The following is a 142,587-nucleotide window of genomic DNA, read 5'->3' on the forward strand; positions in this document are numbered from 1 at the left end:
ATTATGTGTCATCCTCCACTTATTAGCGATATCATTCGTCCTTTGGCTTTTTGAGATTGGCTTATCTCACTTAGCATGATATTCTCCAATTTCATCCATTTGCCTGCAAATGCCATAATTTTATCATTCTTTATGGCTGAGTAATATTCCATTGTATATATATACCACAGTTTCTTTATCCACTCATCAATTGAAGGGCATCTAGCTTGGTTCCACAGTCTGGCTATTGTGAATTGAACAGCTATGAACATTGATGTGGCTGTATCTCTGTAGTATGCTGATTTTAAGTCCTTTGGGTATAGGCCAAGGAGTGGGATAGCTGGGTCAAATGGTGGGTCCATTCCAAGTTTTCTAAGGAATCTCCACACTGCTTTCCAGAGTGGCTGCACTAATTTGCAGCCCCACCAGCAATGTATGAGTGTACCTTTCTCCCCACATCCTTGCCAACACCTGTTGTTGCTCGTATTCTTGATAATTGCCATTCTAATTGGGGTGAGATGGAATCTTAGGGTGGTTTTGATTTGCATTTCTCTTATTACTAGAGATGTTGAACATTTTTCCATATGTTTGTTGATTGCTTGTAGATCTTCTTCTGTGAAGTGTCTATTCATTTCCTTAGCCCATTAGTTGACTGGATTATTTGAATTCTTGGAGTAGAGTTTTTTGAGTTCTTTATAGATTCTGGAGATTAGTGCTCTATCTGAAGTATGATTGGCAAAGATATTCTCCCACTCTGTAGGCTCTTTCTTTGCATTGCTTATAGTTTCCTTTGCTGAGAGAAAGCTTTTTAGTTTGAATCTATCCCAGTGGTTGATTCTAGCTTTTATTTCTTGTGCTATGGGAGTCCTGTTAAGGAAGTCTGATCCTAGACCAACAAGGTGAAGATTTGGACCTACTTTTTCTTCTATAATCTGCAGGGTCTCTGGTCTGATTCCGAGGTCCTTAATCCATTTTGAGTTTAGTTTCGTGCATGCGAGAGATATGGGTTTAGTTTCATTCTGTTGCATATGGATTTCCAATTCTCCCAGCACCATTTGTTGAAGAGGCTATCTTTTCTCCATTGCATATTTTTGGCACCTTTGTCTAGTATGAGAAAATTGTATTTATTTGGGTTTGTGTCCGTGTCCTCTATTCTGTACCATTGATCTACCTTTCTATTTTGGTACCAATACCATGCCGTTTTTGTTACTATTGCTTTGTAGTAGAGTTGAAGATCTGGTATTGCAATACCCCCTGTTTCACTCTTCCTGCTAAGGATTGCTTTAGCTATTCTGGGTTTCTTATTCTTCCAGATGAATTTCATAATTGCTTGCTCTATTTCTGTAAGGTACGTCATTGGGATTTTAATTGGAATTGCATTGAATCTGTATAGCACTTTAGGTAGTATGGCCATTTTGACAATATTAATTCTTCCTATCCAAGAACATGGAAGATCTTTCCATCTTCTAAGGTGTTCTTTAATTTCTTTCTTTAGTGTTGTATAGTTCTCATTGTAGAGGTCTTTCACCTCTTTTGTGAGATTGATTCCCAAGTATTTTATTTTTTTCGAGGCTATTGTGAATGGGGTAGTTTTCCTAATATCTCTTTCTGAAGATTCATCACTTATGTATAAAAATGCGTTGGATTTATGGGCATTGATCTTGTAACCTGCTACTTTACTGAATTCACTTATGAGTTCTAAGAGCTTTCTGGTGGAATTTCCAGGTTCCTCTAAATATATAATCATGTCATCAGAAAACAGGGATAGTTTGAGTTCTTCTTTTCCAATTCGTATCCCTTTAATTTCTTTGGTTTGTATAATTGCTCTGGCCAGAGTCTCAAGAATGATGTTGAATAGAAGTGGTGAAAGAGGGCATCCCTGCCTTGTTCCAGTTTTTAGGGGGAATGTTTTCAGTTTTTCACCATTTAGAATGATATTAGCCATGGGCTTAGCATAAATGGCCTTTACAATGTTAAGGAATGATCCCACTATCCCTATTTTTTCTAGTGTTTTGAGCATGAAGGGGTGCTGTATTTTATCAAATGCTTTTTCTGCATCTATTGAAATAATCATGTGATTCTTGACTTTAAGTCTATTAATATGGTGAATTACGTTTATTGATTTCCTGATGTTGAACCAACCTTGCATCCCTGGGATGAAACCCACTTGATCATGGTGCACTATCTTTTTAATATGTTTTTGTATGCGATTTGCTAAAATTTTGTTGAGAATTTTTGCGTCGATGTTCATTAAGGATATTGGTCTGAAATTTTCTTTCCTTGATGAGTCTCTGTCTGGTTTAGGTATCAGTGTGATATTGGCTTCATAGAATGAGTTTGGGAGGGTTCCCTCCTCTTCTATTTTATGGAATACTTTGAGAAGTATTGGAACGAGCTCTTCTTTAAAGGTTTTGTAGAACTCGGCTGAGAACCCATCTGGTCCCGGATTTTTCTTTGTTGGTAGGCTTTTGATGACTTCTATTTCAGTACTTGAAATTGGTCTATTTAAATTGTTTATGTCCTCCTCGTTCAGTTTAGGCAATTCATATGTCTCTAGAAACCTGTTGATGTCTTCGAAATTTTCTATTTTGTTGGAGTATAGATTTTCAAAATAGCTTCTAATTATGTTTTGTATTTCAATCCTGTCTGTTGTGATATTTCCTTGTTCATTCCGAATTTTAGTGATTTGGGTTTTCTCTCGTCTTCTCTTTGTTAGTGTGGCTAAAGGTTTATCAATTTTGTTTATTTTTTCGAAGAACCAACTATTTATTTTGTCAATTTTTTGTATTGTTTCTTTTCTTTCAATTTCATTGATTTCAGCTCTGAGTTTAACTATTTCCTGTCTTCTACTACTTTTGGTGCTGTTCTGTTCTTCTTTTTCTAGGGCTTTGAGCTGTAGTGTTAGGTCGTTTATTTGTTGAGTTTTACTTCTTTTATTAAATGCGCTCCATGAAATAAATTTCTCTCTAAGTACTGCTTTCATAGTGTCCCAGAGATTTTGATATGCTGTTTCTTTGTTCTCATTTACCTCTAAGAATTTTTTAATTTCCTTCCTAATATCTTCTGTTATCCATTCATCATATAATAGCATATTGTTTAATCTCCAGATGTTGGAATAGTTTCTGAGTTTTACTCTTTCATTTATTTCTAACTTCAATCCATTATGATCTGATAGAATACATGGTAGTGTCTCTATCTTCTTGTATTTGCTAACATTAGCTTTGTGGCATAATATATGGTCTATTTTAGAGAAGGATCCATGTGCTGCTGAGAAGAAAGTGTATTCGCTCTTGGTTGGATGGTATATTCTATAAATGTCCGTTAAGTCTAAATTATTGATTGTGTTGTTGAGATCTATGGTTTCTTTGTTCAATTTTTGTCTGGAAGATCTGTCCAGTGGTGAGAGAGGCGTGTTAAAATCACCTAGTATTATTATGTTATGGTCTATTTGGTTTCTGAAATTGAGAAGGATTTGTTTGACATACATGGATGAGCCACTGTTTGGGGCATAGATGTTTATGATTGTTATATCTTGCTGATTTATGCTTCCCTTAAGCAGTATGAAATGACCTTCTTTATCCCGTCTGACTAACTTTGGCTTGAAGTCCACATTATCGGAAATGAGGATGGATACTCCAGCTCTTTTGCTGAGTCCATGTGCATGGTATGTTTTTCCCCATCCTTTCACCTTTAGTCTATGAGTATCTTTTTCTATGAGGTGAGTCTCTTGCAGGCAACATATTGTTGGATCTTTCTTTTTAATCCAATCTGCCAGTCTATGTCTTTTGATTGATGAATTCAGGCCATTAACATTCAGGGTTATTATAGAGATATGATTTGGTTTCCCGGTCATTTGGTTCATTTGTTAAATTTTATTTATTTATTTGTTTGACACAACTTGTTTCCTCCTTTATTTGACAATTCCTTTAGGATAATTCCTCCCTTTGCTGATTTGCTTCTTTGTTTTTCATCTCTTCCTCATGGAATATTTTGCTGAGAATGTTCTGTAATGCTGGCTTTCTTTTTGTAAATTCTTTTAGCTTTTGTTTATCATGGAAGGATTTTATTTCATCGTCAAATTTGAAGGTAAGTTTTGCTGGGTATAAGATTCTTGGTTGGCATCCATTTTCTTTCAGGGCTTGAAAAATGTTGTTCCAGGCCCTTCTAGCTTTTAGGGTCTGGATTGAAAAATCTGCTGATATCCGTATTGGTTTCCCCCTGAATGTAATTTGGTTCTTTTCTCTCACAGCCTTTAAAATTCTGTCTTTATTTTGTATGTTAGGTATTTTCATTATAATGTGCTTTGATGTGGGTCTGTTGTAATTTTGTGTATTTGGAGTCTTATAAGCCTCTTGAAGTTGATTTTCCATTTCATTCTTCAGATTTGGGAAATTTCCTGATATTATTTCATTGAATAAATTGTTCATTCCTTTGGCTTGTTTCTCTAGGCCTTCCTCAATCCCAATAATTCTTAAATTTGGCCTTTTCATGATATCCCATAGTTCTTGTAGATTCTGTTCATGATTTCTTACCATCTTCTCTGTTTGTTCAACTTTGTTTTCAAGGTTAAATATTTTGTCTTCAATGTCTGAGGTTCTGTCTTCCAGGTGTTCTATCCTACTGAATATGCTTTCTATGGAGTTCTTAATTTGGTTTATTGTTTCCTTCATGTCAAGGATTTCTGTTTGGTTTTTTTTCAATATCTCTAACTCTTTATTGAAATGATCTTTTGCTTCCTGTATTTGCTCTTTTAATTGTCGATTGGTGCGATCATTCAATGCTTGCATTTGCTCTTTCATCTCATCATTCAGTGCATGCATTTGCTCTTTTATCTCATTGTTTGCTTCTCTGATCATTTTAATTATGTACATTCTGAACTCCTTTTCTGTCATTTCTTCTGCCATGCTGTCATTGGGTTTTATTGATGTAACATCTAGATTTGTTTGCAGCATTTTCTTTCCTTGTTTTCTCATATTGTTCAGGTATCAGTGGACCGCTGAGATATTGCAGATTTCCTCTATTGACTTACAATGTCCCTGAAGATTTCTATATATATCCCCCCTTAGCCTTCAGTAGGCTGAAGTCTTGGAGGAAGTCGATAATGCGGTGCTCCAAAAGGAAGCTGCCTCTCTAGGAGTGGTGACCTTCAGGTGGGGTATAATCCCTGCTAGTGGGCAGAGATGCCTCCACTTGTTGACCAATGGTCATCCAAAGGGGACCTAGGCTGCGGGCTGAGGCAAGGCCTGTTTGGGCCTGAGTCTCTGGTTTTACCGTCCTTGTGGGGAAACCTCACCCGGCAGGGAAGACTCACCCGGTGGGGAGGTCTCGCTGGTCAGTTCCCTCCTAGAGGTTCCCCTCAATTTACAGCTACCGCCTGGGCTGGGCTGCCTTCCTCTGCAAAGTTCCCAGGGGCCCGGCCCTACCTCGTGGGCCTGGGAGCCTCACCCTTCGCAGATGAATCTCCTTAGGCTGCCCCTCCTCAGAGAATCTGCCCGCAGGCCTGGAACCTTCGCTCCGCTCCAAGCCTGTCTCTGTGCGGCTCTTCCACCAAGAAGCCTCCTAGATCCTGGGACCCTGCTCTGCACCTAATCGCCTGGTTATGCGGCCCCTCCTCTGAGCAGCCCCCTGGGGCCCCGTACAATCGCTCTGAGTCCCAGAGACCCGCCACACGCCTCTTCCTCCAGACAGCCGCCCAGTATTCCAGTGCGGTCACTAGGAGTCCAAGAAACTCACTGCGTGCCTCCACCTCCCACCAACCACCCGTAGCCCTGGGCAATCAATCACTCCGAGTCGAAGTGACCCTCCTCGTTCCTCCTCCTTCTCCAGATAACCCCCCGGGTGTTCAGGAGCGGTCGCTCTGAGTGGCTCTGAATCCACGTGACCCGCTGCATGGGTCCTCTGGGCAACCGCCCGGAGCTCTGGTGCGGCCACTCAAGACCAAGTGACCCACCACGCTTCTCCTCCAGGCAGCCCCCCTGTGTTCAGGAGCTGTCACTTTAAGTCCAAACAACTCACCACTCGCCTTCTCCTCTGAGCAGCCGCCTGGAGCGCTAATGCAGTCACTGCAAGTCCAAACGACCCACCGCGCTCCTCCTCCTCCTCCTCCTCCGGGCAGGCCCCGGGGTTCAGAAGTGGTCTGAGTCCAAACAGCTCGCCATGCAGCCCCTCGTCTGGCAACCGCCTGTAGCTCTGGTGCAGTCACTCTGAATCCAAGCGGCCGCGCTCCTCTTCCTCCTCCTCGTCCTCAGGGCAGGCCCCGGTGTTCAGAAGCATTGTTCTGAGTCCAAACAGCTCGCCGCGCAGCTTCTCCTCTGGCAACCGCCTGTAGCTCTGGTGCAGTCACTCCGAATCCAAGCGGCCACGTTCCTCCTCCTCCTCCTCAGGGCAGGCCCCCGTGTTCTGAGTCCACACAGCTCTCCTCGCCACTCCTCCCCTGGGCAGCCGCCGGAGCCCCAGTGGTTGCTCCAAGTCCCAGCGCTGTGCCGAGCGGCCTCCTTTACGATGCTCCCAGTTGTCCGAGTTCACTGCTTCAGCGGGGGGAGGGGCGTCTCGCCGGCAGCTCTACTTCACAAAGTTCCCTGCGTTCCGGGACCACCGTCCCATCCGGGACGCCTTCCCAACGGGTGAGAGTCACCCGGCTGCTTTGAGTTGGTCCCAAGTGTCTCAATATCTCCTCTTTTGAATCCTGAGTCCTGGAGCAACATGAAATGCAGCCACCCTCTAGGCCACCATCTTGAAACCCAACAATACTCTTTTGAAGAACATATTAAAAAGCTTTTTTTCTTTATTTCTCATCATCGACTTAACTGCTATACTAGCTCAAACTCAAATGGAATAGCCTTTAAATAGCATCCTGTACCAACTGACCCTTTAGAATTCAGAAAGAGCAATCCTATGAAAGATTGTAATTTAGATCATAAACTAATAAATGAAAGCATATAATAGTGATTCTGTTATAATCGATGACATACTGATTAGCTATAATTTTTTTTTATTGTGCCGGGGCTCAAATCGAGGGCCACCTGCACACCAGGCAGAGCATTAATTTTGATAAAGTCTAAGTCCTTAATTTTTTTCTTTTATTTTGGTGTCCTATCTAATAACTTTAAAGAATGATGACTTTTTTAGGCCTATTTCATATACCGTAAAACTCTACTTTTTACAAAAGCATACAATTCAATAGTTTAGCGGCACATACTTGTAATCTCAGTGATTTGGGAGGCTGAGGCAGGAGAATCACTAGTTCAAGGCCAGCCTCAGCAACATAGCAAGGCCCTGAGCAACTTGGTGAGACCCTGAACCGCCCCCCAAAAGAAAGAAAGAAAAAGAAAAAGAGTGGGGATGTAGCCCAGTGACAAAGTACCTCTGCGTTCAATCCCCAGTTCCACAAAACAAACACCCCCACCCCAAAGCAACAACAGAAAGAAAAAAGAGAAAGTGAACAACACACTTCAACAGTTTTTAGTATAGTCACACAACTGTGGTACCACCAATACCACTAATTTTAGAAACTTTCAGCATCCCACAAAGAAACCCCCTGCCCAGGAGCAGTCAAACCCCGCCCCCAACCGAGGGCCCACGTCAGTCCCTCCTCCCCTCACTGACTCTGTGGCATTGCACACGAATGGAATCAATGAGACATGTCTGTCCCCCACCCCACCGCCTTTTAGCTGGGGAGAACTGAATGTCCATGGGCACGTAACCACTGAACCACATCCCGGGTATTTAGAGACAGGGTCTCACTAAGTTGCTCAGGGCCTCGCTAAGTTGCTGAGGCTGGTTTTTTTTTTTTTTTTTTTTTTTTTTTTTTTCAGTTGCAAATGGATCTTTATTTTATTTATTTATTTACATGTGGTGTTGAGGATGGATCCCAGTGCCTCATACATGCCAGGTAAGCTGCTGTACCACTGAGTCACAATCCCAGCCCCGCTGAGGTTGTTCTTGAATTTAAGATCCTCCTACCTCAGCCTCCCAAGCCACTGGGATGGCAGCAACTGGCTAATACGCAGCCTTCTGTGCCCGGCTGCTTTTGCCCAGCATAAGTTCACCCACGCTGTGGCACGGATGAGCACTTCATTCCTGCTGTAGCTGGACGCACGTCTCTTTTATCCACTCATTGGTTGAGGGACGTGTGAACATTCGGTATGTGACTAATAACCAGAAATGCTGCTCTGGTCATTCAGGTAGGAGTGCGGTGTGACTGTTTTCAGTTCCCTCGTAGACACCCAGGGTCGTGGAAGGTACCATGGGTCTTATGGTAACTACGTATTTAACTTCTTGAGGATCTGTCAAACTGTTCTACCAAGTCACTGCCACTTTTTACAGTTCCATCAGTAACGTACCAGGGTCCACATCTTCATCAACCTTGGACAGAACTTATTGTCCTTCCTTTTTTTTTTTTGGTGCTGGGGATTGAACCTGGGCCTTGTGCATGTGGGGCACGCACTCTACCAACTGAGTTACATCCCCAGTCCCTCTCCTTCCTTTTGATTGTAGCCATCCTAGTGTGTGTGAAGTGGTGTCTTATACACACACACACACACAAACACACACACAAGTTATTTCTATCATATAAATAATATATGCTATTTCTATTATAATATACATCATAATATGTAATAAGCTGTTTCTATTATATAAATAGTCTCATTTACACACACACACACACACACACACACACACACACACACACACATATATATTATTTTTTTTCACTGTTGGGAACCAAACCCAAGTTGGGGTGCTCTCCCACTGAGCTACATCCCCAACCTTTTTTACTTTTTATTCTGAAACAGGATCTCACTAAGTTGCTGAGGTCAGCCTTAAACTTGTGATCCTCCTGCCCCAGCCTCTCAGTACCTGAACTTACAGGTAGGCATCATTGCTCCAGGCTCATTATAGTTCTTAATTAGCATTTTCCTAATGACTACTGATATGTGTCACCTTTTCATGTTTTTCCTCCTTTTTTTCTTTTTTTTTTGGTCATTTGTATATCTTTAGTGAACTGTCTATTCAGATCCTTTGTTCACTTTTTATTTTTTTAGTTGTTGATGGACATTTATTTTATTTATTTTTATGCAGTGCTGGGAATCGAGCCCAGTGCTTCACACACATTAGGCAAATGCTCTACCACTGAGCCACAACCCAGCCCCTCTGTTCATTTTTAAACTGGGCTTTTTGTGTTGAGTACTAGGAATTCTTTATATATTCTGAATAGTAGACATATCAAATATGTGATTTGCAAATACTTTCTTTCTGTAAGTTATCTTTCACTTTCTTAATAATTTTTGAAGCACAAAATTTAAAAATCTTTGTAAATTCCAGTTTATCAGTTTTTTTCTTTCATTCTTTGTGTTTTATACAGCACTTCCAAGATCACGAAGTTGTGCAGAGTCACACCTGTTTCCTTCTATGTGTTTTATAGTTTTACATTCAGGTCTCTGAGCAACTTTAATTTTTGTGTGTTTTTGTGCAAGGTGTGGATTGAGATTCGATTTTTTTTTAAATATGGATACTCATTTCCTCTATCACTAACATGTGTATGGATACCCACGTCTTTCAGAAAAGACTGCTTTCTGCCATTGAATTACTTTAGCAAGTGTGTTTAAAAAAAAAAAAAATTCTCCCCAGCATCATGCTGCTGGTACCTTCTCTTGACACGATGGGATGGAAGGGCATTCACCTCTGAGGTCTTCCTCCCCCAGGTCCAGATCGCCAGTCTAACGGTGACACAGACATCAGATGCGTTCCAGATAAGGCACATTCTGCCAAATACCTCACCAGTATTCCTCAAAACCCCCCAGGTCATCAAAGAAGAGAGGCGCCTAAGGGGACAAGATGACTGACTGTAACGTGTCCTGAAGGGACCCTGAGATGGAAAATAACAATAACAATGTGTTAGTGCGTTAAGTTTATTCTTTAATCTTCTTGCTACTATAGAGTGAACTCATGGATGCTCCACCACTGAGCTACATCCTCAGTCCTTTTTATTTTGAGACAGGGTCTCAACATTGGACTTGAACTTGTGATCTTTCTGCTTCAGTCTTGACTGGCTGGGATTACGGGCGTCCACCACCATGCTGGGCTGGTTCATTAATTCTGAAAGATGTATCATACTAATGTAAACATAAGGTAATCCCAGCAGCTTGGGAAGCTGAGGCAGGAGGACCACAAGTTCAAAGCCAGCCTCAGCAACTTAGCAAGGCCCAAAGCAACTTAGTGAGATCCCGTCCCAAAATAAAAAATAAAAAGGGCTCGGGTTGTGGCTCAGTGGTTAAGTGCCTCTGGGTTCGATCCCTAGTACCAAAAAAAAAAGGAAACTGGATGTGAGTATATGAGAACTCTTTGAACCATCTTTGCAATATTTCTGTAAATCTAAGTTAAAAAAATGAAGTTTGTGCTGAAGATATAGCCCATCTCAGAGGGTGCTTGCCTAGTGTGGGGAATTCCCAGCACTCTGGAATCGGGGGAAAAATAAAACAAGACAAAACACTTCTGAGTAAAAAAACGAAGTTTGTTTAAAACATCAATTAGTCATATTTGTGTTATTTATTCCTCAACTCTATCTGCTCCGTGGGTTCGTGAACTTTCTCCTATAACCCATCACTTGATTACTGTAGCTTAATAGTGCCTCTAGGAATCAACAGCGTGAAGTCTCCGAGCCTCTTACTGTTTCTTCCTGCATTCTTTTGTGTTTATCTGGGATGAGAAATGGTTTGTGTGTTTTTTCAGACTTCTTACTAATCCAGCCCTCATCTCCTCATTAGATTAAATCTTCACTCCAGACAAATATTTCAAGAATATTGTCAATTTTATCTTCCTAAAGAAATCACCCCTGAAATCTTTTGTTTACTCTATTTTGGACTGCTTTTCTGTAAGTGGACACTTATAGGTCATTTCCCTTAAATGTCTCAAATACTCAAGGTCCCAGAGTTTGCTTAGACATATATGAAGGCTGTCTTTTCTTGCTTAAAACTAGGGTAACCAGGAATCCCAGTTTGTGTGGGCTATTTTGTTTTGAAACTGAAAACCTCATGTTCTGGAAAACCTTAGATCTGGGGAAAGTGGGATGGTTGGTCTATTTCAAATATAAATCCTATGAGTGAGTTGAATTAAAGTGTGTAAATCGTGTATTGAAAATGAAATAAATCCATAAAAGCTAATGATGCTATAATTCATCAACTGCACCTGTTAGCCCCTTACTATGTAGATGGATGAACATGTGGTAAGCTCCTTTCTTCACTTTTCCCCCTCTTCTTTTCCCTCTAATTTTTTGGTCCTTTTTCCCCATCCCATAAAAATCAAGGATGATTTCAGTGTTTGTGAAACGCCCCGTTTGCCTCCTCTCTCTCCTTTGCAGTAGCTAAAAACCCCAAAACTTTGCTTTAATAAGGCACTTGAATAGTTTCTGAGACTTTTAGGTTGCTGTGATGACGTTGGCCTTGGACCCCCTGTAGGCTTGGCAGGAAGGGGCAGAGGGGAGGTAGTCTCAAGGCTGCGAGGGAGGAGGAGCCTGGCATTCATGTGTGGTTCAGGGAAGGCCCTACATGACATGTTAGAGACTGGCCCCCATCCCTACTGCCCCGTGTAATTCCTCGACCCTCTAGTGTGACTTGCTTCTCATTCTCAAGGGTGATGGGACGTCAGGTTGTGATTACATTATGCAAGACTGTGACTTATTTCTGGCCATTGGACTCTCTATTGCCTTCTTGGCTGTCTGCTTTGATGAGGTTGGGGAATCCCAAGTGGCAAGTGACTGTCAGTGGCCTCCAGGTGTTGGAGGCAGCATCTACTGATAGCCAGCAAAACACTGCAGGCCTTAGTTCTGTGATTACAAGAAATCAAGTTCTGAGTGAGCTTGGAAGCAGAACTTTCTCTGGTAGAGCCTCAGATGAGACCACAGCCCTCAGCACACACGGACTGCAGCCTTATGAGGTGCAAGCAGTGAACCCTTCAGATAAGCCTTGGGACTCCTGACCCCCGAACCTATGATGTAATAGATGTGTTATTTTAATCACAAGGTTTACAGTAACACTGTTAAATAGCCTTAGTTACTAATGTGGGCATGTATATTTTGCCACAGAGTAAAAGTGAGAAATAAAAATTTAACACCCTTTTTTTTTGCATACCAATTATACATGGGAAATTTTGCTATCTACTGGGGTGGGTACAGTATCAAAAGAGGTCTATTTTATGATGGTGTGTATGTCTAGATCTGTATCCAAAATGCAATCTCAGGACCCTTTATTTTTTTGTTGTTGTTGCTGTAGATGGACAGCATGCCTTTATTTTGTTTATTTTTATGTGGTGCTAAGGATTGAACCCAGTGCCTCACACATGCTAGGCAAGTGCTCTGCCACTGAGCTACAGCCCCGACCCCTCAGGACTCTTTATAAAGATAATTCTTGCTTGTTTGGTAGCCTATAAGAGGTCACAGGAGGATTTTTGGGTTCTGATTCTAGCATGTACCTCAAATGACAGCAGAAGGGATGGGAGAAGATGAGATAACAGGAGCCGCGTGTTGTCTGAAGCTCCTGGATTTGTGGTTTGGGCCCCCACAGGCAGACAGTAGTGGCAGGTGTAGAAGGATCTGCTTTCTGTTTTTGGAGGGGGATAAGAGGACTGGGGATTGAACCCAAAGGCACATTACTACTGAGCTACATTCCCTGTCTCCCAACCCCTTTTGAAATTTTTTGAGGCAGGGTCTCCCTAAGTTGCTGAGGCTGGCCTTGAATTTGCAATCCTCCTGCCTCAGCCCCTGAGCTGCTGGGAGGATTTGCTTTTCTTAAGAGACTTTGATGCCATGGGTCCAGACAGGGCCATTAGTGATGCTGGAGGGCTGCAGCAGGCAGAGGCCCTGGGTGCCACTCTGCAGGAGAGCCCTTCTCTGGCACTCGAAGGGTTAAGAGCCTGGGGCACTTTGGAGGGAAATGGTCAGTGTAGACCTTGGTGTCCACAGAGAAGACAATACCAGTCAAGGACACAGAGGCACCTTGCTTTGAGCAGAGCAGAGAATGCCCAGGAGCGAGAGCTGGGGGAACCTTTTGTGACAATGCTTCCGAGAGTGGACAGGTGACGGAGTAAGACTGCAGATGGTGCTACCTGGGTTCCCTAAGAAGTAGAGCAGGAAGAAGGGCGAGGAATGCTGCTGCTGTAGCCCAAGGCAGAGAAGGAAGGAGAGGGGAAACGCGTAAGGGAAGGCTGGCAGTGTCGTCCAGGCCGCTGCTTCAGCAGAATGCTCTACAGTTGGCAGACTGCTGGACAGGGCTGACCACGAGGCCCCCCAGGCCATCTCCCAATAGTCGGTGCAGACAAACCCGGCCTTGGAATAGTCCACCAGAGGGAGAAGAAAGGGAATTTTATTAAGTCTGGCTCCTTCCTGCCTTGTTCCTGTTGATCAAAGTTCACTTCCTATCTCTGGGTTTCCCTATGGGCCTCTTCAGAAGCCAGTGCCCACACCCCACAGGGAGGCAATGTATCCAAGTCCTGCAGCAGCCAGAGAATCCAGCCTCAGGGAGCGGGGTGCTGGCTTGGCTGCACGGTGCTTCCAGGGGAGAGGTCCTGGCCTTCCATGGTGCATGCCATCTGGGGGGACTGATGAGGCTGGTGGAGGCTGAGATGGGGCATGAGGTAGCAGGTATGGAAACTGGTGGCAAAGAGAGACTGAGAGATAACCGAGGTGCGTCCTGCTGCAGTTTTTCCAGAAAGTCCTGGTTGAGATAGAAAGGAACTTTGTAGGAAGGCGGCGCCCTGTGGGAAGGAACAGATTACGGATAAAGGCAGCGCATGTGGATGGTTGTAAACTTGTCCCGTGTATCCTCAGGCCAGTGAGGTCTGGGGATATTTTGGTAATATCCCGTTTAAAATGAAGAGTTGGTCTACTAAAAAATTTTTAAGAGAGGGTCCTTCTTGTTGGAGTACATGCTTTAAAAAAGGGGCATTTGAGATAAGGGCAGGGAGTGAATCAAGGTATCAAGGCAATGAAGTACAAGGTGTGTTTGGGGAATCTCAGTAGAAATTTCAGGTGAAGACACAAAATTCCAGCCAACTTTACATTTTGAGTAAAGAATTGGAAATTTATTCCTTAGATAGGAGTAGTAAAAGAAAATACTTCAATTAATAATATGAATATCTCTTATCATATATATGTGTGTATATATATATATACATATGTATACATATGTATATATATATATAGTAGCTGTTTGTGTCGCATGGGACACATATATATATGTTGCAAGTTCTTGTACTAGGAATTGAACCCAGGGGCATTTTACCACTGAGCTACATTCCCACACCTTTTTAATTTTAATTTTTTATTTTGTTCACTTATTTATTTTTGCAGTACTGGGGACTGAACCCAGGCCCTTGTGCTTGACAGGCAAGCACTCTACAAACTGAGCTACATCCCAGCTTTTAATTTTTTATTTTGAGAAAAGGTTTGGCCAAGTTGCTTTGGGCCTCGCTAAATTGCTGAGGGCTGGTCTCAAACTTGAAATTCTCCTGCCTCAGTCTCCCAACAGGCGGGCATTCCGTGCCTGGCTCCTGTCAATATATTCTGACCCTAGAGATTCAGGCAATGGGAGACTGAAGCTCAAGAAAGTGTTCTAGGTCTCACAGGTGTGAAAATCACAGACGGACTCACAGGAAGCAGGGAGGGAGGGATAAAGCTGATTCCTAAACTGGGTCTACCAGATGCCTGGGAATGTGTCTCTGACCTTTTTGCGAATCAGTCGATCCCACAGGGTTATAGTGCACTGGCAGAGAGATTATCAGCCATCTCCCTCGCCCTCCCACCCTGGCTGGAGACACATACCTTCACTGGGGTCAGGAGGTAGAGGCAGAACCAGCCATAAAACCACCTCACTCAGTGAGGCAGCTCAGGCTCCTACTGACACAGGCAGCCGATCTGGATGCCTGCGGGGTTGCATCGGTGCACCCACCCAGCAGAGGCCGCCACCAAGTTCCGCGCAGAGCGGTGGAAGGTGGGGGCTGAGGGCGAGCCCGCGCCGGCGGGCCTTCGCGCTACTGCGCAGGCGCCAGGGCCGCGGACGCCCCGCCTCCCGCGGCGCCCCGCCCCGGCGCGAGGCAGGACGGGAAGGCCAAGATGGACGCGTCCATTTGAACGTCTCGCACGCTTGCCTGGCGTTAGCAGTCTACTGCTGCCGTTGGCCGTTCTCCCTCCGGAATCGGGGAGGGAGAGGGGATGAGAAGCTGCGGCGGCCGAGGAGTCACCCCGACCGGTCTGCCGCCGCCCTCGGGCTTCCTCGGTCCCCGCGCCTCCGGGGAGGGGCCGGGGCTGGCCGCGCCTGACGCGTCCCGAGTCACACAGGTGCGGGCCGGGCCGCCGCTTGCGGGCGGGTCGCGCGCCTGGACGTTCGCACCCGCCCCGGGGGGACTTGCCCGGGGACCCGAGGGCTGGGGCCGCGGGCGGGCCCGGAGCGCGCGCGGGCGCCGAGGGGCCCCCAGCCCCAGGGCCGCACTTTCCGGGGCGCGCCTCGGCTCGCCGAGCCGGATGCGGCGTCCCGAGCGCGGCCCGGGCCTCTGGACGGGCGCTCGGAACCGGTGTGCAGAGGCTCAGGAGCTTGGCCTGCGCCTTTCCCCGCCCGCTGGAAAGCCGGGGGAAGCTCTGCCTGTTAGTGGAGCCCCAGCTCCAGGGCCCTGCTGTGTTTGGCTTTCCCTTTTGTGGCACGGTTGCTTTTGCTCTAGTCCTCAGTGCTGACCGTTTGTTTTACAGCATATCAACTTAATACGTTTACTGTAGCTGTTTGTGTCGCCTGGGACACATTTATAAAGTTTGGGTTACTGTAAAAATATCAAATATGTTTCCTTAATCAGTACAAAAAGATACTATGCTGTGAAAATAATACGAAAACCGATAATAAGTCTGCAGTTTTCTCTTAGGTTCTAAGAGAATACATTAGAAAATTGCTCAACTAGGGCTGGGGTTGTGGCTCAGTGGTAGAATGCTTGCCTACTATGTATGAGGCACTGAATTTGATTCTCAGGACTGCACATAAATATATAAACAAGTAAAATAAAGGTCCAACAACTGAAAAAAAATTTTTAAGAAAGAAAATTGCTCAACTAAAGTTGGGTAAAGTTGCAAGTTCTTTAATGTTTGTCTTGTTGATGATATAGGAAGGCCAGCCGAAGTTTGAATTTCTTGTGTTATAAGGTGCTTTTTAGGTTCTGTCCCACATTCCAGTATTCTCAATACTGATTTTCCAGAGGGTGGAGCAAAGAACTTGTGCCATATTTCATGACGTAATTATCTCAGGCATAACATTTAATTCAGTGAATTAACTTTGTAGCTCTAGGGGAGCTGTATAGATATTACAGAGACTTTGAGGTGTTTGTGCAGCAAAGCAAATTGATGCCAAACAGGCCTCAGGTGAGAAACTAAGTCAAATTCAGTTCAACCTGTTCATCTTGAGTGCTGTTTCAAATATGTTAAGGACTGTATAGTGCTGACATCAAAAATTTGTTTTGAGTTCTGCATTTGAGGTTTGCACAGCTTAAATGTTATGCCATGAAAACTGTTTTTGCTGTGGGTGTTGTCTCAGGGACAGAACTGGCACCTGTACGATAAAATGTATTATACAATGTCAAAATATTACCCACTATCACTATATGTAGAAGTGTTTGGGAAGTAAGAATGGCATGTTTTCACCACGACTTCTCCATGTCCTTGTAGAAATAAACTGGTTTTGATTCTCGAAGCTGACCAGATGTGTTTGAATCTGTACAGAAATAATGTTGATATTTGGAACCCATGTCGAACTTCTCTGAAGAAAGGGCAACGATGATTGCAGCCGGGGATTTGCAGGAATTTGTTCCTTTTGGTCGAGACCACTGCAAGCACCACCCTAATGCTTTGAACCTTCAGCTTCGCCAGCTGCAGCCAGCCTCTGAGCTATGGTCTTCTGATGGTGCTGCTGGCCTGGTGGGATCTCTTCAGGAGGTTTCGATCCACGAGAAACACAAGGTGCCATGAAGATTCTCAGTACATTTTTGTCATGTTGAGTAATATAATCTTGAAATTTAAGGCTACCCTAATGCAACTGAGAAAAAAGTAAGATGCTACTTCCAGGGTAAATACTAAGATTTGGTAGTTTCAGTCAATGCTGAAATAATAATGTGTTATATGATAGTGTCTTAACTGCTTATTTAGACATACTATATAGCTTGTGATTTTATACTAAGTGTCATTATTGCGATTATGGTTCTGTTTAAGTGTTTCTCTTAATACGTGAGGACTAGATTTCATGTTATTTGATGATTAAATGGTAGGCATTAGAAATGGTTCATGCTGTAAATCACTTATATTTTCTGAGGAGAAGGGAAAAGTTATATAAGGAAGTATTATAATCCCAGCTACTCAAGAGACTGAGGCAGGAGGATTTTGAGTTCTAGAGCAGCTTGGGCAACTTAGCAAGATCCTGGCTCATGAAAAAGCAGAAGGTAGAGTAGTACTTTTAAAACAATTTTTTATGCAGTACTGAGTTTTGAAACCAGGGATGCTTTACAACTGAGCTACATTCCCAGCCCTTCTTGTATTTTATTTTGAGTTTGCTGAGGCTGACCTTGAGCCTGTGGTGCTCTTGCTTCAGTGTCCTGAGTTGCTGGGATTACAGGCACCCTTTCTCTCTTGCACTTATTTATGACTGGGACGAGGGAGGGAGGATGAATGCATGCAGCTGTGGAACAGGAAGTCGGCCCTGGGGGTGAACTCCCCCAGGGACACTCTGCGCATTGCACTTTCCCCTCTCCACCCCTCTCCTCTGTACACCTAATGTGTCTATTTAGTCTTTTCAGGAATGATTTTATTTTTTGATCTATAGGTAAACCATCGTTTCTGCTTGTTTATTTTTGGTAGAGTAATACAGGGGTATAATGTAAAACATAATACAGAGAGTTCTTGGGTGACTGTTTATTTCTGAAGGTCCTGTAAGGTATATCACACCCCATGGACTCTTTTTTCATCGGTGCCCCAGACCTCCTAGAAGCTGGACTCTATTGAGTTTAACGTCCCAGGCAAATAGATCTTGCTCCAGGCTATTGAAAAAGCAGAGTGAATATGTCTTATATGTGTTAATTTTTAAGGAAAGCTGGCAATTAAGGAAAGGTGTCAGTGAAATTGGAGATGAAGTGGATTATGATGAGGAACTCTATGTGGCGGGAAATATGGTGATTTGGAGCAAAGGAAGTAAAAGCCAGGCGTTGGCTGTTTATAAAGCATTTACTGTAGACAGTCCTGTTCAGCAGGTGAGTTCATTTTGAATTTTAACACTTGATTGAATATTTAATACTTTTGTTTTTTCAAAAAAATGTTTGTTTCAAAATTTAACAGAAATGATAACAGTATGAAGTTCTCAGCAACTGTGTATACATTTTAACATGTAGTGAAGATAATGGTAGGAAAATAAAAATTTCATTTTATGTAGCATCACCTTTTTTTACACTATCCTTTGCCAATGATAATGGTTCAGTACTATTCTTCAGTACTTCAGTTGGTTATTGTCAACAAAAATCTGTTAAGGATATGATAATATTTTTAAATGCATTATTATAATTGATTGCAAGATAGAGAATAAATAAAAATTGTGGCATTTATAGTAATAGAAAAAAACAACTAGCTTGCTACCATTGCAGTTGGCTTTTACACTTTACTCTTTTCTAAAAAAAATTGGTGAATAAAAGGAAGGAATTAAGCACTTGCTATGTCTTTTCAGGAAGACATGTAGTTCATTTCCAGTTGATGAAGGAAAATTCTTTCTTAGAGAAGAATGCCAGCTGGTAAATGTAGAAGAAATGATAGAATTAGAACATCATCATTTTGTAACCTCTGGTGTAGTAATTGGTTCAGCCAAGATTGTAGGTGGTTGCTAACACTTTTGTGTGAAAGGATAATACATGGCACTAAAGTTGTCACCCTGTGGATTCCTTGCTAAATGGAAGGGAAGAAATGTTCCTTTATTTTGGAGTTATCTATTGGTCTCCACCTCAATCACATGCTGGAGTGGAGCATGACTCCAGTAGGAAGAGGGATATCGCGTGCCCCAGAGTAAGGTATGTGGTGTCATCCACCAGGTGTTCTTCCCAGAAGTATTTTAACCGAGTATTTAGACCTAACTTCCCATTTATAGACAGATGAGGACTAGAGGATCACATTGTAAAGTAGCATGAGACAAGTGGGTTGGTGGTACAGATGAGGTAAGTATGTCTGAAGGTTGGTTTTTTTTGAAGCTGGCTGAGGGGGATTCATTATCCTATTGTGTTTACTTTGTGTGTATTTGAAATTTTCCATAATAAAAAAACTTAAAGAGAAAAACACCATGAAGAAACTAACAATTAGACAAAACCAGAATATGGGAGTGTCTGCATTCTGTTCTCTTTAATAAAGTCAGGGAGAAAGAAAAAATGGTGAGAACTGTTCTAAATGAAGAGACTAAAGTGATACCACCAAATCAGTATTTTTGAGTCCTGCTAAATGAGCTTTGGTTGACTGCTGATTTTAGGTTTTTGAGGAGTTCAGGGAGTGGGAAAAATGAGAAGGGGGTGATATCAGAAAATTTTTTCCTCCTTTAGGAGGGATGATAGTTTTGTGGTTTTATAGGCGAACATCTTTATTTTTATGACAAGTAGTATTTAGGGATGAAGTCTTGTGTTGTGTTGCACAGTTTCAGTAATCACTGACCTCCCCTCAATCCTTCAAGAACACAAATACACATACATGAACAAGTAGGGAAAAATGTTAATGGTTGTTGGGTTAGGTGAAACAGTGATGGTATTATTTTAATTTTTCTTAATTGAAAAGTTTTAGAATAAAAAATTAGGGGGAAAAAAACAATCCATGTAGAGTAGCTGAATTAGAGCTTGGGCCATTGCCAGGAGGCTTTGGAAGCCTTGCTGATAGGAAGTTCCTCATTTATAAATACTGAAATCTTTGTGCCTTTACTCTGCTTAACCCTGCTTCTTCCATTAATTATTCCTGATGAACATTGGACTCTATTTATTTGGAAGTACAAACTGGATTATTCCATAATTTGAGGGCACATGTGAAAGTATCTGCCCAGGAATGTTAAGCCAGTGATCTTTTTGAAAGATAAGTTTTCCCACATGTAACCCACAAAGTATAAATATGAAAAGTGAATTTCATGATATCCAAATAGTTTTTTTTTTTTTTTAGCTTCTATGTTCCCATCTTGATTTCTCCAAGGAACAGTTGCCTGTTTGCTGGGTTCCATGGAGGTGTAGTTATCTCCTTTATCTTAAGTCCCCTTTATACTAACATACTTCTAAGTGTAATTATAAGATTTGGAATTTCAGTCCCTTTGTTCTGGAAAATGTATTGTTAGTCTTCTTGCTAATATGGAGAAAGCTAATTTTGTATTTGGTTAAGGAATATTACCAGGTATGCGTGACTCTGATTCTGTTTGTTCATTTGTCCTCCTGGTGTTTATTGTTACAGACCTTGTGCTGGGTGCTGGGGCTGCAAAGGCAAATACAGCTTCTGCCTTTAAAAGACTTGTAGCCTACAAGGCGGCTCATCAGCAAATAACTGAAGTGCTGTAGCTGTGGGCTCTATAACTGCATCCACAGTGTGGTGAGAGCCCAAAGCACTGAGATCTGGAGAAGGAATTCTCAAAGAAGATGACATTTGAGTTGGAAATTGGTGGAAAAAAGGGCATTCTAGGCAAAAAGAATCTCAGCACAAAGAATTGTGGAAAACATAACTTATGCTGAGTTCAAAAGTACACACGAGGGTGTGGAGAGAGGCAGGTGGATAGTGGATGGATTTAGACTCCTATTAAATCAAAAGAATTTGGGTTTTAGGCTGTATGCAGAAGGGAGCCTGCCAGAGATTTTTTAAATGGACCATTTAAATGGACAAGAATTTTTAGCCTAGTTTTGTAGTCTTAAGAAGAGATGAGTTTGGTGGCAATATATAGGGTTGACTGGAGAGTAGTGAGGCTTGTCAGGATCACTATTTTGTGGTAGTTCTGTTGAAAGAGATTGGTGCCTTGAAGAAAGAGAAGACAGGTGAGAAAGCTGAGGAAGTTAGAAAAAGGGTTAGTGAGCTCTTAGATATCAAGGGTCAAAGTTCATTTAGTTTTAGAGACTGAGAAGCTAGGATTAAAGGGAAGTAGAGGCTATAATAGGGGCAGTATAGATTTTGTACATTCGAGATTGAAGTGCAGTTCCAAAATATAAATTTTCATTTAATAAAATTGCTATTAAAAACTCCTGCAGTTAAACAAATAAAATCCAATTAAAAAATGGACAAAAGGACTTAAATAGACATTACTCTAAAGATGTACAAATGGCCAATAAGCACATCAAAATGTGTTTAGTCTCATTAGTTGTTGGGCAAATAAATTATAATCATGAGATACCACTTCACACACATTAGGTTGGCTGTTAGCAAAAATAATGAAAAACAAGTATTGAGACTGAACAGAAATTGGAATCCTATGCATTATTGCTGGGAATGTAAAAAAGCTGCTGTGAAAAGTGGTTTGCAGGTTCTTTTTTCAAAAAGTCATATGCAGGATCACTATGTAATTCAGCAGTTCCACCTCTAGGTGTCTGCATGGAAGAAAACAGGGGCTGCAGCAAATCCTTGAATACCAGTGTTCATAGCAGCATCCTTCACAGTAGCCAAAAGGCAGCTTAACCCGTGCAGCCCAGGGACAGATGAGCGGATGAACAGAAAGTGGCATGTGCAGTTAGGGGAATAGTGCTCAACTCTACCAAGGAAAGAAACACTGGTGCATGCTGCCACATGGATAAACTTTGAAAACGTCATACTAAATGAAATAAACCAGATGCAAAAGGAAAGTATTGGAAGGTTCCCTTGTATGAGGTGCCAGTCATAAGCAGGTCCATTGGGAGAGTGGAGCAGAAGGCTGGGTAAGGGTGAAATGGAGAGTAATTGTTTAACAGGCAGCTTCTGATTGGGATGAACAAAATCAGTGGAAATATATAGTGGCCAGGTTGTGTAAACTGTGACTATATAATGCCACTGAATTATATGCTTAAAAATGGCTAAAATGCTAAATTTTATGTTGTGTATATTTTAGCTCAGGTAAAAAACAAATATGCCATCAAATAATTTCAGTAAGTGATTGTTGAGCATGCCAGTTAGTTTAATGGTTTTTCCTAGTTTCTATTTTATACAGTGGTCCTTTAAGGAAGGAAGATGTGCTTGCTGGGCATGGTCTTGCACACCTGGAATCCCAGCTACCTGAGTGACTGAGGCAGAAGAATCAAAGTTTGAGGCCACCTGCACAACATAGTGAGATCCTGTCTCAAAATAAAACAAACTAAAAAGGCCTGACTCTGGTAGAGTCCCCTGGGTATAATCCCCAGTTCCAAAAAAAAAGAACGAACAAACAAAAAAAAAATAAGTCTTAGTTGTTCTAACTATTTTTTCTGATGTGAGTCCAGAGAGAGTCTAAAAATCAGTTGGTAAGTCTGGAGATTCTGAAATAGCTCAACGATTTTAGACTCTTCAGATACCTTCAGCTTTGTATAGGACATAGGCTGTAATACAGGCTGAGCCATTATTTGAATTTTTGCTGTAAGACCGTTCTCTAGTAGATTTTTTGATTCTTGTCTCCTTTCTCCATAACATCTAATTATAAACATCTTATCTTTCCTTATGATATTTATCATTAGCCTAATTTTGTTTTTTCTTATTTTTGTTTGTTCCTTTGGTGTATGTTTTGAGCTGAGGAGGAGGGAAAGGTATTTAGTAGATTTTGTCATTATTATTTAGGTGCCATTAGTTAATAGATTATTGTTTAGATAAAATTTTCTTAGGTAAGCATTTTGTTTTGATTTTAGGCATTGTGGTGTGACTTCATTATATCACAGGATAAGTCTGAAAAAACCTACAGTAAGTTTCTTTTTGAAATTTTATTTCTTATGATTCCTAATGTTTATCTCATTTTTTTTTTCATTCAAAATTAGTAGCCACTAATGGTAATGGTTTAACCTAAGCACTTTCATATTGTGAGTAAGAATGTTTCTTTAATTAGGTTGAACTCTTCAGCACAACCCCCCCCAAAATGTTGTATCCTTTCTTTTCAGGTAGACATGAAGTAGAGAAATGCATTTGTATATTGCAGAGCTCATGTATTAACATGCATAGCATAGAAGGGAAGGATTATATAGCTTCCTTACCATTTCAGGTAAACTTGAACGTTTTAGTTTTTTATGTGTTTTGTTGGAGAACAGTTTAACTGGTTTCAGAGATCTTTTATTTCTTATGCCTTGTAATCAAGAATGCTATATTTAGTCAAAGTATTTTAAGTTTTAGTAGCTTTAATGACTTACCATATTTCTGTCCTTATGCATAAGAAATAAGTTAATGAAATGAATTATGAGGTTTTTTTTTTTTTTTTGGAGAAGTTCTTGTCAGTTTAAATAATACTTAAGATATCATTTTGAGCCAGGCATATTGGCGCATGCCTGTAATCCCAACAACTTGGGAGGCTGAGGCAGGAGGATCTTAAATCTGAGGTTGGCTTCAGCAACTTAGTGAGACCCTGCCTTAAAACAGAAAATAAAATGGAGTTGGGGATGTGGCTCAATGGTCAAGTACCCCTGGTTCAATCCCCGATACCAGAAAGAAAGATACCATTTTGCTTCTGTTACATAAGGCATGTGAACAGACTGGTCTTTTTCTGTTGCTCATATTTTAATGCCTAGTGCTTTGGTTACAATTGTCATTTTGATACTAGCTCCTGGTAGGAATTTCACATTGAATTCTTCCTTAGATTTGTTTTTATCCAAGGGTTGCTTTGATCATATTTTGTAAAGTTCTTATTGGAAGAAAATCCAGTGTTCTGTCATGTTTCCTAAATGTTTTTTAAAGAAAGGGTAGGTTTTCTTACTTGTGCCTTTCCCTACCCTTTTGCCTGATAGGTTGCAAATGTTTGGCCCACTAAATATGGATTGTTGTTTGAACGAAGCAGCGCATCACATGAAGTCCCTCCAGGTCCACCCAGGTATTCATTTGATTCAGTTCACACTTGGTTTTGCGGTAAAATTGTTAACCCAAATGTTCTGTGAAGTCAGTAGCATGCACTTAGCAGCTCTGCTCACTTGCCAGTTAACTATCAACGGCTCCCCCGATCCCAGTAGTAAATTTGAACACACAGATAGCTTAATAATGAGCTTCAGTTCTTAGCTCAGCAGTTTTTTCCTTGTTTACTCTGGGCAAATGGTTAGAGCTTTCTACCCTTTAGTTTCCCTATCTATTATAGGAATGCTGTCATTTACCTCTTGGATTTATGCACACTGACACAGGGCCTATTAAATATGAAGTGCCTAGTAAATGGTAGATGGTTATTGGTGGTCTGTTTACCTTGTCTTTCTCTAAATTTTGTTCACTGAAGGGCAGAAACATACAGCACCTGCCATAGTGTGGGGCCAGAAGTCAACATTTGCTTAATTTTAAGAAAATTGCTTAGAGATTTTAATTTCTTTCTGTTCAGATAGAAAAAACCCTTTTTCCCCCTTTATTTTAAAGTCCTTAACAAATGTGAACTTCTGTTTATTTGACACAGTTTGTCTTCTTTTTTCACCCCCTAAGTACACTCATTTGTAAGCAGGTGTAGATGGCTGTTTCTTTCTTGGCTGCTACAGACACACGGCCACCAAGAGAGCTCAGTGAGCAAAGACAGCTTTAAGTCCATCACTCTTTGGGTTCTGTAGTGACTGCTGTCTGCAGAAGTTCCCTGGGTTGTATTGATTTCCTTCTCTGTGTGTATAGAATTACTGCTATTAGGAGGATCTCTAGGAATGAAATGGAAGACAATGAAAAACAGTAAAGTTTAGGTTACCTTTTGAGATGGTAGGTTTCTAGTTACTCATGTAATCTGGAGAAGATATTCCTTTGCAAGGAAATTGCAAAATTTATGCACGTACTATTCTAGTGTTAGTGATGGATTGTGTGTTTGTTTGTTGCTAGAGAACCTTTACCTACTATGTTCAGCATGCTGCACCCTCTTGATGAAATAACTCCACTTGTGTGTAAATCTGGAAGTAAGTGTATTTTTATATTCTTTTATATAAACTCTCTTGACTTGAGGTGAGAGAGGGAAATAAACATGTTACAAGAGTAACTTTTTCATTATGAAGGTATTTCATATTCATACAAATCTGAAAACCATGGTATTAATTGCTTAGTAGTTATTTTAGTAAATACAAGGCATGTAAATCAATGAACAAGTATTGTTGTATTTATAACCTACCTGAAGTTGACTCTGTCCTTAATAATTAGTAAGTTAAAAAATAATACTTGCATGAACTGAAAAATGTAGGACCTTATGTCAGTACTGTGTACATTTTAGTGTTTCACCTTCCCTGTTCATAAAATAATTTAATGGGGCTGAGAACTTTACTATTTCCTACAGGTATTTCTAGATGCTTTTCTTTAAATTTTAAATTTGACCAAACATAATATAGATAATCATAAATAATGAAGACTTAAAGACTGAAAAAATATATTTTTGGACATTGTTATTTTTAGGACTTTATACCAGTATATTTTATGAAATATCACTGAGGCTTTTATATTCTATTTTATAGGTTGGCAAACTAGAACCCATGGGCTAAATCTGGTCTGCAGATTGTTTTTATTCTGCTTACAAATATAGGAACAGTTTTTACTTATTAAAAAAATTTTTGGTCCTGGATATTGAACCCAGGAGCACTTTACCATTGAACTACATTTCCAGCCATTTTTTATTTTTTATTTTGAGACAGGGTCTCACTGAGTTACTTAGGGCTTTGCTAAGTTTCTGAAACCGATCTTGAACTTGTGATCCTCCTGCCTCAGCCTCCCTAGTTGCTGGGTTTACAGGTGTGCAACACCTCACTGGACTCAGTTTTTACCTTTTTGAAGATGGCAGTAAAAAAGATTTTGCAGTGTAGTCAGCATGTGGACCAAAAAGCCTAAATTTTTTACTCTTTGGCCTTTTATAGAAAAAGTTTGCTGACTTTTTTATATTATACTGGTAACAGTTGCAGAGAACCTAAATAAACATGTTAGAGTTTCTGAATGAAATGTAGCCACTGTTGATCATGTTTTTGGGAAAAATATTTAATGACCTTAGGAATTGCATGTTCAGAATGTGGGATATAATAAGCAGGTATGATTTAGAACCAAGTACAGTGTGATTCTGATTTTATAAAAGCCTTGTGAGGCTAGTGCAGTGTTGTGCTTTTTTACTCCCTCTTGGGAGGCTGAAACAGGATGATCATTTGAGCCCAGGAGCTTGGGGCTAGCTTGGCCAGTGTAGCAAGATCTCATCTCTTAAAACAACAGCAACAACAAGAAAAAAATCAAGAAGAAAAACTCCCTAACATATTAATAGAATAGTGGTATTATGAGTGACTTTAAAATCATTTCTTTATAATTTATTTTTATGAAATAATTATACTTCATTCTTTAATATTTTAAGAGGAAGGCATTTACATGGAATTGTCAAATAAGGATATGGAAACCAGCCCATGGTACTTGAGAAGTAAAAACTGAACTTCGTAGGAAAACACTTACTTCACATGTATGACCTGTAAGGCAGCAACAGTAGTGTACTGTTCAGCACCATTTGGTTAGTTGTTATGGAGGACAGATTCATACAGAGAAGGACCAGTAGGAAGTGAAACATGTAAATAGTTGATTGCAATTTAGAAATAAGTTGTTGAAGGCAACAACTCTCTTTATATCTGACCAGTGAATTTGTTGATGAATCAGAAATTCTCAACATTTAGTTGTATAAAGTTGAAATTTGTAGTACTTTCATCTGTAATGCATTTTTCTTTTTGGCGGTGCTGGGGATCGAACCCAGGCCCTGTGCCTGCAAGGCAGGCACTTCACCAACTGAGCTATCTCCCCAGCCCCATCTGTAATGTATTTTTAAGGAAGTTGTTGTCCAAAGTAAGCTTATTGAAATTTCAGGGCTATTTACGTAGTATTTAATGGATTTTGTTCTTTAATTGACTTGGTTTCTCCTAGCAATTTTAAGTACTCAGTTCACAATGATGAGTTTATCAAAAACATTGTCTACACTTGGTTGCTATTTTATTTTCATTTAATTTTATTTTAGTGGTACTAGGGATTGAACTCAGTAGTATTCTACCACTGAGTTAAGTCACCAGCCCTTTTTTAAAAAATTTTTATTTTGAGACAAAGTCTCTGAGTTTCTAGGCTGACCTCAAACTTGTGATCCTCCAGGCTCAGCTTCCCTAGTAGCTGGGGTTACAGGTGTGCACCGCTGTGCCTGCTTACTTTTGTTTCTATTTTATTTTTAAGGTCTTTTTGGTTCAACACGGGTACAATATGTTGTAGATCCTGCAATGAAAATTGTGTTCCTCAACATTGACCCCTCCATTGTCATGACCTATGATGCTGTTCAAAATGTGCATTCTGTGTGGACTCTGCGGAGAGTCAGACCAGAGGTAAAGTTGCTGCTCCTTAATATGAAAGACAGATGATACTGAGTGTCTTCACGTGTTTGTGGATGAAACATTTGTGGGATAGAGTGAGCTTTTTAGGAAAAAAAAAAAAGGTTACATCCTTAGTAACTTAGGTTTATCCTGCATTCTCATGCAGAAGTTTCCGTTTTATTCTGATTGTTGTCTCTTTTTTGCCCCTTTGTTTTGACTTCAGGAAGAGAATGTCGTTTTAAAGTTCTCTGAACAGGGAGGAACCCCACAGAACGTGGCCACTAGCAGCTCCCTGACAGCACATCTCAGAAGCCTCTCCAAAGGCGATTCCCCAGTGGCTTCACCTTTCCAGAATTACTCTTCCATTCACAGCCAGAGCCGCTCAGCCTCCTCACCCAGTCTGCATTCCCGGTCACCTTCCATTTCCAACATGGCGGCCCTAAGGTGGGGCGCCTGCTTGCTGAACAGAATGTCCCAGGCAACAGATACCTTCTTTCCTAGTTTTGGAGGATTTTAAATTTCTCTTGACAAGTCTTGCATGTTCTTTAGGGGAAAATAGCCACAATCCCTGTTGTGCTGCCTTTACTGAGTCCCCTAAGTCTACTGTGTCATTTTTCTTTGAAGAGTCTTGGTTAGAAGCTGCTATGCTGTCATAAGATTGCTTTGTTTCTATCACTATGTGGCAACAGTTTAATGAATGTTAATTCTAAAAATATCTTGGTAGTTTTCTTTGGCTTTAATTTGTATTCTTTTTTCTTTTGATTTTCATATCCATCTAGCTATACATCTGGTGATATAGATATATGTGTGGGTATGCATATGTTTTTACTCACATAGTACATATGTATTTTTGCTGATATATATATCAGCAGTGATGATTCTAGGACAAGTTTTGTTTAGGTATGCATGTATGTATGTCTGGCTATAGAGAACATAGTTTAGACCTTTTTGAAAAATATTAACAATTGATTTTTCTGAGGAAATAATTAATAATTAAATTAATTTTTAGTTTTACAAGTATATTATTTTAACAAAAGTTCTAAATCTTTAGAGTACAGAATAGCATGTTGATATGAACCCTTTAAATAGCTGTTAAAAAACGAGTTTCTTTTCTCATTGGGGTTATGCTGTGAGTGCGCATCTGTGGAGGTTTGGGTGGTGTTACTGGATGTGCACTGTGGAGCCTGGATCCAGTTGTGATGCCTGCTGTTCTCTGTTTGTTTGCAGCCGTGCTCACTCTCCTGCCTTAGGAGTGCACTCCTTTTCAGGGGTGCAAAGGTTCAACCTTTCAAGCCATAATCAATCTCCAAAGAGACACAGTATTTCTCATTCTCCAAATAGTAATTCTAATGGCTCCTTTCTTGCACCAGAAACAGAACCAATTGTTCCTGAACTCTGCATTGATCATTTGTGGACAGAACCGATTACTAATATAAGGTTTGGAGTATGTAATTTTATATTCAGACAAAGCTTGAAGTCACAAAAAAATTCTTGGCATCAGGGCTGGAGCTGTAGTTCAGTGGTGGAGGCTGGTCTAGTGTGCACAGGTCCTGCCTTCAATTCCCAGCACCTCAAAAAGGGGATGGGTATTTTTCTTAAGGCTTCCTTTTTACATAATCAGTTATTAATAGATAGATATTTATGTTACGGCTACTTAAGTTTCAATAGGGAATATTAATAATATTAAAGTGATCATAAAATATTTTGCCATTTGATATTTCTTTAACTTAATAATAATGATTTGAGGTGTTTGGCATTGTAGGGAGAAACAACTTATTTCAACAGATTAGGATATTGGGAATTTTGTGGTATTTTTCCTAAGTTTTATCCTCACATTCAGTGCGAGTGCTAGTTTTTGGGAAACACAGCTCAGACCTCTGTTCTGTATAACTTTTCTCCTTTTGTGTATTCTTTAATTATTATTTTTTTAATTTGGCCATATGCCAATGTGTATGCTAATTAATAGGCCAATAAGTTACTATTCCTAAATAAAATAAGCAAAACAAACAGAAAAGGTTACTGTCTCTGTACTCAGAGAACTGAAGGGTGGTGGCACAGGAGGGGCTGATACCCAGGCTGGTAGGGCTCTGGAAAGATGGACAGGCATTGTCTGGCAGGTGAGCTCAGAAGAGAAGTTCAGAAGTGAGCGTGGGTCTTGTTCAGGGAATCCTCCCACCATGTTTTGTCTAGGGGAAGGGAAGGGGCTGAGAAAGAGGAGCCTCAGAGAGGGCTTGCTCGTGGCCAGCTCTCTCTGGTGAGAGCAGCAGGAAGCCCTTTGTATGTTGTGAGCCCAGGGCAGAGAGCAGAGCAGTAACCAGGGAGCTGTGACTTGGAGTGGTGACCAAGGCAAGAGGGACGCATTGTGCTATAAGGAGTGCAGGAGCCGGGATCCTGCGGGCCTGGCGTTGCAGTCGCAGGTCTTCTTTAATTCTGGCAGTGTATCCAGTAATCGTGTAGTGGGTATTGTATGCCTTTTCCTAGGCAGGGGTCTTAAAGTCATTAGATTCTCAGAATGGTCTGTGACCTCCAAACAGTTAAAACCCAGAAGAGGGCTAGGGACTGAAGTTCTGGAAACGTAGGGTTTGGGGGGTGAAAAAGGACTAAGCTGCTGCAGAGCAACAAAGTGAGAAAGGTCAGATGAGAGTAGCAGCAGGGAACATCGTGGAACAACACATGCAAAGCCCACTTCAGGAGGAAAGAGATGCCAGGATTGCCGGTGCAGTGTGGCCCTGAGCAGGGAGCTCTGAGTGAGCCTGGAGGGCATTGAGTTCATGGGCAGCCTTGCTTAGAGGATCTTAGGCTTGGAGGATGGAGGGGGCACAGGTAGAAAAAGTGAATGGGGGCTGAGACAGTGAGCCCAGGCATGTGGACCACTGCAGGGAGTCTGTCTTTGGGGATGAGGATGCAGCAAGCTAGTGGGCGTCTTAAAGGTCAAGGAGATTTTTGGTTTCTCTGAACTATGGTAAAGAAAATTAGTCTTTGTGAATTTACTTCTAAATACCTTGTTTATCTAAAAAGTAAGGACATTTTCTTACCTAACCATAATACCATTTCTACATTCAACCAAATTAACAAGGCCTTTTATATCTGATTTTTAGTCCATCAATCTTTTTTGTTCTTTTTGTGTCTTAGGGGTCAAATTCAGGGTTTGTTATTACCAATGAGCTATATCCCCAGACCTTAGTCCACTTTTTTGCAGGGTAGGGGTACCAGGGATTGAACCCAGGGGTGCTTGACCACTGAGCTACATCTCTAGCTGCTTTATTTTTTATTTAGAGACAGGGTCTCACTAAGTTGCTTAGGGCCTTGCTAAGTTTTTGAGGCTGGCTTTGAACTTGTGATCCTCCTGCTTCAGCCTCCTGAGCTGTTGGGATTACAGATGTGTGCCACCATGCCTGGCCATCCTTTTTTTGTTGTTGGTAGTATTGGGGGAGTAAACTTAGGGGTGCTCTCCTCCTGAGTAATATCCTTAGCCTTTTTCATTTCATTTTATTTTATTATTTTATTTTTATTTTTATTTTTTGGGTACTGGCATTGATCTCAGGGGCACTTAACTACTGAGCCACATCCCCAGTCGTGTTTTGTATTTTGTTTAGAGACAGGGTCTCACTGAGTTGCTTAGTGTTTCGCTTTTGCTGAGGCTGGCTTTGAACTCAGGATCCCCCTGCCTCAGCCTCCTGAGCTACTGGGATTACAGGCATGTGCCACTGTGCCTGGCCCTTTTTTATTTTATTTTAAAATTTTTGCACAAGGTCTTGATAAGTTGCCCAGGCTAGCTTCTGACTTGTTGTCCTCCTGCCTTGGCCTCCTGAGCTGTTGGGATCTCAGGTGTGCGCCACCATCCCTCGCGGTTGGTGCATTTTCTTTATTGCAGGACTTCCAATGTGCAAGCCTAGGCCACCAAGACTGTACTCAAAGCAGGGAAAGCCTAGGAAATACCGAGGGAGGGAAGAGTTGGGGGAGTGAGGAACCTGAAAGGGGCCTAAGTGGAGACCTTAGATTTCTCCTTGGGAGAGATTTTTTTAAAAGATTTTTAAGTTACCAAGGTAGATTTTCCGACCACTGCTGACAATTTATTAACGTGTCTGTTGCAGAGAGAAAAATTCACAGGCCTCAAAGGTGTTCATTACCTCTGACCTGTGTGGACAGAAGTTCTTGTGTTTTCTAGTGGAGTCACAGCTCCAGTTACGGTAAGTGCATGTGTTTCCCATTTTCCTGTGTGAATACTTGGCAGGCTCTTTCTTCCCTCATTCCTGTCCTCTTCCCTTATTTTGTGGTTCTGGGATTGAACTCGGGGCCTCAATTTTGCAAGGCAAGCGCTCTGTCTTGGAGCCGCATCCCCAGCCCCTCCCTTACTTTTTCTTAAGTATTATTTATATATCATAAAATTAACATGTTTTAAAGATACATGTTTTAAAGATACAATGAAATGGATTTTAGTATATTTTAGTATATTTACAGTTAACGCATCCATTACAATTCATTTTTTTAAACATTTCTATCACCATAGAAAGATTCTTTTAAAATAAAATAAAAAATAAAAATTGAAAAAAAGAAAAAAGATTCCCTTGTGCCCTTTGTGGTCAGTGTTATTTCCATTCCAAATCTCGTGTGCTCATTCTGTGGGCTTTTTGCCTTTATAACACACATCAGTCTTCTCTGGATATTTTATGTATGTAAAGTTACAGAAGCACACGTGTTGTTTTGTGTTGAGTTTTTTCACTTTGCACTGGATCCTCTGTGTTGTAAATCATATGACTACTTCATTCCTGTTGCCATTAATAGTCTACTGTGCAGATGTACCACAGGAAGGTTATCTGTTCTCTATGGATGCGTATCTCTGTGTTTCCGCTTTCTGGCCACTGTGAATTATGGCACTCTGAACCTTCTGTCTTTGCAAGGATTTATTATTTCATTGTTCTCAGGTAGATACCTAGGAGGAGAATTTTTGGATTGAATAGTAAATTCTTTTTTAACTTTTTAAGAAATTACTGATTTCAAAATAGACTCTGAAGCATTACATTCCCATGAACAACATATGAAGGTTCATTTCTGGAGATCAGCGTCTATGAGTGTGGCCATTCTAGTGGATGTGATGTGGTTCAGTTTGCATTTCCCGAATGCCTTCTGATGGTGTGTATCTTCTCATGTGGTAGTTAGCCACTCATTTACCTCCTTAGATGAAATATCTATTCAGATCTTTTGCCCACTTATTTACATTTTCATCTTGAAATATTTATCAGTGCCAGAAAATTCCAAAATAATGGAGAGGTCCTTTGTATCCTGCTCTTTTCCCCGAGGTAACGTGTTACATAACTGCAGTACACTATCAGAACTAGGGAGCTGATATCAGTACGATCCACACCCTTCTTTCAGACTCCCTCAGTTTTATAGGTACTCACTCTTGTATGTGTGCGATCATGGTTCCATGCAGTTTTCTCACAGGTGAGGGTTTATGTTAATGCTTCCGTGATCACAATAAAAAAGGCCTTCGTCACTGCTGCCCTTGGTAGTTACACCACAGCCCTCACCCACATCCCTTCTCCTCTTCACTGCTAGTAGCTGCCGACTTGTTCTCCATGTATAATTATGCCATTTGAGGATGTCAGGCAAGTGGAATTATTATAGTGTGTGACTTTTAAAGACTTTCCATTCATATGATACTCAAGACTCATACAGGTTGTTGCATGTATCACTTTCTTTCTTTCCTTTTTTTTTTTTTTTTTTTTAATATTTAGCTGCGTTAAGTTTCAAGAAAGTAATGATAGAACCCAGCTCATCTTCGGCTCTGTCACCAGCATACATGCAAAGGATGCAGCACCAGTGGAGGTAACTGGAGGCACATTTCTAGAGAAGTTGAAAACTATTTTGCTTTATCAGATTTTTCACCCGAAAATCTGTTAATTTGCTCAGAGTGGAAAATTATCTTTTTTAGAAGATAGACACCATGCTGGTCCTGGAAGGCAGTGGAAATTTGGTACTGTACACAGGAGTGGTTCGGGTAAGTAATAGGCATACTTGATGCTTTAGAAGGACTGTCTTCACTATTTAAAATTTGTTAGACTCCTGCCTGCACAATTTGGCAGAGATTTTTGTTAAGTTGAAAGTGTAGGCTGGTCCTAATTTGGAGTGGTGAGGCTCACTGCCATCAGAATCATTGGCACTGTGAACCTGGCACCACAGATGGGGATCCTTAAATGAGGATAGGTAGATTATTAATGAAAAATAAGTTAGTTAACTATAGTTTTGAAGTTGGTGTCTGGTAATTTTGATTACCAATGTTTTGTAAAATTTCATTATATTGAGTTTGGTGTACGTTGTCTACTGTTTTTTTTTTTTTTTTAAATTTTGATATATATAGAATATATGTATAGATTTTATATATATGATACATATGAAGAATTAACTTACAGATATGCAGAATAAGATACATTCTACAAATTTAAGTGATGGGCTTTAAACATATCCGGAGTCTGAAGGATAGCGAAGTGCGCCTTCACCTGCTGCCTCATCACCTTCATCTTGTTCTTTTCTGATTTTGAGCCCCTCCCACTCACCCCCCATAGGCACTATCCTGATTTTTGTGGTAAATCATTCCCTTGTTTTTATTATTAGTTTATAGTTACGTTTGTATCACTGAAGAGTAATTTGTTTAGTTTTCCTTGTTTTTGCATTTTTGTGAAAGGAAGTCATACTGTTCTGACTTGTTTGTCTTGCTCAATGTAGTTTATAAGGTTTATCTACGTTGTTCACTCACTCCCTGTTCTTTAGTATTCCACTGTATTATTATCCCAAAATCTTTACTATTTTGTTAGTCATTGAAGTTGTTCCTATTGCCTCTGCAATTTCCTTTGATAAACAGTGCTTTCTTTTTGTACTGGGGATTGAACCCAAAGGTACTTGACCACTAAACCACATCCCCAGCCCTTTTTTATTTTTATTTTTTGAGGCAGAGTCTTGCTAGGTTGCTTAGGGCCTCACTAACTTGCTGAGGCTGGCCATTATGCCCAGCTGATAAACACTGCTTTTAAAAATTCGTATTTTTAAAACCAGCCTCAGCAACTTAGTGAGGCTCTAAGCAACTTAGCAAGACCGTGTCTGAAAAATAAAAAATAAGAGCTGGGGATGTTGCTCAGTTAAGTGTTCCTGGGTTCAATCCCTGGTGCCACAAAAGCCCCCAAAAATCTTTGTCTCTCCTCTCTTCCCCCGCCCCCTTTGGAGTATGTGCATATTTAATTTGGCCTTGTGGTGTTAAATTGTTTTCCATAGTATGAGTGTACCAGTTTTCATCCTCTCCCCCTACCTCTTGGATCCAGCAGTGTGTGTCCTCAGTGCTTCTTTGGTCTTACTAATCTGTAGTACTACTGTCAGTGTTTTTTGGCCCAAATTAGCGCATTGTTAATACCAAGTGAGTACAGAAGTCTAGGCTCCTCACTATGCCTTTTCTGATGCAACTGGGTACAATTTTTTTGTGGTTGATTATGATATAAAAGTTTTCTATCTTGTTAAACTGTTCCCATCTAGTTTTTTTGATGAGTGAGAACAGGATTTCTTGTCCTCCCCCTTTTTTTAATCTGCTCCCATTGGTGTTTCTGGGTTGTCAGCTTTTTTGGCACCCAGACCTTGGTATGAGAGACAGAAAGAAACACAGGGAATTCATCATCCTGTCGTTTGTTGGGTCTTGAGGTCTTGAGCTCTTCTGCCTTCTCTCTACCTGTCAGAATCTTTTCTTTGCGGTACTGGGGATTGAACCCAGGGCCTTGTGCTTACGAGGCAAGCATGCTACAAACTGAGCTACATCCCCAGCCCACTGTCAGAATCTTATGTTTGTTTTATATACAACATTTAGGATTTTCAGCTGTGTTTAGCTGGAAGAGCAGTGAGATACCTCTCTGTTCCATCTTCTTGGGGTGGCTTAGATTTTGATAGGTATTGTATTGAATCTAGATACATTTGGGGGATGATTGACATCTTCATAATGTTGTCTTTTGAACTCAGAGCCATGCACATGCTAGGCAAGTGCTCTGCCACTGAGCTACAAACCCAGTCTCCATATTATCTTGTTATTTTTAAAAATACTTGTTCGGTTCCGCCTTTTTTCTCCTTTCCTCTTCTCCAGTGATGCAGTTGTTAGGCATTTTGTTATGTCCCACACAGGTACCTGAGGTCTTAGTTTTTGGTCTGGTCTTTGTATGCTCCCTTGTTTGTGGAGAGAGGAGAGTAGCCCAGGCTCCTGCCCCACCACAGCTGCTGTGTGGGAGGAGAGGAGGAGAGGTGTTCCTCTTGGCAGGAAGGTCAGACCCTGCCATAGTCCTTGCTGTCCCTGCAGAGCTGGGATGCAGGCCTGGCCTGGCCCATGGCTTCTATGCTGGGGCCCATATGCTCCTAGTCCTGGCAGAGGGGGTGAGAGGACTCTGTCACAGTGTCTAGGCCATGCTTCCTGGTGAAGGGTTGGGGCAGGGGCATGGTATTTTTCTGCGGTATTTGCTTAGAGTCGGGCAGGTGTGGTGTTTCTGTCTTGCATGGCCAAGCTTTTGTCAGCATTTTGACTAGAAAGAACAAGGTTTCTTGAGGTCTTGTGTGTGATCGTGGGCATGTCTGGGTCATAGGCCCCTTGAGATCTAAGGCCTATTACATAAGGGTCAAACAATAACAGCGAAGACCAAGAATCTCCTGAGTCCATCTCTTCCCCGTCTTCAGTCTCTAGTCGGTTGCTTTGTGAGTTTGAGCAGTGCTTCCTTGTTACTTGGAAGTCAGTGGGAGGATGTGAGGCGAGTGCTAGGGTTCTGGGAAGCTCAGAGACGGCTGGCCACTGTGCTCGTGCTCACTGCCGCCCAGCATTGCATTCCGGCACCTAGTCAGCTCCAGCTTTTCAGCGATCCATTAACTTCCACCTTGTTGAGATCCACTTACTTCTCAGCTTCTCCCTCTGGTCGGATCATACAGTTTTTGGCCTGTATGGACCTGAATTTCTTTGGCGTTTTCCCGGAAAGCCCTCCAGGAAGCAGAGATGCTGGGTGGTTAGCACGGATTGCTACTCACTCTTAAGTCCAGTGAAGAACTGAGCATATATGATGTTTTCTGGGGAAGAACTATTGTAGACTTTATGATGGACAGCAGTGGTGAGCTGGAGAGCCGTTAGAGTCAGGTCAGATTTCAGGTTTTAAGCCACACACAGTTTCTTAGCCTCTTGAGAGTAATTGTGTCCTTTCTCTGCTTTGAGACTTGCTAACAAGATTACTGCACGCAACCTCTGAAAGCTTAGGGGCCCTACTGTCTTTACCGCCTATAAGGTAGGAATAGGGGTACTATTACTACATGGGACTTTGTTTTGATGATCTTAACATTTTCCCTCTTCTGATTTTTTTTTTTTTTTGGTACTGGTGATTGAACCCAGGGGCGCTTAACCACTGAGTCACATCCCCAGCCTTTTTTATATTTTATTTAGAGACAGGGTCTTGCTAAATAGTTGAGGCTGGCTTTGAACTTGCAATCTTCCTGCCTTAGCCTCCTGAGCTGCTTGGATTGCAGGCCTGGCTCCATTTCTTGAAAACAAACAAAAAATGGTTCTTAATGAAAAGGAATCAGACAAGAAATTAATGCAAGTTGTTTGCAGTTGTTTGGTGGAATTTGAAAAAATTGTTAAAATATTGTTTGTTTTTCCACTTGTGTTTGGTGAGCATAAACTTTGACATATTAAAAGGAATTTGTGCTTAACTTGTTTTATCGTTTTGTTTAAGGATGTGATGCATTCACTAAAGCCAGTACTTTCCCCCACTTTTTTGTTGCTTGAAGGTGGGAAAGGTTTTTATTCCCGGACTGCCAGCTCCTTCCCTGACAATGTCCAACACCATGCCACGGCCCAGCACGCCCCTGGACAGCGTCAGTACTCCTAAGCCTCTTGGTAAACTGCTGGGATCATTGGATGAGGTAAGAAGTGGATTAGATATTAGCAAAATTAATTTTAGATAATACTTACAGAATGTGTTTTTGAACACAAATGATAGAATTGCCATACATTAATCTCCCTTTTGATGTGTGTGCTACTGTTTGAAGGTTCTTGAGAGATGAAAATGATATATACTTTTCCAACTAGGGAGCTCAAAATGTACTCGGAAGGAGTAGATGTACTGTCTGCTTAAGAAATTATTATTTAGGTAGACTGCTATTATTAATATATGATTAGGGGAGACTGTTTTGATCTTCCAGTGAGATAAATGTACCCTAGTAGACTCACTGAGGGAAAGATGCATCCCGTGGATCGTCATGGCAAAACCAGAGGTTTGTCTCTGAGAGGCACGTTGAACTGGGAGGCTCATAGGATTCTAAAACAGAAAAGGCATTTGGGGAGGGAGGAGTCACACAGACACAGGTGTGGAGGCAGCAGAGTGGAGAATAACTGATGAAGTGTGTTGGCCTCTTCTCCTAACACATGGTAAGGACTCCATGGAGCTGTGGAGTGAATGCTTAAAATCTGAGTAGTCTTCAGGTGAGGCAGGGCAGGAGGGACAGTGGTAATGGCAAACCTCTGCTCATTTTCTGTGTGCAAGGTATTGTTATATGTGCTTTATAAGTGTTAATGCACCGAAGCACTTAGAATAGCTTTGTTGACTTGAGAAGATACTGGGTGATCCTTGTTTACGACTGGGCACATGGATACACAGAGGCCACTTGTCCAGTGCTATGAAGCTAGTGAATGGTAAAGCTCATTAGCTTATACTGTTACTTTCAGATAGAAAGGATAAAAAGCTGGTTTTATTCTGAACGCAGTTGCCAAGGCATTTCAGGTTTTTGAAGGAGTTGTGAGTGTTGAGATCTGTTTTAGACAGGTTTCTCTTGGAAGCGAAGGTGGGAGACCTCTTAGACTCTAAATGTAGTCTGTGTCCATGTGAGAGATACAGAAAGGGTCTAGCTAGAGTGGTCTGAGAGGAGAGGGAGACAGTGATGAAAGACATCTGGGGACATGTAAGTGACAGCTGGTCACTTGACTGGCTTTATGCTGCTAGACTGGGGAGTGGTCTTGTGGAATAAAGCTCAAAATTCTCCACACCACCTGGCAGGTACCTGTCCTGGTCAAGGAGGAAAAGTGGTGTGTATTTGAGGAGCACCTAAATGCAGCTATTTAGGGGCAGTTTGAAGGAAAAGTTAGTGCTGGCAATTGTGTTGGGTAACGTGTGGGACCTGGTTTGGTTTTTAAATATACACATCACTGACTTTTTTTTCTTTAAGCACATTTGCAGGACTTTCAGAAGGAAAACTGGAGAAGTAGCACAGGGTTTTATGTGATTTGGAAGTTTCTTTTATAATGAAAAGTGGTTTCCAGCTTTTGAAAGGAGTTCCATAAACCCAGGAGTGGCTAGTGTCCTTTAAGGTCACGGGAGACCATGGTCTCTCCCACTGGCTGTGGGCCTTCCAACTTCTCTGGCAGTTTGTACTACTAGGCTTGGAGCCAGTAGCGCAGTCCGCTGGACCTGGGTTTTTCCTGGTGACTATTGGAATGCAAACTAGATTATAATAAACAGATCTTAAACCTGGTTGGCTCTCGGTGTTGACAAGATGTTCACCTAGGGAAGTTTCAGATTCAAATTACAGAAATATAGAAAGGGCCAGTAGTCATGGCTAGGGATTGAAGATTAGAAGCATCTGTAGTTAGTATCAGACAAAGAGCGTTTAATTTTTTGGTCTACATATCTGTAGCTAAAAAAAATTGCTCTTATATTTTCAGATAAATGCTTGCTATAGGAGACATACCACTAAATATGGGTCTCATTTGTCTGCTTTTTCATTGCTATCCTTCTCCCTGCGTTCTTAGTTCCTCAAATCATGTCTGCCCTGCCTCCCTCAAATTACAGACCTGTGTGTAGCCCTGTGAAGAGTGCCCAGGGCCTCTTGCATCCTCAGCCTGTCTGTATGCTTCCCCACCACCCAAATTGCAGATGCTCAGAGCAGGAAAAGCAGGATGAGTGTTGGCCCCTCCCTGTGGCTCTGTCTCACTTAGATCTTGGTGGCTGGAGTCCAGATTGCCTCCCCAGCTTTGCAGAGCCATCCTCTGTCAGGTGCTTTGTTGTTTATCTACCTTTTGTAGTTGTTTTCTGAGAGGAGGGTGGTTTGCTGCATGGTACCGTATGGTAGCTGGAGTAGGATGTCTTTAAATCATTACATCGGATCATTTGTTAGATCATGTGCAGAAGAGAAATAAAGTTTCTTTTATCCTTAATTTTTCCAAAGTACTTTATTTTTTATTTATGACATTTTACAGGCTGTTCTGTTGTCCCCAGTTCCAGAACTGAGGGATTCTTCCAAACTTCATGATTCTCTCTATAATGAGGATTGTACCTTCCAGCAGCTCGGAACTTACATTCATTCTGTCAGAGATCCTGTCCATAACAGAGTAACTCTAGTAAGTATATCTTTAAAAGATTAGGTAACTTTCCAAGAAATATGGCTGTCATTTCAAATTTGTCAGAATGCAGAATTTTGTCTGAAAAATGAGAACAAACATTTCTTATGATTTTTAAATGTTTTGCAATGTGTCATTTTTTTGCCCTATTTTACTTTTAACTTTAGGTATTTCTGCTTAAGTTTTCTGAAGTTTCTTTTGTTAAAAATGTATCAAAGACTAAAGCACGTTCAGTAAGTTGAATTGCATATTGACATGATTTTTGTCTTTTTATTAAAAGTAAGTCACCATCTTAATTATGGTGATGCTTAGTATGTCTATGAAAATTAGACACTTTTTATTAAATGATTTTTTTGGAAATGTTTTATAAACACATGTAGTTCAAGTGTTCATTTCTGTTTGAAAAATACTGTTTATCTTTTATTTTATTGACAGGTAGTCTTATAAAGCTGGGGTTTTATGTATCTTCTCTTGTTTGTTTCTGTTCTTTTCACTAGGAACTGAATAATGGCTCCATGGTTAGAATCACTATTCCTGAAATTGCCACCTCTGAATTAGGTATGATTGAGATTCAGACCTCACTCTTCATGTGTTCTCAGTTTGATAAGATTTGAAGGAACCACTGATTTACATTAACAATGGGGATTTTAACACTTAGGTTTTGTTTTTGAAGCCTCTGGTCAGGTTTTTCATTTTGTAGAGAAGCCGTAGACACCTGGAGGCGCTTAGGCTGGAGTGCAAGTGAAGGACTTGCTCATTCTGTTTCTCTGAGGTGTTTTTTTTTTTTTATTTTGGAGACGGGGGTCTCTCTGTATTGCCCAGGCTGATCTTGAACTCCTGGGTTCAGGTGATCTTCCTGCCTCAGCCTCCTGAGTATCTGGGACTCCAGGCTGCCCCCCTACACCCTGCTTCTCTGGGATTCTCATGCTGAGGAATTTCATGCAGTGAGATTTACAGTATTATAGGGATGTGCTTTTTGGAAGAAAATCTGAGAAAACAGGTAGCCTACACAACTAAAATATTTCTTGACATATTTAATAATGTTTTTAATCTTAAAGTAAATTTCTCAAGTTTAGATTAATTGTAAAATTAACATAATTGCCTTGATTAGCTAAAACTGAGTATTAAAGTAAAATTACAATCAGAAATGTTTTCAGAAATATTGGAGTCTGCTTCAGTTATTACTGAAATGCAATTTGGAAGATAGTAAGAGTATTTCTGAACATAGAATACTAAACAAAATGTTAGAATTGAAGGAGTTAGTCAAAAAATATAAGAAAAGAGTGCCTTTGTGACATAAGAAAGTTCATGCATGTATTAGTTTCAGAATTTAGCTGCCAGAGCAAGACATTGACCGATTGTAGACTAGAATGACTTTTGAATTTTAGGAATTTGTTTTTTGCAGGTGTGGTAAACGGTATTCCTATTTTGTGTAGAGATTCCTTGCTTTTCTAAAGGGTACTTAGCCAGTAATTGCAAGACCAAGTACCTAAAATGCTATGTTTAAACAATATATATAAAAAAACATAAGGAAGGAAACAAAGTATAACCTTGCCCCTTTACTGCCAAATAAAAGCCACATAGTTCACGTACATAAATTTATGTACTTAAAGAGTTCCTAAGAGCCCCTGGAAGTATCTGGTTTACACTTACTGTGGATTCAATGGTGACATCCTTGGTTATTTGATTTTCTAACATTTTTTTGTTGTCAGAAATAAAAATATGAAGCTTTAGTTAATAGGAAACTCTTTCAGAACTTTTTGTAAAGTTAGCTAAGCATTGCTGATTGTGGATTTTTACATTAAATAAGTATGTATCTACTAAAATATTTAAGCAGTATTTCATATTAATATGTTTTTCATAGGGTGCCCTTTATTATCCAAGGTAGGGCATTTTTGAGGGAAAGGAGAGCAATTGTTAATTTTTGGAGCAGTGGATATAAATCAGTATGGGCCCAGGTGAGCTGGGCTGTTGCTCACCTTCCTTCCAATCCAGGGTTGAGGATCTAAAGGCTGCCCTCAGACCTCTAGTAAGCCCTGTTTTATTGACTAGCTGGCTTAAGTTTCAGATGATTGACTCATTAATGTGTGCATCCCATGGGCTCTTGAGTGATAGTTCTCTTTCCATAGTAATTGCCCTTCATGTAATAGTAACCTAAAAACTTTAAGTGCATATATAAGAAGCATATTAAAATTAATCTTTGTTTTAATAGTACAGACATGTGTGCAAGCAATTAAGTTTATCCTGCCCAAAGAAATTGCAGTTCAGATGCTTGTCAAGTGGTACAATGTCCACAGTGCACCAGGAGGACCCAGTTATCACTCCGAGTGGAATTTATTTGTGATTTGTCTCATGAACATGATGGGTTATAACACAGACCGCTTAGCATGGACCCGAAATGTAAGTAAATACAATTGTTTTCTTCATGAACTATTCTATTATCTGTGTAATGTTTGCATTTGGCAATGTAACATTCAGAATATACAGCAGATTTAAAAATAGGTGTACCTTACAAAATATTGGACTAATGCCAAGGCTTATTATGTTTATATGTTGTAAATCAAATGTCATTTAATACTTTAACATTTTACTAGTGATTGTAATTATTGAACCTTTATAATGTGTTAAAGCACATTTGACTTTCTCATTTCATTTTTGTAAAATGACTGCTAGTTATGATTAGTAGTAGTCTTGGTTTTGTTAGTAAAGCAACTGAATCACAAAGAGATCACAGACTTGTGATTTGTTCAAAGCTGGGCCTAGGCTGTGCTTCTGACTCTTGGCTTAATGTTCTTTTCTGAAGGCAAGACTGTCTTACACACCACACTTCTTAGCACATGAGGAAGGTTGATTTCTGGGGTATTGGCAGTGCCTTGGCCTGAGTATTTACCCCATTTCAGGCATAAGGCTGGATGCCTCTTCTCTCTCTGGAACTGGCTCTCAGGCCCTTTGTAGGCTGTTTGCAAACCCTGCTGTGTGGTGCCTTTAGTAAGGGCTATTTCATTCCACTTGAGATCACTCCCAGGGGAGTCCTGCCTGGGTTGCACTAAAGTCACTCTAGAGCACAACTTACCTTGGTCCAGGCCACTTTATCTGTGTCTAACTATACATTTTAGCCTTGGCCTAGCAAACGCATTAAAAGAACCACATGCTTATTGAGGAAAATTTGGAATATGGAGGAATTAAGAAGAAAATAATTATATTTTGCTACTCAGAAATAACCACTCTAAACATTTTGATGTTGCCTGTTAGATTAAAATGCTATCAATGGAAATTTCCCACATCTTTTAAAAATCGTTCACAAAAATTCCTTCCTTTTATTATAATGTGGTTTTATCATAACTAAGAGCTAATAATTGAGCTTTGTCAAATCCTTTTTTCTTATCATTTTTGCAAGCATTGTTTTCCACAAATCTTTAACTGCACACCTAGTGATTTCTTAGAACCATAAAAGAGGGACTACTTAAAAGAGGTCTCCTTGGTGTTCTTGCTGATATCATTTAGAAGCACCCATTTGCCTTGTTGATTATGTATGGTTGGTGAACCTTTGCCAGCTTCCTGAGAAATTTTATTTCTGTGTGAGTAACTGTGAAGTTTGTTTCTCAGATTCTTACCCATTTATAGTTCTTAGGTTTTGATCTGTAATTCATGTCCTTTGCCCAGCATCCAAAGTAGTACTGTCTGATCAAGTCAGGTCATGCTAGTCACCCTGCCAAAATCATCCAGTGACTTCCCATCTCATTCAGAATAAAAACCATAGGCTATGAGTGGCCCTCTGACCCTGCTGTCTCTTACCTCTCTGCTCTTTTCTTGTCTCTGCCTTGTTTACATTGTCCCAGCCACACTAACATCCCCTCTTGAGCACCCCAAGCATGTTCTGTCTCAGGCTGTTTGCATTTGCTGTTACTGCTACAAAGATTGCCTCCCTCAGGCAAGATGCTCAGGTCTTTATTCAGATGACGCCTCAGGGTAACCACTTGCTCCATGTTCAATTGCGCCCTCCTCCTTTTGCCTGGGAGCACCTAAATATACTATATGTTTAACTTATTTATTTTGTTTATGTCCCTTCTCTCTCCACTGCTCTCTACTCACGGGCCCATGGTAGTGGCATGGCTGGAGACCCAGTGAACATTTGTTGAATTGATGTCCTAGATACTGTTAAGAGTTTGTGTTTGGGGCTGGGGTTGTGGCTCAGTGGTGGAGCGCTTGTCTAGCACACGTGAGGCCCAGGGTTCAATCCTCAGTACCACATAAAAATAAAAATAAAGGCATTGAGTCCACCTACAACTAAAAAATAAAATATATTAAAAAAAAAAAGAGTTTGTGTCTGTTGTAGCATATGAAAGAATTGCCCTTTGCAATTTACTTGAAAAATATCTTACTGTGAAAATAGGAACGACTTTCTTTTATTCTAAGCAATTGTGGAAAAGCTACCTACCTACCGCAATAGTCCTTACCTTCTTACATTAGAAAAGATTAGGACAATAATTTCTACATTATGAATGAGTGTACTTTAGCTTTTTGTAGTGTTAAATGTGCTACCAGGGGCTGGGGATGTAGCTCAGTTGGTAGAGTGCTTGCCTCCCAAGCACAAGGCCCTGGGTTCAATCCCCAGTACCGAAAAAAAAAAAAAAAATGTGCTACCAACCTGTGAAAATTGTTGACAAAGAAATTTTTTTTTTTATAGAGTGGAGCCCCAGTGTCTGGCAGAGAACTAGTCCTCCCCACATTTCCATGTTGTGGGGAGGACTGAGCATTATCCCTTTTTCTTGTGTAAAGAAGGACATGGCTCTGTGACTTATTGCATGATGGTCTAAAAAAAAGCAAGAATAAAATTGAAAATTGCTTTTGTTTTTTTTAAATAGATGGTATCTCAGTATGTGCTCAGGCTAACCAGAACACCTGGGCCCAAGTGGTCCTCCTTTCCCAGCCTCCTGAGTAGCTGGGACCACAGGTGCACATTTACAGTTCTTGTAGCCAAGTTGCTCTGACATGTATGCATAGGACTCATAGTTCATCCCTCGTTGGCCTCATCCTGGGCTCAAAGCTCAGGGTACAAAGGGCTCCCTGGCAGGTGCTCTTCGTTTTGCGTTTTCCCGTGGCAGAGGCTGCAGAGTTCTGCTGGAGCCTGATCTTGTGATTTTGGCCTATCCTCACGTGGGTGTGCCTGAGGTGCTTGTGCTGTGGGCGAGGAGCCGACAGGCGTAGTGACTGTGAGCCCAGGCTCTGCGCTTAGTGCTGCCGTGTGACTTGCTCTCAGCTTCACCATGACCTAGGAGAAAGATGATCGTACCATGATTTTCCAGGTGGAAAAATGAGTTTTGATGACTTTCCTCAGTTTTAATAATTAGCAAAACTGATTCTGAACCTTTTACATTGATTAGTTGACTAATACAATTATGATTTTTTTCTTCTCTTTCGGACCATTTTCCAGTTTGACTTTGAAGGGTCACTTTCTCCAGTCATTGCACCCAAAAAAGCAAGGCCCTCTGAGACGGGATCTGATGATGTAAGCATTATTCTAATAGAAATTAATTAATGGGTGATTATACTGGTTGCCCCTTCTATGGTATTCCTGTCAGTTTGTCTGTATTTCCAACATATTTTGCTTAATTTATTTTAGTACTGAATAATAGTTCCTCGGAAGGGAAGGGTTTTTTATGTTTCTTGTGGTCGTGGACTGTGTCCTCATTCACCTTCTAAACGTGTGTTGCTGCAGTGTTTCACTGTGGACTTAGAGATAATTTATTGCCCATGTTTTATTGGCCACCTACAGTGGCCATTTGCCTTTTATGCAACATTCTCTCATTTAGACCCTGAAATATTCCAGGCTCCATGGCACCTGGCAGTGGTGTGGCTGTTTTGCAGTTGTTTCTCCTTTCTCAGTGTTGTGATTTTTTAAAAGGATTTTTCATATGTCTAGACTGACCTTAAGTGAAAATGAAATGTGAATTATTTTATGTGGACATGGTTTTATTTTTAAGTGATGGCATTACAAGGAGGCATTGTATTAACAATATTGTTTATTCTTCTTAGGACTGGGAATATTTAGTGAATTCAGACTACCACCAGAATGTCGAGTCTCATCTTTTGAACAGATCTTTATGTTTGAGTTCTTTGGAAGGTTCAAGGGTGAAGGATGAAGAGTTTTCACAGAACCTCAGTCTGGATTCTTCTACCCTTCTCTTTCCTCATATACCTGCAATTTTTTTTGTTCTTCACCTTGTCTATGAGGAGCTTAAATTGAATACCCTAATGGGCGAGGGAATTTGTTCCCTAGTTGAACTTCTCGTTCAATTGGCAAGGTAAATATCATTTGTGTGATAGAAACTACCTTGAACTGGGCATGGTGGCGCACGCCTGTAATCCCAGCAGCTCACGAGGCTGAGGCAGGAGGATCACAAGTTAAAAGCCAGCCTTAGCAAAAAGCAAGGCACTAAGCAACTCAGTGAGCCCTGTCTCTAAATGAAAAATACAAAGTAGGCCTGGGGATGTGGCTCAGTGGTCAAGTGCCTCTGAGTTTAATCCCTAGTACCACAACCCCTTACCCCACCCCCCAAAAAAGAAAGAAACTGCCTTGAGGTCCTTAGGTGACTTATTTTCCACATTACCATGTAGAGACCTTGTAAGCTTCTGAAATCTACCTTCTTGGGCAACTAGTGCATTTTCTGTGAACCATAGAATTGTGTGAAGATACTGGTTGTGTAAGGGCTCATGGACCATAGTGGGATTTTTAGTCTTTGTCCCAAGATCAGCAGAAAATCAAAGAAAATGGGGATGATCTGTTTAGCTTTTCAATTTTTTTTTTTAATTAAACTTTTTTTTTTTTTTTTTTTTGGTGGTGTTGAACCCAGAGCCTTGTGTGTGCTAGGCAAGCACTCTACCACTGAGCTACATCCCCAGCCCCAGTTTTTCATTTTGATAAGATGATTGTGCTGCAGTGAAAGTTATATAACAATATCTGTTGAATCATTTTTTTCTTTTTTGGGGTGGGGTGGGGCTGTAACTTCTGCATATTCACTTGTGTTTTAGGGACTTGCAGTTGGGGCCCTATGTGGATCATTACTACAGAGACTACCCCACACTTGTCAGAGCTACTGGACAGGTGTGCACAATTGACCAAGGTAAGCATTGGTGCCATTAAAGATACTCTGAACTATGTAGTACATTTGCTTGTGTCTTTCTCCGTGAATGGCAGAGGATGTATTTCTTACCACCAGCCCAGGGCCAAGACTTTTCACCAGGTAGATTTTAGTTTGTAGTATTCAATGCCTGACTGGTCCTAAGTCATAACTTCTTCAACATGTAGGGAAAACTTCACCCTCCCCCCAGTTCTGACTGGCAGAAACTTAGAGAGCATCTGGTGCTTTGGGATGCTACAGCCTGGACCTGTGCTGTCCTGCTAGTAGCCACTGGCCATGTTATTTAAATTAGAAAAAAAAAATGTAGTTTCAGTGCACTAACCATAGTTCAAATAGTCACGTAACCATAGTTCAGTTGTCATCACGTTGGACAGCAAGATGTAGGACATTTTCATTACCACCTTGAGCTAATGGAACTTAGGAGGGGCCCAGTTCTTAGAACAGAGGTGGATCCTGTATGTCACTTCTGTTTTCTCACCTTTAGGGTTAGGCCAGAAATTTTGGTTAGACTCTTTTATATAGTTGGTGAGTCAGTTACTTACTGTGGCAGAAAACATGAAGCATTTTAGAGAATGTGGAAAAATGTTATCGTTTCGAGATGACATGTACTGTTGATTGTCTTTCTTTTAGAATAAAGTAGTATTGTCTTAATGCATTCTTGTATTAAATATTTATTTAATTTTAAAGGTCAAACAGGATTTATGCATCATCCATCATTTTTTACTTCTGAGCCACCCAGTATCTATCAGTGGGTGAGCTCTTGTCTGAAAGGCGAGGGAATGCCACCCTACCCGTACCTCCCTGGAATCAGTGAACGGAGCAGACTTGTTGTCTTGGTATGTATTTCTTTTTCTTTTTAAGTTGATTTTTAAAATTACATAGTAAAATTACTTTTTCTTTCTGTGTACAGGTCTTTGAATTTTAGCATGTAATTACCACTATCATTAGGATATAGAACATTTGCATCAGTCCCCCCAGATTTCCCTCACAATAGTTTTTCTTTGGAGATGGAATCTCGCTGTGTTGGCTGAGCTGGCCTCGGACAGGTGATTCTTCTGCATTGGCCTCCTGAGTAGCTGGAATCACTGGCACACACCCCCTCGCGATTTTCAGATAATTCAAGTCACTGCCATTGTCATCAATTATTGCAGGTCACCATTGTTGCATTCTCTTGCTCATTTGTAGCCCATCGTGTGGTCGCACCAGTTTTCTCGAGGAGAGTTGGGTTGGTTCCAGTTGTTAGCAATTATAAATACAGCTGCCATGAGCAGTCGCATAGAGGCTTTTGGCTGAGGCAAGTTTTCATTTCTTCAGGGTAGGTACCGCAGTGGGACTGTTGGGTCAAATAGTAAGTGTATTCTCGTGCCTTAAGAAATTGTCAGCTCTTTTCCAGAATGGCTATTCCTTCACGTTCCCACTGGCAACATTTAGGAGACTGTTTCTGAGTCTTGTATTTGGTATTGTCCTGTTTTTAGTCCCTCTCATTGTGATATATGGGTTGTATCTCATTTGGTTTTGTTTTGCCTTCCTCTGGTGGATGTCGTGAGGAATTTGTGAGATTTTTATCAGATACGCTGTTTGCAGATATTTTCTCCTGGTTCATTGTCTTGTCTCATCATTCTCTTAATGTTTTAATCTCATGAAAGTTTTTAGTTTGTTTTTTTTTTTTTTGGCCAGTGGTAGAGAGATTACTTTTAGTATTGTATCTAAGAATTTTTAAATTTAAGTTCAGGTTATGAAGATTTTCTTTTACGTTTTCTTATGGAGGTTTTTTAGTTTCATATTTTACATTTAGATCTCTGACCTTGTGTTAATTTTTTATAAGGTGTGAAGGTCCAATCAAGATTTTGCTCTTTTTGGATATCCAGTTCTTTCACACCATTTGTTGAAAAGACATTCTTTCTCCGTTGCTTTTGTACTTTTGTCAAAAATTAATTGGCCTTGTTCTGTACTTCTTTTTGTGGTTCCTTGATCTCTGTGACTGTCTGCACTACCTTGATTCTTGTAGCTTTGTGGTAAGCCTTGCAATTGGTTAGTGTTACTACTCCTTCTAACACTCTTTTAAAAAATTATCTTTACCATTTCATTTTTTTTTAAACTTTTGCATGTTATTCTTATAATCATCCTATCTATAGTTACAAGAAAATTCTGTGGACTTTTTTTCAAAGAAACACATCTTTGTTTATTTTTAGAACTTAGTTTATTTTGAATAGTTAATAAATGTTAACCTCAAAGCTTAATTGAGAACCAGAAGGCATTGGTACGGGTGAGTCCTTGGCATGGGTCCTTTGGTTCCTGAACCCGAAGCAGCTCGCAGAGGGAGGGCCAGGTGGACCTCTGCAGAGCGGGGTCACTCCACTTCCAGGAGAATCACGTGCCTTGCCTTGGTTCCTTCTCCCAAAAGTCAGCAGACTGCACACGTCCTGGTGCCTACCCATTTCTTTCATGTTCTTCCCTGCTTCATGTTGAAAAGGGCTTCCCAAGTCCCCATATAGACTCTGGTTTTAGGTTTTTTTTTTTTTTTTTTTTAATATGCATATCATTGCAACCATTTTTAAGTGTGCAGCTCAGTGGCATTAAATACATTCACACTGTTATATAATTATCAACAGTACCCATATCCAGAACTTTTTCTATCATCCCTAATGTAACTGTCATATAATAACTTCTTCTCCCTCCTCCGCTCAGTCCCTGGTGACCTCCTTTCTGTTGCTGAATTTTTCTATTTTAGGTACCTTGTGTTATTGTAATCATAGAATATTTGTCCTTCCGTTTCCAGCTTATTTCACTTAGCCTACTATTTTCCAGCTTCTTCTGTCTTCTAGCGTGTTTCAAAATACATTCCTCTTCAGGCTGAATAGTATTCTGCTGTGTAGAGGCACCGGAGTTCATCTTTTTTCTATCGATAAACACTTGGGTAGTTTCTGCCTTTTGGCTGTTTTGACTGAGGCTGCTCTGAATCATGGGTATGCAAGTACCTGGTCGAGTCTCTACTTTTAGTTCTTTTGGATGTACATTTGGGAGTAGAATTGCTGGGTCATGAGAGTTGGATGTTAACTTCTTCACAGTGGCTGCACTTCTTATATTCTCACCAACAATGCAGGAAGGGGTCCTGATTTCTCCACATGCTTGCCAATGCATAATTTCCATCCATTTTTAAAAATACAGCCAACCTAGTAGGTATGAAATGGTGTCTCATTGTAGTTCTGGTTAGCATTTCCCTAATGCCCGGCGATGTTGAGCATATTTTCATATGCTTATTGACCATTTATATATCTTCTTTGAGGAAATGTCTATTCAAGTCCTTTGACCATTTCTGAATTGTGTTTATTGTCGTGGGAGTTCTTAGACTCTGGAGATAGTCCCTTCGCCAAGTCATGGTCAACAGGTGTGCTCTCTGTTCTGGGGGCCACCCTCTCCCCAGTGGTTCTCAGTGCTCAGCTGGCCTCTCGGCTTCCTCTCACGTCGTGTCTGAACTCTAGGCATTGCTGCCTAACTTGCCCCTCAGATCCATGAGCTTTTTAAAGAAGAAAATTAAAAAATATGTTGTGTTTTCTTTATAGACTTTTGACTTTGTCATGAGATTTATTGGCTTCAGTTTTTTAAATTTGAGGTTTAGTTAATGAGGTATTTGCAGCGGCCTGTTCCAGACCCTTCCAGCTTGTAGCTCTTCACTGCCCGAGTGGGAGTGGAAAGGCCATGGGCTGCTTACCATCCGCTGAGGTGAGGAAGGAAGGGATCTAGTGCTATGAGGGGCCTTTGTCTTCAGTGAACTTTATGTTTTATCATTTAATACACTCGATTTATCTCTACTTACTCTGATATTTTTGAATAATGTAATCTCAACTAAAAAAAGACTAACAAATGTATTTTTATTATAGGCTAAATATTTTATGGTTTTTAGAGTTCTTTTTCTTTTTTCCGTATCTGTGTTCCTTTTCTCCTTAAAGCAAGTACTGTTACAGCTCTTTGGGATTTAGAATGACAGCATGGAGTTTCTTAGTGAATAAATGTATTTTAGCCCAATAGTTAATCCAAAATGGATTTGAGGTAATTGAAATTTCAAAAATCTGTGTGTGGTAATGCATTGACTTGGCAGTGCAGTATAAACCTTTTTTTTGTGGTTAAGAGAGGCCTTACATTTTAAATAATTAGCTTCCTCTAGAAGCTTAATTATTTGAATTGCTATGCAAATTTATTTGGGTATTGTTTGTAAGTAAATATAATGTTCAGTGTTGAAACAGCTTAAATGAGATACTTCTGGATGCTTGTTAAGTATGACTTGCATACTAGAGTTATGTGTTCAGATGACTTGGAACAGATGTTGGGGAGAACATGGAGCAACTGAACTCTTCTTGTACATTGCTGGCGGGACAGCAAAAATGGTACAGCCTTTTTCTTTTTCGCCTTTCTATTTTTGAGTAAACCACACTCAGGTTCTTTTCCTGGATTGTAGATCTTTTTTAAAAAAATATATTTTTAGATGTTGATGGACCTTTATCTTATTCACTTTTACTTACATGCGGTGCTGAGGAGCGAACCCAGTGCCTCACACATGAGGCAAGTGCTCTACCGCTGAGTCACAGCCTCAGCCCATTGGCAGTCTGTCTTACAGTTTAACACGTATGTACCACAAGGAAAAGCAGTCCTACTTTTGGGTATTACCTCTGTACAAGAAATGAAAACACCCACTTGCATAAAGACCTCAATGTGAATGATTAAAGCAGTTTTTCTCATATTTGCCATAAACTGGAAACAATCCAGTCAGTGTCCCTTGGTCAGTAAGCAAGTAGAGTTTGGCGTGTCTGTATAATGGAATACCACTCAGCAGGAGACAGGAGCACGCCTCTGACCCTTGCGGTAACGTGTTTGTATGCCACCTTATGCCACCGTGCAGAAGTGGGGCCCAGAGGACCGTGTGGACTCTGATCCCATCTGCATTATGTGGTAGGATGCTCTGAGCTGCGGGGAGGGGAACAGCTGGCAGTTTCCAGGGCTGCGTGTAGTTGACAAGGAGGGGTAGAAGGAACCTTTTGGTGTACTGCAGATATTCCATGCATGAGTGAGGTAGGGTGATGTGGTTGTATAACTTTTGTCCAAAATTGTAATGTTTCACACCTGAAATGGATGAATTTCCAACCTTATGATTTTCCTAATTTCAATGGTTTGAAAAATAACAGGTTCTTTTTTTCCTTTATACAGAGTGTTGCACTCTACATTCTTGGTGATGAGAGCTCTGTTTCGGAGGATGCCTCGCAATATTTATCCAAAATAACTTTAGGTAAGTTGGTATAATATCAGGCCTATCAAAATAAATTTTTATCAGTGGCAGTATTGGAATTGAAATAAAATGTTCATGAGCATTAGCTTTAGAGGCTCTCTTGCCTCTAGTATTGTTCTAGTTTGTAATCCACAACCGATTTTTCAGATACCAGGATTACTTAAAATCTGGCAAACTGTGTTAGCCTCAAGGAAGCCATTAAAGTTTCTGCTTCGTGCATTTATTTTTATTTTTATGAGTGGTTTGTTTTGTGAATTCTTATTTCCATGATGACTATTAAAATAAAATTTCACTTTGTTGACTTTTAGCTCCCCAGAAGTCACAAGCGGAACAAGAAGAAAACAGGTCTTTTATTCTGTTTGAACTTTAGTGTTTAAAATTTAAAATAATATTGTTTTATAGTTCGACTTAACAACTTTGGATTTTCTTCTCTTGCAGATTTAGTTTCCGACATGCTACATCAGTTTCTAGCCTAGCTGAAAAGTTGGTCGTCTGGATGACCAGCGTAGGTAAGAACTTCTCTGTTACCTCCTGACTGGTTCTGCACCCCCTAATCAACTAGGACTGGGAGGCAGGAGACAGGGGCTCCGTCTTTAGGAAGGTCTTGGATTGTGATCACACTTCTCCAGGCCTGCTTCCCTTTCTTGGCAGTTTCACCACCTCTGTGTCAGAGGACAATTGGGAACGTGGTAATTCTGAATCACTTGTCCCTTGTTCTTCTTTCCTTTCATGACAGGATTCACTCTAAGAGATTTGGAAACTCTTCCCTTTGGAGTTGCTCTTCCCATCAGAGATGCAATTTATCATTGTCGCGAGCAGCCAGCTTCAGACTGGCCAGAAGCTGTCTGTCTCTTGATTGGACGCCAGGATCTTTCCAAGCAGGCCTGTGAAGGAAACTTACCCAGGGGGAAATCTGTGAGTAGCAATGTAGGACATTCAAAGTTCGGATTTAGCTTCAAGAAAATCAAAGTAGAAATGTTTTTCATTTTCCTTTACATCTTTTTGCAAGTGTATTTATCAATTTTTCTTTTATATGCCAGGTGGGGTTTATTATGGAATATATCTTATTGATTGTATGTTGAACAAGAGAGCAGGAGATTTTGTGACTGTTCTGTCTTGCCTGGACCTTTTTACTTGAGTCAGGACAGGCACTGAGTCAGAAGGTGATTACCATGACCGTTTCCCTGTTTGTACCCAGATTAGTATTAGCTGCTTCATGATTATTGCATAGGAAAAGTGAGAACACGTGTATCCTGAGCTTAGTTAATATATAACTTTTGTTTCTCTTGCTTTCTGATGTGTTGCATTTCTTGAATTCAACCTTTTAAATAGGTATAAATACATCTTTTTAATTACATAAAACTGAGGCCCCAGGAAAAAGATATTTTTTCTTTACTAGAGTTGAGAAAATATCTTAAGTTATCCCTCATGAGTTGTCGTCGTTCATTCTTTATCTACTTAAGAATAGGTCCTAACAAGCCTAGAAATGAAATATTTCTTTAAATCCAATCATCTTTTATAATTGACTTCTTTTAAAAATGAAACATGTAGGTAGCTGTGGTTGACAACCATTTATTGATTATATCAAAATAGCTAGTGGAGAGGATTTTGAATGTTCCTAACACAAAGAAATGATCAGTGGGTTGGTAGAAACGCGAACTACTCTGATCATTCCACAATGTGGGTATGTATTGGGATGTCACATTAACCCCCCAATATATAAAATTATATATCAACTAAAAATTTACAAGTTGGGTGGGGTGTGGCCCATGGCAGAGCACTAGTAGTATGAGGCCCTGGGTTTGATCCCTAGTACCACAATAAATAATTAGTAAGTGATTGAAACTTCTAGAACTCTAGTTAATTTTTAAAAATAAGTAGTAGCACCTCATCAAGGATTCAGGAGTGAATCCCCTCCCGGTGACTCTTCTACTTTGTTCATGTCCCTGAGAAAACAGTGGGCTCATCTCTTAGTAGCCTTGGAATTGTCACATAGTAATCAGTACATTGTAGCCTTGGAATTGTCACATGGTAATCAGTGCATGTGACTATTCATAGGTCACAGTAGGTCTTAGCACCTGGGTGGAAACTTACTCCCTGCCCCAGAGTCGCCTCACTCAGACCTGTGCCAGAGTGTTGCCTTGGGCTCCCGTCTTCAGCAGGGTGCCCTTCTCTTTAAATCTATCAGAATAACAGCCCTTAGAGTTTGCCCTGTTTTAAACAGAAAACCAACCTTGTTTTGTTAACATTTTTTTCCCTGACCAAAAAAACGTCTTCAGCATTTAGCTCTCTTTCCCCATGAGAGGGAGTATTTCAATACCTGTAACCGTTACTAAGCGTCATCGCATGTAATCGCACCTGGATTCAATTTGTTCAGTTGTTTGGAGGTACATTTTGTAACTGAGCCCATGTAACTTTAGTTCGTTGGCTATCTGGGTTTGTGTTTCCTGGATGACTCACACTCCTGCGTGTATTGTCCTGTGTCGCCCATGAGACTTGTCACTAGGCAGTTCTGTTGTAACACACCGTGGTACTCGAGGCCAGTGCCGCCCGGCAGTGTTTTCTTAAGGGACCACTGTCTGTGGTCTGTTGTGAAGGAGATGTGCTTACGCAGGGCTTGACTATGGCTTCCTTGAAAATTAGATCCCCCGGAACAACCACAGTGAACTGTTATGAACTAAGAGTGACTGTCTGCTCACATCGGTTATTTGTTTATTGTTTTCTTGCTAACCTGCTGCTTCCACAATGAGACAAAACTAACATTTCAGCTGGGATTTAATCTTTTGCTAAAGGCATTTAAAACTTCTTGGGAGCAAGTGAAGGAATCCCATGTAAAATGCATCTGTGTTGTAGTCAGACTGAGTTCTTTGAACTGGAGAGCCCCATCCTGGAGCCCCTGGCGAGATCCTGGGCAGTGGGCATGGGCAGCAGTCAGTCCCTTTCTTCTTCTTTTAAGTTATAGGTGAACACAATACCTACCCACCTTTCTACCTTTCTACCTCCCTTCCCTCTCCCCCACCTCCCTTCCCTCCCTTTCCTTCTTTACTTCCTTCCCTCCTTCCTTCTGCTGAGGATCAATCCCAGTGCCTCACACGAGCTAGGCAAGCACTCCACCACTGAGTCACAACCACAGCTCTTTTTAAGAAATTATTTTTTAACCTTTAAGAGATTTTTATTTGAAACATAACTTAGGAAAAAAAGTGAAAATTGACCATTTCCATTCTGTTTAGCATACTGATCAGCAGATAGTACCTCATGTAATAGGAGAGTGAGTGGGTGGGCGGGGGTGGCTCAGAGTCCACTGGGAATAGCTTCCTTTTTAAAATGATTAGGGTGTAGATTAATTTTTCTCTCAGTGCATTCAGCCCCCTGTTGTCCTAAATGTAAATTTTAAAATTTCCCCTCAGTTCAATAAAGAATGTTTCCAAGTAGGCACTACAGTACTTTAAAAAAAGACCTGTGGGCAAGCTGGTGGCTGCTGTAGTCCCACTTACTTGGGAGGCTGAGGCGGGAGGATCGTCACTCGAGCCTAGGAGCTCAGGGCCAGCCTGGGCAACAGGATGTGTGGGTTAGGGTCTCAGCATGTCCTGGTGTGGTAGTAGTGTGTTAGCCTGTACGTCCTCACGTTCAGGAAGTACTGTCACTGCTTGTTAAATTATTATTACAATGAAGTCTGTTACCCAGGTGCTCTCATCAGATGTTCCTTCAGGAACAGAAACTGAGGAGGAGGACGATGGCATGAATGACATGAACCACGAGGTTATGTCCTTGATATGGAGTGAAGACTTGCGGGTGCAGGATGTGCGCAGGCTTCTGCAGAGTGCGCACCCCGTTCGCGTCAATGTGGTGCAGTACCCAGAGCTCAGCGACCACGAGTTCATTGAAGAGAAGGAGAACAGGTGAAGGAGCGCGCTCACTGCCCCCTGCCAAGAGTTGGGTTCAGTCTGAGACTCCGTTTGTTTTCCCTTCAGTTTTTTAGCAGTTGAAGCTCTAAAAAGATTTTAGAAGTCACAGTGAAGTTACAAGCTAACCACATGGTTTACCTTTCCACCCAGCCATACAGGTTTCACAGTGAGGGCGTGGACCCTCCTTGTGAAATACAGCGGCGCACTGTTGAGAAAACACGAATCTAAGGCCACTGCTCGAAGTTACCATCATGGTTACAAACGTTGCAAAACACTGCACACATTCTTGTGTGTCTTGATCAAGAATAGATATCGATGTTTTTCTTTTAAGTATTTTTGTTTTTAACGTGACAGGTAATAACTCTACAACTGTTTACCTAAATAACTCTGACATGTTATAGCCTTATCAATTGTCAGACTCTAGTGACTAGTGTTGCACGCCCACGACCTTCCAGAGCCATTGCCTTTGGACACTTCAACTTATATTTTTAAATTCTTTCTTATTCTTTTATCTGCCTTGTCTCTCTTATCAGTCATCCCCTCTGCTGCTGTTTTCTAGTTCTCCGTACTTTTTTAAAGGGGCTGCTTCAGGGGAAGGGACCCCCTGCACTTAGTCACAGGCTACCGAGGATCTGAGCCATCATTTCCTCTCCATGTGTAGTTAGGGACTAGTACCTATAATGAGCAGCCTGAGAGCTAGAGAAGTTGAGTGTAGAGCCTAGGAGTTAGGAGCATGGGCTCCAGAGCCAGGCGAGGCCACTATCTGCTGGGTGACTGTGGATAGACTACTTGGGCTGAAGCTGTTGCCACTGCTTCAGTGTAAGTCTAGCGTGTTTGCATTATTCTACCTCTTAGGAGTTTCCCTCTGCATCCAGTGCGGCCTTACACAGTGCTTGGGGTCCTGCCTAGTACACAGTGTAGCGCAGTACGGCAGGCCAGTGGTACTGACAGTGTGTTGATTCTAAGATGTTCGTTTTTAAAATCTCTGAAATGAGAGAATGTGTCTCTTAGTTAATAGCTGTCAGTTCACTTGGCAGCATTTTTCTTCCTTAGCGTTTTGTGAGATCATCAAACATTTTATCAGTGGCATCTTATATTCAGGAGATACAGTATTCTTGTTATTGCTGTTATAATTTTGTGACTTTATCAAGGTTGAGTTGGATTATGTATAAGGTTTCCACTAAAAAATTCTATGGGATGCAGCCTCCTGGCCTTGAATTTCCCTGATTTCAAATTAATGTGCCTGTGTTCCCAGGGAATCTTAGAACAGTAAAATTTTCCTCCCCACTGAGCTAGAAAAGCAGTGTATGTGTATAATTAGGGGGAGAGAGTGCTTATGGATAGCTTCATCTGCAGAGAAAGTGTTAGCCCGTTTGTTAGCCTCTGAAGGGGTATTTCTGTGTTTTCAAATACAACTTTGAAAAGCATTTGTTAGTTATAAATGCCTACTTCCAAAATTTGCTAACTTTTTGTCATATTTTAATGGCTTATATGTAAAGGAATTCGACATACAACAAGCTAGAGGGCTGTGCTAACTTTGTGGCAGAGCCCACAGCAGCTGTCTCAGCCTGGAGCCCGCCCACTGTGCTACGGTACAGGGCTGTCCGTCCTCCCTCACCAGTGTGCAGTGAAACACAGGTCTGTTCCCCAGGAGACCTGGAGTCTGTTCACTTCCTTTCTGTCTCTGTGTACAAACCAGAGTGGTTGGAATACTGGCCAAAGAAAGGGGAGGAGGAGCCTTCACGCCCTGAGGCAGCTAGAAGCAACACTGTAACAAAACCCAGAAAGTGCCTTATTTTTCTTGGAGAAGGTTAACATCCCTCAGAGTAGAATTTTACATCTTTTTTCCAGACACTCAGGGAGCTTTGGCTTAGTTTATAGGCTTAGTTTATTCAAAGCAAATCTGAAACAAAAGAAAGCACCTGTTCCCTGGGAGCAGCAGTAATGGGAAGAGCGTGTGGGATTTTAGTTTGCCTTGGTGAGAACGCGTGGCCTTCTGGGGAAGCGCTTTCCTACTGGTCGATGTACTTGGCTTTAAGGTTTTTCATCTGTTGGTTTTTACTTTAATTATAGATTACTCCAGTTGTGTCAGCGAACGATGGCCCTTCCCGTCGGGCGAGGAATGTTTACCTTGTTTTCATACCATCCTGTTCCAACAGAACCATTGCCTATTCCCAAGTTGAACTTGACTGGTATGTTATATTCAGAGGGTAAAGACGAGTTTCACTCTGTACTCCATGCTGTGTGTGTGTGGGTGTATGTGTATGTATGCTGCACACTATTTAAAATTCATTGTGCATAAATTTTTAGAAGTCTTTTAAAACCGTATTTTCAACGAGCTAATGAACTTGATAATTGCAATAATTAGAACATGTATTTTAAATATCAGTGACTTGAGCTAATACAGAACATTCAAAACATAAAAAGAATTCAGTATTTGTAGACAATATAGATCAAAAAGGAATCAAAGAAACAAAACTCAGACTGAACATGGAGAATCACAAATGTTTAATTTGTATTGCTTTTAAATATATTGACCATAAATTAAATTTAGAGAATACTTCTTTGTAGTTGATTGGGTAACTCAAGTCTATCAACAGATGCTTTTTATGTAGCCTTCACAACTTGACATTTTTTTAACAATAACATATGATTAGACATCTGTCTACACATAGGGAGGGATTGGCACATACAAAGGAGAGAAAACAAGCAGATTCATAGTTTATCTCTTCTTAAAATCCAATTTTTCCTTAATGTCCAAAGAAAAATATGGGATGGAAAGTTTGAAATCAACATTAGTAACATCAGTCGCCTTTTGGGATTTGTTACTCATGAGGTTAAACTATGATGTGAATCCTTATTTTAATTTCCAATTATGCTCCCTGCTGTTTGAAAGATTTCAAAGCAGTGAGTATCCTAATAAGATCTGTATGAAGTTAAGTCAGTACCAGTTACTATCTTTTTGTGCATTTTAGCGAGACACATTGAGCAGTTAAGATTTTTCTACCTGGCACTATTTGACTCATGTGCCCATAGTTCATGTGCCCATAGAGCCTGCTATCATTCCAGGTGTTATGGGGCTAATTTAGGGTTTCAAAGCAGTGAAAGCAATCTTATTCTCAAAGATCTAATTTAACTATTTTCTTTTGTGAATTTTTATTCTTTCAATGTAAACTCCCCTTTGAACAGGGCGAGCTCCCCCTAGGAACACAACAGTGGACCTCAACAGTGGGAACATCGATGTGCCCCCTAACATGACAAGCTGGGCCAGCTTCCACAACGGCGTCGCTGCTGGCCTGAAGATAGCCCCAGCCTCCCAGATTGACTCTGCGTGGATCGTTTACAACAAGCCCAAGCATGCTGAGTTAGCCAATGAGTATGCCGGCTTCCTCATGGCGCTGGGTCTGAACGGGCACCTTACCAAGCTGGCCACTCTCAACATCCACGACTACTTGACCAAGGTGAGACTCATGCTCCAGGGCCTGGTGCTGCACCTCACCTTCCTGCTGCAGTAGTCTCTCCTTGCTCTGCTTGCCCTTCCTTCTTGTCCCCCTAAGTCCATCCACCTCTATCAGGCAGATTAATCTTTCTAAAGTGTAAACCAGTGTGTGTCATTCACTTGTCAGAACCACCTAACCATCTTCCATTGCCCTTAACGTGCTGCCAGGAACCTTTGTAATACTTCCTGCTTCTCCAACCACACTTGGATCTTCCTTTGTTGCTCGTCCTGCTCAACATGAGTGCCCCGCTTCCTGCCCCTTTTCCAGTAATTTGTGCTTATCCTTCAAGGCCCGTTCACATCATCTGTCCAGATGGCTTCCTGATAGTCCTCCAGCTCCTCTGGTCTTAAATGGGCTCCCTTGTACATACTCCTTAAGATACTTGGTACTTCTTACTTTTTGTTATAGTACTCTTTTTTTTTCATTGTTGTTCTTCTGTTCTTGTGGTACTTTGGGTCAAACCCAGGGCCTTGTGCATGTTAGCAAGTGCTCTACCTCTGAGTTGCACTCCAACCCTTTTATTACTCTTCTTTTTTTTTTTTGGTACCAGAGATTGAACCAGGGGCACTGAGCCACTGAGCCACATCCATAGCCCATTTTATATTTATTTATTTTTTTATTTTGAGACAGGGTCTTGTTAAGTTGCTTAGGACCTTGCTAAATTGCTGAGATTGGCTTTGAACTTGCATACCTCCTGCCTCAGCCTCCTGAGTTGCTAGGATTACAGGTGTGTGCCACCATCACCAGCTTTAATTACTTTTTTTTTAGTCGTAGTTGGACACAGTACCTCTATTTCAGTTACCTGTTTTTACGTGCTAAGGATTGAACGCAGTGCCCCGCACATGCTAGACAAGTGCTCTACCACTGAGCCACATCTGTAGCCCTGTAATTACTTCTCTTTTTATAATTTAAAAAAATTTGTCCTAATTAGTTATATACAACAGCAGAATGCATTTTGATTTATTGTACACGCATGGAGCACAATTTTTCACTTCTCTGGTTGTACATGGTATAGAGTCATACCATGTGTGCAATCGTACATGTACCTAGGGTAGTGATGTCAATCTCATTCCATCATCTTTCCCACTCTCTGTAATTACTTTTTAATAATGGACTAGTTGGTGTATTTTAGTTTAACACTTTTTCCCTCTATTGCACACTAGCTCTAAGAGAGGAAAGTCCATGTCTGTCACTGCCTATATCATAAAAGTTCTTACAGGAAGTGGCAGACAGTATTTCATTTAAAAACACACATTTGTTTGGGTAGTGAGTCTTAAGTTTCATTCTTTTTCCATCTTAGGGCCATGAAATGACAAGCATTGGACTGCTACTTGGTGTTTCTGCTGCAAAACTGGGCACCATGGATATGTCAATCACTCGGCTGCTCAGCATTCACATTCCTGCTCTCTTACCGCCAACGTCCACAGAGCTTGATGTTCCTCACAATGTCCAAGTGGCTGCAGTGGTTGGCATTGGCCTTGTATATCAAGGGACAGCTCACAGGCATACTGCTGAGGTCCTCTTGGCTGAAATAGGTATGGGATTAATAATGCTGAAATGTCATATGTATACATGTCCCACTCCACATGAACCCAAGTGAAGTCATAATAAAATTACAAAAATCAAGGTAAAACAGTAGTAGCTTTATGAGCTCAGAATCACTAACAGACTGAGAGTAATGTTTCCCAAGGCTAATGTTACTGTGCAGATTCTTAGATGGGTACTTACTTGGCAGCCTGTTAACTAAACTCCAATATGAGCTATCTCTGTTCCTAATCACATGTGAGTGTGATTTTATCCACTGTCTTTTCCGGGAAGTGTCTGGCAGTGGCCAGTACTTAAAATTCAGATTGATTGTTTTGGTCCTTAGTGTCACCATGTTTCTTCTGCTGGGCAGTAGCACTTGAAGTGGAGTGGAAGATGGAACCTGCGCATATCCTCCCACATGCTTTAAATCGTCTTAGATTACTGATGAAACCCAGTGCTGTGTGAATGCTGTATAAGTAGTTGTTACACATAGTGCCTAAGGAATAATGCCTGAAGAGGCTGCACATGGTCAGTAAGAGAGAGAACCAAATAATGGAAGCACGCTTCATTCCTGTGTCCGTGATGCCTGCTGAGATTCTAGACCAAAGTCAGCCATATGACTAGGTCTGCTAGAGGCTGTTTCTGAGGATGTTTCAGAGGATTAGCATTGTAGGGCAGGGAAGATGGGACTGATAATTGGGTCTAGTGTAATGATGAAAGAAATTGTTCACAAAACTGAAATGTCCCTGTTACTAAAATATATAATAGCATAAGTTGTTAATCTGAAAAATGTTTACTCAGGAGGGTATCCAACAGTGGTTGGTCAAAGCTTATTCATCTCCATGGTAATTCAACATACTTTGATATCTCATAGTGATAGCTGATGATGTCATTGCATGGTCTCACCACCACGGTGTGCCTCTCTCATATTGTGTGTAGATTTGATTTATATGTGTATGTTCTTTTATGCATTGCCACCAGAATGTACATATGCCTATTCTGTCTTTTGAAAATAGATCATTGTCATAAATTTTTTTAAAAATTAATTTATATTGTGTCACATCTCCTTGAGTCTTGTAAAGTGCCTAATCATTTCTGTCTTCAGGACTTTTTAGGTTGTTTCTAATTCTTTGCTATTATGTGTAAATATTATGCTAAACTTTATATAATTTTTTTCTTTTTTAATTGCATTTTCCCTCCAGGGGATTAAATTCTAGACATGTGAACTCTTTTTGGAGGGAGGGTTTTTTTTATACATAATACATTTTGTTTTCCAGAAGGATAGACTTAGAATTATGGAGTGCTTTTTAAAAGTGTGAATTTTGTATCCAGCCAAACTTTTAGGATCAACACAGAAATTTTACCATAGTAGGGATCAGTAAATTCAAAATAAGTATCTGAGAACATATCCAGAGACAGTGTAGACATCATTTGTGATGGCCTCACAACTTTCTGGGAGAGTCATAATGAACCCGTTTCTCTTAGGCAACTTGAAAGTCAACTCTATAAAATTTGTAAGAGTTGGAGTCTTAAGAAGCTGACTTGAACCAGGTTGCTCTCTTCCTGCAGGGCGGCCCCCTGGTCCTGAGATGGAGTACTGCACTGATCGAGAGTCATACTCTTTAGCTGCTGGCCTGGCCCTGGGCATGGTTTGCTTGGGGGTAAGCTGCATCTGTACCTTTCCATGCTCCACTTCGGACATCTGCATGTCGAGAGGAATGACTGGACTCTAAACTCAGAATGCCACTCTGCCCTCTGATTCTCAGCCTGCCCTTTTGGTTATTTTTCTGAGTACAACATTTGCAAATGGAGAGAAATTGTAACAAAGAGTGGAACTTGAAGATGTCTTCCCCCTGGCTTAGATGATAGGTGTTTATGAGAGAACTAAGGGAAAGAGGTTTCTTGAAAAACGTTCAAGACATAAGGTGGAGAAGCGACAGCCCACTCTGATAGAAAACAGAAAGTATATGACAGGGAGCCCTCGGAGTCTGCCGAAGGTGCTAGCTAGAAGTAAATCCTGGCCTCTTGCCCTTGTGATGTTCACCTTGTATCCCAGAATGCTGCCATAGTCGCATTTGCTTGTGACACTTGCAATATCAGGTGGGCCCATCTTTAATTTCATCCCAGAGATGTGCACAAAATGACCACAGATATTTCATCTAGTGATTGTTTCACATGGATTATAGTCCCCTGAGGAGCCACCAGTACAGTGTATGGTCACACGAAATGGCATAAAGAAAGTTTCTTCTTATGTGTGTTTGACCATCTGTTAAGCATTTGAGCTGAAGAAGCAGATAGTACCATAGAAAAGCGTCATTCCGGGAATCGGGCCTGCATCCTGGTCCTGACAAGTCAGTGAGGTCATTTGACTCCTGTTGTCTGTAGATAGTTACTGCCTGTGAACCGTTGGGCAGAACTGCCTTGTTTTATCTTACATCTCATCCTGCATGTAATAGCTAGTTGACCTTGGGCTTCATCCCGCTGTACCTCATTCTCCTCATCTATAAAATGGGACTCTTTAGTAGTAGCTATTGGCTAGTATTGTTGAATTAAGTGTTAATTCATGTTAAACATGCCTAGAAATGTGCCTGACACTGAGCAAGTTACTGATTACCAACTTGAGTATACACATTTTATAATTTTTATGAGAATTAATAGTTTTATTATCTTCTGAGTAATGTTTATTTAATTGGAAAGAAAAATCAAAATACCCTGCTTTGAAGTCATTTCGGCCCTTCATCTGTTGTGGGTGTGTGTTGCAGGTTTTCTCCTGTGAGCTCTCCTTCATGCCTCCTGTTTTGTTTTCTAGCATGGCAGTAATCTGATAGGCATGTCTGATCTCAATGTGCCCGAGCAGCTGTACCAGTACATGGTTGGAGGTCATAGGCGCTTTCAAGCAGGAGTGCACAGGGAGAAACATAAATCTCCAAGCTACCAGATTAAAGTAAGTTCAAAGGCAGTAACAGATCAGGCTGCCAGAACCTAAGAAGTTCATTTGATAATAGTAGTTTTCATACCAACAGTTGTAGATATGCTAATTTTAAGTGTTGACTAGCATTCAGAAGCATAATAGTTCAAACTCTTAACCTTTATGACTCTTCTGTCAACAGGAAGGAGATACCATAAATGTTGATGTGACTTGTCCAGGTGCTACTCTTGCTTTGGCTATGATCTACTTAAAAACCAATAACAGGTATTTGTACCCTTGCTCACCCTTGCCATGATAGCATGACTTCCTTTCTGACCTCAGTAATCAATTATCTTAGGTGTTAATTTTCCTTCTGCTAATGGAACCTGATTTTCATTCTCTTAAATTCTATAAGTTATATAGATTTTATCAAGAAATACATTTTGTTACCTTAATGGTATTTGATAGTACACAGTTGTCTCTCAGTATCTGCAGGGGGATGGTTCCAGGACCCCCACAGATGCTAAAATCCATACTTGCTCAAGTTTCTTATATAAAATGGCATATTATTTTCATATAACCTTACACATGTCCTCCTGTATAATTTTAATCATCTCTAAATTACTTAGAGTATATAACGTGTGCATGATATACCATATTGTTTAGGAAATAATCGCAGGAACAAAAGACTTAATGTTCAGTGCAGATGCAGGCCTTTTCCCTCAAGTATTTTCAGTTGGATGCAGAACCCAAGGATATAGAGGGCTGATTGTAACTGTCAATTTCTGTTCTTTTCTGTTTGAAGTTAATGTCACTGACATTCAAATAGTGTCCAAGGTTCTTTTCATCACGTTTGCATATCATTTGTGAGGATTGATTAAGCCAGAAATACTTAGTATTGTTTGTTCTTGGTTACCATTTTTAAAAATGATTCTGCTCAGCTCTGAAGCTTTGCTGATGATCAGACCGCTTGCCTTTCCGTCCCCTCTAGTTGCTGACACTTGAAAGTAGACCTTTGACATTTATTCTAACATTTTGCATAGGAGAGTAGTTTAGTTGAGTAGGAGACATATTATATGATGGTGTAAGTCTTTTCATTTAAAAAATACTCAAGATGCACAAAACTTTTCAGTGTTTTAAATCCCTCCCTTTGGAAAGAGGGTGAGTGTGGAGAACTAACAGAGTGATCAAAAATACTCGTTCATCTGCTGCTTAGATGAGTGTGTGTGTCATTGCCTCTTGAGGTGGAAACACTTCAGTGAACAAAACAAAACTAAACATGTCTGCCCTTGTGGAGTGTTGTAAGATGCAGCACATACATGATCAATATATCGTTAGAGAGTGGAAATGTTACAGGAATAAAAGATCAGGGCGGAATGGAAAGAAGCATTTTCAAGTGTTAGGATGCTTGGTTCCCTTGCTGTCTACCTGAGTGTCACCCCACTGGTGCCTCCACCAACAGATCCATCGCAGACTGGCTCCGAGCTCCTGATACCATGTATTTGCTGGACTTTGTGAAACCAGAATTTCTCTTACTTAGGGTATGTGCATTTTCATTTCTGTTGACATGAGGGGAGTTTACGTGGGGTTTTCAGGCTTAGTATGCAGGCTTAAATGCCTTGACAAGAGTGTCTTTTACTTTTAATTCATCACGTATATCTGGCAAAGTTTTTTGAAATATCCTAAATATAGCTTCACTAATCAGAGGAAAGGCAACCACGTTGATAATGCTTGATGTGACAGTTCTTTTATTAATAATAATAATTATTATTACTATCCAAAACTTCCTTTAAAAAGCAAGTAGCTAGAACTTTATTAACTTCCATATTTTACATTTTTTGATTATTATTAAGGATGTAATAATATTGTTAAGGTTATAATGACAGTAACAGTTGCCTAAAATTTTTCCTTTTTTAAAATTTTTTTTATAGTCATAGGTGGATACAATACCTTTATTTAATTTTTTTATGTAGTGCTGAGACTCAAATCCAGGGCCTCACATGAGCTAGTTGGGCGCTCTAGCACTGAGCCACAACCCCAGCTCCTCCTGTGTCTTTTTTTTAATGTTTAAACTTACCCTGTGAAATCTTTTGAATTATGGTGTGAAGGCAGAGCTATGTATGATTCCTCCCTTTTGTGATTTTTCTTTTATACAGCAATTAAAAATCTTTTCCAACTCCTCTAAACATTGATGATGACCAGTGCAATTTAGTTTTTCTTTAAGATCTAAATATTTTAATACTATATGCTTATTTTTCAAAGTTGTCATAACTAGAAACTGATACTTAAATAGTTCTATTTACTATTATTACTGTTACAAAATCTGTGAACTTTGCCTGCTCTAATTAATTTTATCTGTAATGCATTTTTAAGACTCTTGCTCGATGCCTGATTTTGTGGGATGATATTTTACCAAATTCCAAGTGGGTTGACAGCAATGTTCCCCAAGTAAGTACTTCAGTAAATATTAAATCTTTAATAGCACAAAATTAGTATTTCTTGTGGTATTTTCCAAAATCCTATAGAATAATTTTTCTTATGAAGGCAATATTGATCACTGGGGTATCCAGTTAAGACAGAAGAACTTTCATTGTAAAAGTGTGTACGGACTACAGACCTCAACCTTCTCTTTTGACCCTAGACCCCTAAAAATTATAGTTCTTAAAAAATTAAATATCCCAAAGTACTCTAGAAAAGAATTTTGAAATTTTAATTCTAATCACACATTTATCTGAGATACTATTTTAATTAGTAACAATTTTAGATCATTTATAGTTTTTGAATTTTATAGCATGTTTATTGAATAAACCTTGTTTATTAGTTGAAAATAAAGAGGCCCTTTTGTAAAAACTCAGAATCAGATATTGTAACTGTTTCCTTTAGTCAGCTGTCCATTTCTAGTGGTCTCTCAGTTCATTTGTATTTTGAAACAAATCTAATTATCCTTGATAATACTAGATTGTCTGTTTCTCTTAATATTTTCATAAGAAAAATCTCAGAATAAAGGTTGAAAAACTTCATATGAACATCCATATTGCCAATAGATTCAACAATTAATGTTTTACTATGTAAACTTAAGGTCTCTAATCCATCACTTAATAATTTATTCCTTTATCTAATCTGTTATTTTTGGATGAATTTCAAGGTTGCAGATAGTAACAAACTTCTCCCAAATAATTCAGTATGCATATCCTACCGCACACACACACACACACTCTCACTCCTAATTAAAAGAGTCAGTCTTTTTTTTTTTTTTTCTTACAAGACAACGTTTGTATACTGTAAGGAGCCCAAATCTTAAGTGTACTGTTTGGTAAGATTTGACAAATGCATATACCTGTGGAAACAAACCTGTCTCTTGTGCCCCATCCCTGAGCCTGTAGGTTTACCCCACTCTCAACAATCCGCATTCTGCTCTTTTCTCCAAAATATATTATTTTTACTGATTCAGAAGTTTACATTAGTGCAGTCAAGTATAGCTGCTTCACTCAGCATGATTTTGAGGTATTGGTTAGTGTATTAGTAGTTCCCCTTTTATTATTAAGCAGTGTTCCATGGATGACTGTTTCTTTCTCCATTTTCATTGGTGGGACACTTGAGCAGGTTCCAGGTTTTGACTCTTGTGCCTCAGACTTCCATGAACATTTGTAGCAACTAGTGCACAGCAACTGAAGTTCACTACGTCACTGTTGCCGGGAAGGCCAGGCTGGTCTAGTCACCCAGCTGGTAGGGGCTGGGGTAAGACTGCAGCATGACTGGTAGGACTTTAGAGCTTTGGATTTGTGCACTAGACCTTCTACAGGACTCGAGTAGGTGGTGTGGTCTTGTTTAATGCACACCTCTAGGTTCATAACTCTTTAAGTGATCACATATTTCCTTGTAACCACTCCTATTTTGGTTTTTTTGTTTTTAATTTTGGGGGCCATATGACAAAGGACCAGATTTAAGACTCCCCCCGCCCCCAGTTATTTTCAACTCTGTTCCTTAATGATGCTTCAGTGTGATGTTGTGACCAAGGGTGGTACAGATTAATAATAGTAATAACTATAGCTAACACTTACAATGGACTTACTCTGTGCCTATTAATTTTAAGAGTTTTCAGTGGATCTAGTCGTCTGATTCTCATAGACAGGTGGGACAATCTGTTATGCTTATTTATAGATGAGGCACAGAGCCATCAAGAAACTTGCCTTTGCCCTCCGAGCTTGTAGGTGGCTCTGCTGGAATTCAGAGCCAGGCCTTCCGGCTCCATTGTACGTGTAGTTTTGAAGACTCAGAGGAGCCTTAGAAATGCCTGCTGTCAAGTAGCACTTTCCCATCCCCACGTGATGCTGAGGGCAGATGCTTCCGCATATATGAATGTCGTGATGAGGTCATGCATGTGTGTACAAGTAATCCGCTTCAGAGTCATGTAGTTCTTCAGTCACTCAGTTTCTGAGTACATAGCATTCAAAATCTAAATTAAAGCACATAAAGGAAGGGAGGGAAAGGGAAGTTTCGAGTCACCAGCTCCTACGGTACAGCCAGCATGACTGCTCGTCTCACTGGGATTGTCAAGGAAAAGAGGCACATCATGTTTTCAGTTTGTGATACTCAGTACATGAGAAGACTTTCCTTAGTGACTTGTGAATATTATTGCTTTCTTAGAGAAAGTGTCCTCAAATGTTATTCTCCTGAACAGTCTTCTAAATAGAATTAAAAGGATAAATCTAAAGTTTCACTTTTGTTCTGTGTACTTTCATGCATTTAGAGAATATGTAGCCTTTTTTATTTGTATTTTTTCAGAGTAAAAGATCAAATCTGTTCTTGGCTGTTACAGGCAGATATTCTGTCTACTGTTATTGATTAGTTATTCACTCCCTCTACTAAAAGGAAAGGGGTGTCTGAACACGTTGACAGTGTGGGTTAGCTCTGGTAATGAACCTGGGGACTCTCTTCACCTCTGGCAGGTGCCTTAGTACCAGAACACCCATGAAGAAGTGTGTCAAAGGGAGTTCCTCGGGGGCCCTTTTCCTGTCCCCACTGCCCCTCAACCCTGCCCTGTTCTACGCATCGCCTTTGTATTTTGATTGTGTGAAATGTTGTTTTTACTGTGTGGATTCAGAATATACTTGTCTTCTTGCTTATATTTGTTTGGTCTTATTCGGTTCTTATTTTTATTGCATAGATTTGAAATTGGATGGTGTTTAATGTAATTAAAATATGGACCTTTGAATGAAATGGTTCGGTGAAGCTTGTTCTATGTAAATACAGTCATGAAGAGCAGTACAGTCGTCTTCAAATTATTAAATATTTGTAACTAATACAGTGATGTTCACGAACACTTGCTTTCTGTCTTGACAGATTATAAGAGAAAATAGTATCTCTTTGAGTGAAATTGAATTGCCTTGTTCAGAGGATTTAAATTTGGAAACTTTGTCGTAAGTAATGTATAATACGAATTAACTATCTTAGCATCTGTCAAATAAATAAGCAGAAATGCCCTAAATAGTAGTACTGTTGTCTCCGATAGTCTTTGCTTATCGAATGTTTGTAAGGTTGATTTATTTATTTATTTTTTTAACTCACTGAATGTAGAGCTCTTTTGGGGGGGTGGTGTGGGTACTGAGTATTTGAACCCAGGGGTACTTAACCACTGAGTCACATCCCCAGCCTTTTTAAATTTTGAGACAGGGTCTTCCTAACTTGCTAAGGCTGGCTTTGAACTCATGGTCTTTCTGCCTCAGCTTCCCAAACTGCTGGGATAACAGGTGAGCCCCACTGTGCCCCACTCTGAATGTAGAGCTCTTATCCCTCAGGAAATAAGACTGGAGATTTAACTTGTACCTGCCCTTCTTTGGTCCTTTCCATTTAAATTGGCAGTGATTTTTAAAAATTCTTTTTTTGCAGCTTGTGAAACAGTAGGCAAGAGGGAGAGGCTGCATCTGTAGGGCTTACGTGGCGCCTCTGCTGGAACACTGCGCAGACCTGTGGGTGGTCGAGGCACACTTGAGCGTTCCCAGAGGATGCAAGCTAGTGTAGACTACAGCATGTTGGTGACTTTTATCCCAAGATCGTAGATGTGGAGAGTGACAGCTTAACTTCTGGTTGTTTTCAGGCAGGCGCACGTCTACATAATTGCAGGAGCCTGTTTGTCTTTGGGTTTCCGATTTGCTGGCTCAGAAAACTTATCAGCATTCAACTGTTTGGTAAGTAGAAGCTTGGTTTCGTCTGTTTCTCTCCCTCTCCCTCCTTTCCTCCCTCCCCCCACCCCCCCATCAAAGCCTTAAATTGTTTCTTCTAACTTTGAATTTTTATTTTGTTTTTACAGCATAAATTTGCAAAAGATTTTATGACTTATTTGTCTGCACCTAATGCTTCCGTAGTAAGTCTTTTTATGATTTTTCTTGGGAATAAAATAAAATTCGGAGAAAATTCCCTGATAATCCAAATACGTGTCATCAGATACCTCTGCTGTTTGAATTAGAAATGGAGAGTTTGAGGCCTTGGGACATTGTTTTATTTTTGTTCTGGGATATTAATCAGGTGAAAATATGATCACCCTTGAAGGGTGCACAGGAGTCTGTGATGAGAGAATAGAAAAGAAAGGCCCTGGCACTTGTGGACAGTCATTCTTCATGTTCTGTCTCGGCACCGAATGGGAGTGACTTTTTTAAAAAGGTCAGCACTTGGTAGATTCAGTTGCTCTTAGATCATTACTGCTTTAATGACAAGAAGACAGTTAGATTTTATTTCTTGGTAAAACAGACTTGGGCAGTATTACTTATGCTACAGAAAAACTGGAAGTATCAGAAGTCCCCAAATGAGTTAAATCAGGTTGATTATGGCATGTTCATACATTCTTCCACATTAGAGCTATCAAAATCATGTGGTGGGCTGGGGAGATAGCTCAGCTGGTAGAGTGCTTGACTCGCAAGCACTAGGCCGTGAGTTCGATCCCCAGTACCGCAAAAAAAAAAAAGAAGAAAAAAATCATGTGGTACAAAGTTTTTTGTGTGTGAGGGCTATAATAGCTTATTAAAAAGATTAAAAATATTGTTTATAATAATATCTCAAGTTCATTGAAAAAATACATATGCAGGAAAAATATGGAGAAAAATGAATTCAAAATGTCAGTGCTAGTTCTCATTGGTTGGTGGGATTCCCAGTGATTATTATTTCCTTGGCACTTCAGTTTTTTTAATGTTCTGCATTGAACATGCATTTCTTAATCAGGGGAAAAACTTGTTCTTTAAAGTATTTCTTTAAAGTTACAAACACTGATAGTCTTCCAGTGACGGTGCGCTCAGTGCTGGTGATAGTAATGTAATGGCAGCTATAGCAATGTCACCCTCTCGTGTCACCAGACAGGCCCCTATAACCTGGAGACCTGCCTGAGCGTGGTGCTGCTGTCCCTCTCCATGGTGATGGCTGGCTCGGGGAACCTCAAGGTGCTGCAGCTTTGTCGCTTCTTGCACATGAAGACAGGTGGCGAGATGAACTACGGCTTTCACTTAGCCCACCACATGGCTCTTGGACTTCTTTTTTTGGGCGGAGGAAGGTAAATGAATGTATGTTTTTTTTCCTTAATTGAAAGATTTCATGAGTACAATCTATAAAGCTGACTTGAATTTTCCTCTTCAGTTTTCTTCTTCAAAAGTATGGTTTTCTGTTCTTGGCTCTTTGCATTTTCATATATAAACATTGGAATTTGTCATGTTCTGTGCTAGATGATCTGATCACATAGTGATTGGAGTTCACTGATTATATACATCACTCTGAGGGCAACTGGACTGTGAATGTTTGCATGCCTTCACCTAGTGACTCTAGCTCCTGTGACTGGCCAGCTGGTAGTCCCTACAAGGCACTGAGTTCATTTCCCCTTAGAGACTGACCATTGACTCACCTGTCCAGAAGTATAAGCATTAAAGATTACCAGGAAGGTGTGGAAGTTTTCTTAAAAAGTTTTATGTAATTGACTTTTTTTAATTGTTTAGAATTAAGAACAGTTAAAGAAATGTTACAGTGAAAACTCTTCTGTTTATGATTTTTGAAAAAAATTGTTTGCTTTCACAGTAAGCCTCTGCTTTATCTTGTGCTCTTAGTTTCTGCCCTCATCCACGTGATCTGACGGCTGTCTCGGTTTTCATATCGAGTAGGTCTACCTACTCTGCCACTGCCTTTCTAGTGATTTTGGTGTTTAAATGAGTACTTATGTTCCTTAACAGTATTTAACATTATAGCATAGCCTGCACCATTGTGTTTAATCTCTAAGTTTTTAACATTAATAGCTCAACATTCATCTTTGAATTTTAGTTTATCAAAATGATGCAGAGAAAATAGCCTGTTCTCTGCGTGTGTGAAAACAGATATATTTCTTTTCTTAAATTTGAAGTCTCTTCTTCATTCATTAACTGTGAGTATGTATGTTGAATGCTAAGTTCTTATTTGATACTTCAATAATCTAAAAAGGCAGAGTTTTATGTGATGTTTTACACCATCATTATTTCAAATATTTGTAAGAAAAACCTGTGACTTTAATTTGCCTACTTACTATATTAAATTTGAGCAATAAATAGTACAATAAACCAAGGAACGTTTCAAAAGATCCTCTACTAAGAGAATGTGCCTTAGTTGTAGATGGACACAATGCCTTTATTTTATTGTTTCATTTCTACGTGGTGCTGAGGATGGAACCCAGTGCCTCATACGTGCTAAGGCATGCACTCTACCACTGAGTTACAGCCCCAGGCAACTTTCATTAACTTTTTGATGCTAACTTCTGCCTTTTTCATTTAGTGTGTCTTTCTGAAGGAATATTTATACTTTACAGAAACAAAAAAACATGTTTAAGTACCCAGTAAAAAGCCCTGTTTTTTTTTTAAAACCAGGAACTGGAAGAAGAAGGTGGAATACTTTATACATGACTTTGAATATATATAATTTCTAGGATTGCTTCCTGGTCCTCGCTGCTAAGCTACTGTAGGTTAAAACCTTGCTTATTAATTCAGGAGTTGGATCTGAACATTTGTGGAATGTTGCTTTTGCTTCAGGTACTATGTGACCTTGAAATGGTTTGAGGACTGACTAAAAAGTGAAACATTTATATATGGACACACCTATATTTTTCAAGGCTCCTTCCCCATGCGCTTTGTCACAGTGCCCTGGTTTCCTGATTTTCAACAGTGCCTTTGAAGTATGTGCATGAAAATGAGTAACTGCCCCTGTGGGATTTGCTCTGCAGGTACTCTTTGAGCACCTCAAACTCCTCCATTGCTGCGCTTCTCTGTGCCCTTTACCCACACTTCCCAGCGCACAGCACCGACAACCGGTGAGTCTAGTGATTCCTTTTTCCATGTGATGTTCCTTTAGCTCTGTAAGGGATAATTTGGTTGTATTTGGTTTCATGAAGCTATTTCCAGGTTAGCATTGTTCTGTTCTTACACTTTGCCAATTATCTCTATGGCAAAATCTTTAAAGAAGTTTTCTTTAGAGTGTTATACCAGAAGTCTTTCAAGTGTAGGACGCTGAATGGCTGACCAGTCTGCACCCTTCTCAAACCCATAAAACTGCTCAGAACCTGTAAATAAACCAAGCAAAGTGATCGTTAAGGACAAATTCATTGAGTAAAGGATAATAGTCAAGGGAAGCGCAAGAAAATACCTTTTCTGCTGTAACAATTTAATTCTAAGAAGCAATCAAATGATTCAAAAGCTTTGCATTTTATAGCTCCAAGAATAATCAACACTTTATTTTTCCCATAAGTTTCCAGTTAGCAGGTATCTTGTGTATGGGGAAGGAAGAAAATGGCTTCTTAGAAGTGACATCTCAGATAACTACTCTGCTTGACTGGGAGCACCCCTGTCTTGCCTGGAGAAAGGACAGGAGCACTCATCCTGTGTGGAGAGGGGTCGGAAGCACTCGCCGTAGTCACCTAAGCCATCATTTTAAGCTAGAGTGTGACATATGACCAACCATAGAAGAAAGGTGACTGTTTTAGGAAAATGACCTGACCTGAGATCCCAGCTCATGATAGGCTAACCCAAGACTATTGTGGTGTTCATACAGCTCTTGATTGAATCCTCTGCCTGTCATTTAGGAAAGATTTTTTTTGAATTGCTGAAGTCAGTTACTAGGTAGTGTAGTGTTAGTTGGATTAGCTATTTTAAAAAAAGAAAATTGTGAAAAGCATCAAGAATCTTTATGTAATTTATTAACATTTATCTTTTACCTTTATTGATTTTATTTTTAGTGGATATATAGGAGTGGGTAGATTTGGGTAGGAAGAGAGAGGCTATTTATAATTTTTAAAATCTTGAAGTCTCATTTTATCCCTCTTTTGTGGGATCTGTAAATATAAAAACTGAGCATGTACATTAAAAAAATACAAATTTTAAAGTTCAAACATTTTTTTTTTAAAATACTCAAAAGTACACACACACACACACACACACACACACACACACACACACACAGCCATTATCAAACCCACTGGTGTTTGCTATACTGCATTTTTCAAGGGTGTGTGTGTAGAAGGGCTTTGCACTCTGAGGAAACACACAGCCTCCCCACCTGCTTCCCTACCAGCCCTTAAAAGGAGAATGAGAAAAGACCTGGAAGTGAACCCCAGAGAAGGTGATGGAGGTACCTGTCAAGCAGAGAGTGATATTTGGGAGGGATGGATTTATCAGTATTCATCAGTGAATACTTTCCTGTAAAATGTCACTGGTTATTCAGGGAAAGAAATCTTGGGTCAGAGAACATGTAATGTTTTTAAAAGAGTCTTTCTCTGTGACTTTTTCACTGAACTTGTCATCATCTGTCAAGACTGCTCTTTCCTCGAAGGTCTGCTGCAGCTCTGTCCTCGGTGGCTCGCAGGCTCCACCATCTTGGGCATCCCCTATTCTCTGTGCAGGTATCACCTCCAGGCTCTGCGGCACCTCTACGTGTTGGCTGCAGAACCCAGGCTCCTGGTGCCTGTGGACGTCGACATGAACACGCCCTGCTACGCCCTCATAGAGGTCACCTACAAGGTAACGCTTGTCACTCATCCATCCTAGCTGGTCAGAATGGTTCGGAAGTGTTGTCTAGTACAAAGTGACAGTAGTGAGTTGAACTCTCATGAAAGTTGAAGGTTCCCGTGCTGGCTGCAGTGGTGCACGCCTGTTATCTCAGCTACTTGGAGACTTGGTGGGAGGATCACAAATTCAAGGCCAGCTGTGGCAACTTAGTGAGATCCTGTCTCAAAATGAAAAGGGCTGGGGGTGTAGCTCAGTCGTAGAGTACTCATGCACAAAGCCCTTGATTCAGTCCTATGCTAATATTCCCTGCCCCCAGCCCAATTTAAGCTTCCTGATGTACATTCTTCTAACACCTGAACATTCATTTATAGTCCCTGAGGGTACTTTTTCAGGAATCATCAGCTGTCTTTTGTCCTTGGAACTCAGTTTAAAAATGTTCCTGGTAACTTTACATGGCTAATAGTTGTGTCTGAAAAAACTAGTTGTGTTAGAATTATTCTTAGATTTGTTGACTGAGCACTTGAAAACCCAAAATTGTATATTTGATGAGTGATCTTTTATTTCGATGCACAAATAAATTGCAAGTCACATATCCTTCCTTCAGCAAATTATTAAGTTCCTTCTGTTGTCAAAACTGCTAACCTGTGGGGTGCAAAGCCAGGTGACATTCTCATATTTCTTAAGGAACGTCTATGCCTTGATGAGCCAGGCAGGGGTGCAGAGAGAATGGGGTGTGGTCATGGGAGGATCCATGGTGTGCCAGAGGTGAAGCACCCTCGTCCAGCTCAGGTTTGGGGCCTCTGTCACCATGGACTCTGTTGGGGCTAGAATTTGCCAGCAGAATGAGACTTTTCTTCAGCATAGGGGACAACATGTGCATAAACCCAGAGGTTGTGGCAGTGTGTCCCATCATGCTGCTGACTGTGAAGGACAGGGCTTGATGTCATGGGAGGTAACACAGGCCCTGTAGAGCAGCCTAGACTCACCCTGTAAGATTTGGTGTCAGAGAGGATTTTAGGCCACTTAGCAGTCTCTGTATAGTCTGCAGGGAGGGGTGGGGTGGGGTGGGCGTTTCCTCTGCCCTCTCCACTGACCCTGTGCACCGTGCTGTATTTCTGCCTCTGTAAAGGGCACTCAGTGGTATGAGCAAACCAAAGAAGAATTGATGGCTCCGACCCTTCTTCCAGAGCTCCACCTTTTGAAGCAGGTAAGTTGGGTGTGACTTAGGGAGGTGGGATCAAGGGTAGATTCAGAAGGGTTGTAGCATTGATGGTGACTAGACCCAAGCTCCTGCCCGCCTCATGTTTTGTACAGAGCAGGACCACAGTGGCAGGAGGAGGGGTCCTGAGGAACAGAGGTCTTGTCTCGGAGGCTTTCCTGAGAGACTGGGTGCCCTCAAAAGGGGGCCGCCTGCCTTGTTGTCAGGAAATGGATCTTGTTGGCCTCCCGGCTGTCTCCTCACACTGAGTTAGGATGTCCTCCGAGAAGCATGATTTCAGTTGGTAACGCAAGTTGGTAAACTGACTGTGTTTACATTTATCTCGGCAGATTAAAGTTAAAGGCCCAAGGTACTGGGAGCTGCTCATAGATTTAAGCAAGGGAACACAACACTTGAAGTAAGTATATTGAATTGTGAATTTCTCAGAATATACTTTATAGAAACTGAACAGAAACATATGGGGAGGTGTAAATTATATTTTGTTGTCTGAGTGTTGTCACTCTTTGATCTCATCCAAGACTGTGAAGGGTATGTTTTGAATAAAGTGGTCTAAATCTTTGATAATAGAATTTGTATCAGGAAATGAAGACTTTGATTCAGAATAAACCATAAATATTTATATTTATTCATTGAGAAACCTGAACTGACTTTGAGGCAGCAAAGGGATTGTTTCTTGGTACATTGATGAAAAATTTAGTTCAGGAAAATAAGGCTGATGTGTGTATCCACAGAGGAGACTTCGTTGTGACAGCTGATGCTGGTCCCACACCTCTTCCTGTTGTGCCTCTGGGACATTCTCTTGTTAGAATATTCTCATAAATTTAAGATTATAGTAGATTGTTTTGAGGGTAGAAATAGGCATGTACAAGTAATTGCTTTGGAGTATATTTTATGTACTACTTAGGTAGAATGTAAAATAAATCTTTAAACATCCAGAAAGTTAACAGTCATGTAACATTTTACATTTTTTTTTTTTTTTTTTTAGTTTTATCCCAATTTTATTTTCCCACTCTATAAAGTAACTGGCTTTTGTGTGGTTATGATTTTAGATTTGTAGCATTATTTTCTCTCTGCTTCAAAGCATAGATACATGATGTGTCCCAGACATAGCCCAAAAGGACACGGGAAATACCAGGAAGTGTTAGATTAAATACCATCGTTGAAGCTCTTCCCAGAGCAGATGGCGAAGGTGCCTTCTCATTTGACAGTTTCCATGACTCTAGGCAGGAAGGGAGGTGGGACTTTATTTCAGGCCTTCTTAAATAGAGCTGTTTTAAGTTAGAAATAGTAAATCATCGTTGGATTTGGTGGGGGTTGGTAGACGTCCTCTCCTGTAAATGTGACATTGGAAAACATTGTTTTTCTAGCCAAGAACTGCCAACAGTGCCTTGTAGTAAATTCAACCTTTTTTCTTTTAGGTCCATTCTTTCCAAGGATGGGGTTTTATATGTTAAGCTCCGGGCAGGTCAGCTGTCCTACAAAGAAGATCCCATGGGGTGGCAAAGTTTGTTGGCCCAGACTGTTGCCAATAGGAACTCTGAAGCCCGGGCTTTCAAGGTAGAACTGATTGGTAAAAACTCAAAGAAAAGGAAATAGTTCCAAATTCTGCTCATTTCTTGTTGCTACAGATTGTGACGTCTGATTGATGTTGGGTCCCTTTGCTATCTTACCTGATGACCATAATAAAATAGGGTCAGTCAGTACTCTAAGGAAGACTTGGATTGTATGGCAAGGACAGTCACAATATATCTTAGTACTATAATTTAGTTTGATAATATTACTTATGAATAACCTTCAATTCAGTGAATATTTAATTCATTGTAGAAAATAGATATTTGCAAGCTAGCAATTATTATTTTCCATTTTTAAATCACCACTTTATTTCTTAGATTTTGGTGAGGATATATTCTCACCAAGACTTACAGTCTTATATAAATCTTATAGTCTTGATAACAGATACAGCCTTCTTTTATTAGTTTATCTTACTATTTTTCCAGTATTTAACTGCCAATATGATGGAGTTTAAAACAAAGAAATGGTTTAAATAAAAGAATGAATGCAGCAGTTTCATTCCTGTGCCAGGTTCAGTGCGTATCTGTTCTACATTTCTGAACTTGAGGTTCCCTACACTGGAAATATTTTAATAATCCTTAAAATTTCTGAATTTAACCCCAGTTTTTAGGAATTCCAGGAGCAAATATGTTCCCGCTAATACTGCATAGTCTAGTGTAGTTAGGACCCTAGTTATGTATAAGCAAGAATGTGCCAGGTGAACCAGCTACGTGGCAGCCAGAGGATTGAATTAGCATTCTTTCTTCTTCCAAGTAAGGAGACAGCAGTTTATTTTAATTCTATTCATATTTCATGTTAGGTTAATTACTTATGATTGAGCTTTTATAATAATTACCAGGATTTAAATCTGTAGATAAGTTCCCAGGGTTGGCACCAGCGAATTTTGTCTGGTGATATTTAATAGGTTATCTGAAATATGTGTGAGGAGTTTTACAAAGTTTAACTTAAGTTAGTGCCATTGCTTCTTCTAAAAATTAGAGCTTATCTCAGAGACTAGTCCAGTTTGTAAAGAATTATAAATTTGAAGTTTACACTTGAACTTGAACGGGAAAAGAATATAAAAGTTAAAGGTGGGTTAGGGGGTGTAGCTCAGTGGTGGAGCCCTTGTTCAGGATGCACAAGGCCTGGGATTGATCCCCAGCATTGGAAAAAAAACAGCCACAAAGAGACATCCCAATTTCCTGCCCGATGGGAGGTCAGAACTAAAATATGGACCTCAGTGGAAAATAGCAATACCTTCATACTCCACGTTCAGTCTCGGACCTTGAATCATACTCTGGGTTTTTTTTTTTGTTTTGTTTTGTTTTGTTTTTGCAGTGCTGGGGATTTGAACCCAGGCCTCGTGCTTGTAAGGCAAGCACTCTACCAACTGAGCTATATCCCCAGCCCTGGGTATTTTTTTTTCAGAGAACTTTTTGTGGTGAGATAAACCTAACATAGAAGTTACTGTCTTACCTAATATTAAATACACAGCCCAGTGACAGTAAGTACGTTGACATTGTTGTACAGCCATCGCCACCATCCGTCTCTAGAACTATTCCTCCTTTCAGACCTTAAAGTCTCTGTCCATTAAAACACTAGCTCCCCACCTCCCACCTCCCCGCCCTGCAGCTGCCTTTCTGCTTTTGTCTCTGATATCCTTACTCCAGGTTAGCAAATGAGTGGAATTGGGGTTCTGTCCTTTGTACCTAGCTTATTTCAGGGCTGCTTCTTGTTTTCTGGTAACAACTGCAGGATCAAGTAGGCTTGTGAGTTGGACACTGAAGAAGATGGGGAGCCCTTTTTAGGCGAGCTGTACGAAGTAAAAGACCTATTTATGATTGGCCTTTTGATAAACGAATGTGCAGAGAGCTCTCTGTGCCTTCTTAGCAGAACAGCGGGAGGAAGCTCTAGCAGGTTTGCACCACCTTGCTTCTGTGTGAACGCTGTGAGAAAGGAGAGCAGAGTTCCTGTAACCACACATCATGACTTGAGCAGGAGGGAAAGTGATCTTTTATTATCTCACTTATGTTCATGTTTGTTTCTTTAGCCGGAATCAATTTCAGCATTCACTTCTGATCCAGCGCTTTTGTCGTTTGCTGAATATTTCTGCAAACCAACTGTGAACATGGGCCAGGTAAGTATTTTGTGGTTTGCTGAGCTTAGGACTAGACTTTGTTGCTGTTTCTAGCTGGGACCACTGAAATCATCTATGATAGCCAAATATGTCTTTGAGATCAATGACATACCTCAGACAGGTGGTTTTTGACAAGAGTATAGAGCTCCATACACTATTTAAATTCAAGAGAAACAATTACAAATTTCCTATCTTAAGGAAAAACAAGTTAAAATTTCTCAAGACATTCGTTTAGATGGGGGGTAATTTCTGATGTCCTTTTCTGAACTCATTTGTTTCCGGTGTTTACCAGTTTTCTTGTTTTTATGTAATTTCATTAATTTTGTTTTCTGTGTATCTTATAGCCCTTCTTTCTGTTGGGAATACAGTGTTCTCTTCAGAATTCTAAGGGTGCCTTGTGGCCCCTGATTTGGCCCGCCATACCAGCAGGGAAAGAGTGGATGTAGGAATAAAATGATTGGAGTTGAAACCTGTTTTCTTAAGCGCCTGTGGCCTTGGGGACGTTCTGGGCCTTGCCAAGTGTGGTCTCCTCGTGTCTGTGTTGTGATTCTGATAGCATGCACCTCGCAGTGTTGCTCTCAGGGTTGAGGGGTGTGCCTTTCCCTCTCTTACTGATTGATTTTTCACTCCATATGGGGCTCTGCTGAGTGTAATTATCTCACTTAGTTCTGACCTTGAGAGTAGATACTTTATCATTCCGGGTTTGGTGATGAGGAAACGGCCTCTCAGAGATGTCAGGTGCCCTGGATCACATGGCTAGTAAGGGCTGGGGTGTGTGCTAAAGACCACAGGACTCTGAAAAAGCTGTGCCTGCCCTTCTGCAGCTGCCCTTCAAACTTGCTGCCCTCAGACCTGTTCTGGGCAGTGTCTTCTCTTATGTCGTTGTTGTTGCTCCCCCTCTGGACCCTGCGCTTCCCAGCCCCGCCCAAAGCATACTTCTTTGATGTTCCTCCTCCTCGTTTAATCCTGGGAGATCCATTGCTCTCTTCCAAGGCATGTGCTGTCCTTCACTTTCCCTTGGGACCTGATTGGTGGTTTTTCATTTAGTTTGAGTGTTGCATGCGCTGTGAATTTTAAGGAGCCGCCTCTTGTCTGTCACTCACTGAAGCACGTGAGAGTGGGACATAGTGGTCGTCGTACAAGTGTCTCTTGAGTAGATGTTGGAATATTGTTTGTTTTACAAAACACTTCTGATTTTCCACAGAAACAGGAAATTCTGGATCTCTTTTCTTCAGTGCTTTATGAATGTGTTACCCAGGAGACCCCAGAGATGTTGCCTGCGTACATAGCAATGGATCAGGTACTTACAGTGAGCTGCATTTAAAGAACACTCTTGTATTTCATACCAGGGAAGAGAAGGTCAAAGCCCCTTCCCTTTCATCACACAGGTTACCGTTCCTTTTTTCTCCTCCAGGCTATAAGAAGACTGGGGAAAAGAGAGATGGCTGACACATCAGAACTCTGGCAGGTCAAGCTGGTGTTGGACTTCTTCAGCTCCAGGAGCCACCAGGAGCGGCTGCAGAACCACCCCAAGCGGGGGCTCTTCATGCACTCTGAATTCCTCCCCGTGGTGAAATGCACTATTGATAGCACCCTGGACCAGTGGCTGCAAGGTAATGACCACACCGGGCCCGAGCGTTTGGAATCCACTGGGCCCAGGCTTTCCTCTTCTAACAGCTTTTCGTTGGTTAGCAGGATGAACCTGAGTATTCCAGAATTCCTATAGATGATCTGTTTCCACTTTAAAAAAAACATCTCCAACCCTCCTTGAACCTCGCAGAGAATATAGGTAGCATTTTTAATACCACTGAGACCTTGTCCTATCCTCCCTGGTGTCAGATGACCTTGTCTTCTGTTTTCCCGTGGTGTGGGTGTGGCCCGTCCTCGCCTGAGGCCAGCAGCCTCTGCCTTCCCTTTTCATGTCTCTCCTCACGTACATTTGCAGATGCCTTGTGCTTCTTGAGTGGAGGTGTTCACCTGCTTGTGAGCCAGTGAGCAAGTACCAGGGACACTGACAGTGGCTTTCCGCCACAGAAGTGCTGAGCTGTGATCGCACGAAAGGCATATTGTTACCCATAACTGGCAGTGACTGACTGGGGCGGGCGCTGGGCCCTTTGTGGAGATGTGTCTTCCAGGTCACATGGTCTGGCCTTGATTCTCGGTGGTCAGCGCCTCTGTCCTCTCATTCTTTTTAGTTCATTCAGATGCTTCCAGTAAATACTCGACAGTCACCTGCTTGGTGTTGATACTGGCTCTAGTAATATCAGCAGTAGCAATTCTTGCTTGATTAATAATCAGTAGAACTCAAGAGTTTGAATATAATTCAGTTAAAACCTATCCCTCTGGGAAGTAAATTTCTGGAAAAAAAATTAAATGGTACACCAGACTGTGAGGGATGTACATGGGAGCAGCCAGCAATTTCAAGCTCCTGGCGTTTATCTTTATCAGTCATATCCACTCTCCTTTCCTCTTGGGATTTAAAAGATTATGTCATTTAAAAACTTTTTTTAATGGTCATTTTTATTCTCATTTTTGGGGAAATGCACAACTTATTTCATAGACTTTGGTTGTTTTCATTTTATTCAGCTTTGCATTTGATTACCCATAGCAGATCTATGCTACTGATGAGAACCAGGCCCTTAAATCTTTCCAGATTCTCTGATTTACAAAAATTACATGACACAGTGGAACTTTGGCAGTGACTGGAGTATTTCCTAAAATGGACCCTGGGTTATCTTATTTGTCGGGGCATTTGGTGGGCTCCAGCATTGTTCTGACCCTCCACTAAGTTCGACTTGCCACGCTGATTCACCAAAACTGAGTTTATTTTTTAATGAAATCCATAGCAAAACTTTTATTTATTTTTTTTTCCTCAGTACAGGAGATGACACATACTAGGCAAATGTCTGCCACTGAGCTAACCCCCTACCCCTTTTAAATTTATTGTATTTTGAGACAGGGTCTTACTCAGTTCTGAGACTGGTCTTGAATTTGCAATCCTTTTGCCTCAGCCTCCCCAGTAATTGGAGTTAAAGGTGTGCGCCACCATGCCCAGCCAGGTCCTTGATGAAAAAGTAGTAATCATAAGGCATTCGTTGGGCCTCTCTGTTGTGTCCTCAGTTGGCTCAGTTCCCTGTTGTTCCTTCACAGCTGGCGGAGACGTGTGTGTGCAGGCCTACCTCAGCGGGCAGCCGGTGGAAGGGCCCGAGCTCAGCATGCTGGCCTGCTTCCTCGTCTACCACTCTGTGCCCGCCCCCCGGCACCTGCTGCCCGTGGGGCTGGAAGGTGAGTGTGTATCAGGCCTCTACCCGTGTTGCCAGCCCCTGTGTGCTTGGACTTGGTGGGTCACTCTTCCAGTTCAGCCTCGTCTCCATTTGTGCTTCACGTGTCACTGTTGAGATTTTTTTTTTCTGAACGCAGTAACTATCAGGTTTACAGTTTGCATACACTTCTATTCAGGAGAGGGCGGATTCTTTTTCACAGAACTGCCAACACCAGTCTACACTGATGATCTGAAGGTTCACGTTATTTCTATTGGTTGATATATTTTTTTTTTTCCAGTTGATATTTTTAAGTTTTTAAATTTTTCTGGGTCCTTAGGGTTTTTGTAGTTACATAATCTTAGTTTCTGCTATTATAAAGCTTTAAAATGCACAAGAACCTAATTTTGTATGTGTTTACATTTTTCATGCTGGAGAGTGTAAAAAATCAGTAGCATTAAAACTGTACTATAGAGGCTGGGGAGATAGCTCAGTGCAAGCACCATAAAAAAAAAAAAAAAAAAAAAAAAAAAAAAAAAAAAAAAACAACTGTACTGTAGTTTTTAGAATATGGAAACAGACACAAGTTTATCCAGTGAGGTGAATAATAAAATATGATACATTCTAAGCACCCTTATTTATTTATATTACTTTCAAATTGCTGTCACTTAATTGAAGGTTAAAAATAGTTTTAGGAGCATAAAAGTTTTTTCATTTAGTCACTTAAAATGTTATTAGTTTACTGCTGTTTTAAAAACCTCAGATGAAAATGCATTTGATGGAGGCTTCTAGTTTTGGTCACAATGAAATTGTTTGCATTGGACTGACTCTCCCACAAAAACAAATGTAAGACCTAGACAAAGCACATAGTATATCTGCTTTTTTTGTTGTTGTTGGCATGCAGGGTTTGGAAGGTAACCAGGATTGAACTCAGGGTCCCTCAACCATTGAACCCCATCCCTAGCCCTATTTTGTATTTTATTTAGAGACAGGGTCTCACTTAGTTGCTCAGTACCTTGCTGTTGCTGAGGCTTTGGATCTTGATCCTCCTGTCTCAGCCTCCCGAGCTGCTGGGATTACAGGCGTGTGCCATTTTGCTTGACAGAATATCGGTTTAAAGACACTGGTAGTGACCTTGCCCCCTTGAGGAGGCAGGCACAAGGAGAGAACTCCACGGTCACCCCGGCCTGTGCCAGCTCCCAGCACAGGAAGTAGAGTCGCAGGCAGGAGCAGTGCTGGAGGCAGGAGGGAAGAGAAGGGAAGGCACTCGAGTCCCGAGGCACTTGTGCTGTGAGGCTCTCACCCGCCCTCACCTCTGTATTCCCGGGGCGAGACTTCTGCAGCACTGACGAAGCCAGAAGGCTGGAACTGTGAGCAGATGTACCAGCTGCGTGGTGTCCTGAGTCAAGGGTGAGGCCAGGCCTGCCGCAGGGACGTGGCTGTGCCAGGCAGCCCGCTGTTGGGGTGGAATGGCCTCAGCCAGGCCTCATGGGGAGGTAGAGCTGAACCTGTCCAGACTAGAGTCCACCTAGAGCAGGACCACAGAGGCTGCTGGCTTCTGCCAGGTGGGAGAAAAGCTGGCCTCCTTAGGAAGAAAGCACCTGTTGATTAATTTTTAATAAATAGTATTTAGTGTTGAGTAAGGGATTATAAGACATAACAAGAAAAAATGGATGATAGAAACAGACCTTTATATGATATTGGAGTTACCAGACTGGGACTTAAAATAACTAAGACTCATGTTTTCAATGGGGTGCGGTGGTGCCTGTCTATAATCTTAGCAATTTGTGAGGCTGAGGCAGAAGGATGGAAAGTTGGAGACCAGCCTCAGCAACTTAGGGAGACCCTGTCTCAAGATTAAAGGGACTGGGGATATGGCTTAGTGGTAGAGCTCTTGCCTAGCATGCATGAAACACTGGGTTCAATCCCCAGTACCACCACACACACAAAAACCAAATGAGACTAATATTTCGAAGAAAATGGATATTGGGAAAGATAGAGAATTTTCCCAGAAGCCCAGATTCAGTAAAAAAGTTAATTGGAAATTCTAGACCTGAATAATAGAATACTGAAATGACAAATTCAGTATATGGGTTAATTAGCATATGAGAGATACGTGAATGACAGGAGAGGGGAAGGTAAAAGGATCAAAGCGCAGAGAAAGAGTGGAAAGCCCCCAGGTTGAGGAAGGGAGCTTAGGGGAGTAGGGAAGCGGGAGTCTGCAGGGTGGGGACTAGAGAGGCGGAGCGGCGCACTGAGCATGCCTGAGACGGCAGAGGCCCCTCCAGGTCAGAACTACCAAACTTCCTGTGAAGGAAGGTGGCGTGAGGAGCCGGCCAGGTGGACTGGAGGGCACGTTGGCAGTTGTGTGCACAGGGCCAGGAGCAGAGCCTGTTCCCACAGGTCCCTAAGCCCCGGGGCCTTGGGTGGATTCTCAGCAGGGGCTCGCCTCAGTGGGGGAGAACTCTGGTCCTGCCCAGCACATCTTAAAAGCACACCTCCAGACGTCAGGTCGCCTTGCCTGTAGTGAGACTCTGTGAGGACAGATGCAGTGCAGAGACACAGAAATGCCCAGCACTTGGGACGGGGGAGCTTTCGGCGCCCAGCCTGGAATAGAAAAGCATAAGACATACTGAGAAATAGAGGTGGACAGCCCGGCGCGCCGGGACTGCTGGCATGGAGGCTTGGAGGACAATGGTGCCAGGGCCGTTCAGGGGACGCCCAGCCCTTCCTCTGGGCTCTGGCTGTGGATCTTGGCCGCACAGGAGAACCACCTGGCGGCTTTCCAGACCCTCTGCCGGCCACACTCCAGGAGTGTGTGCAGGTTCTCTGGGACCAAGGTGGAGGGCCCTTCTTCCCAGCAGAGGAGGCACCGAGCAGGTTCTGAGGCTCATGTCATGCCTGTGTTTTAGGAAGAGGAACCAGTTCTTGGCTTAGGAATTAAACAGTTATGACCAGTAAAATAAAGCCACTTAAATAGTAATTGAAGGTAGATAGGCACACTTTACTAATTACACTTAAGTACTGTATGTGATCATTGTTAATAGGTAGACAGAGGCCACTGTCTGAAGTATGGGATGGATATGTCTGAATTTTTGTATCACGTTGTAGATAAGAGTGTCTTGGGGAAATTTATGATTTAAGCATCACCCTGGGTGACTGTTTTCAAGGGGAGGAACCCTGCGTTAAGCATGAGGATGTCTCAGACCTTCCTGGGTAGGGCTGTGTGACTGTGTCACTGACAGATGTGACCCTCGCCCTTTGCATTTTCCAGGGAGCACGAGCTTTGCTGAACTCCTCTTCAGATCCAGGCAGCTGAAGATGCCCGTGCGTGCTGTGCTGAGATTGGCACCTCTGCTCCTTGGAAACCCACAGCCAATGGTTATGTGACTGCGTCTGGGGTAAATCCACCTGAAGCGGGACTTCTGCATATGTGTGACCAAGTGTCCAAGCTAAAGGACGTTTCTAAGTTTTATAATACAACTGGGGGAAGTGAGCTGCGCACATCTCACGGTATTTTAAAATCTGTTTTAAGTACTCTAGAGAATCTTGCCATCAGCGTTAATATTATATGATATAAAAAAAGCAAGTTAAAATTTACTTTTGTAAATAAAGTTTTTGGTTTGTTTTCAAAACTCCTGATGCTTGCTTTAGTTTTAAAGTCTTTGAACTCTTGTGGTTCAGGTGAAGTGTTGGTGCTCAAAGGTGCAAAGTTTTAAAAGAAGCTGTGTCATAAAGTCTGACTTTCCGCTTCCCCAGAAGAGCTTTCAGCATTGCCTGAGATGCCACAGGTGTCCCGTCTGAAGTACGTCTGTTCTTCCTGGGATAGTGCCAGATGTTCTGTGGGTGTGACCACTCCTCACAGGAGCTGCCTGCCCTTGCAGGACTTGCCAGTGGGAAGTGTCGTGGACTGAAATGTGTCCCAGGAGACGAGTTGAGGCCCGCACCCTGCGTGGTGGTGTTTGGAGAGAGGGCTTTAGGAGGTATCTGAGGTTTAGTGAGGTCACGAGGGTGGGCCCCTGCTCTGGTAGAACTGGTGGCCTCAGGAAGAGGGAGAGAGACTTTGCTCTCTGCATCATCAGAGAACACAGCAAGAAGGTGGCCACCTCAGGCCAGGAGGAGCCCTTGCCAGGACCCCATCCGCCGGCTCCCTCCAGGGCTATGAGAAGTGAACTTCTGGTGCCTGAGCCACCTCTAGTTTGTGGCAGCCCGAGCAGATCAGTATATGACGTCTTCTCTAACTAGCTGAGATATGAAATTGCCAGGACATAGGAGTCTTCAGAAGCGATATTTAAAATGCAGCGGTGCGCTCTGCGCAGGTCTTAGCGTCTGCGTGTGCCACGTGGAGGTCTCCTGCTTCAAGCTCCGACCCGGAAGGAAGGAGCTCGCTGCTGTGGACATTGCCACATGTCCCGGAATGGCCAGGGGCCACAGGCAGGCCGAAGGTGCGAGATCTTCACCCACCGAGTTCATATTTCTTCCACATCCTGAATTATGATGTTTAAGTCTAAAAATAAGTATTAAAGCAAGAGAAATATCTCCATTGAGATTTTCACAAAAGCTCATGTGCCACTTGCCTCTGCAGGGGAGCTGGACTTGGAATCGCTGCACCCAGATGCAGAGCATCCCTCCCCACCCAGCGGCCTGCTCGAGAACCAAGCAAGGAAAGCATGGGCTGCAAGGGCAAGACGTGCCGCCCTTGGTGCTTGAACGGTTTTTCTACTAATAAGAAAAAAAAAAAGTGTTGGATTAGGAAAATTCCATCTGAGTTAGAACCCAGGGAGCGCTTGTCCTGCATCCATGAGGCCCTGGGTTCCATCCATGGCAATGGAAAAAAAAAATTAAGTCAGTTCCCAGGCAACCGTTCCCACCTTTACTCTCAGTTGTTGGTGTGATGTGCTTTTCTGTGACTGCAGGAAGACTTGAGAGGCATTTAGTTTTTAGATACACATGGACTCGCAGAAGAAGTAGAACAGGGGACAGAGAGACAGCTGCCGGTGTGGACACAGCATTGTTGGACCTGTTGGAGAGCTAAGAGGAGAGCATGGTCGGTCACGCTGGAGCAGGCCTGTGAGGATCATCAGAGACAATTTCAGCTCTCTCTGGGGGCTCAAAGTCTTGAGGGTACAGCTCTCTGTCCAGAAAGTTGAGCTCCTCGGAGGCACTACAGGGAGTGCTGGAGAAGCCCACCCGGCAGGAAGGATTTGGGTGCAGAAGTGACCGCATCACCTCAATGAAGGTCTGAGGTCGGCCAGTCACCTTGTTCTACTTCTGTTCACGGAGGAGAGGAGCCCACGCGAGTCGGTGCTGGAGCAACCGTCATCTCTGCCGTGTGCCTGCCCCAGTGACTCCCTGTCCATCCTACCTAACGTACACAGTTAAAAATAGGAATCGCCACTTCCGTAGGCAGCCATAACTAGAGGAACAGAAGTGCGTGTTTGGACAGATTCTTCTTTCCTAGTGGACGCCGACGCCTGTGCTCCTTCCTTCTGTGAGGTCTGTTGAAGGAGCAAAGGCGACTGAGGCAGAGACACCAGGCCCTGCTGCACCATCCCGTTGCAGCCCTCGGCAGGCTGGGCTGAGCCCCTGCCTCTCCCCACCCCGAGCTCACTGCCGCAGGTGGCAAGGCCCCGGTGTCCCAGTGGGACGGCCACGCCTGGCAGAGCTCATGGACATGGGAAAGCAGACAGATGAACTCGCTCTGCATCTTTGGAGACAGGCTGTGTGTCATCTCTGAATTGGATTCACTGCATTGGTCTGTGTGTTGCTTTCTTGGTCACATTATAACAAGCATCTTAAATTTTTTTCTTTTAACTGAAAATATTTCTTCCTGTTTTGTGTGGTATAACATGAAATTGGCATTTTAAAATAAAAATTTTATACTAAACTCAAAATCTGTAAACAACTGTCTTAATTCCCAGTTTACTCCCATATACCAGTATGAAGTCTGGCCTTGTCTTTGTAGTTAACAGATCTGCCTCAAGTCCGCGTGTGTGGTGAAGCCGCAGACCAGGTGCTCTGAGAACTCATGCATGCTATGAGTGGGTGCTCCTGTCCCTAGATGAGTTTAACAGACAGGCGGAAAGCTAGGTAGGGCCACTATTTCTCTTTCATTTGTCTTGCATTCATTCTTGCGTGTGTCTTTCACGTAAGAGTTCTTCAGGGCTGGAATGCAGCTCAGTGGTAGAGCACTTGCCTAGCGACATGCAGGGCCCTGGCTTGATCCCCAGAAACACACATTTTAAATACGGCTTATTGTAGCATTTCAGAGGTTAAGAATCATGGGCTAGAAATGTTGACAGTAAATGTGTAAATTCTAAAGCTGAAGGGTCGTTTCCAATTCCATTGCCAGTAGTCTGCAGAGCTGCAGTCTCCCTGCCCCTCCAGCTCTGGATGCGTCAAGTGCAAGCTCTCAACTCCATGTCCTCCACAGATTCCTCCAACTCCCCTCAGTGGGTCACCTCACTGCACATCCCCCCTTGTTTGTGGGTCATCTCACTGTGCCTGGGGCCTAGCTGGGGACTGGATGTTCACCTGGCGTCTGGACACCTCTTTTCTGCCTCGAAGGATTTTCCCTGGCCCATTGGTGACCCGAGGGTGGGGCTCTGTGCTCCCAGCACTGGTCAGAGCAGACAGGTGGTGCCTCCTGGCTATAGGAAGCTGGACTCAGCTGGCACGGGTCCACACCCCTGCATTCCTGGTGCTCTGCTGGGGCTTCTGTGCCCTCAGCTCCCTTCCTCTGATTCCCCACATCCACACCCTTTCTGCTTGGGTTCCTGAGCAAACCCTGGCTGTCTCAGGGACACAGTGACCCAGCGCATCTAGAAAGATGGTGTGAAGGCCTGCGAGTCTCACGTGTTATGATAGGCACTGGACATGGACCCCTCACCCAACCAGGATGGGCTTTGCAAACCAGGACGCTGAGTGTAGTGTCTCACTGTGAAATCCTGGAACTTTAAGATCATATAGAAATTGCCCAAAAGGCAATTTTATACAATATTTTTGGGGTACTTGTGTTTTGATCATGACCCATCACTGAAGTCAGGTGTGGGATTTTCCATTTATAGGGCCATATCTGTGCCCAAAACGTTTTCGATTTTGGAGCATTTCAGATTCCAGATTTTTGGATTGGGGATGCTCAACCTGCACTTGACCGCGGGATCCCTGGGAACCTTGTAGTTGGCAGAAATTCCGTGTCAAAGTCAATCATTTCCATGGGAAACAGAAGGCAGAGCTAGGCAGGTTCTGTCTGGCCCCGACAGTTATTTTTTCCCGTAAGAAGCTCTTTGATGAAGTTTCCTATCTAAAATAGCTACAGAGAGCTTTAAGACCTGAACTTTGAGCAAATCAAATCTCAGGGGACCAGGCTGGGCCTCTATGATCTCGTAATGCCTGGCCATGCCCCTGCCTCCCTGGGGTCTGGATGCCCAGGGCCTCCCATCCCATCCGTGTCCATCCTGTCTCTGAAGGAGTCTGAGCCTGCACTTTCCTTCCCTCTGTGTCTGGAACACAGTTCCTCCTCTTTGAGAATGTTTACTTGATGGACCTTTTATTCCCCAAACCTTGTTTTTAGCATCTCTGAGTCACTGGGTATCATCTCACAAGCAGAGAGCTTTGGGTTTTGCTTGGTGAGTCAATCTGAAAATCTTTTTCTTCTTGTAGTGAGTTCAAATTTATTAAAACAAATAATATGTGTGGTCTTAGCAGTCTTATTTTTAGGTTGTATTCACTCTGTTTCTTGTTAAATTTCTGCATATCTGTTCTGTTCTCTGTTAAACCTGTTGCATGCACTACTTTTGGCATCGGGATGGTCCTGTTTGTGTTCTCCAGCCCTTTTCTCGCACCTTGGCTTCCACTTTAAACTCTCCTCCTCATGAGCCACTTCCCCTTCCCTCCCTCCCGCTCATTTTTCAAGCTGGGTATGTCTGTATTGTCAGAATGTACGATAGTCAGTCCTCTGGCTGAGACTTCGGGTGGGGTAGGACTTCATTATGCAGGAGAGGCTCTGAGAAGAGTCCCTGAGACACTGTCTGTCTGAGGGGGCTCTCCTCCTCCTCTGTCCACTCCTTCCCTCCTCAGCACCTTCCAGTAGTTGATCTGGACTTCCTTTCAATTCCTCCTCCTTGGGGTCCAAGGCCCTCCCTGGACTTTCCCTTCTTCCTCTCCCTGTCCTCAGTCTCCATCGAGGCTCCTGCCCTGAGGTCCCCTGGTGGACCCTTCCCCAGGGTGTGCCGGGTTGGGGCTTGCTGGCTGACATCCAGGTGAAGATGGGCAGTGGTTCCTCCGGCTGGTTTGGGTGCCCAGCTGCAGGCTGCCGTGGTCATGCGCACCCTGTGCCCTCCTGGAGCTCGCTGCTCTGCAGCTGCCTGGAGCCTGGAGGCTGCGGCATGGGGGGTGGGGGGTTGGGGGGGAGGCAGGGGTGGGCGGGAGCTACAAGAAAAGAGAAGGTGCCATCAGAGCCCAGTGGAAGGCAAATAAGTTCCTGTGCACCACGCCTGGGGTGCATGGAGGACGGGAGCCCCCCTCACTGCTCTGAGTGACAGGACCCAAGAGGGCTTCTGCTATTTGCCTTCAGGATTTTGAGATTCCTGGTAAGTACATACTGTGGTTCTGTGGTTCTTGCGGGTGAATTAAACGTATATGCACCAGTTAAAAATACCATCCATAAACACAAGGAAGACAAGTGGAGTAGAGGAAAGGGGTCGGAGGAGGGGAGAGCGCCAGTTGTACTTCACGCTGTGCGATGATGGCAAAAACGAGCGTCCACACTAATTGCAGCACTTCCAGAAACAAGCAGCGTGCACCAAGCCTGGCCGAGCGCCCCCAGGCTCAGAGTAGACCCGCTCCCCTCTCGGCTGGCACAGCGCTCAGGATTGCCAGCACAGCCTTCTGCCTGGGCAGTTTCTTGCACATTGAACCGGCGGCCTCCCCAGCCTCAGCAAAGCCAAACGGTCAAGAGAATCTAAACCAGAGAACCAGAGAAGGCTTGTTCCCAGGAATACCCCCCCCACACACCCCCCAGATGAGCTCTGGCAGCTCCTGCTGCGAGAAGAGATGCTGAGCGCATCCTCAGGGACCTGGCTCGGCGCTTGCTTCATGTGGGAGCAAAACAAAGCACAGAAGGAATGTGGGCATTCACCTTCCTGCTCCAGAGCCACGGTGGTAAGGGTCCCTTCTCCAGAAAGAAGACCTCAGTGTTTTTCATGTATTTATGCTTAAAAATTTCAACTCAGATCAAAATTCTGCAGTGTTACCCAGAAAAAAGCATTTCCAAGAGGGTTCCTTAAAAAAAAAAAAAAAAACCAAAGATATTTAAGACTTTTTTGGAAGTACTGAGGATTGAACCTCGGGGCGCTCTACCACTGAGCTACATCCCCAGTTCTTTTTATATATTATTTTGAGATAGGATCTTGCAAATTTGCTGAAGCTATTCTCAAACTCGCCGTCCTCCTGCCTCAGCCTCCGTGGTAGCTGGGACTACAGGCACGCCCCACTGACTGCGAACTGAGACCTTGTGCTGAGACTGTAGGACCCTGTAATCCCAGAATGCTGATGCCCACATTTTCTTTACTGCAGGAGTTCTCAGAGCCCTCTGAGCTCTCAGTGCTCAGGTGGGGAGAAATTCACAGGTCGCAGCAGAGCTTCGCTCCGCACGCCCAGCCTAGGAGGCGGCCTCAGGGACACAGGTTGGGACTGGCCCACCCTGCAGAGCCCCCAGCGGGACACACTCACCTGGACATCTGCAGCCCCTGCTCCACTGCCCTGCCTGTGGTTCCCAGGCCCTGGGAACCTAGGGGGCGCACTGGCGCACCCTGCTCCAGACCCAGTGGTGAGGCTTCTGGGCCTGGATCTGAAAGGGAAGCGCAGAGGGTGAGCCCTGGAGGATGGCTGTCCCGCTCGCCTCCAGGGATCCTCCTGTCCCAGCCTTCCTGGCTGTCCGTGCCCACATACCTCCTCACACAGCTCTGGGGTGACCCAGGCTCGGTGCCCCATGGCGTGGAAGAATTCCACCTTGAGCTTCAGGAACTCCTTGTAGAGGTCTGGCCAGTGCTCCTTGCCCAGCAGGAACTGGAAGATGCTGCGCTTGGGGGTGGGGTTGTCCTCCTCCATGTCAGAGGCGATGTAGCTGCCATGGGAAAATGGGACGCTCCCAGGACCATGCTCTGGCTGCCCCTTGTGTCCCAGGGGCTTCCTCCCTCAGCCTCTGGGCAGGGTGGTGCTTTCTGGTCACTTTTACCACCTCAGGGCCTTTTCCTTCCTCCCATGACCACATGGCCCCTGAAGGTCTCGAGCGCTCTGTGATCAAGAACAACCCCCCTCAGTCCCCTCTTGGTGATGGTGTGACCGAGCCTTGCTGATGGGGTGACAAGACGTGTGATTCCGGGTCGCGGGCAGACGAGCACTGCCCTGAGGAGGTGCTTACAGAGCCAGGAAGAAGTGGACCCTGTTGTAGAGGTGTCCGGGCAGCCCGACGCGGCCGAAGTACTCCACCACCATAGACAGCAGGTACTGTGTGGGCACAGGAGGCGGCTGAGTGGCCCTGCTGCCATTTGAAGGCCAAGACCCCGGAGGGTGCAGCTGAGGGTTTTGTGTGACTTGAGCTGAGGGGAAGGGCAGATGGGCAGTGTGCCCCTTTGCCTCTGGCCTGGAGACCAGGCCCCTGCAGGGCTTCTCCTGGCATGGCACAGACTTTTCCTCCTGGCCAGCCCCCTGGGCGTGGACCCGTGGACCCTCTGCCCCTCACTTGGGGCTGTAGGTACCTTGTCAGACACTTTGAGGAAGATGTCAGCCTCCAAGAAGCTCTGGATAACAGGATCCTCTGCAGAGGGAGGAAGATGGGGAGGGCTGGCAGTGGCCTCTGGAGACAGAGTGTGGGGGGGACTCCTTCGTGGGGACCTTCAGAGCGAGGGAAGCAGCTGCTGTCCCAAGCCAGCCTCAGAAACCACATGTCCCCTCCCCGACTCACGTCGAGAGGCAACAGGGGACGTGAATGTGGGGCTACTGCCGAATCCTCAGCGGGGCCGTGATGGCTGAAGAGATTTGACAACTCCACCTCCACCTGAAAGCTTGGACCTGGCCTCTGTCTCTGACACCACGGCCTGTCACTTTGTCACACGTGATGGTACTGCTGCTCTGCCCCAAGCAGCGTACGATGGAGGCGGCAGCCCCTGCCTGCTGGACTGACCTCCCTGCGGCAGTGAGCTGCCCCCACCCTGGGGTCCTGTGGCTGGAGCTGTCCCAGGAGGGCCGGGCCCTTCCCCTTGCCCAGGACAGGGATGCTGGCACAGCGGCGCCTTCTCCCCCAGCTGCCCTGGAAGAGCACTGCACAGCTGCGAGGTCCAGCAGCCAGCGAGGCCAAGGAGCTGAACCCGAGAAGTTCAGCCCACTTAAAATTCAACTGAAACTGCTGGGCGTGGCTCCTGGATGCTGCACGAGACAGTGTGACTTTGGTGTTGTCCCCAAACTGCCACTGGGTCTGCTTGTGGGCCCAATGTCACCTTCTCAAATGGCCCTTCTTTGAGTCTCCTGCTTCATAAAGGTCCCCTGCCCCTCTATGCCCACGTCTAGGCCCCTCAACAGCTCCTTCCTTGCCGCTGTCCCCTGAGCTCACTGTTTCTGCACGTGTTGTTTGTTTCCGTGTCCTCCCACTCTCATCAGTCTCCAACGGCCTGACTGGTGGGAGATGAAGAGTTGGTCTCCGCGGGCTGGCAGGGGACGGCTCTCCCACCTGGAGCCTCTTCTGCCTCCAGAACGTGGCTCAGAAAGGAAGCTCCCTCACAGCTCCATGTTGGTGCCCCCTGCCCTCCCCGAGGGAGGCTCCAGCCCCTGTGCCCCACAATTCTCAAGTTCCAAGGCCTCGAGCACGTCACCAGCTGAGAACCTACCCAGAAGTCGGTAGAAGGCTTCCTGGTCCTCGGGGCGGTAACTGGGTCTTCTCCTCTTGTTCATCCGCAGTTTTGTCCCCTGAATGTGGTCGATGGTCCATATGTTCTTCTGTTCCCTCCTCTTGCAGAACTTCAGCTGGGAGATGGCTTCTGAGGAGGCTGCCGTAGAGGCGGCCAAGCTGCCCTCCTGGGCGGCTGCAGAACACAGGCCCCGGTGAGCTGGGCTGCAGCCCCGGAGCTCCTGCACTGCCCCAAGACAAGATCCCGCCTGGTGGGGTGGTGCCAAGTGCCGGCTCAGCAGTGACTGGCACCTCCTGCAGGGCCAGGGACGCTTTGGGAGACCGAGGACATACCCGCCTTGGCGTTCACCAGCCTCCTCTTCTGGCCCCTCTTCCTCCTGGTTCTCTGCTCAGGAACAGCCTCTGAAGAGGCAGCACTGGAGGCCAGAGGGCTGCTGGTCTGTGGGGCTGCAGGGAGAGGGGACCCTGTGACCACAGGAGGGACGCTCTTGGGCTCCTGCCTATCACTTGCCTTAAGGCACTTGCAGGTGACAACTGCCAGTGTAAGACAAGAACAGCCACTGTCCCCTTTGCCTTTCTCTATCAGAGCAGCAGCTGGTTGTTCACCTTCTGTCCCCAGGCCAAGGCTGCGCTCTGGGGCCTCTTCCTGGGGGCTGTTCAGCCTGGGCGACACCTCTGTGGAGACAAATCAGAGGTCCAGTCATTATTCTCCCATGGCTACAACGGCCAAGAGGAAGTGCCTGCCTGGCTCAGCCTGACGCCCCTGCCATGCTCTGAGAGCCTGGCTCAGGAGATCAGAGAAGGGGGCACAGGACTGGGCCATGGTGTTTCAGTCCTCCATCCAGAGGCCAGGGGCGAAGGGGCCTCAGGCCACACACCTGCCTCCCCGTCCATGAGCGCCGTGTCTTCTGGCCCCTCCTGTCACTCTTTTGGTTTGGAGCTCTGAGGCGGCTGGCATGGGCCTCAAAGGACCCTGTCTTCCCCGCGTGTGGAAGCACGGGAGGGACCTGATAGGATTCAGTCAGGCGCTTCCTTCCGCTTGACCTGCCTTTTGTGAGACGATAATCGTTTAAAGTGCAATAATGGGAACTAACAGTTTTGATTACTTGTTAAACGTTGGATGCTGACCTGTGCGCTAAGAAACACCTCGTTCAGCCCTAAAACGCGTGAGGCAACCGTTACAGTCCACCGGGTTTGCTGTTGGCGGAACTGTGACTCAGATTTGTCTGGGTTTTCCCTTGACCGTGGCCAGAGCTCCAGGATCTGCCCTGAGAACTCGCGTCTCCGCTGAAGGGAAGAGGGCAGGGAGCACCACGCGGGTTCCCATGGGCTCCAGCGGGTGACACATACTTGTTTTGTCATCAGCTCTACGTACATATCCTGGGAAACAACTGCCAGTTCACAAGGCAGTCACGTCTGAGCCCAAGTGATGCCAGATGGCCCTGTCCCCGCCACGCTCCCGAGGCCCTGGAGGCCGCCGTCAGTGGCCGGTCTCCTCTGGGCCCCTTCCTCCAGCTTCACCTGGCTCTCCTGCCCACATGCCCTCCTGTTCTCTCTCCCTCCCAAATCTGAGACCTACTGTGTCCTGCTTCATGCCTAGCCATTCATCTGGGGTTCACAGCCGTGTCCCCCTCATTCCCTGAGACGCCTCAGAGGAACACAGCTCAGGACGGGGATGCGACCCAGACCCAGAGGAGCGACACCCTCCCTGCAAGATCAGGGTCATTCTGTCTCCAGACCAAGGCCCGGAGCTGAGACCATGCTCACCAGACAGTGTGGACAGAGCACTGGCCGGAGCCAAGCCCTCGGGAGCCAGCGGCTTCAAGGTTCCGGAGCCCTTGTCCTGACCACTGATGACCTCACGCATTCCACCAGGAGCCGCTCGCCACAGAAGGCCACGGGCTCCAGGGAGCACGCGAACGCTGGAGCCACCACCTCACATCCCAGCTGTACTCAAGACCCTGTTCTGTGTTCAAGCCCATTTATGGTTCCAGGTGAAGGATGCATCCACACATCAGGGGACCGAGAAGCCCCAAATTGAGAGTTGATCGATTCCTTATCTGTGATAAAACATCACTTTTTATTTGTGTTCAGCTACTATCATATTAAAATGAAAAAAAGTTTAAACTTTTATATTTTGAGATGGTCACATGCAACTAAAATAATTCACAGAGGTCCTGTCCCCACTCCAGATTTTCCCTAATGGTAGCAACTTGCACAACTGTAGTAGAATTGAGACACAACAGAAAATTGAGATTGGTACAGTCCACCAGCCTCATTCACATTTCACCAGATTTAAATGCAGTTGCTTATGATTGTGTATTAGTTCTGTGCAGTTTTATCTCCTGTGCACACGTGTGTGACCACCATCAAGATCACACAGTTCTATTAACAAGGATCCCTCATGCTTCACCTGTATTGTATGCCTTCCTCCCCAATCTCTGGCAACCACCAATCTCCTCTTCAACTCTATAATTTTGTTATTTCAAGAATATTATGTAACTGGAAGCAGGCAGCGTTTTCCACAAATCCTTCCAAGTTAATTCCTTTTTACTGCTTAGTAGCACTCCAGGTTGGTAACTGTATGTGTTAGTCAACTTTGTGTTACTGTAACAAAATACCTAAGACTATCAATTCAAAAAGAAGAAAGGCAGTTGTGGGTGTGGCTCAGTGGTAGAGCACTTGCCTAGCATGCACGAAGCTCTGGATTCAATCCCCAGCACTTCAATAAATAAGTTTAATTTTGGTTCAGAGTTTTAGAGGTCTTAGTCAATGGTTTCTTGGCCCTGTTGTTGGGGCAAGGCCGCACATCTTGGCAGGGAGCATATGGTACAGCAAGCTACTTGGCCAGGAAGCAAAAAAGAGAGAAGACCATAATTCCCTTCAAGTACACACTCCCAGTGACCTAAGACCTGCAACAGCGCTCTACATCTTAAGGGTTCCACCCACCTCCTAATAGCACCAGGCCTAGGGACCAAAGTGTTGACACCTGGGCCTTGGAAGGACCTTCCAGATCAAACCACAGCCTAGCATATTTGGTTTTGTAGGAACCTGGCATGCTGCGTTCCAGAGCATCTTCTGTCTCACATGCCACCAGTCACTGACGGGCAGTGTTGATGTTATTACTGTGTTGTGCTTTAGTCACACATCCCTGTAGATTTAATTAGCATTTCCCTAAGTTAATGCTATTGTGTATCTTTACATGTGTTTTTTTGTCATCTCTGTGTCCTTTTGGTGAAGTCTCAGTTCATGTCTTTTAAAATTGAAATATTTTCTTTTTTACTCTTTTGACTTTTGAGAGCCCTTTATCTATTCTAGTTACAAGTCCTCTGTCAGATATGTGGTTTACAAATATTTTCTCTTAGCCTGTATCCTTTTTCTTCTTCCAAACAAAGTCTTTCACAAAGCCAAATGTTTACATTTTGTTTAAACACTTTAAATTAATTACAGCTTAGTTATAATTTTCTATTTTTTTGGAATGTGCCTTTGGGTTCAAATCTAAGAACTTTTCACCTAGCCCTAAGTTTCTAAAGATTTCTCCTATGTATATTTTCTAAAAATTTTACAGTTTTAAATTTATATTTAAGTCTGAAATCAGCTTTGACTTGAATGTGTGAAGTTTGTGTGAGATGTGAGGTGTGAAGTTTAGGTTGAGTTTCATTTTATTTGACTATGGATGGAATATTGCTCCAGCATCATTTATTAAAAGGACTTTTTTGCTTGGTTGGATTGCTTTTGTGCCTTTGTTGAATGTTGTGTTTCTATTTCTGGGTTTTGTATTATGTTCTGCTAATCGTGTGGCTATCCCTCTGCTAATGCCACACTGTCGTGGTGTATTATGTTGAGTATAGTGTAGATCTATTCCTCTCGCTTTCTTCTTTTTCAAAATTGTCTAGGTTATTCTAAGTCCTAGACCTTTGTAAATTTAAAAAATAAACTTATTTATGTCTGTAACAATCTTTGCTTGGATTTTGACAGGAATTGCATTAAAGGCGTTCAGTCAGTTTGGAAAGAATTGAACTCTTTACCGTGTTGACATGCAACACAGTAAATGTTGAGTGTCAGTATTGTGTTAATTCATGAATATGGTATGTGTCTCCATCTATTTAAGCATCTGAACAACACTGTATTCAATCCATGTGTATGGTATGCCTCCCCATCTATTTAGACCCATTCTGTAGTTTAGAGCATAGAAGTTCTGTGTGTTTTGTTTAATTTTACCTAAGACTTTCATTTTCTTTGAAGTGATTGTAAATGGCCTTATTGTTAAATTTCAGGTTTCACATGTTTGCTGTTGATAGAAAAATGCTACTGATTTTTGTGCTGTAAACTTGCCAAATTTACTTTGTAGTTCTAGGAATTTTTGTACAAATTACTTGGAATTTTCTATGTAGATCATAATATCATCTGCATATAGGGACAGCCTAATTTCTTTTTTTCTAATCACTATGCCTTTTGTTTATTTTTTCTTGCCTTATTGTGCTGGCTAGACTTTCCATTGCTATGTTCAATAATAGTGTTAAAAGTGAAAAATTTTGCCTGTTCCTAGTCTAAAAGAGAAACCATTCAGTCTTTCACTAGTAAGTATGCTAACTGTAGGAATTTTGTAGAAGCTTTTTATAATGTTGAGGAAGTTCTTTAGGCCTGGTTTTCTGAGTGTTTTTATCATGAATATTAGGCTTTTTCAAATACTTTTTTCTGTATCAATTGATGGGAGCACATGAGTTTTCTTTTTTAGCTTATTGATATTGTGGGTTCCATGTTTTGAATTTTAAATGTGGAACCAGACTTGCATCCCTGGAATAAATTCTACTTGAATCATGGTGCATAATTCTTTTTAAATATTGCTGGATTTGATTTGTTAATATTTTACTGAGAATTTTATGCATCTAAGTTCATAAGAGATATTAGTCTATAACTTTAACTTTTGCAGTTTTTGTGTAGTTTTAGTGTCAAAGCATACTGATATACTCATAAAACAAATTGGGAGTGTAATGTCTATTTTTTGGAAGAGGCTTTCTAAAATTGGTGATAAATCTTCTTTAAACATTTGATAGAATTTCCTGTGGTGAAACCATCTGAACCTACCGATTTCTTTATTGGGGGAGTTTTTAAATTACAAGTTCAATTGTTTTAATGGTTATAGAACTATTCACTTCATTAAATTTATTATTTTCAAGGAATTCTGTGTTGTAGAATTCATGAGCATAAAGGTTTTAATGATACTCCTTATTATCCTTTTCCCGGCTGCAGGATCTGTGGTGATATACCCCCTTTCACTCTTATATTAGTGATTTGTATCTTTTTTTTTGTCAAGTTTACTAGAGATACCAATTTTGTTGATTTTTTTCAAAGAACCAGCTTTTTGTTTTACTGATTTTTCTCAATTTCTTTCTTTTTTCCCAGTTTTACTGATTTCTGCGGATGCCTTTACTATTTACTGCCTTTAGTTCGTGTTGGCTGTAATGAATTAGCTCATCTCTTTCTAGTTCCTTGAGGTGAATACTTGGATCGTTGCTCTTAGACCCCCTTAATGTGAACAGGTGGTGCTGTAAGTCTTGCCCTCAGCCCTGCTTCAGCTGCGTCCCACATATTTTGATGTTGCGTTTTCATTTTCATTGTTTTAAATACCTGACAATTTTGAGACTTTCTCTTGTTCTCCCCGCCCCGCCCCTTCTCAAGATGAGGGTCTTGCCGTGTTGCTCAGGTTGTCCTCAGCTCTCTATCCTCCTGCCCCTGCCTCCCGAGTAACTGGAATCACAGTCGTGCACCACTGCCTCCAACCGAGACCGGTGTTTTGATCCACTAATTGTTTGGAAGTGTGTTAATTTCCAAATGTTAGGAGGTTTTCCTCTTGTCTTTCTGTTGTTGTTTTCCAATTTGATTCCATTATGGTCTAAAAAATACTCTGTAGGATTTAAATTTTTTAAACTTTGTTGAGTTAACAAAGGAAACAATCAGTAATGTGAAGAGAGAGCCCACAGAATGGGAAAAATCTTTACCACACGCACCTCAGAGCACTAATCTCCAGGATATATAAAGAACAACAACAACAACAAAAAAAGTAACACCAAAAAGCAAACAACCCAATCAATAAATGGGCTAAGAAAATGAACAGACACTTCACAGAAGAAGAAATACAATTGATCAACAAACATGAAAAAATGTTCATCTTCTCTTGCAATTAGAGAAATGCAAATCAAAACTGCTCTAAGATTTCATCTCACTCCAGTCAGAATGGCAATTTCAAGAATACAAGCAATAGGGGCTGGGGAGATAGCTCAGTTGGTAGAGTCGTTGCCTCGTAAGCACAAGGCCCTGGGTTCAATCCCCAGCACTGCAAAAAAAAAAAAAAAAAAAAAAAAAAAAAAAAAAAAAGAATAAAAGCAATAATAAGTGTTGGCGTGGATGTGGGGAAAAAGGTATGCTCATACATTGTTGGTGGAACTGCAGATTGGTGCAACCACTTTGGAAAGCAGTATGGAGATTGCTCAGAAAAATTGGAATGGACCCACCATTTGATCCAGCTGTCCCACTCCTCTTTGGCCTATACACAAAGAACTTAAAATCAGCATACTGCAGTAATGTGACTATTCAATGTTTATAGCAGCTCAGTTCACAATAACTAGATTGTGGAACCAACCTACATGCCCTTCAATTGGTGAATGGATAAAGAAACTGTGGTATATATACACTGTGGAATATTACACAGCCATAAAGAAGAATAAAATTATGGCATTTGTAGGTAAATGGATGGAACTAGAGAATATCATGCTAAATGAAATAAACCAATTCCCAAAAACCAAAGGATGAATATTTTCTCTGATAAGTGGATGCTGATACAAAACTGGGGGCGGAGTAAAGGAAGATGGAGGAACACTGGATTGTGTAGAGGGAAGTGAGGGGAGGGGAGGGGGCAGGGGAAAGAAAGATGGTGGAATGAGACAAACATTATTACCCTATGTACATGTATGATTACATGAATGGTGTGTCTACATCGTGCACAACTAGAGAAATGAAAAGTTTTACTCCATTTGTGTACAGTGGATCCAAATGTAACAAAAAAAAGTTTGTTGAATTCAAAATAGAATCTGCAGCTGGGTATGATGGTGTACACCTGTAATTCTAGCGGCTCGGGAGGCTGAGGCAGGAGTATCATAAGTTCAAAGCCAGCCTCAGCAACTTAGCAAAACCCTAAGCAACTTAGTGGGACCCTATCTCAAAATAAAACAAAAAGGGCTGGGGATATGGCTCAGTGGCTAAGTGACCCTGGGTTCAATCCCAGTATCTGCAGAAAATTTAATTTAATTTCAGGACCTGAAGCACAAAAATATTGATTAATTTTAACTTTTATTATTAATCACAGTGTATCAACAAGCGTACCCTTACAAAGGGCCTGAAAAACAAAGTGCTTTCTGCTGGGGTCCTTGATCCTGTTGCTGCTGCTTAGCAGTCTTAGGCATCTCTGCAGCTCAGTACCGTGGGCGCGGATTCTGTGGAGATTTCGTGGACTATGAAAAGTCTATACTCTTTGAGTTGCATTACTTACCCAACGTTACTGGTGTCCAACATGCTGTTACTTGTACCGTCTTTGGTTTTTACTGTAGTCTCTGTTCTTTGGTTTGACTCTATCACTTATCTTTTAGACATGAATGTTGTATGGCCTCTAAGGTTTTCCTGTTATGAGAAGTGGTGCTATTTGTAGCTCTTTATCTCTTATTCCTCCTCCGATGTTAGTTCCCTTTGGTTATTTTGAGTGCTTTTCTCCTTGTTTCGGGCATGTTCCCAATTGCTCACTGTGATCTGTGTTGGATGTTCTCTGACACCGTCAGCAGGAGGGCCTTGCCTTGTTCTGGCCAAGCAGATGTGGGACTCCAGTGCCCCCTTTGCTCGGTCCCCACCTGGACTGTGAAGGATGCCGTCTTGCTGCTGGTGGGGGTGGACCCGCGGTCTCCATGCAGAGCCTGGGCAGCAAGGATCTCGCCTGCCTTGTCCAACACCTTGGAGGCTAGGCTGGGAGCCCCAGCAGGCTGCACCCGAGGGGCGGAGCCTCCCTTCCCCGCCCACCTGTAAGCCCGGCCTCCTCTCCATTCCTGGTGCTTGGCTGGGTGGGTGGTTACTAGGCGGAGTCACAGATGCAAGTTTCTGCCGGCCACTCGGTCTTTTCCTGAGCTGGCCCGCCGGAGCAGGCTCTCCTTGGGGGCTTTTCTGTCTGTGCCTGTTGGCATTTCTGGGTTGCTGGCTTCTCCAGCAGTCGGTCTGAAACACGAGAAACCAAAAAGAAAACCCAGAGCCCGGTGACGGGGTCATCTCTCACGTCCAGGTCCTCATCGCGCCTTCCGTTCGTGTGTCAGCCTCCTGTGCCTCTTGTGCAGAGTGCAGGTGTTTGCATGTGCGGAAGGAGGGACGGAAGCTCATTTACTCCATCTTGCCATCCACCAGAAGAATCGTGAAAAAATCGGAGTTTCTTAGCCAGTATTTAAACTTCATTCAGCAGAGGAAGTGGTCGCGCTGAAAATAAAAAGCAATTTGAAAATTATTAATTAAATTAAAAATAAGCACCAACAACTTAGGAAGAAAATGCAAACCGAGAGTGTGACAGCTTGGCGTCCCGGGTGATGAGACTCTGAGTCCCCCCAACACGCAAGTGCAGTGAGGCGCACGGGGCAGTGCGGGGTTGAGGCCGGGGTCACACCTGCTGGCGACAGTGTGCTGTAGACCTGGGTCACCCCTCCAGGGAACTGGTGAGGGCGTAAGGGACCTCCGTGTCCTTCCACAGAACTGACCAATCTACAGTGCTTTCAAAATGAGAAAGTTAAAAGAGGGAAGAATCGAGCTGTGGAGCCTGCCATCCTCGAGTCAGCCGTCCTGCCTTCCCTGGTGCAAGCCTGGCAGAAACGGCAGCCTGACCTGTCTGCTGCTCACGGAGCGCCTGGTCTTCTCAGTTGCAGGAGGCTGGTGGTCTTTCTCCTGTGCTGTTGTTCTGACCGAGTGATGTGCAGTTTGGTCCCCTTGTGGAGTTGACGGGGATCTGACTTCCCAGCCCCAGTGGCTCTCCCAGTGGGAAGAGCTGTTTCTCTGCTGTCCTGAGCCCTGCTCTATGACAGTGCTGAGGGGCAGATTCTCCCCAGGCCCCTGGGTGCCACTCTCCTGCTGGTGGAGAGCAGGTGTCTTTCATGAAGGTCCACATTACAAGCAGACTTTGGCCTTGAGGTCTCTTGTGTGCCAAGGTGAGAGGCACCTGTGAACTGGAACGCTTCTGTGGCTGTGTGAAGGTGGTCAGCAGTAAGCCCTAGAGCCCTGGCACACTTATGTTTATGTTGTGCCAGATACTCTCAAATCTCCTTAGGTGAACTACGAGATCCACGTGCTGGGTCAGGAAGATAAGGCAACCCGCTATTAGTGAAACCTATCACCTGACTTTAGTAGCAAATGGTCTTACTTATAGAAACAGATATAAAGAAGTAAAAGGGCTTAGGGACCCATGAATTGTAAAATATCTGCCTAGAAAGCTTAGAAATTCATATATATTTAAGTGCAACGTAGACATGATTACTAGGTACGTGCACACAATTTCTCCATTTTCTCTGAAGTTAGAGGATGAATGGATAAGGAGGTCTTGGACTCGATATGAACGTTTTCAAATTCAGTTTCTAAAACACACACCAGCCAGGCAATCACATCTGGCTGCGAATGGTCAGCAGTTGGTTCAGTACAAGTTGTACGTGACTTTCCTACATTCTGAACCTGTCAGTTAGGCTTGGCTGGATGTAAGGAAAGCACAGATATCAGTGACAGAAGCAACGGGTGGTCTGCTTCCAGTTAGTGTGTAGCGTGCAGACATGAGCCCTCTCCTCCCGTGAAGGTACCAGGAGCGAAGCTTATAAAGTAAAACCGGGCGTTTCCTGGGAATCTGAGACGGGTGGACGTGAGGAAGCTCTGATGACCTGAGTCGTGGAGGACACACCCTGTCCAGGTGAGCAGAGAGCCTGGGACTCTCGGGGCAAGTACCTGGATGGGCCTTGGTGGCAGAGAGACTGACTACCCATAGACGGGACGCTGCGTGCGCTGTGAAGGAGCAGCCTGGGCTGGGGGTGACATTAGGGTCTGGAAATTCCCCAATGCAGAAGTGTGCCCCTCAGCCTAACTGCTTTCTCTGTTTGTGAAGCTTTGCTGGGAAAGGACACGGAGCAGGGCTTGGGAGCAGCTGACCTGCGGCAGCCTGTGCTTCCTGTGGTGCTGGGTTCTGGGGAACCCAACTGTCGACTCCCACACCCCAGCAAAGGACAAGACCAGAGTCACTCTGTGACAGCGGCCCCAGAGGCTGGGGACGGGCCACCACGTGTCCACATCCCACATACAGTGGCTGGGTGGAAGTTCACCGTGGAGAGCGCCAGGCTAGATAAAAAGCAAGATGCTGTCTACACAAGACACACTGCAAACACAAAGACCCAGGGGAGTTAAAAGTAAGCGGATGGAAGGGGGAGGACACGGCCATTCTGGAGCCGCGGGGAGGGCCGCGCTGAGCCTGGCCTTCGTGGCACAGGGTGGCGAGGCTGGCTGGGGGCCACGTGTGAGTGGCATGGCAGCCGGGGTGGGAGGGGACTCTGGGTCAGAGTGTTATGTTCTGGATCTTGAATGTCCCTAAAGATCCGTGTGTTGCAGGCTTGGCCCCCAGGCCCTCGTTGCTCTTGGAAGGTGGTGAACGTGGGCCTGGAGAAGGAGGGGGTCACTGGGGGTGTCTCACAGGGATGGTGGGGCCCAGCATCTCCTCCTCTCTGTTTCCCAGCTGCCATGAGCTGAGAAGACCTCCTTGGCCACGTGCTCCTGCCATGATGTGCTGGCCCAGAGCAACAGGGCCCAAGCCACCATGGACCGACACCTCCGAACTGTGAGCCACAGTGAACCTTTTCTCCTTGTAATCAGACAACATGCTGGCTTGCACAGGGACCCAGGCCTTCCCTTGGTCCTTGACTCCTCCCTTGGAAATAGCAGCTTCCCCTTTCCCAGAGGAGGCCGAGAAATGCCCTCAGCAAGCTAGCTGCCTGGGGACCCTAGGCCGGCAGACCTTTCCCATTCTGGGACCCTCTGCAGGCCTGTGGGATGTCCTGCCTCTGGGAGGGAACTCGGCAGTGGGAGAGCCAGGCCGCCTTGCCTTCTCCACTCACGGATCTGAGAGAGAGAAAGAAAACTAGTTGCTCATCATGGTGGACGGGCTTCGAGGACTGGGGAGCGCATAGGAGAGAGTGTTGCTGGGCACGCGGCGTTCCTCCAGGATGTCGTCACGTTGCTCGCTGGCACTGGGGGTTCAGTGCGGCGCGGCAAACCCATTTCCTCACCCGTGACGTGGCGCGGCCTCCCTTCCCACAGGTTGTTGGCAGGCCTGGCTGATGCACATCCTGCCTGCAGGGCCTTCGCCAGGTGAGACCGTCTGGGGTCGGGGCGTTTTTGGCTCGGAGTGCCCCCTGCTGGGAAGGTCTGAGTGGCAGCACGTGGCCATCTCCACACTGCAGAGACTTCCCTCACAGTGGACAGAGCAGGCCTCGTCGCAGGACTTGCACGCTCCGGGAGTTTTACCTTACGATTCTTGTGACGGTGTCACCGGCTGAAATGGCTAGCCCGTGGGACTATCATCCATGTGCAATGTGAAATAAGCCAGGTGCCGAGCTATTTCACGTGATTTGGAGGAACTACCTCCAAAGGGCGTGGGAGAATGCCGTGAGAGCGTGAAGTTACCGAAGCGTGAGGAACTAGAAATGTCTGCATTCGACCTGGAGCGGTTTATCAAGAAGCGCAAACACACGTGGACGCAGGTTGGCGTCGGCCGTGTCTCTTTCGGGGAGGGAGGGGGCCTTCCAGCTCCCGTCAGTGCTCTGTGGTCACTCTGTGGTCACGCCTCTCTCGGTGGGCTTGCTGGCCGCTGATCGTGAAGGTTGACGTGAATGGTCAACCTGACTGGATCACGAGGTGCCTGAGACCGAGGCCGCTGGCTGTGACAGTGAGGGTGTGTCTGGGAATGACTGACACACGGGACTTCACGCCGAAGCGGAGACCCACCCTAAATGCGGTCAGGCGGTCAGGCGGTCGGTCGGACGGTTGGGGGCCCGGGTGGAACAGAGCGGAAGAACAAGGAGGCGCAGACGTAGCAGTCCCGTCCCTCTAGAGCTGCTGCTGCGGCTGATGGTTGATGGGTTGATGGCCTGGGCACAGGCTCCTGCTCCTCCCTCTGCCAGGTGACCCTCCAGGGACTTCCCAGGCCTTCCATCTGGGACTGGACACCGTCCATCCCTCTTGTTCTGAGGCTCCAGATTCCTCCAGCTCTCCAGTCTGCAGATGGCCACTGTGGGTCACCCAGTTTCTGGTTGTGTAAGTCCCCCTTTTAAATCACACCTCCACGGCATCCTCTTGTCCCTGTCCTCTGGAGACCCTCATACAACACGCTCAAGGGGAGAACGGCCACGTGTGCCTGCAGTCCTGAGGTACACGTGCCAGGCCGAGGAGGCCAGTGTCTGTGCGGACACAGCACCCAGGGCCTCTGCAAGTGACAGGTCCGTGCGTGAGAGCACGAAGTGGCTGCTAGATGCTCCGGCCAGGGCGTCACAGTGAAGCAGGAACTTGTTTTCTCCCTGGCTACTGCTGAGCCCTGACCGGCTGGAGGCCGTCCACTCCCAGGCCAACGTACCCGCTCAGGGAGCTGAGGTCGGTTTCTGTGTTCTCTTTTTTCTGTTTTTCATTGTGACTAGTTAAGTGCCATGGCTTGTGTGCCCGAGTTGGACTCAGTGCCCGCTGCTGAGTCCCCATAGCAGACGCACACACAAACGAGACAGGCGCAGGGATCACTGTGCCCCACGTGGACCTGGCGGTGCCCAGGAAGGGGGGGGAGTGGGTGGAAGGAGCGGGAGCAGCCGGTACTGTGGCAGGCCATCGGGGGAAGCAGGCTGGTGCAGATGTCAGGGGGGGACAGGAGGGGTCCTCAGATTCTGTGTCGGGCGGGGATTGAGGGGAAGGTGGGAGTGGCCCAGAGCACAGCAGGGCCTGTGCCCCCACAGCAGGGCCCGCTCCCTGGCCACAAGGGACTGCAGGCGGGGAGAGGCCAAGCTGGCCTGCGAGACGCTGTCCTCACCCCTGACCTGGCCGCGGAGCCAGGCGGTGGTGTGTGGCCACATGCGGCTCTTGAGAGGTCCAGACGTGGCCTTTGGGGTGAGAGAGGGGAAGGAGGGACAGCAGCCCCCACCCTGCTGCTCTCAGGTCTGTGCGGCTGCGCAGGGTCCCCGCGGCGGGGCAGGGCAGCTGGTGGCCGCATTGGGAGGGAGAGAGCCACCAGGCTGTGCTGTAGGACTGCAGGACGGCCCCCAGACCATGGCGCCGTCGCCGTCCCAGCTTGTGACTGGGTGTGCCTGTCCCACCCCACCACCCCAGGAAGCCATTCTGCCCCTGGGGTCCTGTCCCTGGGCACATTGTGGAGGACGAACCAGGTGGTGACTCACCTGGTCCGGGGCATCTCGGGGAAGCCAGCTGCTTCCCTCTTCCGCTCCTGGCTCCCCGCTCTCCATCTGTAACTGTATCTTCTCATCTCTCCTCGTCCACTGTCTCTCCTCTTCCCTTCCCACAGTGCCCAGCAGGCCTTGTGGACAGCACCGATGTGGTCGGGAGTCACAAGTCTGTTCGGAGGAGATGGTTTCTCCTGAGAAGTGGAATCTCCCTTTCTCTCTCCATGAGAAATTTCCGGAAAGAGAATTGGAACCCACGGGGTTCGTCCTTTTCTGTCCCAGGCCAACATGCCACCTTGGCAGCGAGTGGCATCCCTCTCCGTGGACACTGTACTCGGTCTGTGGTCAGAAGCCACTTCTGCTGCCACCTAACTGGCCTGCCTGGTAGGTCTGTCCCCGGCTCGGGGCCACTGTGGGTTTGCACTCAGGCCTGGATAAGGCCCTCAGGACCTGCCCTGGGGCTTCTTGCTTCCTGGGCCACATCTGGCTGCAATGTCAGGCTTGCCTCTGGAGAGCTGCCCGTCCAGCTTCCTGAGTTTGTGCCCTGCTCTGCTGATGCGCTCCTCATAAATCCCAGGGCTGGAGTCTCTGGCTGCCCCGGGACCTTCCTGCTCTGCTCTGCCTGTGCAGAGAGGGAGGGGAGGTCCCGCTGCTGCGGAGCCCTGTGGGCTCCTGTGGCTGACGTGACACCTGCCAGATCTGGCTGCGCCTCCCTTCTCGCTGGCAGTGCGACGCCCCCCTCGCTGTGGTGCCTTTCCTTTCCCTGGTGTGTCACCTCTGCCATCCAGCCCGCTCCTAGCTCCTAGTTTACGCTCTGTCCCCTTAGAGAACACACGCACCTGCTTCTGTTCCTGGTCGTCTCCCGACTGCAGAGAGCAGCACCCGGCACATGAGTCGTTTGGAGTAAATGAAGGAATAGCTACTCAGGATTCGTAGAAGTAGAGTTCCCAAAGACGACTGCTCAGTGCACTCAGGAGGTGGAATCTGCGGTGGGAGCAGCTCCTCAGGAGACCCAGGAGAAGCACCAGCGAGTTTTCTGGTGCCTTCAGTGGAGGTTAAGGTAGTTCTCGTGGGACTCCAGTTAGTCCTCTGAGAGCAAGTTATCACAGAGGAGCTGCCTGGCCCTGGCTATCTGCCTGCCGGTGGTGTCCTGTGAGTCTATACCACCCCTTCTGTACCCACCACTGTGATGTCACCTGCCACGAGGCACTCACCAGGCACCCAGGTGTTGGTGCTGCTGAATTTGGACTTTCAGTTTCTAGAACTGTGAGCTAAATAAACCTCTTTCCTTTGTAAGCTACAGATCCTCAGGCATTTCTCTACAGCAGCAGAATGTGGACTAAGGTCTGGTTTCTTCCTGGCTCTCTACCTCCCAACCATGACCCTGGACATCCTTGGGGCTGGTTGCTGTGTCCTCTGGCTACACTCTCTTCCTGTTCAGTCTCATTCTTATCCGTGTCTCTTCACATCCCTCATGCACATGCGGAGGACACCCGACTTCGTGCCGCTGGCTGCTCCTTAGGGGCCTCCTACGCTCAGGCTGCACGTGTCCAAGGCTGTACTCGAGTGCCCAGCTGGCAGGGCAGCCTCCACCAGCCTCCCGGGGGCTGCCTGATGCTGTCCTGGTGCCCTCCTCATCCCCACCCCATCTGCAGGTCCCCTTAACTCCTGAAATCCTAGCCACTCACTTCCACCTCCTGCGACTCCACTGGCCACACCAAGGGTAGTGACCTTACCTGGGGTGACCCAAGTGGAACTCCCACTGTCTCCCTCGTTCTCTCACGTACTCTCCAGGCCATTCTCTACCCAGAGAGCTCACCTCCTGTGGTGTGTGCAGTGGGTTTCCCTCGCTGGAGGTCAGAGTGACATCTTTCATGGACACGGCTGCTGCCCACTTCTTTTCCTGATCAACTGTCCTGTGTTCAGTGCTTCTGCAGATGCTTTGCTCTGCTTGGAGCACTCCTCTTGCTTGCGTTGCCTGGCTAGCACCCACACGTGTCCCTCAATGTCACCTCCCAGGGAGGCTCCTGGACTGCTGGCTGGCAAGCCCTGGGTAGTGGTGCTGCCTTGAGTGTCCTTCCTGCTGCTTTCCACTGTGGTCACTGAATGGCTGCTTGTTCACTGTCTGCGTCCTCCACTGGCCTGGAAGCTAAGTGGGCATTGCGCTGCTCAGTCCACAGGGTGGGCACATAGTAGGTCCTCGATAAATATTTGGTGCCTGAACAGGAGCTCCGCTGAGGGTGGAGCTGGGCTTCTCTTGTCCTTAGTGTGGCCTCCCATGCCTGTGTGCTGGCTTGCTCCTCCCAAGTCTCTGATACCCCTGAGGCCGCACCAGAGGTGGCCAGGCTCTGCCCAGGCTCCGCCCCTGCCTCCTCTGGCGCTCCAGGGGCTGTGGGGACAGGGCCTCTGCTCTTGGCTTTCCTGCTCACCTGTGTGGCTCCTTCTCTCTCCCTGGAGTCTGTCACCAGGTCTCCCCACTGCCCTGCCCTTCTGCTCCCGCAGACCAATGACTGTTGATATTACCAGGATTTCAGAAGGGAGCCATCTGCTGGTGTTGGCAGAGACACCTGGGGTACCAGAGCGCAAGGAGGCAGACCTACATCAGGCCCGCACTGTGGAACACCTTTGGGGTGTCCCGTCGTCCTTGAGACCAAGGTCTTTCCATGCGTCACATAGTTGGGGTGACTCTGGAACATGACTCTTTCCTTATGAGGACTGCAAGGGGTCTGGGGTAGGTTCCCGGACAGCCATTTCCAGCTCCTATGTCTCCAGGTTCATCCCAGGATCACAGGAGGGACTTTGTTCTGAGAGGCCATCTTCAGCTTTGCAAGTCAGAAAGGAAGTCCCGGGCTGGAGAGGCAGGCCTCCACCCTGAACTCAGTTCCCTCCGTTCTTTCTCTGTGCCCACACTTTCTTCCCCTCCTCCTGCCCCTGGAAGCCACCCCTTCTCCCACTCCCAGCCCCCCACTCCACCTCCAGATTTCTTTAAAAGTCAAACACAAAGGAAATTGTCAGGGGAGAGATTATGTATAAGACCTTTTTATTAGTCCTATCTTCCAATTTCCTGTGGACTTGAACTTCTTTCTTCCTTTCATGTGGGACTTAATACCCCGTGGCATGTATGAGAATGTGCCAGGAAATGGAATTTCCATCCCGTCCTGCCTTGCCTTGGGCAGAGAGCCCGACCCTCTGCCTTACTCTCCTCCTGCATGTAACAGGACCCAGCCTGCAGCCCCCAGGGATAGTTGCAGCATCTGGTGAAACAGCACCAGACAGCTCTGGCCAGGGCATGGGGGGGGGGGGGTCATTCCTGAGTCTCTGGACCCCAGGCAACGTCAGTCCAAGGAGCCCAGAAAAGAGCCGTACCATCTGGCCATCTGCGCTCTCCTCTGGGGTCGCCTGGCTCTCTCTGCTGCTCCTGCCTCTGTCCTGCTGCTTCTGTGAAGACCAGGGTTGCTCTCCCTCAGGCTAACCTGGAGCAGACCTCCCTCCTCGCGTAGGGCCTGACGCTCACACGGCCAGCAGGCCTGTGGGGTCAGTGTGAGGGTTGGGACCCAGGCGAGGCTTTCGTTTCTTTTCAAGACAGACTAGAACAGATTATAGGATCATTATCTGGGACCCACAAGAAAGAGGGAGGAGAGTGCCCTGTTTCTGGAATCTTCTTCCTGAGGGGATGGGTCTGTCTCTGGGGAGGTTGCCCTGCCAATGAATTCTTTTCCTAAGTTTCAGGTGTGGCTCTAACTAGGCTGCCACTTATTTCTACAAACGTGCCTCTCAGGACGTATATTGCCACAGCTTGGGCGTGGTTGCACTGGGAGGTTTTATGTACTCACCCCACTATTGATTAAAATTCTGTGAAGGAGCTTCAAATGTGACTATCCTTGGTGGTGGCAGATCTCCGTGGTGTAGGATCTGGTTCTGAGACATAGTCACAGCTTTGTCGGCACCAGGACTAAGGCAGGTGATGAGGCCTGGCGTGTCTTTCTGCCTGGGGTCTAGAAGGTGATCGCCTGTATTCCCCGAAAGAAGCCAGCACCTGGGAAGTCCGGGCTGCGCACCTGCTTGTGGGACTTTTGAGCAGGATCTTCCTAATCACTGAGAGGCCTCTTGGCTATCCTTACGACTGTGTGTTTGCTTGGAAAGAGTGGTTGAAACGGGGACCAGTGGCGTCACAGTCCTGCGTCCCCATGGGCGCTGGCGGAGGCTTAGTTCCCTCGTGCATCAGACGGTGAGCCAATCATTCCGGGCCTCAGTTTCCTCACTTCAACCAGAACAGCAGAACCCACCTGGCATGCTGTCGCCCAGGGTTGAAGGAGACGATCGGTCAAAGGCTGCGTGCAAGTGCTGTAAATGCCAGTCGCAGGCCTCAGTGGCTGGACGTGCTCCACGACTCCCCATCCACACACCATGTGTCACCAGCCACAGAGCGGCATCCTGCAGTGTCTTTCCAGGTCCTTGGCGGTGCAAGAGATCCAAGGGGCTGCTTCCCTGGATAACAGCTCTGGGTGACTGGAGCCCTGGGCTACCTGGGAGCAGGGCTCTGGGATGGGTCCAGAGTGGGCGGACCAGTGGCCCGGGTTCCCAGCACCACTGCCCTGTGGGGTAGGCAGGTTCTCCCCTGCAGAGGAGAAGCCCTGCCCCGTCTGCAGCTCTGGGCCTATACCACCAATGGCCAGTAGGTGGCTCCAGTTGCACACGGACACCACTCGCTCTGCAGTGCTCCGGGCTTCTCAAAAGGGAAAGATCTATTTCTAATCCGGCAGGGGCTTTATGGCAATGCTTAATCACATGGCAAGGAACACGCAATAACTACTGGTATTTCTGTAAACACGCATGCTAAGAAGCAGCTGCCTGTCGGGGCGCTTAGTGAGAGGTCTCCTGAGGACAATCTCTATAAGGAAAGCCCTGCGGGGTTTTAAATCCAAGAGCCTTTAGCCTTTGTGACTCATTGAAAGAACGCTGAGCACCCGGAAGGACAGGGAAAATACACTCTGGGGATTGCAACCTGGTTCAAGGCCTGCCCTGCCCCTCTCCTCTTCCCCCAGTGTCAGATTTTGCAAGAAGCCCCTACTGCTCCTGCCTTCCATCCTGCAGGGTAGGGGTGCGGTGTGGAGAAGGCACTCCCACCAACCTTTGCTTATTTTCTTTTTTTTTTTTTTTGTGCTGGCAAGTTGCCCGAGTTCGTCCTTTCTCTGGAGGAGAGTTTATTTGAACCTCATTCTGCCATTAATAAAATTGACACCAGATGGCTGTGAGGCCAAAGGAGAGACCTGTACTGCGGGAGTGAAGTGCGATCTGCTCGGCCGCGGGGTGGCGAGCTTTTCAGTAAAAAGTCAATTGTGGTAATATACACAGATTGTACCCTTGACCCTCTTAACCATTTCTGCAGGCAGAGTTCAGTGGCCTCAGATACATCTGGGTCGCCATGCAAACACCAGGACAGCAGACAGGTTACAAAACTGCAGCTCTGTATGGACCGTGCAGCTTTCCATCCTCGTGGCGCTGGCTACCACCACTCTGGGGTCTGGGAATTCCTCTCCTCCAGGCAGCACGTAGACATGGGACCAGAAGTACGTGTGATTTCCTGCCTGGGCTCTTTAATTTGGCAGGATGTTCTAAGGTTCAGGCATGTTAATGACTGTGTCAGAATTTCCTTCGTTTTTTTCAGCTAAATAATATTCCATTGTCTGTGATGCTTAATTTTGTGTCAACTTCCCTGGGCTCAGGGATGCCCAGATAGCTGGTAAAATATGATTTCTGGGTGTGTCTGTGAGGATGTTTCTGGAAGAAACCAGCATTTGAATCAGTGGACTCAGGAAAGAAGACTTGCCTTCACCATGTGGGCGGGCATCCCCCATGAGTTAAGGGGCCACATAAAGCAGAACAGGGGGAAGCAGGGCAGATTCCCTCTCTCCTCGGGCTGGGGTATTCGTCTTCTGCTGACCGAGGGCACTGGGGCTCTGGGTTCTCGGGCTCCTGGATGCAAGGCGCCCCTGCCCCACCCCTTCCTGGTTCTCAGGCCATCAAAGGAGCCACCGGGGCTTCCGGGGTTTCCTGGCCACTGCTTCTCTGTAACCATGCTTCCCTAATCCTCATCTGTTGGCAGCTGACTCAAGCTTAGCTGGGGCAGGCGATTTAAAATGCAGCCTAATTGTCTCTGCAGGTGTGGGATGCGAGGGAAGCTGGCAGGTGGCATCCCCTGAATGCCACAGCAGGGGGAGCCCAGGCTGAAGGCCCCTGGGCAGGCTACGACCCCTGCCCAGCTACTCCCAGGGGGAGGCTCCCCTTGCAACAGCGCTTACCCTGTTAGTTAACCAAGACAGGACACAGAGGGGCCAAGTAACATGGAGGTCAGTGAAGGTCGCAGACCGTGGGAGCAGGGAGGAGCAGCCAGCGGGGCCAGGTGGTTGGACAAGGAGCCCTGGGAAACACGAAGCCTGGGACTTCTTTGCTGACTCAGGGCACCGGCCTTCTTTCTTCTGTAAATTCACCGGAGTTTGGTTGCAAAGGCCCAGCACCTTCTTGTGGCTTTCAGAACTGGGCGCGTGGGCAGCACTGGCAGAGACCTTGGGCCACAGCTGGATGTGCCCCGGCAGCCCTCCCATGCTTGGCGGCTGCACCCTCTAATTTGGGGGCTACTGTGGTATTGTTGGTATCATGCAGGGCTTTGACTTCAAGAGAATCTGTGGCTCTCCTTGCCATTTCACAGAAATCGGTACCAGCAGCTGGTGGAAAGTGGGACTGCTGGGCTCCGTGTCTGCCCCACACCTTTGCAGGCCAGTGAGGCGCTGGGCAGAGAGTGTGGTCAGCTGGCTGCTCTGCAAACACCCACCGCGGGCGCCTCACGCTCTTGCTCAAGAATTTTCCCAGGCCCTGAGCATGGGTACGGTTTGCAAGAATAACAAACTCAACGTCGTTGTTTGTCCCCTAAGTCAGGACATGGTTTGTTTTCTGGTGAGGCAGAAAGGGAGGACTTTGGTTCTTTAGGATTCGGCCAGACCTATGGACGTGTCTTGGCACTGACATTCACTAAACAGCTGTCCCTTGGTCTCTGGTGGAATTGGTCCCAGGACCCTTGTATAAAATGGCATAGAGAATCTGCCCATCCTCCCACAGTCTTTAAGTCATCTCTAGATGGCTTATAATACCTGCCATAATGTAAAATGCTATAGAAATAATTATCATATTAAAAATTTAATTTTGTATTATTTTAATTATTGTATCGTTATTATTTATTTATTTGGTGCTAAGGATGGAACCTAGTGTCTCCTCAACGCTGGGCAAGTGCTCTACCACTGAGCCACAACCCCTGCCCCTATTTATTTTTGGAAAATTTCCATCCAAGCTTGTTTGACCTGAGGATGTGGAACCTGGGGATATGGAGGGCCGCCTGCTGTCTGCTCTCTGGCTTTCAGGGACTTGTCTTGACACTTTAAGTCGCTCCCCGAGGCAGATGCTCAGGGCACCTCCCTCTTGGGATCATTCACTCATTTCTGGTGAATTTCTAAAGATGAACTTTGGTGACTGCATATAGCTGTCAGCACCATGGCAACTGAGATGCAGAGTTCTCTCTCCTCCCAGCAGTCCCCGAACCCTGGGTCCAAGCAACCAGGGGCCTGTTTTTGATCACTATAGTTTTGCATTTCTAGAATTTCACATCAGTGGAATCAAACAATATCCTCTCTTCTGTGCCTGGCTTCTTTCTCTGAGCAAAATCGTTCTGAGACTCATCTGTGTCCCTGGATGGGCGAGGATCACTTTTGTCGAGGGGTCCTGGTGTAGGGGCGGGCCAGGATTCGGTTTCCCGTTCACTGGTCGGTGGATATTGAACTATTTCCAGTTTTCAGCAGTTCTGAATACAGCTGCTTAAACATTCATGTGCCCGTCTTTGTGTGGACTTCTATTTTCATTTCTCTTGATAAAATACCCAGGAGCGGGCTTGCTGGGCCTTAAGCTAGGTACATGTTTAAACTTCAAAAGACACTGCGAAACTGGCCCCTGGGGTGACTGTACCATTCTGTATCCAAAACGGACACTTTCAGCCCAGGAGTGTAACTGGCCTTCCTGAACCCCACGGCTATCCATCTGTCAATGATTTTAGGGTGATTTTATTGGAAGCCACATGTAATTAGTGAGCTGGGTTTGGGGCAGAATGGTCATGTGTGTGTGGACTAGTTGACCCAGTTTTGAACTCCAGCTGTAGAAACGTGTGCATCGTTTCTTGCTGATGAACACGCACGTGTGAGTCCAGTGTCCTGAGCATCCTTTGAGTCCTCATGTGTTGGTTTGTGTGTGTGCCTCTAACATCCTGTGTTCATCCTGTGTTGAGACGATGCCTGAAGGTGACTGGAAAGAGCACCATGGTTGTTAAGTGGGGACGTGGGTAATCATGGGGACGTTGATGGCACGTGTGACTCCTTGTACCCTGACCTTCCTCCCATGTCAGTTAGGGGCGGGCAGACTCAAGTCTAAATCCAAGATGACAAGCGTCAGGGGCTCGGGAAGGTTTCTGCTGAGTACTTGACTGGGGGTCCCTGGCTCTGGGTCTCACCTGGTGAAATTAAGTCATGGGGGCAAAACACCTGTTGACTTGGCCTTGGGGATGAAACTTCTTGCAAGGTTTTGAGACAGAACATGCCCTCTGGGAGTGCTGGGGACATCCTGTTCTCGGCAGCCCCTGGGTCACTGTTTTACCTTGGAAGTCTGTTGATCACAGCCTCTTGGTACCTTTCAAAAAATGGTCGCTTCCCTGGAATCTTCCACTCCCTCCTCAGGGAGCTGGCGTTGTGCGCATGAGCTTGTGAAGTTCGTGGCGAGCATGCAGGCGTGGCCCTGTGCCCCGCTGAACCCCCAGGCCACGTGACTTGTGGGATAAGACCACTTCAGGTATTTATTACGAGGCCAGGGTCAAGGTTAGGTGAGGTTCACTCCCTCTGAGCCTTGGTGGGGCAGGCGGTGTTGTTAGCTTTTCATTCAGAGATAAATGGCAAGGCACTAGAAAATGTCACATCATCTGCTTGTGGCCTGCAGCTCCTCCTTTGGGGTAGTCTGGGAATCCTGTTTCAGTGTCAGAAGATCCCTCAAGGCCCTGCACCATCTGGTTTGGGGGCAGCGGCAAGCTGTGTCCCGAATACAGCCCCGGCTCCATGTGCCAGTCTCCCCTGGAGCTGGCTTCTCCCATCTCCTCCTCTGGCCTCCATGGCTCTGGTGCCTCCGCCTCGCCTCCAATTCAGCTTTCCGAAATCTCCCCCAAACAGCCTGGCAATGTTACCTGACGTGCCCTCACTCCAGCAGTCCTGGGGCGATCCTGGAGCACCAAGTGGTGGCCGGCACACACCCTGGGTTGCTCAATATGGAACATGCTGGAAGTGGTGGTACTTTTCTGCTTTAAAACAAGTAGGTTTGGAAGGAGCCGGGAAGCTGTGTGGCTTAGCTACGAAGTGACCGACTGTGGGAAAAGCTTTCCTTCCCTCCCGGGGCGCACTGGACAGGATGTGCACTGAGAAAGCGCCCAGAGGGGCACTGCTTCTGGTGGGAGATGGCCCCGGGCCTGGCCATCAGCTCGTCCAGCGGCCACATGGCCACAGGGACCAAGTCCTTCCCTGGGAGCACAAAGGCTGTGCTTTTCTTCTCCTGGGAAGTAGCAGGAGGTGCTGGTCGGGCACAGACTGTCAGAAAGAGGCCACTCGCCCTGCAGGCAGAAGTGCCACCCTCCTAGGCACCCAGGGCTCCGTGATGGGCGGCCCTCCATTTTGCCCAGGCAGCTCCCTTGGCACTGTCACCCACATGCCTAGCTCATGCCCACTCTGTGTTGGGGACCATGCCCGACACGTAGGAAGCCAGGCCACAGAGATGCAGTTCCCTCCCCTGTCACAGGCCCCCCAGGTGGTCCTGGCTCAGCTCCTGGTGGAGGTCAGAAGCTTGGCCTGGCCAAGACATAGCTACCACAGGGGCTCTGTGGGTGGGTGATGGCTTGCTGATGGGTGAACGGACTGGGCCAGCCTTGGACCGCTCAGCAGGCATGCCGATGGGGGCAGGGCATGCTCACAGGCATGGGGGACCAGACACACTGGCCACGAGAGGTGGGGGGGCTGGGCTGTGTGGGCAGGCTCCCCTGAGGAGGACCGAGGCTACTCCTGCTTCTTTACTTTGGTTGTCTGTCTTTGTGCTCTGGTGGAAACGGGTAAGAGCCAAGAACTATCTTTTTTTCTTTTTTGGTTCCAGGGATTGAACCCAGGGGCACTCAACCCCTGAGCCACCTCCTCAGCCCATTTTAATTTTTTATTTTGAAACAGGTCTCACTAGGTTGCTTAGGGCCTCACTAAGTTGCTGAGGCTGGCTTTGAACTTGTGATCCTCCAGCCTCAGCCTCCTGAGCTGCTGGGATGACAGGTGTGGCCCACTGCTCCCAGTCTAAGTTTTTAAAAAAAATTTGTTCTTTTCTCTTTTTCAGTAACATGACAGTGGAATACCGGTCCACGTTTTGATCATCCCCAGGACCAAGAACCGTGCTGGCATTTGGAAGCTGATCTGTAGGTATTTGTTGAGTAAGTTGAGTGGAAGCTTCTGTGTGCTGTTCGGAGGCCCTGGCAGTGAGGAATTGGGTACTGCTCTGACATCTAGGCATGGCGTGACTGAGGGTAGGGTAGAGGGGCCATCTCAGGGCCGTAAGGCAGAATGAACCAAGCGGAGGACTTGTGCTCAGGTATTGCTGGAGGGGGCTGCTGTGTCCTGGCTGAACTTTGAATAACCACTGGGGCTGTCTCCAGACTCAAAACCTGATTTACGTGTAAGTTCTCAGATGCCTCCTGGAGTCTGGAGTCTTCCATTCCAGTCCCTTTTTCCAGGATCTGAGGCCCTGCCCAGCTCTCTCTCTGAAACCTTCTTCCAAGTTGCTAAGCCTGAGGTCATAGACCAAACTGCAGAGAAAAAAATTAATGCTCTTAAAGCTAACCAGGGAAGACCAAGATCAAGTTTAACTGTGATGATAAGATGTGAAGCACGAGAAAGCTATCGGGTGGTATCTGGGTGTTGGAGTGTCTCCGAATTTCGTACACGGCCAGCTGAGTGAGCGATTTCATATCTGTGTGGTCGTAGGCACACCACTCATCCTCACAGCGTGCGTGGGCTGTGTGCCAATCTGCCGGTGGCTTTGGTGGGAACCACCTGAATCGCTAGCCTAAGAAGGGTTCAGAAAGATCACTTAAAACTTAAAGTTAGGAAAAAGGATAACTCATGTCCTTTCAACGCCTGTTGGAGCATTGCTTAATAGGTGCACTGAGAGACGTTTAAATTTCTGGTGAACACACCCTTGTTTCTTAGACCGTTACTAGGAATTGGGGCTCACAGCAGCCTGAAGCTACACATTAACAGGTAGAAGACAAGTTGGGTGTGATTTTTGTTTAGTAAAGATGCAAACAATGATTTCTATGTGGTTGAAAATGTTATCCAAATGTTGCAATTTTATTGTGCCAGACAATAATAACTGGATTTTCTTTTCTTTTCTTTCCAGTAGTGGGGATTGAACACAAGGGGCACTCTCCCACTGACCTACATTCCCAGCTCTTTAAAAACTTTTTAAAATTTTGGGCCCAGGTTGCCCAGGCTGGTCTTGAACTTGTGAGCGTCCTGCCTCAGCCTCCTCAGTAGCTGGGTTCACAGGTAGGTGCCCAGTGCCAGGCTCAACAGCCAGCTGTGTGTGTAGGTCAGCACACATTTCCCCTGACTGACCACGTGGCTCTGTCCCTCAGATGCTCTGAGAACCAGCCACTCCGTCCTGCTGCTTCTCTCACTGAAGAGCTAAATGAGTGTGCTTAGCACACATATTCAAGGATGTGAGACCAAGTTTTTTATATTTTGAACTGATGCTTTTACAGGAGATTAAAAAGTATCCCAAATCTACAAAATAATGTCAAATTTCACAGACTATGTATAAAAGACCTAATCCCCCCCTTTCCCTTCTGTTTTTTAGCATGCCTTTCTCATAGAAGACTATTCTATTCAAAAGCTGAGGACAGAATACCGCCTGTCAATCAAGCTATTTTGCTCTGCTCACTCACTTCCTGTTTTCTCTTCATAAACCATTTTTAGAAACTTCACAAGTGTAATCCAGGAACAAGTCCTGGCCCGCACCCCGCCAGGCCTATCATTAAGCCGGGGGCGTGCTTGGCAGGACACAGTCTGCACCTTGTGGGAAGGGTCCTGAGTGAGCCCTGGTCTCGGCAGGCAGCTGTGGGTGCCGGGGCCTGGCCTACCTGGTCTTCCACACACCCTGTCCCTGTGATCCTGGGTCCTGGGTCCCGGTTCTGCCCCGGCCCCAGCTTTTTAGTTGTCCCCATTATTTTCCCACAGTCTTGCTTTCTGCATTTACAGTTTCTAAGGTCAATGGCAGTCTGAAAATATGAAATAGAAACTCTCAGACATAAACAATTCTCCAGTTTTAAATAACTTTTATTGCAGCATATTGTTATCATTGTTTTATTAGTTCTAGCTTATTAATTATTCATCGTTCTGTGCTATTAGCATCTCACTGCGCCTCATTTATAAATCAGACTCTATCAAGGTGTCGGGAGGCGCAGGCCTAGAAGGCTGGTTGGCGAGATGAGAGGTGCTGGAAGGCCGAGCCGAGGCGGGTGAGGGCAGGCTGACCGCTCTTTGCCTCCTGTCCTTAGGCCTCCGCGGTGAAGCAGATGTGCGCGTGAAGCCCTGGGAGAGCCGTGCCTGCACAGTGGGTGTGACCTGCCCTGGGTGTTCCCTCTGCTTGCAGGAGCCTCTGGCCCTCCATATTGTCCCGCCTGCCACTGCTAAAGGACGCGCGGTTGATGGAATGGCCGCGCCCTCTCCAGCCACTCCTCCAAGGTCTCTTGCAGCCTGAGTGGAACGCGATGGCTTGTGCGTGGAGGGGTTGGGACTCTGGGTTCCAGGCATCAGCGGGACTAGGCCTCAGCTCACTCCGAGGTCACGGATGCCCGCTTATCCCTGGGGGGCTCGATTTTTCCCTCAGGACCTGTAGGGGAAAGCTATGTCCCTCAGCTACCTCCTCGAGGCGTGGAGACAAACAGAAGCAAAAGGTGGGAAAACTGTATCCGAAAGTGGGGGTTACGGTTGTCAGACAGCTCCGTGTCTCTCGGCTCCTACCAGAAGGAACCACTTTGGGAGGTGTGGAGTTTCTGGATGGGAGAAACCCACAAGTCTGGGATCAGCCTTTTATTTTTGAGGTGCGTGGCAGGGAAGGGGGGTGTCCGGCATTCTAGAAATGGTCTCATTTTGCATTTCTTCAGGTCAAAAGTTGAGAGAACTTTCTGTTCTAAGGACCTTGTTTTTCTAACGCCATTAGTAACATCATCTGTAAGAAGAACTAAGAGACCTTGGGGCTGTGTTCTGGGTCTCTGAGCTCTCAGACGCTGTGGCTGTGAAGTTCAAGGCTGGCCCTGGTGCTAAGTGGGTGGACTGGCAGAGTCAGAAGAGTCAGCTGGTGTTTCTGCCAAAGGCTCGGGGCTGGGCTCAGACAGAGCTGCACCAGCAGAGCAGGTTGGGGTTCCTCCGCGTTCTCAGTCTCTGGCCTAGGATGGACCTGTCTGGTCCCCTGGAGCAGGGGTGTGGCGGAGCACGCTGTCCTGCGTGGTGCCTTTCTCAGTGTTGTGACCTGTCCGGAGTTCGTCTCACTCCCGGTCTCAATGACAAGCTCCCGGGTCAAGGCGTCTTCTGGGAGGGATATCTGCGGTGCTGTGTCTCCCCCACCTACCCTGTGGCTTGCTTCCTGGGCACAAGGCCTTGTTTCCAGTACCCGGTCAACCGGGAGGAAAGGTGATCTTGGTAGGGATGGAGGTGGGCGGGCGTTCCGAAGGCACTGCACACACTCACCTGTGCAGGTAGACGCGGCCTCAGAGTGAGCCACTGTGACACGGCGGCATGGCGGGTTCCACCCCTCCCTGGGCCCATGTGTGTGTATTTCACACAAGGACAGTTTTGAGATACTTGAGGCTGCACAGAGGCCCCTGAGCATAAAGCACACAGGAAGTCTGTGGCAGTGACTGTCTAGTGGTGACTTTCCCTGGGTCCAGACCACAGCGAGGGCTGCTTTCCCTCCTGCAACCACACCAAAGAGGGGCAGGGGGCCAGGGGAAGGAGAGAAGGGCTCTCCCCCTCCCCTGGGGATGACCATAGGACCTGACTCAATGCTCCTGGGGAAGGGCTCGTGCCTGGCCCCGGACCCTGACACCTGGCCTAACTGGGAAGCCTGACCCGCACCTCCATCTGGACCCCTGGGCACTTGGTCACTGCAGACGTCACTGTTGAAGGCGAAGCTTGGCTACCCACATGCCTTTCCACCCAAATAGCATCGCAAACTAGGAGATGTTTCTTTGACCTTATTCTAGCACGTTCTTCTGGCCCACCTGGTTTCCTATCCTTCCTCAACTAGCAATTCATTAAGCGCTCTAGATGTCAATCCCATGAGGCCCTAGTCTGGAAACTATGGATTCAGGGGATAAGATCCATCTCTGTGTATTTTTTTTTTTTGTCCTGGGGATTGAAACCAGGGGTGTTTAACCACTGAGCGACATCCCTAGCCCCTTTGAATTTTTTTTTTTTTTTTTGAATTTTGAAACAGAGTCTCACTAAGTTGTTTAGGGTCTCACTTTATTGCCGAGGCTGGCCTTGAACTTGTGATCCTCCTGTTTCAGCCTCCCCAGCTGCTGGGATATAACTGTGTTTTGATGGTCTTTCTTTCTTGTTATTTAGGAGGAATAAATAAATCCGTAATGTAATTTGGGCTGGCTGGACCATGGAGGTTCTGTGGTTGGAGGGGTGGATTTCTAGGGAGGCCTTCCAGCTGTGCAGCAGGGCACAGGGCTGGGCCGTCAGACAGGATCCTGCCTCACAACAGCAGAGCCTGTGGACCTTAGTGTCTTCACCTGAGAGATGACGATGACAGTCTGGGCTGGGGCCTGTCAAGAGAGCGTGTGGAAACCAAGCCTGCGTCTGGTCCTGGGAGGGGTTCTGGTATCGGCAGCATGAAGTAGAGCCCAGGCCCTTAGGGGAAGACCTGGCGAGACACCGGCTGGCGGAACAAGTTCCCAGCCTGGGCAGGAGCAGGGGACCCGAGCCCAACAGGAAGGCTGCGGGGTGGGGACGCTGGCCACCCAGGGCTCTAGAGGAGCTCAGCCTCCTTGTTCCCAGCTGGTTAGTGGTTCCAGGGTTGAGCAGGAGCTGGGGATGCTGCACAGCCCCTCAGGGGATTGGCCAGGCCCGGCGGGCCAGGGTTACACAGGATGGTGAGGGCCCCGCAGACCCTCCTGCATGGTGGTGTCTGCAATCAAGGGATGGAGCTGCTGTGTGTCTGGGGGGCTGGTGTGACACCTCAGGTCACATATGGTGGCCTCAGAAAGTCAGCCCTGCCTCTCCTGCCTCAATAGCTTCTGTTCTATGAGCATGGAGTCCAGTCTTCTAGAAAAGACTTCTGGGTGGACTCCTTACAAGGCAGCGCCCAGAGTGGGCAAGAGGCAAGGCGGAGGGCTTCCACTCTGAAAGGGCTGCGGGTGGGGACCTGCCCGAGTGCGCCCCGTGGTAGGGACCTCGCTCCCTGCAGCCACAGGCTCAGACGGCCCACGCACACCTCCGTGGGATACACAAAGCTGCAGTCCCCTGGGATCCGGAGCTCCAGCGGGAAGGATGGGCGGGGGTGGGGAGGCCCCGGGGGAGTCAGCGGGTGTCTGGCTGGAAAGGGGCCACTGGGTGACCTGGAGTCCCCTCACCTGGCCTGGATCATTTCTGAACTGAAACCCGTCTCCGGCCTTCAGGCATCCCTGCTGCCCAGTCACCTGCCCCCTGTGAGTCCTCTCTAGAGTTGCGATCAGTGGCGCCAGGAAGGTGGCCAGTATTTAAAAGAAGCTGTCTCTGAGGCTTGATGTACTGGATGCATCAAAACAGCCCCTTAGGGCTGGGGCTGTGGCTCCGTGGTACAGTGCTTGACCTGCATGCCTGGGACTCTGGGTTCCAATACATCTGCTAAAATAAATAAGATAAAGGCATCATGTCCATCTACGACTAGAAAAATAAAACCCCCCAGCTCCTTAACGAAAGATCTTCTTGGTAAATTGAGAAGTAAAGAACGAGAGTTATGGAACGATGTAGGGGTTTTACTATAAACGTAGGCAAACACGGAGCTCTGGAAGGTTGCCGGCCAGACCACTGAATGTCGAGAGCGAAAGCTTTAGAGTAAAGGAGAAAGTGCCCGCCTGCCATCCCAGGCCCTCAGGAGGCTGAGGCAGGAGGATCACAGGTTCGAGGCCAGCCTCGGCAACAGAGTGAGACCCTGTCTCAGGATAGAAAATAAGGAGGGGCTAGGGATACAGTTCAGTCGTGGAGCGCCCCGGGTTCAATTGAAAAAGGAGAATTCTGATCCTGGACAGGCATTTCTACTCCCTAAGTCTCAGATGCTCTTGAAACATGATCTATCTTTCCATGCCCTTTGAAACGCCCTGGAAAACCAAGGCCCCACCCCGCCCTAAGACTCTCTGTCACATCTGACACGAGAGCGCCATTCTCAGAATCGCAGGTCCCCTCCGTGGCCTTCCAGCAGGGACAGCTCAGCGGACTTCTGCAGCCATCGCTACTGGTGAGTTGATTCGTGCTTGTGGCCTTGAGCGTTGTCCACTTCTTGCTTAATGAAAACTATTTAATTGGCATGTTATAAATGACAACTGAAACCCCTCTGTGCTCATGGGTACAGTGTGGCATTTCCTCGCATGCACACACTGGGTCCCGGTCAGGTCCAGGTAAAGGACGTGTCCACCCCGGGACGTTTTCATTTCCGCGTCGGGAAGGTTCGAGAGCCTCTGCACAGCTCTCGGGAAGTCCATCATCAGCTGTCGCTTCCACAGTGAGGCCCCAGCTGCAGGACGTCAGAAGTCGTTTTTCCGCGGCCGCCCCCGTGCCGCCTGCCGCCCCCTCCACACCCGGCAAGCCCAGCCTTCCCAGCTCTGGCGACCACTGCCCGCCTCTGCCTCCGTGACCCGTTCTGGCCCATTCTTCGTCCGTCAGAGCCTCCTTCACATCCTAGGGAGCAGTGCTGGGAGAGTTTCCGCGCTTCAGGGAAAAGCAGCGTCCAGAGCAAAACAAACTCAAAGAACGTCGTGGCCTCCTGGGCCGCCCTGGTTCTTTCCCTCTTTCTTTCCTTTCTCACGAGAGCGCCTTTGTTCTCCGCCCTGCATCGACTTAGGCGCGTAGCTTTGATTTTGTAGAGAAATCCAGTTCCTAGAAGGCGCAGAGGGTCCTGCATTGGAGGCCCTCTTGAAGTGGCTGCCCGCCTCACCTCTTCTGTCGGTAGACTCGTCACCACCGAGTGCGTCTACCAGGGGGCCGGCGCTTCAGACGCGGGCAGAGCTGCTGTGCATGCTCAGGCTGCAGAAGCCGGCCTCCGAGGATCCCTCTGTGATCGGCATCAAAGCCGCCTCCCTGGCTGCAGGCTTCCACAGACCGCCTGCGGCCGCGCTCGGCTCTGCATTCTGCCCGGAGCAACTGGGTAATTAATTCCTAAGATGATAACAAGTGGGTATGGAGGCGAAGCTGCGCAGCCGGCTGCGCCTGGAGGCTCGGAGCTGGACCCGAGGATTTTCCCAGCATCCTCTTCCTCGGCTGCTCCAATGGCAGGCGTAGCTTCCACCATTTGGCCACCCCTGCTCCCACCGTGCCTGGCCTCCCTCCACCTGCTCCCTGCCCCTGTCTCCCAGCAGCGGGGGTTACGAGGTCAGCTGAGCCTCTCCCGCATAAACTGGAAGACCAGGACAGCCCCTCTGCATGCACACGCCCTGGGACCCCTCCGTCACCTGTCCAGCTCGCGTGAGGAAGGACTCATCTAAACGTTGGAGAACAGAAGCATCGTGAAACAGGGAACAGCAGTACAAGAAAAAAGAGAGGCTGGTGGCAGGCCAGCAGCTGGCTGTGCTCGCTGGGGTGGGGTGTCCTGCAGTGGGGAGCCGCTCCTCTCCCTGCCAGGCGGTGGCCGTCCTGGGTGTCCTCGCTAAGGAGCTAGAGGAGGGCGTCCCCAGCTCGAGGGACCTTGCCTGGCACTGGGCTGGGGAGGCGCATGCGCCCTAGGGAAGTGCGGACACCTGAGCAGCAAGACTCGCCCTCGGCCTTGCTCCACCAGGGCTGGAGCCTGGACTCAGCAGGAGAGAGCGGCTGGTGATGCTCAGGGTGAGGCCGGGGTCCTTGGGGCTGCAGCTGGGGGCCTGCTGTTCCCGCTCTCGCAATGTCGGCTTCGGCTAAACCTCCAGGCCTGCGGGTGCCACCAGCCAGCTTGCACTGGGCCAGTCACAGCCGGAGCAGGTGGGAGCCACAAGGTCTGCCCAGCCTCGCCATCTTGACCTCCCGGCCTTCAGCCTTCTCCTTTCCTCCCGCCCGCACTGCTGTCGCCTTGCGGGAGCGGTGGACCCTGTCAATCCTGCACTTACAAAGCCTGTGAGGGGCTGTTGGCCTCTGGCAAGTGGGTCCGGAACACAGCGTCCTCCTCCATTCCCAGGCTCGCCACTCCAGCCCGGGCTTTGCTCTGTTTTGAGCCCAGGCATCTGTCCCTTTCTGCATTCACCCAAGATCAAGGCGTGACAGTCTACTGAGACCTATCAGGACAATGGGCAGCAAAGAATTCTGAGAGCCTGCCTGGGATCAAATTCCAGCTCTACTGTTACCTGCTGGATGACCATGGGCCAATTTCTTAACCTCTCTGGTCTTCGCCATCCCTTGCAGGGATCATAATAGAAAGCGAGGTCACCGAGGATGACTTGAGAACACTCTTGCGGAGTGAGCCCAGTGCCAGGCCTCATGGCGCTCAGGCGTCAATGCATCCCTCCCTGCGTCATGCCAGGGGTGTCGTCCTGACCTGCTGTGCCCTGAACCGCCCCTTCCCTAACACTCTGCAGTGTGTTGTTTCCTATTGGGGAGTCGAGTCCAGTGGACGGGCTCACTCGTCACACAGATGACAGATGTGCGTGCGGTACTTCATTCGGCAAGCGCCCCTGCTGAAGCACGTGCCCCTGTCCGGGTTTGCTCTCCCACGGTGTGTGGGGGTCAGGCATGTCAAGGAGTCGCAGGCGAAGCAGGCCTGCCTCCTTTCCGGGAGGGTCTGCCTGGCCCCCGTCCGCCCTGGGGTGGGGGGCAGTGGCTGTGTTAAGGGCTCGTGGGACCTGGGCCCACCACCTGGGCCGGGAGGCTTCCTGTCCTGGAAGTTCTCTTCCCACGGTGGGCAGTGGGCGGAGACCTTCACCGCGTGCCCCCAGCCCTGTGCTGACTCACCTGTGGTTTTCTTTCCCAGAACCTCTTTGCTGTGTTTTGGTTTGGGGGGTCACGTGTGTGCCTCGCTTCTCCCGCAGCTGAGCCGCCTCTGACTTCACCCCTTCTGCCAGGCCTGGTCCTTCCCAGGAACCGTTTCTAGCTCTTGAGAAAAGGGAGAGCGAGGTGTTATTTTGTGTCATTTGTATATTTTTAGTTCAATAACAAGGACACACGGAAACCGCTCTCCTTAGCTCACCTTTGAAGGACTTTGCCAGCCTTGAACTCAGGCCCCGCCCCACCTCCAGCCTTTGCCTGAGCCGTGGGGCCTGCTGGCCTCGGTCCAGGGCCTGGCCTGCTCCCGCCCACCCCCAGCCCAGAGTGCCCCTCCCCTCCTGCTCAGCCCAGGTGGGCTTTGCCTCTCCCTTTTTATTGGCTCTGGGCATGTACCTGGCCCCAACCTGGCCGTGAGCCTCGAGCCAAGGGATTGAACCCTGACCTTTGCGAAAGGTCTTTGTGAAACCAAATCACGCCCAGTAGAAACACAATATTCCAAACACTGAAAAGTGCAAGGAGAACAGGTCGGCTGGAATTCAGCCTGCCAGAGCCAGCCCTGCGGGCACCGGCTGGGACCTCCTGCACCTGGCAGTGTGGCAGACAGTCACAGAGTGGATCCCTGCCTGGGTCCTCACCTGGTGGGAACCACCAGCTCCGCCCGCTTGGCCATCTCTTTCACCTTCCTCTTCCCAGACATGGGGACATTTTTCTTCCTTTCTTTTTTTGTGTGGTGCTGGGGATTGAACCCAGGGCCTCATGCACGGTTAGGCAAGTTTTTAGCATGATATCATGTAGGAAGTAGGTACTCTAACAGCCTTTAATTGATGGCCTTGATTGATTATCCAGCCACTTCTAGGGAGGCAGAGGGACAGATGGGTAAAAGCAGGCTCAGTAGCCACACTGCCAGGGTTGAAAGTCTGCCCATACTGCCCATACTGGCTGGCCCTGGGCAAGTACCCAAAACTCTGTGCCTCAGTTTCTTCATCTCTAAAATGGGCCTTATAATAGTACCTTCCTTATGCATTTGTACTGGGTGGGTCATGTGCCACCTAGGGAGGTTTTGGTCACCGAGGACAGGATGGTATGTATCCTGTGTGCACCTGGGCAAGGTCAACTAGGTGTTCTCCACAGGTGTCCGGGACACTGACCGACCACACCCTTCTCAGAACGTGTCCTGCTGGTAGGCAATGCGCGATTTTACCTGATTGTATTTTTAAAATTAAACGTCATTTTTAAAATGGGTAAACTTTGTGCATATTTATCACACACAACATTTCAAATAGGCGCACGCCGCGGACTGGCTCCCTGGAGATGAAGAACACAGGTGAGACTCCACATCCTCACCGCTCTTGGGGGTGAGAGCCCGCGTCTCCCGGCTTGACGAGTCTTAGAACCCCCGTTTCTGACTGCAGCGGCCCGTGGCCCAACATGCACTTTGGGCACAGCCCCTGGGCAGGCATCTGGCCAGGCGGGTGGACCCCTGGGGTCTGGGCTGCGAAGGCTGTCCCTCCATCTGTCTGTCTGGCTGTGTCGAGGAACAGCTCGCAGCCAGCCTGGGAGGGGCAGGAGGGCCTCCCCTGCAAGGGGAATCGACCTTCCTGTCTCCAAATGGACAGTCACACCTGGACCACGCTCCCGGGGGTGCTGTGGCCGCGGGGACCGCAGGCGCTGGCTTTCTCAGGCCTCCCGACTCGCCGTCACGCCGGAGCCGCTGTCCTGGGTGACAAGGGCTTCCTGCCCCTTCTGCTCTTCCCAGTGCTGCTTCTGGGGCTGGGGTCCGTTAGTCCCACCGGTCCTTTCGTTTCTCTCTCTCTTTTAAATTTTTTTTAATTGGGCCTTTACTTTACCTTGTTTGAATGTGGTGGCTGAGGATGGAACCCAGGGCCTCACACGTGCCCGGCGAGCCTCTGCCAGGGAGCCGCAGCCCAGGCTTGGCTTCTCCTTCTTGTTCTCTGCATCTTAACGGCCAGCGATCCCAAGTTCAAGAATCATCTCGGATGCACAAGGAAGGAACTCAGACAGTGTTTCTGTCCAGAAAGGAAAGGTCCTGCTTTGCTTTCTGGTCTGGACAACAGAGGAGCGATGGGGAACAGGAGGCAGTGGCGTGATCCTCGGTTTATTTCTGAGCCCAGTGACTCTACCACTGAACCACGTCCCTAGCTCTTTTTATCTTACTTTGAGACGAGGCCTTTGAACTTGCCATCTTCCAGCCCAGGCCTCCTGAGTAGCTAGGATAACGGGTGTGTGCCACTGTGCCCAGCTGGCCAGATGCTTTTATGGGACCTAGCAGGTTTTTAGAAAGTTCACACAAACCAGGCATCTCATGAAGGGGTCTGAAGCAAACCCTCCCTCCCAGGGCGCACCCTGGTCCTGGACCTTCATCTGCATCCCCAGCAGGTGGCTGCTGCGTCCTGGTGATTGGGGCTTCTGCAGGGAGTTTCAAGAGCACTGCTTTGGTTAGATTCCCTTTTTTCTATCAGCTCCCCGACAGATGGAGCCACACATAAATCACTGCTGAAGGGAGCCACGTTGGGTAGTTCAGAACAATCCACGATTGGAACGTGCACTCAGCATTGGGACGCACAGCTGAGATCCAGTTACACGAAGTGCCTTCCTAGCGTTTGGTTTAGGGTGACACGGAAAGAGGCCTCACAGAGCAAGGACGTGGTCAGGGTGTTGGGAGGTGACCTGGGTGGAGTGGGACAGATGGGTCCGGGGGTGGACATTGCTGGGGCTCCTCTGACTTGGAGCAAACACATGACCTCAGACAAGTCCCTCTACACTTAGCTTTGTTTTTTAAGATCCGGGAACAGCGGTCATGTTCCAGAGTGCTCCATGCTAGCGGGTGGAAGATTCCACCCACCAAGGTGTCTGGAGACCCTTCCTCCTCCTCGGTTACTGTGCATCAGCCTGCTCAGGGCTCTGCAGCAGGAAGAAACGTGGCTCCTGACCACAGCCCCCTTAGGTGGTGATGGGGGCCGCACTTGGGAAAGGCTGGCCTCGGGTCCTTCCGCTCTGAAGCCTGTGATGCAGACTGGTGGCCTGCAAAGCACATGCTGGTGGCCTCGCCTCAGAGGGCTTCCGGTTGGACCTGCTTTAGGAGGGAATGCCTTGGTAGTGTCCCAGAGCCTGGCCCACCGCCAGCTCCAAGGCAGGGCGCTCGGCCAAGCTCCAGACTCATCGGACAGCAACAGAAACTGTGCGGATCCTCATGGGTGTGGAGCACAAGACGCCACCTCTGCCACCTCCTGTCACGGTGCTGCGATGCTTCCGTGGCCCCAGGGCCCCGGCCCTCCCCAGCCCTCCCTCCAGGGACCACAGCCACAGCCAGGGGCTCCCCACCTCTTCCTTTTTTCTGCGCCCCTCACCCTGGGTCTCCTCCTAGGGGAGCCAGGCGGCCGAGCAAGGGGCCAGGGACGGAGGGGCAGGGCTGCTCCAGCTGCTCCCCGTGTCCGCTCCTCCAGCTCCAGGCGGGAAGCAGCCCCTCTGTCTAAAGTCAGCCAGCGATGACAGCGGCCCCAGGCTTCTTACGCTCCTGGGGTTTGAAAGCAGCTTTGTAATTTTAATTTTAATTTTTTTAGATTTTAGATTTAAATTTTTTAGATTTAAAAAAAATTTTTTAGATGTTGATAGGCCTTTATTTTATTCACTTATTTATACGTGGTGCTGAGAATCGAACCCAGTGCTGCACACATGCTGGGCAAGCGCTCCACCACTGAGCCGCAGCCCAGCCCAGCCTCTGAAAGCAGCTTAAAAAAAAAAAAAAAAAAAAAAATCAAATAACTTGCTTCTAACTAGCGTTTTCACTGTCTTGACTCCCAGTCTGCACAGGCGGTGATCAGAGACCACAGGGCTGAGGAGGATGGAGGGTCACGGTCCTGCCAGCAGGGGCTCCGAGGGGCCTTCCCCCAGGACTCCCTGTGTGTAGCCGGGTGGTGGACTCCGCAGCAGCTTCCAGGTCGGCCAGACTGCTGCGTCTCCTGGGGGCCTCCCGCTGTGGACCAGGGCAGGCTCCAAGGCTGGCCGCACCAGGCCACGGCCCTGGACCCAGAGGCTGGGGAGCCAGGGGTGCAGAACCCCTTCCTGGGGGGCCCCGCATCAGAATCGGGCTTCTCCACAGGCTTCGGCAGGCGTCCCGCCTGCGACCTGTCCTGGAGAAGCAGCTTCATCATCCCCGCGTCCCAAGGGAGATGGAGGGGTCAGCTGGAGGCTCTGCATGACCAGCAGGGTGGAAGGCTCCCAGCACATCCCCACCTGGGGACGTCCCCCTGCCTGTCCTGCCTCTGTGGGGCCATGCTGACCCCCGCTTTGGTTTGCTTCCCTACAGCTCCCAGTGCGGACAGTGACCACGACCCCCTTGCAGCCCCTAAGGTGTTTAAGAGGCCGACCAGAGGCTGGGCTCTTGGTCAGGAGTGCCGAGAAGGTCTTCTGAGTCTCGAGCGCTGCCGCCATCCTGTGCGGCCCACCCTCAGCCCCTGCACCATTCTCTTCTTGGGAACAGGGTCAAGAACCTGGCACTGCGAGGCAAAGCCGGACCAGAGCAGGGGCTCTTCTTATTTTCTTTTTTGGTACTAGGGGTTGAACCAGGGTTACTTTACCACGGAGCCCATCCCCAGCCTTTTTCATTTTTATTTTGAGACACCGTCTCACTAAGTTTCTTAGGGCCTCACTAAATTGCGGAGGCTGGTCTCGAACTTGTGATCCTCCTGCCTCAGCCTCCCAGCGGGCTCTTCATTCTTTACATTTAATAGAAATTTCACATCAAAAAACTTCCTAGTAACCCAAACCTGTTCCATTAAAGAGGGGAAGTGTTTCTTTTTCTTGAAAATTTTTGGTGGAAATTTCTTTTCAGTCAACTTTTAAAGTGATACAGGCAGCACATATAAAACAGGAAAAGGACAAAGAAGAAAATAACCCTAACCTCGCCCCCTGGAGAAACCCGCGTTTGGCATTTTGTTTTATTTTTTTTTTGTTCCAGTTCTCTGTATATGTACACGTGTGTGATTCTATTGTCTTGGAATTCATTGTGCATGTAACTGTGTGCTGTGGCTTTCCCCCAGCTTCATCCTGTAGCTATGTTTCTGCATCATTAAGCGCTCTCCAAAGTGCCCGACCTTGCGGTTGCCGTTATCATCCCATCCTTTGGACGTACCATCGTTATTTAACCATTCCCATATTGTGGGACGAATAAATGCTTGCCAGCTCTTTACATCCATGTAGAAAACTTTAGTGAACAGCCTTGAAAAGTAAGTCCCAGCTTCTGATTGGCTCCCGCCCCCAGCCTGCCAGAGGCTTGCTGCCAGGTGGACTGAGATCAACTCCCCTTTCCAGGTTCTCCATTCACAGTGCCAAAGTGCCTTTCAGAGCCGTTCTTTGCAAAGAGAGACAGTGCAGCCGGGGGCTCTGGAGGCGAGAAGGGTCCATTTCTGAATTTCAGATTCTCCGGAGGTGAAGAGAGAAGTCAGGATTTGAGTTGTTACTTAAAGAGCTCTCAGCCAAGAAGGAGGAAAGAAATGAACGGGTGCTGAGATTGACCTGTGTCAGGTCTCCTGGAAAGAACAATGATAATACGATGATGGGAAGGAGCTCTTTCTATTATGTTCTGCACATTTTTCTTGGCGTCTTTACATTTTTATTTAAGTATTTATTAGCTCACCTTTTAGGGCACCCAGCTTTTCGCCATCATACCAGGTTGGAAGTGGGCACTTGTGCCCAGCGGTGCGCAGAGCCCTGGACACTAGGTGCTGCTACTGCTGGCGTTTTGGGGTGCAGCATGGATGGGTCGCAGACCCTGGCATGCCCAGGCCCGGGCTGGACCCAGGAACGACACGATCGCGTTCACAGGTGATGCTAAGTAGAGTGGTGGAAGGCAGGCCGCAGGGTGTCCAGACCAGGCCACGTTGCCTCTGAGGGGGTTTTTCCTCTTTTCTTCACGTGCAGACACTTCCCCCTGCTAACTGCTGGAGCTCAGAGCCTCCTGGATGATTCCGAGTATTGGAGAAGTGGACATTATGAGTCTCGAAGTTAGGCTATTTCTTTTAAAAAAACCATAAAAGAGAGTTATGGCAACGTCTTAGCTAAAAGCACGTTGCCTGCAGACTGCAGGACCCAGCCAGTGTTTGTGAAGCTAAATGGGACACCAGGGAGACGGGGGAGCACCGTCTAGGGGGCCAAGCCCACTCCAGACCGCCCACTGCCACCTTCTCTGAGCCCAGATCCACCTTCAGAGGCCCAGATCCACCCTGTGGCAGAGCGTCAAGTGTTGGTCCCTCCAGACAGACCCTCCCCTGGAGGACTGGGGCCAAAGAAACAGGAGAGAGCAGCGTCTTCTGTGGCTGGCCAGCGGGTGGCGCCACAGAGCCGTGTGGGCTCCTGGGCCAGCCACACAAAGTCCTCCAGCTACAAAATGGGCTGATAGGACTGTCCACCTCTGAAGTGGTGTGATCACTCACCGAAGGAACTTACGTCGGAGAGGGGGGAGCAGCTCAGGACGTGGGTGTCACCTTCCTGTGACTTATGCGGGAAACTCCCGCTGGGGAGTGAGGTGACCACCTGGCATGACGGTGTGCTAATGGAGGATTTCCAGCACATGGGGAGACCTGGAGGGAGATGGCTTTCCTGAGCAGAGTTCAGAGATGGTGCTCAGAAACCTCCAGCGCCGTGGGGCGGCTCCTCCTCAGGCATTCCTTCTCCAGAGTCTTCTCTGCACGCCTGGCTATTGCCTTGGTGTGGAGGACCTGAACATGGTGCCCCTCGGTCAGTGTTTAGGGAGCAGAGATGTTCTCTGGGCAGCCCAGTGGGGTACAGGGCACAGTGGGGCAGGGGCCAGAGGGCATGTGGGCAGAAGAGCCGCTGTCCCTGCACCTGCTCCTGCCGTGCGGAGGGTAGCCGGGCGCGGTCCCAGTTCCCACAGGGCAGCCTCGGTGGCAGTGCTTGGGAACATGGTGTCTGGCTGCCCATAGCGTAGTTCAGAGCTACGGGAAGCCGCCATTGGCTTGTGGCCCAGTCCCAGCTCTGCCAGGTGTGACCCAGGACACCTGAGCCACGGGATACAGAGCACAGGCAACTCTGAGGCCCGCCACCTCTCCACAATGACGCTGGGGCCTGGTGAGGCCTGTGTTTTCTTGGACAGCTGGGCTTGTGACAATCAGCAACCCTGCAGGGCCCTAACTGGGGCCTGGTGTGTGCCGATCCTCTACCCATAGGCAGGTGCCAAGTCCAGGCTGAGCTTCAGGAGGCTGGTTTTCTAGAACAGCATGGAGGACGTGCACTGGAGGGGACCTGAGATCAGCCTCAGGGTGCAGGCTCCCCGCAGCTATTACCCGGGCCCCCCAGCAGCCACAGTGGACTGTTTCTTGAAGTTTGCTGAGGTTTCTTAAGGAAATCTCTCACCCGTGGGTTCTCTGGGGTGTGGCAGCTGGCTGCTGGGAACAGACATAGTTTATCTGGCAGAGAAAACTGTTTTGCAAGAGGTTTCCCACAATTATGGTCTGAGGGAGGGTCCCTGCCAGCTTTTCTTAGTCACTTGGGCTTAGGGGGAAGGTAGTTTTTTTGTTCTCTCTTTTTTTCCCTGAAGGCAAGAGCCATCTGGGGGCAAGGCACGCAGTGAGTAATCACCCCGAGTAGGGAGAGAAAAGACAGTCGGCTGATGAAGTTTTCCGTGCCCCTGCAGGTGGCTGATGCCTTTTGGTGGAATGTCACAAGTCCCCAGCTGGCAGGGTGACTCAGAAATCCTTAGGTCACTTGCGGTTTTCTTTCATGGTTTTGCTGTGACTCTTCAATTGTTTTTACTTAACAAGAACAACAGGTGTTTGGGTGTCTGTTTGAAGCAGCGTTGGTTTGCTTTAGCAGCTTGCCGTTTCCGGGGCTGCCCCGCTTTGGTGGACAGTGACCGGCGTAACAGGAAATGAGTTGCATCTGGCGAATCCCTTGGGAAGCCCAGGTGTCTCGTGGAAGGGGTGGGGCCTCCCCAGGCACAGGTGCTGAGATTTGAGTTGGGACAATCATTCATTTATTTAAATCACTTACCTGTGCACCAGCCCCCACGCCTCCCAGGCCCCTCACTTTGGAAGAGAGCGTGCGAGCTCCGACCCGGTTCACGGTCCAGGTGAGCCGAAGCTCTTACCTTGAGCTCTGTGGCTGGAAGTAAGAGAAGTGCATTTGTCCAAGAACTGCTGGGCGTTCTCTCTTCCTTGCCCGGCAGCCAGGTGCTGCCTGTCACCAGCACCAGGAGACGGAGCACCCCCCCAGAGTCAGACCCCACTGTTCCCCTCTGTTCCTCAGGCCTGGGAAGGGCGTGTCCAGCTTGCGAAACCTCCAGGGGTGGACAAGTCTGCTCCGCACTGCACAGGATGAATGGGCAGGGAGGAGCCAAGCTTGGGCTCGGAAATGGCTGGGATCTGCTAGAAAGACACCAGAGATAAAGGTGGCCCTTTACGGCAGCTCGCCGCACCTGATCACCTGATCACAGCTTTTGGTCTGGGACCAGTGGGCCCTGAGCTCCGCAGGCCCAGGCTCAGATCTGTCCGCTACAGGCCAGTCCTAGGATTTCCCTTGATTCCACCCAGCACTCACTGGGCACCTACTGCGAACTGTGGCCAGGCTCAGATGGATGGATCTGCAGCTGGGAAGGGGTGAGAGGAAGGGGTGAGAGCAGTCCCATCCTGCTCCCACAGCCCGCGGTGTGCCAGGGTGGGGTGCACAGGCCCTCAGAAACGGCCATCAGAAGGTCTCCTCTTTTATCGACCTCGCCTCTGAGCTGCTCTTCCACCGGCAGCAGCGCCAGGGGCAGAGTTGCCAGCACGCTGCCACCCGCCTGCCCGGCTTGGTCTTCTTGCTGTTAGACCTGGACGCAGAGCCAGAAAGGGGACGGGGAGTGGGCAGGCCCCACAAAGCCACCTGGCGCCCCTTCCTCCTCTGGCTGCCACAGAAACCGAGGTATTCCTGGGGCAAGTTTTGCTCCTTGCTCAGTTGTCCCCTCTCTGGCAATGGATGACATGTCCCCTCGGCCGGCAGGCCGGCCTCCGAGGGCCTGTCCTTTCTCTGCCGCAGCGGTGCCACGTGAAGCGCCCTCATTATCCAGCTATTCAGGCCTCCCTTTCCCAGAACCCATGAGCCGGGCTCTGGGAGGGTGGGCTGTGAAGGCCCTTTGCCACGGAGCCTGGGTGAGCAGGACCTGTGCCCATGTCCCCCTCACGGGGTCCTGTGGGGTGTCCTGCCGGGGTTCCCGAGTTCACGCCGAGGGCAGCAGCTCCGTTGCCCCTCCCTGGAGGGGGAGCATTTTGCTTTCCTCTGCCGGGTTTTCTGACTGCCTTAGGGGGGAGGGTGTCTTCTTCCTGGAAGGCCCTGGATTCACATGGGCCACGCTGAGGGGGACGCGTGGCGAGCGCGAGGACACTCTGGTCCACAAGCAGACTGCCCCGGTCTCACCTGGGAAAGGAGGGCCGGGCTCTCCCCTCAGTCTTTCCTGGGGGAATGGCGTCTCGGGTAGAAGCAGTCTCTCTCTCTTAAAAAACTCAGAACGAGGGGAAGGGTCCCCCCGACGCTCCTGAGCAGAGCAGCCAGGTTCAGAGGTAAAATGCAGATGATGAGCGTGTGATCTCACTGTGTGTGGATTGGTGATTTGCGTGGGTTGCTGGGTGGTAACTGGAGGCAGGTGGGATGTGTCCCTGGAAGTCATATTTTTGCCCCTGCTCCTCACTGTGTCTCTCTGCTTCCCTGCTGCCAGGAGCTGAGCGGCTTCCTCCTCCATGCCCTTCTGCTGTGATGTTCTGCTCACCTCTGGCTCAGAGCAATGGAGTTCGCTGACGATGGACTGAGACCGCTGAAACCGTGAGCCCAAAGTAAACTTCTCCCCCTGAGTTGTCCTCAGCAGGCATTTTGGCACTGACTACCTCAATGTGTATGATTTTGACACCTTATAATGACGCAGTGTGGAATTTCAACCCATGTATACGATGCTGTGTATTGATCATGCTAATTGGCATATCCATCACCTCAAATGTTTACCCCTGCTCTGTGTGAGGAACATTCAAAATCTCTACTAGCTATTTTGGTATGTGCTGTAGCGACCCCACCAGGCCACTGGACATTAGGGGGGATTTTTCCTGTCTCGCTGCACCCCCGTACCTTGGCTGACCTCTCTCCAGCCCCCGGGCCCACTTCCAATCTCAGAACCCCTCCTGGGATGGCCCGTTTCTGGCCTGCCTTCTGCTGGTCCCGAGGCACAGGCATAAGCTTCCAGATGGGGCTTAGCAGACCCAACTCCCCCTGGCAGTTCTAGAACTGAGCTTAGGGAGTGACGCGGGGTCTCTGGCTCCATCTGAGTCCCAGCCAATGGCGGGATCCAGCTTTCCCACACAGCTCCGGGCTCTGCCAGTCTAGGGAGAGTTCGTCCTTGTTTTCGTCAAGTGTCCCTCATGCCTGAGCAGCAAGTTTGCCTGAGCACCAACTAGTGACAAATGCTCTTAGAAGGGAAGTACTCGTCCTCGAGGTCCTTCCCGTGGTGACGTTTTATCAGCGTGTCAGCTCCTGGCCCAGTCTGCCCGTAGTGTCCGGGGCTGCGATCTCCTGAAGTCTGGCTGCTGTTCATGGCCACCGATGCTGGTCATCAGCTGGGACTCAGAGGGGACAGGTGGCCAGAGTCTCTGAAGGGGCCTAGATCTTCTCTTTTAGCGTGGTGGCCTCAGCGTGGTGGTAGAGGACAGCGAGGTTTCTCTGTGGAGCTCAAGATCCTAATGTGAAGGCTTCCGGGGTGCAGACGGTGGCTCCTTTTATGACCCTCCTTGGAAGTTCTGTGGTCCAGTTGCCAGGAGGACCCAAGGCTTCCTGGATGAGGGGGTCAGAGCCCGCCTCTCGGTGGAGGAACACAGTGGGCCGGCCAAGCCCGTGGTCGAGAGGGGTCTTGTCGCCATCTCTGGAAATATCATGTGCCAAAGAACAACCAGGGAGGGCGCTGTAAATGCCTCTTACGGCGTCTGTCCAGGGCTGTGGGTGGCCACAGGTTAGAGGAGCAGAAGCTGGCAGGAAAGTGCTCAGGAATAGCCTGCTGTAGGAGGGGCAGCTTCCTCAGGGAGTGACAGAGAAAGGCCCGTGGGAGGCAGGGCACGCAGGGGCCCTGGGGTGGCACATGCCATGCTCTCCCCGTTGCCGTTCTGGACTGGAATCTGGGCTCTGGAGTTTTGCAGCATCGCATCCTTCTTGCCACTCTGAGCCCAAAATAGTGTCACAGGGTCAGGGCATTGCTCAGCGGTGGGGTGTGTGCCCAGCCAGCTCCAGGCCTTGGATTTTTTCCCGGGATGAAGAATGGATGGGCAGACTCAGGCTGACTGCCGAGGGTCATTGTTCTTGTCTGGCCAGACGGCTTCGGGTCACAGGAGATTTGGCTGCAGGACGGAGTTGTACTGTATTTTATCTCACTGGGGCTGTTACAGCCTAAGTCCGCTCGGGTCTAGTGAATGGCTGGCACCAGAACCTGGCATGTGTGGGCGCATGCGCTGTGCTGCCTGGGCCAGAGAACCAGAGGCCATTGATCCTCCGGCTTGACAGGGGCGCCGGGCCGGCAGATGGGCCTGGCCACCTGTGTGTCCTTCAATACCACGTTTTCCAGGACGAGTTAATGACAAGCGTGATCTAACGTGGAGGGACTGCACCAGTTCTCCGAGCCGCGTGCCCGGCTGCTCTGCTGAGTTGGCTGCCGACCACAGGCAGGAAGGGGCCAACCAAGCCCTGCTCGCTGGGGCCGCAGAGGGGCTGGGGGGTGCCAACAGGAGGCGCTGCCCCGCTAGGACAGTGAACGCCTGGCCGATAGGGTCGGGGATGGAGGATGGGGAAGGCCAGCCGAGGTGAGGCTGCTGGGAAGAAGGGCAGGTGGCCCAGTGGCCCGGCTCTTGCCTGAGGAGTCTTCCCACAGCCCCCCGGGCCACGTCGTCCCAACCTCTTCGACTCTGATTAAAGGCTACAGGCTGCCGGCCTCTCTCTGGGCAGCCCTCCCAGCTCCCCGGAGTCGCGTCCACGTGCTCTTATTTTTTATGTCACTGCACTATCTGAAAGATGACTAGAAGGTCGTAAGTGGAGAGTCAGCTTAAATGGACACACCTGGCTTCAGACAGCCACGGCAAAGGCCTTCCCAGTGGCCGTCACTGATGGTTTCTGCTGTGGTCTGTGGCCTCCAGGACGCGGCCGGATGTGATTGCCGCTGTGAGGCAGTAAGAAGTGGCGCCCTTGAGAGGCGACTAGGCCGTAAGACTGCCCCGTGACTGTCAGCGAGGTTATTTACCGTGTGGAGGGAGTGAGTTTGTCATGAGGCGCCATCTGTGTGGCTTTGGCCCTTTTTCATCCCCTTGCTCTGTTGGCATGCTCCTTGGACATTGTGCCGTGTTCAGATACGGCGCTGAAAGCCCTCACCAGATGAGGCCCCTCCATCTCCCAGCCTTCAGAATCACAAGCTGAAAAAACTTGTATTGTTCCTAAGTTACCCGGCTTGTGGCATTCTGTTACAGCATGGAAAGCTGACGAAGGCAGCTACGGGTAACTAGCTTTGGCAAGGGTTGTCCATCTCCTCGGGCTTAATGAGCATGTCAGTGGAAAGGACTCTATTAATACAGATTTGCACGGCCTTTGCAAACAGTGGTATTTCTTTATACTGTTGGTTTAGATAAAAGTGACAAGGGGGAAATTGGTTTGTTTTAGGAAGGAGAGGAAATAGAAAAGAACACTTTCTGGTTCTGAAGGGACAGCTTTCGAGGTGTCATCTGCCTGTCACTGCTGACCCTGGGGAGAGGGGAACGAGGAGCAGAGGGGGGTTTCAGACTGTCCTCTGGGGGCCTGATATTCTGGTGTTCAGTGGCTGCTAGGCATTTAGGCACACTACCCTCGGCGTCTCGGGGGCCCTTTCCCTTCCTCCAGCAGTTTTAAAAAGGCCGCAGTTTTTTTCTTTTAATATACATTGGGGATTGGGTGCTTTTCTCCCTTGCTCCCCCCCCCCCCACCCATCAGAGCTGAGGACTCACCTCAGGGCCTCGTGCATGCTGGGCAAGCGCTCTGCTACTGAGCTAAGTCCCCAGTCCCTAGGGGTGCTTTACCATGGAACCACATCCCTGGTCATTTTGAGTCTTTTGAGACAAGCTCTCACTAATTAGCTTAGGGCCTCACTAAGTTGCTGAGACTGGCCCTGGACTTGAGATCCTCCTGTCCCAGCCTCCTGAGTTGCTGGGGTTACAGGCGTGTGCCACTATGACTGGCTGGTTCTTTTTTAGTTTTACTTTTTCCACATTTTCTAATAGGTGCATTATAGTTGTACGTACTGATGAGATTTGTTGTTAAATACTCATACTTGTACAAAATACACCATATACAATATAATTTGGGCACTATCATCCCCAGCGCTTCCCCCTCCCCGCACCCCTGGCCCCTTTTGATTTTCATGAGATCCCCCACACCGTTCCCTTCCTCCTCTTTAGCGTCCACGTAAGAGAAAGCCCGCGGCCTCGCCCTCCTGGGTCTGACTCGCTTCTCTTACCATGACGGTCTCTACTTCCACCCGCTTTCCTGCAAATGACACGGTTTCATTTTTCTTCGAGGCTGAATTAAACTCCGCCATGCAGACGCAGCGCGTTTCTTTACCCACCACTCCAGGGTGGCACCCTGGCGGGAGCTAGTTTGGCTATTGTGAGCCGTGCTGCTGTGGACCTGGGTGTGCGGTGTCGCTACAGCATGACGACTTCCCTTCTTCAGGGCGGACACCCGAGTGGCGTCGCGGGGTCCTGTGCTGCTCCCCGCGCCTCTGGGGGAAGCTCCATACTGATTTCCACAGCAGGTGGACTGCCTGACGTTGCCGCCCACAGTGTGGAAGTGCTCCTCTTGCCCACGTGCTCTCCAGCATCTACTACCATGTCCTTCATGGCGGCCGTTCGGACGGGTGGGAGATGACATCTCAGCATAGTTTGGGTTTGCATTTCCCTAATTGCTAACGATGTCGATCGTTTTTTCATACGTTTGTTGGCCATGTGTATTTCTTCTGTTGAGAAGGGTCCGTTTAGCTTGTTTGCGTTTGCTAACTGGATTATTGGATTTTTTGGTGTTCAGTGTTTTGAGTTCTTTATATAGTCTAGATATTAATCCTGTGTCAGAAGAGCAGCTGGCAGAGACTTCCTCCCACTCTAGGTTCTCTCCTCACTTTCCCAGTTGCTTGCTTTGCTGGGCAGAGCTTCTTACTTGATGCTGTCCCATTTATTACCTGTTGAAAAGAATCGCCCTGAGATGATTCTAGGTGCGCCGGAGGTCGCGTAGCTCAGGGGTCCTGGGGCCTCTGCTCATTTGCCGCCTGGTGCATCTTAACTGAGTATCACACGGGACGGGGACCAGGAGCCGTGGTGTGGTTCTATGACATCTCATTATAGGCACAGCACCCCGAAGCCACCAAGAGACCTTCGTGCACACCCCACTCTGCCACCCAGTCCCGGGTAGCCAGAATTATTCCTGTGTCTTTTGCTTTTTTGTAAAGTTGTGCACAAGGACTCGCATAGTGTGTGGCCTTTTGAGCCTGAAAGTCTTTCCCTGGGCAGAAGTCCTTGGAGGCCTGTCCAAGCTGCCATGT

At 46.1% G+C, this 142,587-nt stretch overlaps 1 protein-coding gene across 4 annotated transcripts; it reads left to right on the forward strand.

Annotated features, from left to right (window-relative positions):
• Positions 1-15,068: 15,068 nt before the first annotated feature.
• ANAPC1 (anaphase promoting complex subunit 1) lies at positions 15,069-89,159 on the forward strand. 4 transcript variants are annotated; one of them, XM_079110641.1, is made up of 48 exons: positions 15,069-15,310; positions 16,730-16,966; positions 18,085-18,246; positions 22,831-22,882; positions 23,077-23,177; positions 23,914-23,996; positions 24,962-25,035; positions 27,308-27,453; positions 27,665-27,885; positions 28,669-28,878; positions 31,536-31,631; positions 33,180-33,270; positions 33,377-33,442; positions 37,237-37,371; positions 39,701-39,841; positions 40,339-40,399; positions 42,054-42,241; positions 45,276-45,350; positions 45,878-46,146; positions 46,874-46,965; positions 47,671-47,819; positions 52,186-52,264; positions 52,573-52,609; positions 52,703-52,773; positions 53,001-53,179; positions 55,937-56,163; positions 58,243-58,361; positions 59,359-59,630; positions 60,970-61,204; positions 62,766-62,857; positions 64,006-64,140; positions 64,307-64,389; positions 65,567-65,645; positions 66,478-66,552; positions 69,448-69,524; positions 70,202-70,292; positions 70,415-70,468; positions 71,451-71,644; positions 73,328-73,414; positions 74,999-75,116; positions 76,234-76,311; positions 76,653-76,720; positions 77,742-77,880; positions 79,925-80,011; positions 81,216-81,311; positions 81,426-81,624; positions 83,162-83,296; positions 86,546-89,159. In XM_079110641.1, the coding sequence occupies exons 2-48, from the start codon at positions 16,754-16,756 to the stop codon at positions 86,659-86,661; spliced, it is 5,847 nt and encodes a 1,948-aa protein (XP_078966767.1). In that variant the 5' UTR covers positions 15,069-15,310; positions 16,730-16,753; the 3' UTR covers positions 86,662-89,159. The 4 variants fall into 4 exon arrangements, with proteins under 4 accessions (XP_078966767.1, XP_078966768.1, XP_078966770.1 ...); XM_079110642.1 differs by having other exon boundaries at positions 55,949-56,163; XM_079110643.1 differs by lacking the exons at positions 15,069-15,310; positions 16,730-16,966; positions 23,077-23,177 and having other exon boundaries at positions 18,186-18,246.
• The last annotated feature ends 53,428 nt before the right edge of the window (positions 89,160-142,587 follow it).

This window comes from Sciurus vulgaris (assembly GCF_902686455.1).
Source record: "Sciurus vulgaris genome assembly, chromosome: 14".
NCBI classification, from domain to species: Eukaryota; Metazoa; Chordata; class Mammalia; order Rodentia; family Sciuridae; genus Sciurus; species Sciurus vulgaris.

What these genes read in the sequence shown, in the direction of transcription:
- ANAPC1 (XM_079110641.1), top strand. Translation starts at nt 16,754, where the DNA reads ATGTCGAACTTCTCTGAAGAAAGGGCAACGATGATTGCAGCCGGGGAT. An exon ending in TCCACGACTACTTGACCAAG is followed by an intron (nt 59,631 to 60,969) that starts GTGAGACTCATG and finishes TTTCCATCTTAG; the next exon opens with GGCCATGAAATGACAAGCAT. An exon ending in CCTGGACCAGTGGCTGCAAG is followed by an intron (nt 81,625 to 83,161) that starts GTAATGACCACA and finishes GTTCCTTCACAG; the next exon opens with CTGGCGGAGACGTGTGTGTG.